At 41.9% G+C, this 144179-nt stretch overlaps 1 protein-coding gene across 1 annotated transcript; it reads right to left on the bottom strand.

The window, feature by feature from the left end:
* Positions 1–53114: 53114 nt before the first annotated feature.
* Positions 53115–53675, bottom strand: LOC117673627 (small ribosomal subunit protein uS17). The gene has a single exon (XM_034431107.3). It carries the CDS (start codon positions 53653–53655, stop codon positions 53179–53181), a length of 477 nt encoding a protein of 158 aa, XP_034286998.2. The 5' UTR covers positions 53656–53675; the 3' UTR covers positions 53115–53178.
* Between the last annotated feature and the right edge of the window lie 90504 nt (positions 53676–144179).

Genomic DNA, 144179 nt, shown 5'->3' on the forward strand with positions numbered 1-144179 from the left:
GTCCAACCCCCTGCAGAAGCAGCAGACCTTCTATCATTCTATCCTTTATTTGCAGGACCGCCTTCTGCCGCCGATAGCCTCCCACCGACCAGTACGCTCCCACAGAGAGGGACTCCTCAGGGTGCCGTCGGCCAGGCAATGTCAGCTGGTGACCTCCAGGGGGAGGGCCTTCTCTGTGGCAACTCCTGCCCTCTGGAACGATTTGCCCCCGGAGATACGAAGGATATCGGATCTCCGGGTCTTTCGCCGTGCCCTGAAAACTTTTCTTTTCTATCAAGCAGGGCTGGCGTGAAACCCCCCCCTCTTTTTTAATCTTTTTAGTTTTTTAGCTTTTAATAGTCAATGGGTTTTAATTCGAATTATTTTAAATTTGGGCCAAAGTATGTAATTCTTTTAATAATTTTAAATTTTGTATTGGTATGTGTTTTAGTTCTGGCTGTGCACCGCCCTGAGTCCACTAGGAGAAGGGCGGTATACAAATTGAATGAATGAATGAATGAATGAATGAATGAATGAATGAATGAATGAATAAATAAATAAATAAATAAATAAATAAATAAATAAATAAATAAATAAATAAATAAATCTGGATACATGGTTGTCCAATCTCTTCTTAAAAACCTCCAGTGATGGAGCACCTACAGTTTCTGAAGTTCTACTGGTTAATTGTTCTCACTATCAGGAAATTTCTCCTCAGTACTAGAAATAATCCTAACCAACATTTAAAGAAGAGACTGGGTAGGCTAAAAATGTTCAAATCCTAAGCTTTACTGGTGAAACATTGCATGTCTGAACTCAGTGTGATGTGCAATTCTCGAATCGTCATTGACAAACAGTACAGATAACCTTCCACATTCTTTTAAAGGGCAGATTGAGAGACCCTAGGTCAGGGGTCAGCAACCTGCAGCTCCAGAGCCGCATGCGGCTCTTTGGACCTTCTGCTGTGGCTCCCTGTCAAGTGATCCCGCCACTAGCTGGCCCTCCCCTCCCAGTCACTCCTCGCCTAGCCTGACAAGGTAAGGGCGACGGCGGGGGATGGAGAAGCGGTCAGGGCAGAGACAGAGAGATACAGAGAGAGTGGGAGAGAGGGTGACATAGAGAGATAGAGAGAGGGTGGGGGAGAGAGAGAGAGATGTCAAAAGTATTTTGTGATTCCCAGTGTTTTAACAACTGGTTCTCTACCCTAATGACGGGCTGGGTAGGCGTGGCTAGGGGGGGAGGGTCATGTGACTGGTGGAAGTGAGTGACATTGAGTTGGCCACACCCACCCAGGTTTTGTGGCTCCCGGTGTTTTCTTTTTTTGTGAGAAATGGGTCCAAATGGCTCTTTCAGTATTTAAGGTTGCAGAACCCTGCCCTAGGTAGCATGGATATCCAATCTCTTATCTTTAATTCTTTCCCATAAAGTCGTGTTTTCCCACTATAGGAATCCCCCCTCCCCAGATTAAAATATTCTTTGTTCTTAATATTAAGAAAGGCAGGATAGAATATTTCCCCTAAGGAGAAATAGAGAAACATGGTCTTAAAGGCAGAAAGCAGCCGGTCTTTCTACATAGCAAAACAGCCTCCAGCAGATGCCCGAAGTCTTTAGAGATGGATATTTTGTGCCCCTTAAGAAATCCAGGCCAGCCTATTCATAAACAAAACGCCATCAGCCCAGCTCCCCCAGAAGGGATTAAAACAGAGGTGGGTTTCAGCAGGTTCTGACCAGTTCTGGAGAACCGGTAGTGGAAATTTTGAGTAGTTCAGAGAACCGGTAGTAAAAATTCTGACTGGCCCTGCCCCCATCTATTCTCTGCCATCCAAGTCCCAGCTAATCAGGAGGAAATGGGGATTTTGCAGTATCCTTCCCTTGGAGTGGGGTGGGAATGGAGGTTTTACAGTATCCTTCCCCTGCCACGCCCACCAAGCCACGCCCACAGAACTGGTAGTAAAAAAATTTGAAACCCACCACTGGATTAAAAGTAGAAAAACAAAGACTCCTAAAATCTACATGACCTTTAGGACAGAATAGGATTAAGCTAACACCATTAGAATAGCAAAAGGCACAAGGCTCACTATATTGTACAACCCCCTGGAGCATCTCAATTAGAAACCTATAAAGATCCATCCACTCACTCAGCTATTTGGTCAGCCAACCCAGAAACATTGCTGTTGTCCCTCAAATTTCTGGAAACCAAATAAACCTTCTTTCCTTGCAGCCAGTCAGCCTCCATTTTATTTTCAGCGCCTTTCTCCTGGATTGGAACCAGACTGGATTTTTCTTCCTATACCACTTTGAGCAACATTAAGTGGTGTAGACTTCAGCTCCCACAATTCCCCAGCTACATTCTGGCTGAGTAATCCTGGGAGTTGAATTATAGGGTATAATCCTTTTTCACTACAATAATAAACATACAATTCTGAGATTGGACTTTTGTAACATAGGCTCTATATTCAGAAATTTTATTGGTATATTGCAGATTATACAGGCTCTCCCATTGCAAACATGCCCTGAAATGAGAGACTTATTTGGACAGTGATGTAATGGATGTAAGATTACATCAGTCAAAATCCTAGATTCAGTCATGAAAAGTAAATATTTATAACCAGTTCAGTTCTGAACATGTCATTACATCCTGTGAGTTGAGGTGAGATATGTTTGCTACTATTTTTAGGGCTGTAGTCAAGATCTGTCATTCAACATTGATCATTTGCAGATAGACTTTTTTTTTATTTAGCTAAACGAATGCTTAGAAAAGTAACTTGGGCAGGGAATAGCATTGTATGCATGAAATAAATTTATTGTTGGCATGGGTTTGTTGCAAACAAAACTGGCCAGACCAAATCTGGACACGGAGTAAATTTACATGGTGACGCAGAATCAAGAATAACTTGATGGCATGTAATCATATTTCTTTGGTGGAGTTTACTAATTTAGTAGATTGGGGCAATGGTGAAATCTGAACCGGTTTGCTACCAGTTCGCTGGCCGCGCGTGGGCTCTGCGCGCCAAGCGTGCGCTGCGTGCATGCATGCGCACCAAACATATGCTGCGCGTGCATGGATAATGTGCACCAAACATGTGCTGCATGCACATGCATAATGCACACCAAATGTGCGCTGCATGTTTAAAAAGCTACCAGTTTGGGCAAACCGGTAGTTAACTACCGGTTCAGGCGAACCGATAGTTTAAAAAAGCTACAATCTGACGATCACCTGTGCCGCGCAGTTTAGCTTTGCTAGAAAGCAGGATTTCCTGCTTTCTAGTGAAGCTAAACCACACTGCACAGCTGATCCCCCCCTCGCTGTTTTACTTAATTTCCCAAGCCTCCTTTTGGCGGGTACTGCAAGCGCACACATGCACAGCACGCACCAAAAAGAGGCTTGGGAAGGTAAGTAGAACATAGAGGGGGTGGGAACAGCTGTGCCGCATGGTTTAGCTTTGCTAGAAAGCAGGAAATCCTACTTTCTTGCAAAGCTAAACCACGCGGCACAGGTGATCGTCAAATCATAGCTTTTTTAAACTACCAGTTCGCCCGAACCTGTAGTTTTTATCACTACCAGTTCGCCTGAACCGGAGCGAACTGGTAGCATTTCACCCCTGGATTGGGGAATGCAGTAGGTATGGTATAATATATCCTTCATATAATGGTAAAATATGAGCTGGATGATATTTCTGACAAAGGATTTATAGTTAGCCAATTGACTGCATTTGAAAAGTGTTGGTTCATGGTTTCAAAGAGGGGTATGGGATGTTCAGGTACAGGTAGCATCAGGGTGAAATGCTACTGGTTTGGACCGGTTCAGCCGAACCAGTAGCAATGATGGCTGGTGGTTCGGAGAACCGGTAGCGACGGTAGCACGAGGCTCTGCCCACACACCCGGTTGTCATTACTTCCTGGTTTTAACCAGGAAGTAACCTGTTTTTTACCCTCTGCGCATGCGCAAAAGGATTTGTGGCACGTGCATTTCCAAACTGGTAAGGAAGGTAAGTAGATTTCACCCCTGGGTAGCATCACACTTCAGCTTGTGGAGAAGTACAAGTTGAGAGGATCTCATGTTTTAAGGAGGGAACATCATAAAAGTGACACAGGAGTGAGAGGGTTGACAAATACGTTAAGTGAAAGAAGATTCAAAGAGGTTTAGTCAGGCTGGACCTGTGGCCTGAACCAAACTCAATAGGAAGAAAGATAAAGTTTTGGATCTGGTCAGAAAAAAATGTAAGGCAGAAATATAGGTTGGGGGAAGATCTAGATCAGCCGTAATATACAGGTAGTCCTCGACTTACAACAGTTCATTTAGTGAACCTTCAAAGTTACAATAGCAGTTTTCATATATGCAAATACTTTCTAGATATCGAGAAGATCTCAAACAAGAAGGTTTGTATAATGACTTGACTAATTTAGATAAGATCTTAATGGGCTATGATGATCATGTAATTAAAAAGCTATATGGTTATTTATTAGAGGTTAAACTGGAAGAAGAACAAGTTAAAGAATCAATGATAGCATGGGGAAAGAAAGTTGGCTATGGTATTGATTTAGAGAAATGGCAAAAATTGTGGTCACATAATTATAAAATAACAATGTCTACAGCATATAAGGAGAATTTGTATAAGATGTTTTACAGGTGGCATCTACCCCCGACGAGGCTAGCCAGAATGTTCCAGAGTAAATCGGAGAAGTGCTGGAAATGTCATCAGACCCCAGGAACCTATTATCACATGTGGTGGTCATGCGTAGAAGCAAGGAGATACTGGACTAAGATACACACGTGGTTGGAAAAAATGATAAAGAGACATATTGACTTTAAACCAGAGATATTTTTATTAGGGATCGTATCAGAGACATATAATAAAGAACTGCAATACTTAATTGTGAATCTTTTGACAGCAGCCAGAATTGCATTTGCTAAAAACTGGAAAGGAGAAAAGTTACCTAATGATGAAGAAATTATTAAGAAAATGATGGAATGTGCTGAAATGAGTAGACTGACATTTGAAATACGAGAGCAGGAAGATAGACAATACTATTTGATATGGGATTTATTTTATCAATGGATGGAGAATAAGAATTGGAGATAATTATGATATAATTGGATGTTGAAACTTTTGGAAATAAACTAGCATGTTTAGTGATAAATTGAAGAGAGGAGGAGCGCAAAAAAATGTTACCGACTGATACACTGTCTTTAATTGTTTGGAATGATAATGTTTTGGTTTTGTTTTTTAAAAAAAATAAAAAAAATTCTTAAAAAAAAAAGTTACAACAGCACCGAAAAAAGTGACTTATGACATTTTTCACATCTATGACTATTGTGACGTGATTTACATTCGGATGCTTGGCAACTGACTCATATTTATGATGGTTGCAGAGTCCCAGGCTCTTGTGATTCCCCCTTTGCGACCTTGTGACAAGCAAAGTCAACACTTAAAGCTTCACTTAACAACCGTGTTACTAATTTAACAACTGAGGTGATTTGCTTAACAAACGTGGCAAGAAAAGTAATAAAATGGGGCAAAACTCACTTAACAAATTTCTCGCTTAGCAACATACATTCTGGGCTCAATTGTGGTCATAAATCGAGGGCTACCTGTATGTCTTAAGAGGCCTGGTTGGCATGGTCAACTACAGTGTGATGCATTTGCTGAAAAGGCAAATGCCATTTTTCTGTGTATATTAACAGGATCGTAGAGATGGGAGTCATTTCTCCATATTCCTGTGCCTGGGATCAGACCCCACTTGGAATACTGTGCCCAGTTCTCAGAACCAGACTTCAAAAAGGTCAACGATAAACTGGAACAAATTCATATGAGAGCTAACAAGAAGATGAGGGGCCTGAAGACCAAGTAATGTGAGGAATGGTATGTAGCAGTGGTGGTATTTAGCTGGTTCTATCCGGTTCGGGCGAACCTGTAGGGGCGATTACCCATCTGCACAGACATCATGATGTCCCACTTTTGCATGTTTTCGAGGCATTGAGCATGCACAGAAGGTCTTGTGCATGCGCGGAAGATGGCGCATGCAGGCAAAGTGAGCACATGCGCACACGTGTACACATTTGCGAACCGGTAGGGAAGGTAAGTGAATACCACCCCTGGTATGTAGACGGAGGGAGCACAGATAGCAGTTTTCGAATATTTGAAGGGTCGTCTCTCTAAAAGGAAGTGGCTAAGCAGGAGAAGAAACAATAGGTTAAAATACGAGGAGGTCAATTTGACATCAAACATCAAGAGAAACTTCTTGACCATACCAGCTGCCAACTAGGAGGTCCTACAATATGGTGGATTCTCCTTCTGGGGGGTGGTCTTGACACAGGTTGTGGGGACAACTGCGCTGTTGAAACGTGATTGAGCTACTGCTGAAGCGATTGAGAAGAAATTGTCTATGCCAGGGGTCAGCAACCTGTGGCTCTGGAGCCATGTGTGGCTCTTTCATCCCTCTGCTGCGGCTCCCTGTCGCTCAAAATATGAGTCACAACCACCAATGTGCGACACCCACCGGCACGTGATTTATTGAGCTTTTCAACCCATCTTTTTTTTTTTTTTCCGGAGTTCAAAATGTTTTTGTTGCATGAAGAAATAAAAAATTGTTTTCTCTGTAGCAGTTCATTGATTTCATAAATGCAACACACTCTCGTTTTTTTATATATAGCATGAAGGTAAAAAAAGATATATGCAGGGTTATCTTCATTTTAGATGTCAAAGGGGATTTTGTGGCTCCTAGTGTTTTCTTTTCTGTGGGTAACGGATCCAAATGGCTCTTTGAGTGTTTAAGGTTGCCAACCCCTGGTCTATGCCATGAGTGGCTGGGCCTGGTGGCTCAGCAGACTGATAGCATTGTGATTAACACCAGCTGTCTGCAATTACTGTAAGTTCGAATCTCACCAGGCTCAAGGTTGACTCAGCCTTCCATCCTTTCTAAGGTAGGTAAATTGAGGAGCCAGTTTGTGGGGGCAATAAGCTGACTTTGTATAAATATACAAAAAGTATGAAGGCTATTGCTTAACGCATTGTAAACCGCCCTGAGTCTCCGGAGAAGGGCGGCATATAAATCAAATAAAAATAAAAAAATAAAATAAAAAATAAATGAGTGACACCAGCCAAGGACACGTCTCCCTTGTGACTGCAGATAACCCCTTTTGCACCGACGGCGTTAAGCAACTTATGACATTTCCTGATTTATTTATTTTTTAAAATCACATACGGCCAGTATTCTTTTTTCTTATTTTTTTTTTATTGAAAAGTTTTATAAAAAAGAAAAAAAAATTCCCCCCTGTACCCCCCACCCTTTACCCCCCTTCATCCCACCCTCCCCCCTGACTTCCCAGAGCAAAATACAAGGTATTTCATTTAGTCAAACATAAACTAGATTAATCTACTTATCCTCAAAGTACTACCTCCCCCACTGAAACCTTAACTCCACTATCGATAACCAAATACTTCTAATACTAACAGTCATTCATAAGCTATTTGATATTTTCTTGTCTGATACTTATTTTGAATATAATCAATCCATCTTCTCCATTCCGATACGTATCTTTCTTGCGTGTGGTCCTTCAAGTACGCCGAGATTTTCGCCATTTCTGCTAGGTTTGTTACTTTCAATGTCCACTCTTCAATAGTAGGCAAAGAGTCTTTCTTCCAATATTGAGCTACCAGCAGCCTAGCTGCTGATATTAAGTTCAAAATTAATTTAGTCTCTGAAACTGTACGGTCTGTAGTTATACCCAATAAAAACAATTGAGGAGTAAATTTCAACCTTCTTTTCAAAATGTTCTGCATCACCCACCAAATTTTTATCCAAAATGCCTTGATTTTCTTGCAAGTCCACCATATATGATAATAGGTTGCATCATTACATTCACATCTCCAACATTTAGCTTGCAAATTAGAGTACATACATGATAATTTCTTAGGATCTAAGTGCCTAAGGGACATATGCTAAATGCCTACGGCCAGTATTGTAGTGATGTCTTTGGAGAAGATGGGGCTGGTCACCCTTGCAGCTATTAGAAGGTGGAGAAAAGAGCCTTCCGCAAAGAAAGGAAGAAAAAAAAAATCCCTGCTAATCGCCATGCTGCAATCCTGAAAGATTCTTGGAAGCCACAGAAAAGGCTGGAGGACATATCCTGTGGCCTACAGGCTGTTTCCTTCCTTGCTTATTTGGAGAGCTGCCCGTTCTGAGTCATAATATTAAGAAAGGAAAGGAGGGGCTTTAAAGTGGCCAGGAGCTGCTTCAGAAAATAGAAACTGACCGATCTAAGACTCTGCTACAGCTCAAAACTGCAGGCTCAATAACTGTGTCTCATGTCGGGTTCTGTCTTCCCTCACAAGGTCATGCAGGCTGGAGGTAACAGCTACAGTAGTGGCCAAAATTGTGGAACCCTTTTGAGAAAAGTGTATTTTTGAGGTTTGATGGCTAATAACGCCACTTTTTTGGGGGGAGTTTTAAAATAATCCTATTCCACTGCTGGAATGGCCTGGGAATATAGCCCAGACCTTAACCCAATTGAAAATCTATGGAGCCAATGAAAGAAACTTGTTAGTCAGAAGCGACCCAGCAATAAAACCCAGTTAATAGAAGCAATCCTTCAATCTTGGTTTTACATGATAACAGCTGCAGAACTAAAAGACTTGGTTCACTCCATGGGAAAACATTGGAAGGCCGTAATTCATGCTAAAGGTTACCCAACTAAGTATTAACTGACATGGGGATAATTTTTGTATATCTCATTTTTTCTACGTGTTTCACTTTTCTTCTTTATACAGTAATTACTATTCTAATAGCAAATCCTTCATAAAAGTTATTGCATTACATTCTTGATTAAATTATCTTTCCATTGATATATAATTTTATGGTACTACTCCCCCCCAAAAAAGTGGTGTTATTAGCTAGTTTTAGAAAATACACTTTTCCCAAAAGGTTTCCACAATTTTGGCCACTACTGAACTACTAAAATATGTCTGTTTGTCTGTTTGTAACTTTCAATTAGCTGAAACAGTACATCTCAGGGCAATAATTTTTGAATCCAAGGACCTTAAATATGCTGACTGAAAGAATGTGTACAAAATCCGGAACCCATTACTCCCATGGAATTGAAATTTCAAGGATCTTCCAGCTAGTTATATTTGTAAAATTGTGACCACTGCACAGTGCGTTATGCTCCCTGCCAGCTTCCCACAGGCAAAATCAATGGGGGAAGTGGGCAGGAAGTAAGAAATCACTCCTGCTTCCACTGGTTTTTTTTAATCTGCCCTTCGTCATTCTGTTCTGCTCTTTAGATGAAGTAAATATTGACAAAAGAGGACGCAACAGATCATAGATTGTTTTAGTACTTTATAATGCCAATCAATTTTGGATGATCCTTATCCTAAGGAATTGTTGTTCTAACTCAGGGATGTCAAACTCAATTTCATTGAGGGCCGCATCAGGGCTGTGGTTGACCTTGGGGTGGGGGTGGGGGCGGCTGGGTGTGGCCAACTGGGTGGGCATGACCAGCTTGATGCCACTCCCCAAACTGCTGGCATGTTTCCTCTTCACACTGGGTAGACTGGTCTGAAGCCACTCTGGCCCCATGTTTCCTTTGCATTGCACAGACCAGGCCAAAGCCACGTTCATCCAATGTTTCCTCTTTGCATTGGGTAGACCGGGCTGAAGTGACACGGGCGGACTGGGCCGCAGCAACACAGGTAGACCAGGCTGAAGCGATGTGGGCAGGCCCCTTACATTTTCCAGGACAGCTCCGTGGGCCAGATCCAACCACATCGTGGGGCGATCCAGCCCTTGGGCCTTGTGTTCTGTCCCCGTCTCACACACACACACAAACAGACAGCCAGGGGTTAAATAAACTGGCAGACAACCAATTCTTCCGATAAGACGCTTGGCAGCAACCCAGTAGCTGCTTGCCAAGAACTTTTACTCAATAAACAAAATATACACAGTCAAGAATTGTCCAGTTCGTAAAATAAATCCAAGGCCGATAATGTTGTTTCCAAAGATGCAATGTGACTCGATAGTAATTAGTTTTGTCCGTCACAGAGTCTGAATGGCCACTTCACCCCCTTTTATACCCTGTGGGGTGTGGTCCAGTGACTCAGCCTAATCTCTGGCACGCCTTTTCTTCTGTTGAGCGCGCTTATCTCTGCGACGCTGCCGAGGATCCAGCCAAGACTCATTACCTTCATCACTGTCCACCTGTGGCTGCATGGATGTGCTTGGCCCTGGCCCTATCTCTTGCCCTTTGGTGGACACCGAAGGCATTGCCAGAGAGGAGGGTCCTGGAGAGGGAGGCCTTGCCAACTCCTCTCCTTCACTCTCGGAGTCCTCTCCTGCCGATGACACAGGCTCAGGTAACGGAGCCACAACACCTTGTGTTTGACACCCCTCTTCTAGGTTAGCAAAATCTGAGAACCCCAAAATTTACAGAATACAGAGTAACAGACTTGGAAGGGCCCTTGGAGATCTTCTAGTCCAACCCTTTGTCAAGCAAGTGACCCTATACCGTTTCAGACAAATGGTTGTCCAGTCTCTTCTTAAAAGGCCTCCATTGTTGGAGCACCCACAGCTTCCGGAGGCAAGCTGTTTATTTTATCATGCTCTTTCAGTTAATCTAATAAAGATAACATTGCATTTGGAATTTTGAGCATTTTAGTAAGCCAAGGCAGCTGTCCATGATAGAAATTATTAATTTCTTAAGTGAGCTTTTCACCACCTCTGTGACACCGCAGCAAATTACTGAGCCAAATGACAAGAAATGTTCTGAGTTACGATGGGTGGGCGAGGAAATGTGTTTCTTTGGAAAGGGTTGAGGGAATGAGCCCTAATACATGTGAGCATATTTGTTTCAGAAGAGAGAAATGATTCCTCCTTTAAACTGTTTGCATCATGAATATTTAAAGAGAGAGTTTGAGGACTTCAGCAATTTATTGTAGCTTTAAAAAATGCAATCCATAAAATTTGGGATTCTTATTAGAAGCTACGTTTATTAAACATTGATAAAGGATTTTGGCTGGCGGTATTCATTAATAATGGTTAAGTGTCTAAAAAAAGCATTTGCAGAAATTAAGACTAAAATCTGTGTTCGTAGCCTAGCACAAGCAACATTACAGTGCATAAGCAATTAAGGGAAACTATACACAAGCTGTATACGGTGTATAAAATTGAATTATCCGTGTTAGTGGGTGTCCTGCCTGATTTACAGTAGCTTATTTTTACCAAGAGATCTAGAGGAGATTTTTAGTTTCTTAATGCTTGTAAATTCTATAATTTGTAAATTCAAATCATTCTATACTTTCATATATACTTGAGATTGGTTGGTTGGAAACATGCGGGAGAGACCTTCATCCTGCGGTGCATAGACTAGAACAGGGCTGACTGTCAAAAACTCGCGGCCCGCAGGCCGGATGTATCACGCGCTGGCCATGCCCAGCCCGGTTTAGCGAAGGGGGAAAAATGTCACGATACGTCATATGATGCTGCCGTGATGATGTGAGTTTGACACCCCTGGACTAGAATGATAGTCAACTTACAACTTACAATGGTTCGTTTAATGCCAGTTCAAAGTTGCAACGGCACTGAAAAAAGTGACTTATGACCATTGCCGAGGTGGCGCAGTGGTTAGAGTGCAGTACTGCAGCTACTTCAGCTGACTGCTAGTTCAGCAGATCAGCGGATCAAATCTCACCGGCTCAAGGTTGACTCAGCCTTCCATCCTTCTGAGGTGGGTAAAATGAGGACCCAGATTGTTAGGGGGCAATATGCTATTTAGTAGACTGTCTTTGGTGTAAGCTGCCCAGAGTCCTCAGAGAGTGGGCGGCATAGAAATATGACTAATACATAAATAAATAAATAAATTGCAGAATCCCCATGGTCAGGTGATCAAAATTTGGACGTTTGGCAACTGGCGTGTATTTATGACGGTTGCAGTGTCCCTGGGTCATATGATCGCCTTTTGTTACCTTCTGACAAGCAAAGTCAATTGAGAAACTAGATTCAATTAACAACTATGTTACTAGCTTAATAACCTCAGCGATTCACTTAACAACTTGGCCAGAGCGGTCATAAGGTAAAGGTAAAGGTTCCCCTCGCACATATGTGCTAGTTGTTCCCGACTTTAGGGGGCGGTGCTAATCTCCGTTTCAAAGCGGAAGAGCCAGCGCTGTCTGAAGATGTCTCCGTAGTCATGTGGCCGGCATGACTAAACCCCAAAGGCTCAAGGTTGACTCAGCCTTCCATCCTTTCTAAGATAGGTAAATTGAGGACCCAGTTTGTGGGGGCAATAAGCTGACTTTGTATAAATATACAAAAGTATGAAGGCTATTGCTTAACGCATTGTAAGCCACCCTGAGTCTCCGGAGAAGGGCAGCATATAAATCAAATTAAAATTAAATTTAAAAAAAAAAGGCGCACGGAACACTGTTACCTTCCCACCAAAAGTGGTCCCAATTTTTCTACTTGCATTTTTTACATGCTTTTGAACTGCTAGGTTGGCAGAAGCTGGGACAAGTAACAGGAGCTCACTCCGTTATGCGGCACTAGGGATTCAAACCACTGAACTGCCAATCTTTCGATCGACAAGCTCAGCATCTTAGCCACTGAGCCACCGCGTCCCGCTAGAGCGGTCATAAGATTGGGCAAAACTCACTTATCAACTGTCTTGCTTAGCCACAGAAATGTTGGGCTCAACTGAGGTCCTAAATTGAGGACTCCCTATAATACTAAGCTTTTAAAAGTGTACCGTAGTTTATCCTATTCACAGGCTAACAAAATAACATATAAAATCATCCGACACAGATTAGTATCCAATATGGAAAAAGAGATGGCAGCTATATCTATGGAGATTCTCAGTCATCCAGGTCATGGTTGTCTCAAAGGATGATTTTTCAAGAGGCAAGAAAGTCCAGTTGCCTCTTGAAAAAGCACCTTTGGGAGATGGTAGATATTCGGATGCCAGGTGATTTTAGAAAAGGCTAAGGAACATAAGTCATTATTGTCCCAAAGGTGCTTTTTCTGGAGGCAACTGGACTTTCTTGTTTTTTTTTCTTTTGAAGACGTTTTCACTTTTCATCCAAGAAGCTTCTTCCGTTCTGAAGAAGCCCAGAGCTTCACCCAGGAGCCTGAGTGGCATAGGAGGCTAATGCCAAGGCAGAATTTAACATCCAGCTGTCTGCAATTAAAGTAAGATCGAATCTCGCCAGGCTCAAGGTTGACTCAGCCTTCCATCCTTTCTAAGGTGGGTAAATTGAGGACCCAGTTTGTGGGGGCAATAAGCTGACTTTGTATAAAAAAATATACAAAAGGATGAAGGCTATTGCTTAACACATTGTAAGCCGCCCTGAGTCTCCGGAGAAGGGCGGCATATAAATCAAATTAAAAAAAACAAAAAAACAAAACAAAAAAAAAAACAAGAAAATCCAGTTGCCTCCAGAAAAAGCACCTTTGGGACAACCATGACTTGGATGACTGAGAATCTCTAGAGACAAGTCATTATTCTTAATGCGTGTTAAATAATTGAGAAAGACGGAGTACCAAAATGAAGTCAACGTGTGCTTCGTTGATAATAAAGGCTTTTGTGGAACTCACATCACGCTGTGGAATGTTCTTTGAAAACGGAAAATCCAGAACATCTCATTATCCTCATGAAAAACATGAATTCAGGTCAGGAAGCATCAGTACGGACAGAACATGGTGAAACAGACTGGTTCCAGGTTGGCAAAGGAGTGTGACAAGGCTGTATACTTTCCCCTTAATTTATTCACCCTATATCAGGGGTGAAATCCAGCAGGTTCTGACAGGTTCTGGAAAACCAGTAGCAGGAATTTTGAGCAGTTTGGAGAACCAGTAGCGGAAATTTTGAGTAGTTCAGAGAACCAGCAAATACCGTGTCTATATACCAACAAAAACCAGAATCATGTCACAAAATGTGACTGCAGGACATTGCAACAGTCATAAATATGAGTCAATCAAATGCCAAGCATTTTAATTTTGAGCATGTCACCACGGAGATGCTGCAACGTTCCTAAGTGCCTTGGTAGTACAGTGGTTTAGAGCACCCTGTCATTAACACAGCTGCCTGCAATTACTGCAGGTTCGAATCTTACCAGGCTCAAGGTTGACTCAGCCTTCCATCCTTTCTAAGGTAGGTTAAATGAGGACCCAGTTTGTGGGGGCAATAAGCTGACTTTGTATAAATATACAAAAGTATGAAGGCTATTGCTTAACGCATTGTAAGCCGCCCTGAGTCTCCGGAGAAGGGTGGCATATAAATCAAAAAAAAAATTTTTTTTTTAAAAAGTGTGAAAAATAGTCCTGAGTTACTTTTTTTTCGGTATCTTTGTAACTTTGAAGGTCACTAAATGAACTGTTGTAAATTGAAGACTACCTGCAGTCTTTCTGTTTATTATATAATGTGTTTCCATCAGACCCTGTCTTATATAATTTTTTGCCACCAAAAAAGGCACCAGGTCTTATTTTCGGGGGTGACATGATGTTGTCCACTGACTCACCTCACTTGTGCGCGTCGCCCTCGGCTTCCTTTTTCACTGTCAGAGGCCTTTAGGAATTTCTTCGACTGGCAAGGCTTTCCTGAAGGCCTCTGCAACTGATAACAGAGCTCCTGATGAATCTGGAGCTCTGTTTATCGGCTGCAGAGGCCTTCAGGAAAGCCTCACCGGCCTTGCCGGCTGCAGAAGAAATGGGCCAGCAAGGCAGGTGTTGGAGTGTGCGAGGCCTAGCTGCAACTGTCCAAAGGTAAATAGGGCAGCTCCACCCACCCACCCACATCCCCAGCCTAGCTTAATTTTTACCTGTGTACCCTGGAGTGGGCGGGGTCTTAATTAGGGCTTATTTTGGGGAGTAGGGCTTATATTGGGTGCACTTGTAAAAATCAAACTAGGACTTACTTTTGGGTTTTGTCGTATTTTGGGGGAAACACGGTAGTGTTTCCACTGGTCGAGTTTCTACAGTCCAGTTTCCACTGGACTTTTCACTGTGCAAATTCTACCGGCATGAATGGAATGTAACTGCCAACCACACAGCACTAATGCTTTGTTGGGCATTAGCAGAACTTGCATTAACTATGTAGATTCTTGCTGCCTTGCTATTTCTTAGGAGGCTAATACTGTGATGGGAGAGGGATTCTCCTCAATCCCACTGCACATAGTTAATTGGTAGATCATCATCCACCTTTGGCTTTGATCCTGCCCATTACAGATATGTGACCTAAGGGAATGTATACCTCAGCCTAAAAGGGCTCCCACCCTGCATTTGTACAGTGCTTGATTGCCAATACACTTAGGGCAATTCATAATTTAAAAGACTAGCTATAAAGAGGAATGGCTTTTCCATTAGATGTTGGGTTTCATGAAAGTCCAGTCCATGTTTTTGTTGTTGTATTTTTACTATAGGGTAAGGAGAGGAATCTTCTATATCAGGGGTGTCAAACTGAAGGACTGGGGGCTGGATCCGGCCTGTGGGATGCTTAGATCTGACCCACAGGGCCACCTTGGAAATAGCAAATGACTGGCCCAGTGTGCCTTTGCCAGTGAAAACAGAGCTCCCGAGCGCCGTTTTCACTGGCAGAGGGTTGCAGGAGGCTGTCACAGCCGAAAACGGAGCTTGGGAGCCCATTTTCGCTGGCAAAGTGCTCGGGCCTCCACAGATGTCCCCGACATGAGTGACATAGAGCTGGCTATGCCCACCCTGGCCACACCCACTCCGGCCCCTCAAGATCAAACACAACTCTGATGCAGCCCTCAATGAAATCGAGTTTGACACCCCTGTTCTATATGGTGTACTATGATAGCTCAGCTGACTTTGAGTGCCATGTATCCTAAGATGGATGGGAAAGAAAGCATGTTTTGCTACTTTCTGGATCCATAATGGTCCAAGGGGACCTATTGTCTGAGATGGCAGGACTGCCACTTCTATCTGCTGTAGTCCCACCTCATCCTGTGAGTTTGTTGGGTGTTGTCCCACAAGGGACCCGGGAAACAAAAGCATTGGGACCTAGTTAGAAATTCTGGATCTCCACCAGATGAAAATATAATTCAGAAAATATTGGACTGAGCAGAGATGGATAGATTGACATCGAAACCAAAAGATTAAGGAGATACAGAGTATTATTTAACATGGAATAGGTCTTATCAATGGTTAGAGATAAGAGGTAGAAATTAGATGAAGAAGGATCATTGTTATGTCTTATTAAGTAAAATATGAATGTTGTTTTATAATTATAAGCATGCTAATAGAATCAATATGGTTATAAAAAAGCTAATATAATTATAAATATGGTTATACTTATTATATGTATTCCTCTCCTCCTCCTCCTCCTCCTCCTTCTCCTCCTCCTCCTTCTTCTTCTGCCATATCTATCATCGGATGTTGGCAGTCATGTTGGTGATCCTATTTTTGTCAACAGCCACATGAAAAAGTACTGCTCAGTTTTGTCTAAACCTGTCCCTTAGGTTTTGAAGCCATGATGTTCTTCTTCTGCCTGGACCTCATTTGCCTTCAATCTTTCCCGGGAGGATTAAGTGAAGGATGCTGTATTTTTCTGGGTGTCGCATCACATGTCCAAAATATTTTAACTTTCGATTTTTAATGTACCTGAAGTACCTACAACATCCTTACACCTGTTAGTAAGGTAACACACTGAAATTTTCAAAAGCCAAAATAAGAAGAACCAAAGAGGTTATTGTACGTAATGGACCTTCTTGTGAAGAAGGAGTGGGGATTTCATCTTCAAATGGAAATAGATCACATCCATCTTACTATAAGTGTTTGTTTATTTATATTCCCACCTTTATTATCTTTATAATTTAAGGTAGCGAACATACCTAGTAATCCTTTCTCCTCTTATTTTCTCCACAACAACAGATCCAGTGAGGTGAGTGAGCCTGAGAGAGAATGACACTCAAAGTCAGCCACAATCTGTAAATTATGTTATAGGTATCAATCACCTCATGATCTATGATTGGGGAGCAAATATGGCATTTTTTCAGCCTTCACTTTAACTACTTCTGCTTATTAACTTCAAAACAATGTTTCTTTTAGCTATAACTTAACAGACAGAAAACAATTGTAATACTTTCAGCAGTAACTTGGTTGCTCAACTGCAAGCTTTTACTGTGGTTATTAGTTTTGTTGTCAAAATCTCATTTAAAAAAGAGCAAAGGCCTATTGATGCCTCTGGCCTTCTCAACTGCAAATTGCACTGTCTACCTGTGGGAAATGTTATGAAAACCTGTCATTTTATGCTAATCGTTAAGACTTCAAGTTTAGTCCTTATTTTATGCACATGCAACTTTTCTTTTCTTTTCTTGGCTGGGTCTCCTGTTTTATACAAAATGAGCCATTAAAATCATTAAAGCCAAAGCAAATCTAAATTAAAGCCTCTCTGATACATGGCTGTGCAGACCACCACAGAAGACACAATAGATGAGACTACCAGAGAAGACCCAATAGATGAGTAGAAGGAAGGTTACCCTCCTTTGAGGGAAATAATCTTTCTTTCTTTCTGTCTTTCTTTCTTTCTTTCTTTCTTTCTTTCTTTCTTTCTTTCTTTCTTTCTTTCTTTCTTTGTTTCTTCCTTCCTTCCTTCCTTCCTTCCTTCCTTCCTTCCTTCCTTCCTTCCTTTTCTTCTTCTTTTCTCCTCCTCCTCCTTCTTCCTTCCCTCCCTCCCTCTCTCCATTTCTTCTTCTTCTTCTTCTTCTTCTTCTTCTTCTTCTTCTTCTTCTTCTTCTTCTTCTTCTTCTTCTTCTTCTTCTTCTTCTTCTTCTTCTTCTTCTTCTCCTCCTCCTCCTCCTCCTCCTCCCTCCCTTCTTTTTCCTTCCTTCCTTCTTCCTTCCTTCCTTCCTTCCTTCCTTCCTTTTCCTCCTCCTCCTGTCTTTTCCTCTTTCTCTTTCCTCACCTCCCTCTTCCAAACTCTCATAAATTAGATATAAAATTCCCTGTAACACTTGGTGCAGACACAGAGGGAAAACCCCCCCAGAAAACACTGATGCAAAACCTTGAAGAGAAATGGGGAATTTCTTTCTTCTTTTTCTTCGCGTTTTTTTTGGAAACGAGTCTCCACAGTTTTAGAGATAAGGAAGTAGAATTGCTGATGATGCTCTGTGCATGATCTGGTTAGGGGGTGAGCTGTGAAGCAGCCAAATGTGCTGACTCATTTCTCTCTGTTTGAGAGTCTCATCAATTTCTCCCACTCATTTTTTCTCAGACTTCCCTTTCTCTTAAGTTGATTATTTTCCCCATCCTGTGTTTGTTGGGCAATTCTGCCTGTATATGACAAAACCAACTCAGTGGGCTTCCCTTTTACCAGACACTCACTTTCCCTTTTCAATCCATATTATTTACCGTCCATTCATTCTTGACTGGATCTCCTTTTTGCTTAGATGTGCCACCTTCCCACTGCATTTGATTTTTTTCTGACATGCTAGCTAACTCTCCTTTTTTTTGTAGCAAGATGGGCTGAAGCACACTTTTTCATGCTGCCATTTTGGTTTCTTTCAATAAATGTTTAAAATGTTCTTTTTTTAACCAGTCCCATAGTAGCCATGGAATGAAACGATGTCCAAATGATAGGTGTGATGACATCATCATGCAAACGGGATTTTTAATGACGCGAATCATTAAGGGCAGAAATAACTCACATTCTTTTCATTATCACAACATCATGATGTGCTGTCATGGGCCTTTCGCCTCTACATATTACCTTTCTACTAGCATTTGTGCATCTTTAAATTTCTCCATCAATTTCCCCTCCTTAAGTAGAAATCCTACCATGGTATATTCATTCAGTTATTTGCTGTACTTTTTTGTGTGTGGTCATTTTGGTATATTTTGAAAACTATTCTGCCCTCTCCTGCCCTGCCCTGCCCTACCCTACCCTGTCATACTCTACCATACCCTACCCTACCCTACCCTACCCTACCCTACCGTACTCTACTCTACTCTACTCTACTCTACTCTACTCTACTCTACTCTACTCTACTCTACTCTACTCTACTCTACTCTACTCTACTCTACTCCAGAGGTCTCCAACCTTTCCAGCTTGGCAGCCCAGCCCAGCTCATGGAGGGGGGGGGTTGAGTGGCAGGTGAGCATGCACACAACTCCATTTGTGTGAGTGGCATGCATATGCATGCCCTCCACTCACATGCATGGAGTTTCATGCACAAGCAGAGGGTGCTTGCACTCCTGAGTGAAGCTCCACTTGTGCGAGCGGAAGGCGCTTGTGTCTGCATGCGTAGCTTCAGTTGCAAGTGCAATTTTAATGCTTTGTACACGTGCATGTGCTTGCTCACTGCTAGCGCAAGGGGAGCTTCATGTGCGAGCGCTTGCCCATTTCTCCTGTAGCCTGGTTTTGAACAGACAGTAGTGGGCTGCAGCCCAGGGATTGGAGATCCCTACTCCACTCTACATCTTATTCTCTATCTTATTCTATTCTATTCCATGTTCTGTCCCATCCCATATCTGATTCTAATTCTAATTCTAACTCTAATTATTCTAATTCTAATTATTCTAATTCTAACTCTAATTATTCTAATTCTAATTATTCTAATTCTAATTCTATTCCAACGAAGCTTCTATTGCATTCTAGATAGATTCTCTTCTCTTCTCTTCTCTTCTCTTCTCTTCTCTTCTCTTCTCTTCTCTTCTCTTCTCTTCTCTTCTCTTCTCTTCTCTCCTCTCCTCTCCTCTCCTCTCTTCTCCCCTCCCCCCCTCCTTCCCTTCCCTTCCCTTCCCTTCCCTTCCCTTCCCTTCCCTTCCCTCCCCTTTTCTATTCTATTCTATTCTATTCTATTCTATTCTATTCTATTCTATTCTATTCTATTCTATTCTATCCTATCCTATTCTATTCTATTCTATTCTATTCTATTCTATTCTATTCTATTCTCAAACTGGATATCATTGCATTCAAGCTGACTTACTGGAAACATTGCGTTTAATTACTCCTAAATCCAGTTTAAGTCTACCATCTGTGTGACTGAAATGCATGAAATTTACTTTTGAGTAACCTCTCATCAATTTGTCTTGCATATGGTTCCATATGGAAGGTATATAACCATAGGAAGACAGCCTGCTTAGAGAATTTTTCCCCCTTTTCTCTTCAAGGGAAGATGTGATCACTGCCCTGGGCCAGTGCAGGTGGCTTCTTTCACACACTTTGAGTCTGAGAAGGTAAAATAAATTTAAGAAGGGCCACTCCTTTACTCCTTTCTCACTGACAGCTGGCAACAGGAGGGGTCCTTGTTGTTTCCTTGCAGATGTTTCATTACCCAAGCAGGTAACATCTAGCACTGATGACATTACTTAGTGTGGGTAATTAAACATCCGTAAGAATACAAGCAAGCTCAGAGAGCACCAAGGAGCCCTCATTTCAAACCTGAGCTACGAATATTCTCCATTATTGAGTTGGCAACATTCCCACTGTTGAATTCTAAACAATGGTTCCTCTCACTGTTTGCTATTACACATACCAGGTTTGCTCGAAATCTTCAACAAATCACCAAGGATCAAAGGTTCCAGATTTATAGCCTCTGATTTTACAGCTGAGCTCTTCCAACCGAGTTTTGAAAATCCATATCAAAACACCTGGGGCAAGGAAGAGGGAAAACAGCGAGCAGAGAGATTTGAATTTTAATAGTATTACCGGCTGCAAAGATTTTGGCCTCTGGGTACCAGAACTTCTGGAAAATGTGCACAGCTTGAGGCAGCAACATGAATGGAAAGAAAATTAACATAAAAATGAAAACATATGGAGCCACAAGAAGGGGGAGCCTAGAGATAGCGAAAAGGCGACATCTAATTCTTTTTGTGTTTTATATTTTTCTTCAGCTTCTTTGGAAGAAAAGTGGGAGGGGTGGGTGGGGCGGGAGATGTGTCAAACATTCTTAGTTCTACCTTTCATTCAGATCCTCCTTATTTCCATTTATTGACATTAAACACAGCTAATTATAATTTTTAAGTCTTTTGCTATGTAAATTGCTTTATAATCCCTAATTAATCCCCACAGCCACGGTAGATCATTTGTCCACCATGACGATGGTACGTTCCACAAACTTCAGAGCTCCTTCAAGGGGAAATATATTTACTGCACTTCGACCAGGGTTTTCTGCCTGAGGGTGGATGGGTAAAATATCCCCTTTCTCTTATTCCTTGATAAGCAGTTCTAACATCGGGAATACATAATGGGCTCATTGTTAAACCATGATTTATTAAACAAATTGGATTTACCTGTTTTTTAGAACCAGTGACATGTAGAATCAAATTAATGTCACCCAGGACATTAGTTCTGCCTTAGCCACACGTGGTGCTAAGCCTTTTGTTGGTGTTTAGCCAGGGGTGAAATGCTCCTGGTTTGGACCGGATCGCACGATCCGGTAGCGATGGCAGCGGGTGGTTCAGAGAACAGGTAGCAAAAATCCCTGTCCCCCCCCCATGCCCAGCTGAGCCGTGTGATCATCAGAGGCTTTTATTTTTTACTTTTAAAACCATTTTTTCTACAATCTCGTTGGCTGAAAAAATGCTTTTAAAAGTTAAAAAAAAAGCATCTGATGATTGCGTGGCTCAGCTGAGATCGTCAGAGGCTTTTAAAAGCATTTTTTCTACAACCTCTTCGGCCAAAGAGGTTGTAGAAAAAAAAAATGCCTTAAAAAGCCTCTAATGATCCCAGCTGAGTTGCCTGATCATCAGAGGCTTTTAAAAGCATTTTTTTTCTACAACCTCTTAATTAGGGGTGAAATCTAAAATTTGTTACTATCGGTTCTGTGGGCGTGGCTTGGTGGGGGGGGGTAATGTGACTGGGTGGGCATGGCCAATTTTTTTATTTTATTTTTAAAACCATTTTTAAGCCACACCCACAGAACCGGTAGTAAAAAAATTTGAAATCCACCGCTGCCTCTGTTGGGCTTTGAATTTGAGCTTGTATTCTGATTGGTTGTCAGACTCCCATGGAGCCATGCAGGGGCAACTCTGTAGTCTGTCCTGTGTACTAAGTTTGGTTGAGTCTTGCTGGTTGAGTCTTCACTACGTGCCATGTGGTGAATTCTGTTGCTAGATGGGTAGCGGGCTAATCCTACCTTTGTTGGATCTTGTGTGAGAGCATTTGCCTATGAATAGAGCTATCTATCTCTTTATCTCTTAAGTGCTGACATCTGCTGTGGGCTATTGAGGAGGGTGGGGGCTATTAAGAGTGAGCCTGTTTGCTGCCTAAAAAAACATGTTTCTCCATTTCTCATCCAGGGAAATATAATATTCTGCCTTTTAATTTCCTAGAATATTTCATTTTTCTAGGAGAGGGGTGGGTGCTAACTTCCTACAGCTGGATTGGCAAAACTAGAATAGGTTCTTGCTGTTTTCATCAACCTCACGCTTCTCAGATGCTTTCCTTGCCAACTTCCAACCTTCTCATTTGAGTTGGGCGATCACAGTTTTGCTCCCTGAAGCAAAGGACAAAATTATACCTTCTCCCTTTTCATATGCAAAAGATGGTTAGCAATTAGCAATTAGACAAGCTCAGAATCTAAAAAAGATCTTAACTGACTTGAACAATGGGCCCTAGCCGACAACATGAAATTTAATGTAGAGAAAAGTAAGGTTTTTGCCACATGGCAGGAAAAACGGAAGGTAAAAGTACAGATTAGGCAAAACCTGGCTCAAAAACAGTAACTGTGAGAGGGACCTTGGAATCCTAATGGACAATCACTTAAACATGAGTCAGCAGTATGTAGATAAAGGTAAAGATTCTCCTTGCACATACGTGCTAGTCGTTCCCGACTCTAGGGGGTGGTGCTCATCTCCGTTTCAAAGCCAAAGAGCCATGAAAGAGAGATGTCTCCGCAGTCATGTGGCCGGCATGACTAAACGCCAAAGCCCCCCGGAATGCTGTTACTTTCCCACCAAAGGTGGTCCCTATTTTTCTACTTGTATTTTTTTTACGTGCTTTTGAACTGCTATGTTGGCAGAAATTGGAACAAGTAATGGGAGCTCACCCTGTTAAGCAGCACTAGGGATTCAAACCGCTGAACTGCCAACCTTTCGATCGACAAGCTCAGCGTCTGAGCCACCGCCTTCCTGTTCAGCAGTGTGCAGCAGCAGCCAAAAGAGCTAATAAAATCCTTGGTTGTTTGAACAGAAGCATAGAATCAAAATCACGTGGAGTATTAGTACCGCTTTATAAAACCTTAGTAAGGCCACACCTGGAATACGGCATCCAGTTTTGGTCACCACATTACAAAAAAAGATGTTGAGACTTTGGAAAAAGTGCAAAGCCCCCCAACTGTATAATGGGCAAAGAAGGAGGTTCAGAAGAGATTCCTCCGGGCTTCTCAGGCTGTAGAGGAGATGGTAGGAGGTTTGTACTTTCAGATAAGTTCTTCTCCTTCTCACATGGGAATTCATGCAATTATCATTAAGTCTAGTTAAACTAGAGATGGTCTTTCCCTTGTCTCTCCTTAGAGCACCAGTGTCAAACTCAAGACTCAGAGGCCGGATGCAGCCTGCGGGGTACTTAGATCTGGCCCCCAGTTCTACCCTGGAAATAGCAAACGACTGGCCTGCGGTGCCTCTGCCAGCAAAAACAGATCTCGCAAGAGCTGTGCCCTGCCCTCCCAAGCTCCGATTTGGCTGGCAGAGTGCTCGGGTCACTACAGGTGCCCCCCAACACAAGTGATGTCATGCTGGCCACACCCCCTGGCCATGCCCCCACCCAAGATTAAACACAACCCTGATGTGGCCCTCAATGAAATCGAGTTTGACACCCCTGCCTTAGAGGATAAGAGGGTAGGGACAAAGGCTGCTGTAATATATATCTAAGAACCAGCTGACCGCCTTTATGCCTGGAATATCAGCAGAATGTCAATCACTCAACAGTAGCTCATTCTGGGTGTCTCTGCTGTGATTCTTGTGGTGCTCCCACCCCCCCCAAGCAATCTTTCTCTCAGGATTTTGGCTGCAACGGTTATTTAAGTTAAATCATGACAGTTCCTTTTCCTAGTTTTTGCTCATTCTGGAAATCTCATTTTGTCTCCTGTCATTCCTTGCCTGACCAAACCAGATGTTGGCACATTCTATAGGACTACATCTTTCATTACTTTAAGTTAACATCTCTGCCTACGGCAAAAGTCTATGAAGCCCAAATAGGATTTGATTTAAAATTCAAGTTTGTGCCCTGTTGGGGGGAGAAAAACCTGCCTGAACTTATATAGCTCTTGAGTTCAAAAGGACTCTAATGGAGTAAATTAAAAGGACAGAAATGGGCTAGAAAAGATCTTTTTATTTTATTTTCATTTTATCGTTGCATTGTTTACTGTTTATATCTTTTGCAGGGGTGAGCTGCTGGGGGTTCGCAGGGGTTCGGGAGAACCTCTGGCTAAGATTCTGTGCAGTTCGGAAAACCCCCAAATCCCACTCCTGGCTGGCCCTGCCCATTCCAACCCACCCACCCCCCAGGAGTCCCCACACGACCTGTTTTGGATGCAGGTAAGTGCAGGGTGTGCGTGGAGGCTCGGGGAGGGCAAAAAACGGGCCTACTGGAAGTTCAGGAAGACTGGAAATGGGCCTCCAGCGGGCCTCTGGAGCCTGGGAGGCCGTTTTTGCCCTCCCAGAGGCCCGAGGAAAGCCTCCAGAGCCCGGGGAGGGCAAAAAGCCCCCCCCCATGGTGCAGGAGGCCACGCCCATCATGGCCACACCCACCCCTGATCTTATGGCTGCAAAAAATGCAGTTCTTTCCTGCTTATTTTTTTTTGTTACTCTATTGTTTCTTCTCTAATCTTCAGGGATGAAATGTGAACATACAGAATTGCTAGTAGGAAGCAATCCATGAAATTTTGGAGAATGTTTGTGTGGAGAAATATAGGCCTGGAAGGTCCTTGGGAATATTCTAGACCAGCAGCCCCCAATCTTTTGGGCCCCATGGACCAGCTCTGTGGAGAGAGGTTTTCCACAGACTGGAGGTGCTGCGGTTTTTGCATGCTGTCTGCATCTCACAGATGGGGTTTTGCTTTTTTGTGTGGACTGGTTTCTGGCATATTGCGGACCGGTGCCGTTCCACGGACTGGGGGTTGGGGACCTCTGTTCTAAACCAGTGTTTCTCGACTTGGCTGGTTGAAGATGTGTGGACTTCAACTCCCAGAATTCCACAGCTAGACATGCTGGTTGTGGAATTCTGGGAGTTGAAGTCCATACATCTTCAACCAGCTAAGTTGAGAAATATTGTTCTAGACAAACATTTTTCCCAGAGCAAAAATTCTTAGACCATTTCAGGCAACTAGTGGTCCACCATTTCACTATACAATCATAATAACAGAAATCATTTTCATAATAAATATTCATAATAAATATTCATAATAAATATTCATAATAAATATTCATAATAAATAGGAGGAGCAGATGCTCTGGCTAGTATTATAGACAATCTGTATGTAAGTGCAAAGTTCCTTGAAATGAATTACTCTGTAATGTTGATGTCCTCCACTTACAGCAGAGGTGGGGAATGATGGCCTCTTTATGACTTGTGGACCTTCAACACCCAGAATTCCCGAGTCAGCATGAATTGCTGTAGCTGCCCTGTTTGAGCTTCAGCTCACTTAGCCTCCAGATTTGAAGAACAGAGCTTGGACATTGTCCCATCAATTGTGTTATGGCTCAAACATAATGTTTATTGGTTTATTTATTGGTGCCATTTATCCACTGCCTCAATCTAGTGGGTTCTCAGCACTTTGCAGATATTAAAATAACCATAATAAATAATACATTTTACATTACATTGGGATACCACTGGTTTATCTTGCCAATTGGAGACTGAAAGCTAAGCATACTCCACTTAGTCTCTGTGGACCTTCCAGGTCCAGATACCATACGGTATCCTTGAAGACCCCGCTCCCGCATTGGGAAAGGGGGGGGGGAGAGATCATGGGTTTTTTTTTATTGGTTTTGCATTTTTTTCTTTCTTTGTCTGTCTGTCCTGAACCGAGCAGCCATTTAATATGGCTGCCATTCTGCTGCTGTCTCAGTTGGGACTTTGACAGCATAATATGAATATTGGAACTTTTTATAATAGCTCTAGTAATAATAATCATATTCCGCTGAACCTGTCAGAGCCTTTAGTCATTACGGTGGGAGCTGCAGAGTGCAAACGTGCATGTCGCAAGATAAATTACCTCAGCTTTTTCCGAAGCTCTTTTCAGAGAGGGAAGGAAACACGCCTATGTCGCTTTGGTGATTTCTAAGTCCTACAACAAGTCACACGTCACCCTTTTGATGTGTGCTTAGCCTTTTCCTAGACTGGTTGCCATTCAGAAACAGAATAACAGAGTTGGAAGGGACCTTGGAGGTTTTCTAATCCAGTTGTCCCCAACCTTTTGGTTCTGTGGAGAGAGATTTTTTCCATGGACCAGAGGGGACATGTCCCAAGGATGCTTTTTCAGGAGCCAACTGGACTTTCTTGTTTTTTCCTTTTGAAGACATTTCGCTTCTCATTCAAGAAGCTTCTTCAGCTCTGACAGGATAGTGGGGAATGGAAGGATTTATATTCCTTGCAGACAGCAAGGAATCTGCTTCATCTGCATCCTTTTAACAGGTTGTTGAAGCACTTGGAGATTTATCTGTGTCCACAGGGTCACCCGAGTAGTGCTCCTGGTTCCTGTAGTCTGCAATTTTTCCTCTGGAAATCCATTCCTACTCCCACACAGTGGTGGGTTTCAACCAGTGTTACCACCGGTTAGCTTCACACACACGCTCTGCGCAAGCGCATTCCATTTCACAACAGCTGAGGCACACCAATCTGCTTTGCCGCGCCTATCAGCTGGGCTAAAAACAAGCAAATATAGATAGGTATAGCGCAGGGACGGGCAGGAGAGCCCAGCAGACAGTCGGAGCAAATCTGTTCACTCTTACTTCACCATCGTTGCTACCAGATTGCCCGAATCGGGGAGAACCAGTAGCAACCCACCACTGTCCCAAACCATTCAAAAACAAAAAACAAAAAAACCAAGAAAGTCCAGTTGCCTCCTGAAAAAGCACCTTCGGGACAACCATGAGCTGGATCACTGAGAATCTCTACAGATTTTCAGAGGGGACATGGTTTTGCATAGTGCCTGAATCCCATGAATGGGGCTTCGCTTTTTTGTACAGCCTGGTTTCTGGCACGCTACAGACCGATGCTGATTCATGGACTGAGGGTTGGGGACCCTGCTCTAGTCCAACTCCCTTCTCTGGCAGAAAAGTCTATACCCGTGATGGCGAAGCTATGGCACGCGTGCCACAGGTGGCACGCGGAGCCATATTAGTGGGCACACCAGCTCAGCTCTGGGGCGCATGCGTGTGCCGGCCAGCTGATTTTCGGGCCTTCTGGGCCCAACAGAAGTAGGGAAACAGGCTGTTTCCTGCCTCTGGAGGGCCTGGGGGCGGGGTGGGGAAGGCCCGTTTTTCTTTCTTACCTGGCTCCAGATCCTCTCTGTGTATCTGGGAAGGGCGAATACAGCTTTTCCCACTCCCTTGGAGGCCCTACGGAGGCTGAAAGGGCCCGTTTCTCGACTCCCGGTGGGACAGGAAGTGACTTTTTTCCTGTCCCCAGCCTCCAGAGACTCCTAGAGAGGCTCCTAGAGACTCCTAGAGAGGTTCTGGAGGCTGGGGACAGCAAAAAATGTCACTTCCTGTCCCACCGAGAGTTGGGAAATGGGCCCTTTCAGCCTTCGTAGGGCCTCCAAGGGAGTGGGGAAGGCTGTTTTCGCCCTTCCCAGATACACAGAGAGAATCTGGAACCAGGTAAGAAAGAAAAACGGGCCTACCAGGCCATCATGTGCCAGGAGCGGGGGGGGGAGGGGGTTGCGCATGCATGCGTGACCCTCCCCCGCCCCCCCTCTCCTGGTACGCGATGGCAAAAAGGTTAGCCATCACTGGTCTATACCATTTCAGACAAATGGTTGTCCAATCTCTTCTTGAAAACCTCCAGTGATGGAGCGCCCACAACTTCTGGAGGCAAGTCTGATTAATTGTTGTAACTGTCAGGAAATTTCCCCTTATTTCTAGCTCCTTTATTAGTTTCTACCCGTTGCTTCTTGTCCTACCCTCAGGTGCTTTGGAGAATAGGTTGAACCTATCTTCTTTGTGGCAGCCTCTTAGATATTCCCTCTTGGTTCATATCTATGCTTACAGTCCAGTAGCGGTATTCACTTACCTTCGCTACTGGTTTGCAAATGTGAGCGCTTTCTGTGTATGCGCAGAGCATCCATGATGACGTCTGGGTGGCTGGGCGGAGCCTCCCGCCACCGCCGCTACTGATTCGCCCGAACCACGTAGAACTGGTAGAATACTACCATGCCTGGCTAGGTGGCTCAGTGGCTAAGACACTGAGATTATCGATCAGAAAGGTCAGCAGTTCGGCGGTTCGAATCCCTAGTACAGGTCTCCTGCGTGAGAGAGGGTTGGACTAGATGACCTGCAAGGTCCCTTCCAACTCTATTACTGTAACCACTGTTACAGCCCACCTAGCATTCTTAGCTGAAGTAGCAGATCTGGAAACTGAACCAAACAGAACATCTTCCACACCTAATTATATTGATGACTTGTCATAATGGTTTCTCTGTCATTTTTAATCGCATCAACATCCAGAAATGCTAACCAGTTTGAGATATACCTATTACAAATGACTTTTTGTTTACCAGTAGTCCTTGAGTTACAACCTTAACTGAGCCTGGCAATTAGGGTTGTAAGTCATGACAGTCGTAAAGAGGGCCGCTATGTGACTGGACCCATTTTACTACGAGAGCGAGATCAAATTTGGGTGGATCACCGGGACCAGAGATTTACCCTTCCGAGCTTTCGGACTCATGCTGGAGCTCACCTTCAGGGAATTCCTCTCTACTGGAATATGTGCTGTTCTGTGAGTTGTGTTTATGTGGTGCCTTCCTATTGGCTAATTGTATGTGTTTTACTATGTTTTTGCTATGTTTTTTTGTAGCAGTCATTAAGCAAACGCTGTGGTTGTTTAGAAAACCCACTGTTTGCTGTGGGCGGGGTTTTGCCAGAAACTGGAAATAAATTCCGATTTCCAGCAAAACCACCACAAATCATGATCACATGACTGCAGGACTCTTCAAATGTCATTAATGCGGGTTAGTTGTTGAACAGCCAAAATGTGGTCATGTGACAATGGGGGAGGGGCAATAGCAGAACTTCAAAAACAGATTGCAAGTTCTTTTTTTGGGGGGGGGAGGTTTCCCATCATAATTTTAAACTTTGGTTGTAAATTGAGGGTTACCTTTACAAAAATAGAAGCATAGTTCATAACCAAAGTATGTTTACAGGTAGTCCTTGACTTATGGCCACAACTGAGCCCAAACTTTCTGTTGCTAAGCAAGACAGTTGTTAAGTGAGTGAGTGTCTGAATTTTTATCATGTGATCATGGGGATGATGCAACAGTCATGATACTTTTTTTAGTGCTTCGAACGGTCATTAAACGAATGATCGTAAGTTAGGGGCTGCCTATAATATTTCACATTTCCTATTCTTCTTTGAAAGTCATTTTCCAGCCACTTCTTTTTATCCTGTGCATTTAATTGTTCAAACTATCAAAGAGATAAAAGTTGTGGTATGTTCCCTCGATCTCATTTGCTCGTATTAAATTGCAGAGATCAGACTTTTAAAGAACTCATTTTTAACGGATGACTAGCTTTTCTTGCGTGGCTAGAATAAGGCCCATTGAAGTTTGTTGTCATGGAAACCTGAGAAACAAAGTTGAAAAATAGCATCTTGTGTGACTTAACATTTAAAATCAAAGGCAACCGAGCTCCGGAGCAATTTGAAGCTACGTCCGGCGGCTGCATTTCCTTTGGAAAAATGAGTTTAAGTACAGAGTGGAAACTGGGACTTCTGATATGAAAAGGCTGTCCAATCTGACAGAAGTCAACACTTTTCTTCAATGAACTGCTGAGTTTTCATAAGCAGCATGAGGTTGGAGATCTCTAACATGATTGGAATCCCAGTTTCTTCTTATTATATAATTATAACACAGTTTGTAAAATATGGACACAATAAACTCCATATTTTGGACAGAGAGTGTTGTGTTCGGCGGCCCCAGCAACCGGGGGACACCACCCCGTGATTGGCCAAGAGGCGTGGCCTTCCTAAAGCGGGAGTATCTGTGCTTTGCTGATTGGTTATCCTTTGACAAGCTAAGGAGTATAAATAGGCTATCAGTTCTCCTCAGCAGTGTTCGTGTTTTCTTAATGCCTGTTGCGGTTAAAATAAAGTGTTCTGTTAAAGCACAACCTCGTCCTAATTCATGCCTGTACGAACTATCTAACAGAGAGAATCGCTGGTTTGAAAGAGGGGTTAAAGAGGCCATCTATGTCAAAATTGAACAGCCCTCTCTCAACAGAAGGAGAGGTATACGACTTCATCTATCTCCAATCTACAACACAGTCCTTTCAACAGTTCCAAGAAGGCCCCACACCAATTTGCATCATTCAGGTGACCCTGAGGACACCTGATAAACCTCCAGGTGACCTGAACGACCCACTAAAAGGATGCAAATGACCAGCTGTCTGCAAGGAGTATAAATCCTTCCATTTCCCACCATCCAGTCAGAGCTGAAAAAGCATTTTGGATGAGAAGCGAAACGTCTTCAAAGAAAAACCAGAAAGTCCAGTTGCCTCTTGAGGAAAAAAACAACAACAATGCACAGTTTCTTCCCCTTTTCTTATTCTGCACCTTAAATGAAAGCAGTTTAGCCTAAAACGTAGCAGTGGCCCAGCTGACCTCTTAGTAAATGCTACAAGTCATAGGGAAATCAAAGGCACTTTGACTCCTCAAAGTTAAATAGTTTTATTTATTTATTTATTTATTAAATTTCTATACCGCCCTTCTCCCGAAGGACTCAGGGCGGTGAACAGCCACGAGATAAAACACATAAATACAAAAAATTTAAAATGAATTAAAAATGAATTAAATAATTTGGCTGAATTTAAAATACCCCATAATTTAAAACAAATTAAAATTTACATTTAAAAAGGGGAGAAGATTTAGGCCAGGCCAGCTTGATGGAATAGGAAAGTCTTAAGCGCGCGACGGAAGGTGCGCAGACCCGGGATCCTCCGTATAGTTGTTTTTCTTGGAGGTGTTGGAAGAAACGTCCTTCTGGGTTCTGCTCCAAGTGGGGAAACAGACACTGGAAACATGGGAGACTGCTTGGAAAGATGGTTTAATGGTGGACAGGATCACATGGCTTGAGCTCCTGAACAGAAAAGGGCAGAATACAGTGAGTCCACGGGTTTTTATGCTCTCTCTGGCTTTACATTTCCTGGGCCCCCGAAAGAGTATCCTGATTGGTTGTCAGACTCCCAGGGGGTGGGGGGTCTTAGCTAGCCTTGCTGGTTGATGGTCACATGTGCTTCGCAGGTCACGTGGTGAGTTTTGGTTGCTAGATGGGGCCCATTGTGTTAGTTTCTGTTGCTATTGTCCTTTGACAAAGGATTGGGTTTCTGCCTCTGGCCCATTGACAAAGGGTGGGGGGCAGGAAGGTGGGAGCTGCTTTGTCTGTAAAATATGCTTCTCCATTTCTCATCCAGGGAAATATAATATTCTGCCTTTTTTCATATTTCCTAAAATATTTCACTCTTCCAGGAAAGGGGTGGGTGCTAACTTCCTACAGAGGTACATTACACTGTAATGGAATATCAAACTAACAGCGGCCAGAATACTGAATCACAATACCAATTAGCTCATACTAAGAAACATCCATATACTTGGCAGGAAAACTTAGAGGGTTGAAGCTGACGAGGTGAGAAGCACTGATTCCCAGGCTAAAGATGGTTGTTTAAACACTTCGTACACCAGGGTCACCAAGCAACGTGTCAAGTATGTATTGACTTGGAAAAAATGAAAGGAAGAAGCCCAGAGAAATCAGAAACCTCCCCCATTTATTTGCATTGCGTTCTCCACTGCAAACAACGGTTATGTAGAAAACTAGTCAGGGTCTTCTGTCAAATCAATCTGTGACATTAAACTAAGGGTTAAATGATTGGTAATCTTGAAGTGTTTAGATGGCTGGTCAGATAATAGTAATATGAACTTGGGTACGTATTCAGGCCATTGGAATTGGGTGATTAAATTTGAGAAAGAGGAGGAGGAGGAAGAGGACAGAGGTGGGCTGCACTTTCTTTAACAAAGGGTTCACTGGTTGTGAGTACGTGCCCCTTTGGGAGAGAAACGGAGCTTCAAACAGGATCCTAATCAGCTCAGGCAGCTCCGGTGAGAACAGCAGGGGCGGTGCAGAACGCAACTGGGCCAGCCAATGAGCCAGAAAGTAAGTTATAAATGGATAGCATAGAAAAGGGGTAAGTGGGCGAGCCCAGCCAGCAATCAGAGCTAAGGGTTTATCCGAATCCTTATGACCATGCAGCAGCCTACCACTGGAAAAGGAGGAGGAAGAAGAAAAGAAGAAGAGGAAGAGGAAGAAGAAGAAGAAGAAGAGGAGGAGGGGGAGGGAGGGAAGGAGAAGGAGAAGAAGGAGAAGGAAAAGGAAAAGGAAAAGAAGAAGAAGAAGCAGAAGCAGAAGCAGAAGCAGAAGCAGAAGAAGAAGAAGAAGAAGAAGAAGAAGAAGAAGAAGAAGAAGAAGAAGAAGAAGAAGAAGAAGAAGAAGAAGAAGGAGAAGGAGAAGGAGAAGAAGAAGGAGAAGGAGAAGGAGGAGAAGAAGAAGAGAAGGATGAGGAGGAGGGGAGGAGGAGGGGGAGGAGGAGGAGGAGAAGAAGAAGAAGAAGAAGAAGAAGAAGAAGAAGAAGAAGAAGAAGAAGAAGAAGAAGAAGAAGAAGAAGAAGAAGAAAAGAGGAATTGGAAGAGGAAGAAGAGGAAGAAGAAGAGGAGGAGGAGGAAGGAGAGGAAGAAGAGGAGAAGAAGAGGAAGAAGAAGAGGAGGAGGGGAAGAAGAAGAAAAGAAAAGAAAAAGAGGAACAACAACAACAACAACAACAACAACAACAACAATAAGATTTGCGTGCGCGCACATGCAAACAGAAATGTTCACCGTGTGTTGTGAAATAAGATGTCTTCTAATCTTTGAATAAGAGAAGTTGGATGCAGCTGTAAATGTTGACTTTTAAGGATTTCTCCTGCCATTTTAAATTATACACAACCCATTCCCTGCATGCTTATTTTCTTTCAGCAGAAGATCAAAAGAGAACAACTTTGTACTGGACATCTAATAAGCAGTGCTTTGTCTGACTCTGACTTGACCGTGCAAGCTATTTTCCAAAAAGGACGGAGTCTCTTCTTCCTACCCCCTGGTTTTGTTTTGTTGTTTTCCCATTCAGCTCCCTTTTGTTTTGTGTTTTATATAACTGCCCTTCCCTGCACTTGGGCAGCAAATGGCCAGTGGTAATATTTGCATTCTGTTCACATCCTCACTTGAAAGTTTTGAACTATGTCAGTCTGTGCAAAACTTAGTACTATGAATTGTCTAGATATCAACAGGGTGCTCTGGGAATTACAGGCTGAAGCCAGGTGGCTCCCATCTTCTGAACCATGGATGGCTTCACCCAGCCAGACAGCCAACACAATCTCTTCTAACATGTTGCAATCCATTCCCTATTTAGCAGAAAAATGCAAGCAGATTTTTTACAGATTAACAGAGTTGGAAGGGACCTTGTAGGTCATCTAGTCCAACCCCCCCGCCCAAGCAGGAGACCCTAGACCATTTCTGACAGATGGCAGTCCAGTCTCTTCTTGAAAGCCTCCAGTGATGAAGCTCCCACAACTTCCAAAGGCAACTTCTGTTCCATTAGTTCACTGTCAGAAAATTTCTCCTTATTTCTAGGTTGAATCTCTCTTTGATCAGTTTCCATTCCTTGTCTGGCCTTTGGGTGCCTTGGAAAATAGCTTGACCCCTTCGTCTCTGTGGCAGCCCCTCAAATATTGGAACACTGCTACCATGTTTCCCCCAAAATAAGACCCTGTCTTATATTTTTTTGAACCCCTAAATAAGCGCTTGGCCTTATTTTGGGGGAGGTCTTATTATTTTGGGGCGCATGGAGGAAGATGGGGCTCCTCTTGCCATCTTACCTATTTTCTAGCTCTGCATTTAAATATTTTCAGGGAGGGCTTATTTTCAGGGGGAGAAATGCGCTTATTTTAGTGCATACACTCAAAAACCTGATTGGGCTTATTATCAGGGGATGTCTTATTTTCGGAGAAAACGGGTATGATGTCTCCCGTGGTCCTTCTCTTCACTAGACTACCCATGTCCAGTTCCTGTAACTGTTCTTCATATGTTTTAGCCTCCAGTCCCCTAATCATCCTGGTTGCTCTCCTCTGCACTTTTTCTAGAGTCTCAACATCTTTTTTATAGTGTGGTGACCAAAACTGGATGCAGTATTCTAGGTGTGGTCTTACCAAGGCTTTATAAAGTGGTATTACTAATACCTCCCTTGATCTTGATTGTATCCCTCTGTTAATGCAATTTAGGATTGCATTGGCTTTTTAAGCTGCCGCCGCACACTGCTGGCTCATATTTAGCTGGTTGTCCATAAACATTCCAAGATCCCTCTCGCAGTTACTGCTATTAAGCCTGGTTTCACCCAGTCTGAATGTGTACTTTTGGTTTTTCTTGCCTAAGTGTAAGACTTTACTTTTCTCTACATTAAATGTTGGCTATCCTGTGGGTTGGATATGGACAGAACATGTCACTGTGTGTTCTTGTCTTTGAGAAATGGTCAGTAGCCTGTACTCTTGTTAGGACAAGCTGGCCATGCAGATCAACCCTCAGACAGACCTTGTCCTCATCCTTATGGCCTATGGACAATAAAAATTAATTTTATAGCCAAAGTATCCAAATGGTTCATATACCACAGGGTTCCTAGGCAATGTGACCTGGGAGAAATTAAAATTGATCACAGTCATATGGCACATACAGATGAGTCACCTTGGACTTAATATAAAGCAGGTTCTGCTACTCTATAAAATGCACTTGAAGTTGCGATATGTATTTGTCTCTGAAGAATCGTAAGGCTCTGAAGTGTTCATTAAATCCACTTTGCCACAGGTCCTGCGGGTTAAATAAAACCCTTTTATATACTGCCCAGAAGCAAATCGAAATGGACAAATATTAGACAGGAGCAAAAAAAAAAAAAAAAGGCACAAGGACCGTGTTCAACTTGGAAGGATAAATGCAGTGGTGAAATTCATTTTTTTTTTACTACTGGTTCTGTGGGCGTGGCTTGGTGGGCGTGGTGTGGCTTGGTGGGCGTGGCAGGGGAAGGATACTGCAAAATATCCATTCCTACCCCACTCCAGGGGAAGGATATTACAAAATCCCCATTCCCTCCCCACTCCTGGGAGAAGGATACTGCAAAATCCCCATTCCCTCCCCACTACTGGGGGAAGGATAGTGCAAAATCTCCATTCCCACCGCACTCTGGGGCCAGCCAGAGGTGGTATTTCCCGGTTCTCTGAACTACTCAAAATTTCCACTACTGGTTCTCCAGAACCTGTCAGAACCTGCTGGATTTCACCCCTGGATAAATGGTTCTAGATACTATAATGAAACTTGGAAACCAGAACAATTTACTGTAGTGTTTTGCAAATTTATCCCCATATTAATCGCTATGAGAAGAAATATAACTCTTTATATATCTTCTGGTTTGTTGGCATTCCAGTAGGGTGCCAGCCTGTATAATACGTTATTACTGTATTACAATCACGTGTTAGATATCTGTGTCCTTTTAATAGGAATTTATTAAATATTATAGTATTTTTAATTAATGGCAGCATTACAAACTAACACGAACTAGAAAATCAAAAGAATAAAAATAATACAAGCTACAGAAAAGAACAAAGAAAAATAAGAATGTACAAAAGAAAAAGAAAATAAATATATAAAGAAGTGACTTCCTCCTTCATCACACGTATAAACAATTTTAGTAACTTATCACATTTTCTTAAAATACAATAAATCATCCCTTCTTCCCACATCTCACCTCCTATCTATAAACAAATCCATAAAGTATCATCAGTTCAGTCCTGATATCAGAAAAAGTCTATGATGGATGATCAGAGATAACAACATAACTATTTTAAACTTGATCAAATAAATCAATTTTATATTCCTTCCTTTTACTTCTAAAAATCTGGATATTAACCATTAATAGTTTAGATGTGAGACCCTGTTCATTAAATTGGGGTCTAGTGATCAGTTGGGATTGTTGGTGTACAAATTTCCCTGCCTGAGTGTAGATAAGCAGGCAGAGCTGGAAGGTGGAGTTAAACGCATCATCAGTTTAGAGTCCTTGCATTGCAAAAAGAGATCCTTGAATTCCATAGACCTTATCTAGCACCAATTTAATGCTGACCTTTGACTAGATTCTTGTGCCTAGGCTTGTATAAACCTTCTGAGGTGCAACTTTGCAAATGGTCCAGATCCTTCATGCCTGACACTGAAGTTCTTGATTCCATCTCTGGGTTGACAATGGAGTTCCTCAAACTTTTCATCTTTTGGGATTTCAATCTGCCTTCCCTGGCAGTGGTCATTAGGAAAGGCAGAAAGGTAGCACAGAATTCTTCCTTCTTTTTGTTTGGTTCCTTGTTTTTTTTTTTTTTTAAATTATTCTGTCTTTAAAAAAACACTCCAAATTCTCAATAGACCAAGACTAAATATTGTTTTAAATCAACTGCATCATACTAATTTTAGCTATGTTGAAACTCCAATTGACCAGACTCATCAAAATATAAGTCTAGAAAATTATTGTGCAATCTAATTTGGAACACTATAAAGCTAATTAAAACCTTGATTCTAGCGAGCGAAATGGGCTGTTTACCCACAACTTATTAAACTTGTAGAAATAGATAAATATTAAATATTTTGCCTCCTTCTGCAGCTGTGTTTCTAGCAGCTAATTGAGATTATTGTTTGAATTGTAACGCTAATTTTAGACCCGGCAGAAACTGGAGTGGTAGGTGGAAAAATCTCTAGGAAGACAGGAAAAAAACCTAAACAAAAACTACAGGCCACATTTTTTTAATTAACTTGAGTATTCCTTTTATATATTACGGAATTGATTACTTATTAGATAAATCTAGGAAAATGCAAAATTGTTGCTGAAATCCTTTATACTGAACTAGCATGAGTCGACATTGCTTAACAATAAGTAGAAAAAAATATGATTATATGAAATTCTTCTTAGACATGAAACCACTAAAAGAAAGAAAGGGAGCTAAACCTGAGAATATAATAGAAACAAATGTTTTAATATTTAGAAAAAAAGTTTCCAAAATTATATTATTTTCAGCGAGCATCTACTAAAAATTACTTGCTTTAGCTTTTACTGGAGCCTAAAAATAACGCTGCTTTTTAAAGAAACAGACCAGGGGTGAAATCCAGCAGGTTCTGACAGGTTCTGGAGAACCGGTAGCGGAAATTTTGAGTAGTTCGGCGAACTGGCAAATACCACCTCTGACTGGCCCCAGAATAGGGTGGGAATCGAGATTTTGTGATATCCTTCCCCTGGAGTGGGGTGGGAATGGAGATTTTGCAGTATCCCTCCCTTGCCACGCCCACCAAGCCATGCCCACCAAGCCATGCCACACCCACCAAGCCACGCCCACAGAACCGGTAGTAAAAAAATTTGAATTTCATCACTGAAACGGACTCAATAAAATTAAGGCTACCATATATACTCATTTGTAAGCCATCCATGGATAAGTCAACCTTCTCATATTTAACCAAAATACCATGAAAAATGTGCTACCTGCGGATCAGATGACCTTCATTTTTCATGGTATTTTGATGAAAAATCAGTTTAAAAAGATGATGGACAAATAGAAAGTATTTCATTTGGCTCGACTTTAGTACAGTGGTACTCAACTGCTTTGTTACATCAAATTTGGAACTCAACACATTTTGACACGAAAATTTTGTCCTGGTACTCATTGCTTGTTGGTACTTGTTGCACAAAATAGAACTCGTCACTGATGGCTGCCTTGTGACTCACTACATCAGAGTTCCTCAATCTTTCTGGATTGGCGGGCCTTGAGGGGGGGAGGGGCAGGTGCCTTTCTGTGCACATATGCATACACAAATGAGACCGTGAGCACAAGTGTGCAATGCTTGTGGCTACGCTAGCACCCGGGCAATGCTTGCGGTGATGCTGGCGTCCGTGTGATGCTCATGGTGATGCTACTGCTTGCACGACTCTTGTGGCAATGTTAGCATGAATGGGAGTGCGTGCATGCGCTAGTGGGTTGTGGCCCACAGGTTGGGGATTACATTATTCGTTATGGGAAAATTTTGCTTGGTGCTCATAGTTTTTGGTATTCATTGCATCTCCTGGAACCAATTAACGATAAGTACTAAGATACCATTGAATTTCATTTGACTCCATCTCACCTTTGAATAGCCAGGAGGACAATGAAATGATGAGGAGGCCAGCTTTATAATTTCAGGCTTGGAAGAAGACGCCAGGTAAGGCCTGCATGGAAAATACACTAGGTCCATGATGGTGAACCTATGGCATGCGTGCCAGAGGTGGCAGGCAGTGCCCTCTCTGATGGTACGCGAGCTGTCGCCCTAGTTCAGCTTCACTGCGCATGTGCGCATGCCTTCCGCTGACCAGCTGGTCTTCGGGTCTCTGCTGCTCATGTGCAGGAGCAGGGTGCATGTGGGAAGGCCACATGCACATGCTCAGGAGCCGGGCCGCATGCACATGCGCAGGGGTTGGGGCATGTGTGGGGGGCCACATGCCCATGCACTGGGTGGAGTGCATGCGGGGGGCATGCATACATGCGTGGGGGACAGGGCACATGCACAGGGACTGCACACGCATTGCATTTTGGGGTTTCGGGCGCATGTGCTTTGGGGACTCGGTCCGGAACAGGTTAGCCATCACCTAGCTTGCAACTAGGTAGTAGCAGCAGTAACTATTAAGTTGCTATCCCAATGTAAGAATCTAGGCCAGGACATGCAAATCTAGGAAATTCTGGGAAGATAGCAGGGGTGGGTCATACTTACCTTTACTTCACATCGTGCCCGCATGAGCAGATTGCTTTTGATGACATCTGGGTCAGTGGGCGGAGCCTCCCGCCGGTTTTACTACCGGTTCTATAGAACCGGTCTGAACCGGGGGCAACACACCACTGGAAGGTAGGCTTGAAACGTCATACCCCTAACACTATAGGTTTGACCATTTATGCACTGATATGCCGACAAGATACTTTAGTTAAATCATATTAAAGAACAGCACATTGAGTTTAAGAAATTCCTCCCAAATTTTGCTCTGGGGTAAACCTGTACCCCTTAGAGCAAGGGTGAGAAACTCTGTGGCAACTTTACCACCTGTGGACTTCAACTCCCAGAATTCCTGAGCCAGCCATTTTGGGAGTTGAAGTCCACAGGTCATAATGTTGCCATAGTTACCCACCTCTGTCTTTGATTAAGGCAGGGCTATGAAAACTCCCAGCCCGCAGGCCGGATGCATCACACGCTGGCCACACCCATACCCGGTTTAGTGAAGGAGAAAAAAAAAGGCCCAATATGTCACATGACGCTGCAATGACACCCCTGGATTAAGATTATGATCAAATTGGGCATTATATTAGAGCACAGACTCTTGCTTACTCCATATATTCATAACTTCAAGTAGATCTCATTCTACTCAAGAACATTGTTTTTTCTGAAATCCTTTTCTATGAAAGGAACTTTAGAACTCCCTTAAGTTTCATTAACTTGAATGAGAATCAGAAGAAGAAATATGTAGAATTTCTCTTCCAGGCAGTGATTTAAATCAGGGGTCTCCAACCTTGGCAACTTTAAGACTTGTGGACTTCAACTCCCAGAATTCCTCAGCTGGCTGAGGAATTCTGGGAGTTGAAGTCCACAAGTCTTAAAGTTGCTAAGGTTGGAGACCCCCGATTTAAATCATAACTTTGATAATTGTACAGTTCTTACACACACACACATACACGCTTCATGTTCAATCTCCTTTCATTCTGGAATTGTGTTTTAGAATGAAACCACTTGAGGGAGCTCCTCTACAAGAAAAAGCCAATGTTGCCTACAGTTATTGTGGTACAATATTGATTTCATTTGTTGGAATAAATGTGATTCTCTCACGTTTTATTATCCATTCACTGCTATGAAGTGCCAAGCATCATAACGGCCTTACAACTAGAAAGAGGGAGACATATGAACCCATATAAATTGGCCCGTTATCTATTTTATGTATAGAAATAATTGCTTATTCCGGGCAAAGGGATACTTAAAATAAAACCGGGCTTATCTCAATCTTAACAACCGCAGCAATCAGTTGCAGCTGAGCTCATGGAGACTGTCAAATGATTTGCTAGCAGGGGAATTGTTCTTTTATCCTCAACTAGCACAAGGCAACAAGACATATGCTTGCTGGCCAGGTGCAGGGTTTTTTTTTTTTTTTTTGCAAAAGCAATCGGACTTTCTTGGTTTTTTGTGTGTTTTTTTGAAAATGTTTTGCTTCTCATCCAAGAGTCTGTAGAGATTCTCAGTCATCCAGGTTGTCCCAAAGGTGCTTTTTCAGGAGGCAACTGGACTTTCTTCTTGTTGTTGTTTTGAAGACTTTTTTTCTTTGAAGATCTCTACTTTTAGCTATATGATTTGGGATGAACAGCCTTTGAATGGTGTGGGAGTAGGAATGGATTTTCAGGAGGGGGGTGGAAATTGCAGACTACACAAACCAGGAGCACTAATTCAGGTGACCCTGAGGACACAGATAAACCTCCAAATGCTTCAACAACCCTCTAAAAGGATGCAAATGACCAGCTGTCTGCAAGGAATATAAATCCTTCCCTTCCCCTCTATTCTGTCAGAGCTGAAGAAGCTTCTGGGATGAGAAGCGAAACGTCTTCAAAGAAAAACAAGAAAATCTAGTTGACTCTTGAAAAAGCACATTTGGGATTCTCATCCAAGAAGCTTCTTCAGTTCTAACTTGAATGATTGGGAATCTCCATAGGCATTTGCTGGCTAGCTATTCAAATTTGTAGATATTAGCAAAAGTTTGACTAGCCAGTCAAAATCTGTGTTTTCCATGATACTTCAGGCAGACGAATGATGACACTTTCTGTTCGATCAAGTCTGATTCTCAGCAATTCTATAGACTGGCTCTCTCCACCATTTCTGATCTGGTATGTCTGATCTCTGGTTCTTGTGTGACATTTGTGGGGATTCTGCTGGCGAAATTCTGGACCGGATGACAATCCTGACCTGACTCTTGGAGTTCTGGAGTGGATTTAGACTTGTCTTCTGAACACTCTTGTTAAAACTTTGTTGCTTGTATCCTTACACTTTATATTGATATTATTTCCTGATTGCTTATCATGATTATCATTAAATGTTGTACCTTATGATTCTTGATAAACATATCTTTTCTTTTATGTACACTGAGAGCATATGCACCAAGACAAATTCCTTGTGTGTCCAATCACACTTGGCCAATAAAAAATTCTATTCTATCTATTCTAACCACTCAGGCAAACTTCTGTTTTGGTTTTCATTCCTTGTCTGCTGTTATCTGCTCAGACTTGAGTAAACTACTGATTATCATAGTAACTGTGTGTGAGAAAGAGTATATAATTGAAACCAGAAGCAGGACATCTCCACAATCTTCCTTAAAAAGGGAAGATTGGAAACTGGATGAAAACTGTCTAGACTGGTTGGGTTGAGTGATGATTCTTTAAACAGGAGCCTGCCACCATCTCAAGAGCCAGTGGAACCCTCTACCTCCCCCAAGAAAAACTTAACCATTGCCTGAACCCAATCTCATGTCTCCTCTCTTGACTATGAGGGTCATGTATCAAATATAGAGGTGGCCAACCTTACAGTTACAAGAATGCTGAGCTTCAGCCACTGTAACCACTGTAACTTAGCTCATGACAATATTTTGCAGAGGGGAAGAAAAACACAGAATATTAAAACATTCTGTCTGTAAAGGTTTCCCTGTTGCAATGCAAATTCTTTTCTTTTAATCATGTTGAGTTTCTCAAGGGAATAATTAATTCCATTCCTACTTCTGAACAAAAAAAAAAACCCTCAATCATTCTTTAAGAACTATTGTGGGGATCAGGTGTCGTTCAGAAGCTTATATGCTACATTTACAAGTCTACAGCACTTTCTCAGTAGCCATTTCTTAAGGGAATTCGGATTTGGAAATCCATAGGCTTGATCAGATCAATCAGAATGAAAAATGCGAAGCTCTTTATGAGCTTTTAAAACCTAATATCTAGAAAAACTGCAAAAATCCAAAAGTCAAAGTGTAGTCTTCAAAAGATTGAATGAATTAGTTTGTCATTTCTTTTAAAAGGAAAAGCATTTAAAAGGAAAAGCACATGACAGACAAAGACTTCAGAGGATAATTAGAACTGCAGAAAAAACAATGACTACCAACCTGTCTTCCATTGAGGATCTGTATACTGCACAAGTCAAAAAGAGGGCTGTGAAAATATTTACAGACTCCTCACATCCTGGACATAAACTGTTTCAACTCCTACCCTCAAAACGACGCTATAGAGCACTGCACACCAGAACAACTAGAAACAAGAACAGTTTTTTCCCGAACGCCATCACTCTGCTAAACAAATAATTCCCTCAACACTGTCAAACTAGTTACTAAGTCTGCATTACTATTACTATTAATCTTCTCATCGTTCCTATCACCCATCTCCTCCCACTTATGACTGTATGACTGTAACCTTGTTGCTGGTATCCTTAAGATTTATATTGACTGTTTCCTAATATGATTTGATTGCTTATTTGTTCCCTATGACTATCATTAAGTGTTGTACCTTATGATTCTTGACGAATGTATCTTTTCTTTTATGTACACTGAGAGTGTATGCACCAAGACAAATTCCTTGTGTGTCCAGTCACACTTGGCCAATAAAGAATTCTATTCTTTTCTATTCTATTTTACCTCATAATACTGGTATAGAAGACTTCACAATTCATAAATGTCTGAAAGAAAAATATGACAATAATACAACTGCTGAAAATCATGTTATTATGGGATCACGTGTCAATGATTTTGAGAAGAAAGTTCAGTCTTCCTGGGTTTTCTGACTTTTTCTGCTAGTACGTGAAACTGACAAACCACAAAGATCTTGTCCTAATTTGAAACCGGCAGTTGACCTATAATTTCCCAGATTAGCTGATTCAGTCTCAAAGAAGAATTTACTATTAAGTTCTCTCAAAATGTGAGAGTTGCTCACATTTGTTGCTCATTAAAGAGTTGCTCTCCATGCATGTCAATTATTCTTGACACAGACTAAGTGACAATGTTGTGTCATCAAACTTTCCAAAAATCGTGTCAGCAATTTAAGGCAAAGATGATTGTAATTTGCCGAAAACAAAATCTCCAAAAACAGTATTCACTGCACAACCAAGTACTTGGGTTACAGGGAGTTGATATTATCAGATACATTTCTCTTTGGATCATGATTCAATGGGAGTTAATGATAAATAACTCATATATTTCAGGAGCACATTGATTATTATGACATTAACAAAAATCCATTTTAGCCAGGATCATTATTAGGCCAACTCCAGACATCAAATAGGTTCACGCACCATGCTAAACCAGGATTTTTGTAAATCCCAATGAACTGAATCACACTTTGCACTAAATTAAAACCAAGCAAACTACTTTAAGTCTTAGACTTAATAAGTCATGTTATGAACAATGCATGAATGGAACATTTTGTAAGTTTTTGGGCTCTGTAGAGTTTTCATTAGACAATATGATATATGGAAAATCCTGTGTTGGAAAAAGGGACTTCTTATCTGCAAAACTACTCCTTCCTTCCTTCCTTCCTTCCTTCCTTCCTTCCTTCCTTCCTTCCTTCCTTCCTTCCTTCCTTCCTTCCTTTTTTCACTGTACAGGTAAGTTTTTTTCCCCTTCTTGTTAACAATTGATACATTGCTATCACTATTATTTTAGGATTTTGTTCCTCTTTCTTTCTCTTTCTGCCTTTCTCTCTCCCTCTTCTTCCTTCCTTCTTTCCTTCCTTCCTTCCTTCCTTTCTTTCTTCACTGTACAGATAAGTATTTTCCCCCTTCTCATTAACAATGGATATATTGCAATTTTCTTAGGGTTTTGCTCCTCTTTCTTTCTCTTTCTGTCTTTCTCTCTCTCTCTCTTTCTTTTCTTTCTTTCTTTTTTTCTTTCTTTCTTTCTTTCTTTCTTTCTTTTTTCACTGTACAGATAAGTTTTATTTCAAGGTCACAATATCATTTGAGAAATATTGCATTTATTAAGAAATAATTATTTACATGATGAAACAAAAGCATTTGAGCACTTTCTGTGGAAGGACAACAGACATCATACTCTGATGATGCCAGATCATCACTCAAGATATTTTCCAAGAGTATCACCATCTCTAAATATCAAAGAGTTATACCATCCAGTATAACTTTTGTACCCCCATACTTGGATGGTAGAACCTTCTCACCAACTTTTACACCAACTGGTTGAGTGTTTCCATCCTTGCTTTTCGAACCTGATCCAACCGCCACAACAGTGGCTTGTAGCACCTTTCCTTGAAATTTTTCTGGAATCACGATTCCTTCTTTAGTTACTCTCCCAGCCACACATCTTTCAGCCAGTACTCGGTCAAAAAGAGGAATAATGGTGTGGGAGTAGGAATGCCATGCTGGCTGCTTCCGACACTTTCTTTTCTGGGTTCCTGCCACTACCCCGGCATGCGCTCTCCCTGCTCTCGGTGAGGGAAAAGTATTCCCAACTTTCTTGTAACCTTTTGAAATAATTATGCAGGAACGGACTGCAAAATCCTTGTAGAATAATGAAGAAAACATTAGAAACACGGGAGAATGTTTCTCACTTGTAGGCTCTTTTCTAACGATCTAAACAGCAATGTTATCTTCATGCCTATCAAACAGAAGTCCGGTTGCTAGTGACAAAGTGGGACACAATGAGGTAGCAATTAGTGTGCGTGGTCTTCAAAGGGAGGCTTCACACATTGATTCCCACAATTGTCTTGCTTTCTATTCCTAGCGAGTCTCTGAGTTCAAATAAAACTCATTAATCCCAGCTTCAGTGATGCTTTGGTGGGCTGGGCTCAGCGGTGGGTTTCATATATTGTTAGTACTGGTGCACTGCATGCGTGCATGCCTGGCTCACACGCACGCCCAGTTTGCACATCTGCCTGCCTTCCACACATGTACCCGGCCTTCCACGCATGTGATTTGCTTGTGCGCGTGCCTTCCACATTTTGAGGCACCCAGCCTCAAAAACATGCCTAAATAGGATGGCATAGAGCCAGGGCAGGTAAGAATTTATTTGTTTGTTTGTTTGTTTGTTTATTTGTTCATGTATGTTTATATAGAGTATATTGGAGGTGCTGACAATAAAGCTATTACTCTATTCTATTCTATTCTATTCTATTCTATTCTATTCTATTCTATTCTATTCTATTCTATTCTATTCCTATTCCTATTCCTATTCCTATTCCTGTTCTGTTCTATTCTATTCCTCTTCTCTTCTCTTGTCTTCTCTTCTCTTTTCTTCTCTTCTCTTTTCTCTACTGTACTCTACTCCTATTCTATTCTATTCCCATTCCCATTCTTCTATTCTATTCTATTCTATTCTATTCTATTCTATTCTATTCTATTCTATTCTATTCTATTCTATTCTATTCTATTCTATTCCTATTCCTATTCCTATTCCTATTCCTATTCCTGTTCTGTTCTATTCTATTCCTCTTCTCTTCTCTTCTCTTCTCTTCTCTTCTCTTCTCTTCTCTTCTCTTCTCTTCTCTTCTCTTCTCTCTACTGTACTCTACTCCTATTCTATTCTATTCCCATTCCCATTCTTCTATTCTATTCTATTCTATTCTATTCTATTCTATTCTATTCTATTCTATTCTATTCTATTCTATTCTATTCTATTCTATTCTATTCTATTCTATTATTTTTCATTCTATTCTAGGATTGAAATGAGGGATTGTTGGTGCTCTTTGAACTTGGTTGTTTTCTTGAAGATGTTTCATTACCCAAACTAGGTAACGTCTTCATGTTGTTGCTAGTTTTGGTAATGGAACATCTGCGAGAAAACAACCAAACTCATTGTGGTTTGACTGTGCAGTATTTAGTTGGCTTCATCAAATGGCTCATGATGCTTCCTCCATTCTTCCTTGGAACTCAGGGATAGAATAGTCACACCTGGGCTGCAGTAATCTGAAGGACCACTAGATGGCAGCAAAGAGTTACCATTTCTTACAACTGTGTGGAGGCTATCAGATGTTTGCAGAACAGATCTTATAGTACTCTGCAAAAAAAGGAAAGATGACAGTCTTACTAGAAGAATCTACTGTTCTAGGCTTGTTCCTAGCAAATCATCTTCAAAATTTCATCTCCCATACTCAGGTGCAGGTTGACTGCTGCTCACAAGATAGTGCTAGGGCAATGGTGAAATGTAAAATTTGTTACTACCGGTTCTGTGGGTGTGGCTTGGTGGGGGGGTGTAATACGACTGAGTGGGCATGGCCAACTTTTTTTTTTAACTTTTAAAACCATTTTTTAAAATGGGATCGGCAGAGGCTTTTTTGCCTTTTAAAAACATTTTTTCTATAACCTCTTCGGCCGAAGAGGTTGTAGAAAAAATGCTTTTAAAAGCCTCTGCTGATCCCAGCTGAGCCGCGCGATCATCAGAGGCTTGTTTTTTACTTTTAAAAGCATTTTTTTGGCCAAAGAGGTTGTAGAAAAAATGCTTTTAAAAATAAATAAAAAAGCCTCTGATGATTGCGCGGCTGAGCTGGGCATGGGGTGGGGCTAGGGATTTTTGCTATCGGTTCTCCGAACCACCCGCCTCCATCGCTACCGGATCGGGCAATCCGGTCCGAACCGGGAGCATTTCACCCCTGTGCTAGGGGCATGTATGAATATAACACAGTGATTGATGTTCCACAGACTAGACTCACTCAGCCTAGTTTGGCATGCTTTTGGTATGATCACAATCTGGGACTCAGAAGGTAAATGGGTTGGGTGCAGATATGATTGCTATGTGGATCTGATCCTTGTACATAAGAACATACTCTGTTCTGTCCTCACTACACGTTATTCTGTGTGCAGCTCGACATGCAGCTAAACCTACCTATCCTCCAATAAAACAGACCATGTGCGTAGACCTGGATGCTTTATTGAAAGAACAGGATATGGTGAAACTGGGGAAAATAGGGATACATACAACGAGAACCAAATGATAGACAGTATTGGATTACTACTGAACATAACAATTAATAAATACAAGCAATCTAAATCTCACCAGCGATGTTCTGTGTGTGGGATGTGGGTTTGTCCTTGGATGACCATGTGCCACAGATTAAGATGGATTCTTCTTTGTGCTTCTGCCTTCTCCAAATGCTAAAGGAAATGGAGTCTGGCTTCCCAGCATGCACTTGGTTTGAGGGTGCAGGCTGATGCATAATGAGGTGGGGTTAGCTTCAAACAATATACTTGGTATTTCTCTCTGCAGCCTCTAGATGGGGCTAGAGAGCAACAACAATATATAAAGATTGTATGTTGGGGTATATTTGTCCCTCTGGCCACTAGATGGGGCTAGAGAGCAACAACAGTATATAAAAGTTATATTCTGGGCATGACATACTCAGTGAATTAGATCAAAGCTCAGATTGTTGCTTAACATCTTGGTTATCATAGCATCAGATAGACTTCTGTAGGAAGTCCAGAAATCTGCTGAGTATGGCACTTCAACAGTCAGGATTCCGGATCACATCCTTTGTTTTCGTAGCACAGCATAGATTTTTTTTCAAATTATATGAATTTGCTTAATAATTTCAGAATGAATTGAATATGAAGTTTCGCCATACCGTAGTCTATTTTTTAAAAAACCCTAAATCCAGTTCAAATCTTCATTACTTTGGAACATTTCCCTTTCACAAGTTGAGTGGCATCTGCAATTACCAGCCCTCTAAATAAATAAGTAATCAAAACAATCCTATTTGCAGCATTTAAATGAGCACCTGGATTTATTTATTTATTTTAAATGTGCTAACCCTTTCCTGCCCTACCCTCCTTTTATGCAGTTTTCAAAATATTTATCAGAATATTTCAGTCTTCTGGTACAAATGGAAATTGACTTTCCCCCCCTTTCTGTTATAGCACATTTTATATGTACTTGCTTCATGAATGAAAGCAAATCTTTCTATTCTTTTTTCCCCTTCTCGTTAACAATGGATATATTGCTATCGCTATTATCTTAGGGTTTTGTTCTTCTTTCTGTCTTTTTCTCTTTCTCCCTTTTTCTTTCTTTCTTTCTATCTCTTCCTTTGTTTCTCTGTCTCTAGTTCTCTCTCTCTTCCTTCCTTCCTTTTCTTCCTTCCTTCCTTTCACTTTTTCTCTCTCTCCCTTTGTCTCTCTTTTCTTTTCTCTCTCTTTCTTTCTCCCTCTTTCTCTCACTCTCTCTGTTTCTCTCTTCCTTTCTCTCTCTTCCTTCCTTCCTTCCTTCCTTCCTTCCTTCCTTCCTTCCTTCCTTCCTCTCTCTATCTCTTCCTCTCTCTTTCTTTTTCCTCCCTCTCTCCCTCCCTCCCTCCCTCTCTCCCTTCCTTCCTTCCTTCTTTAAAAGCAATAAAAATAAACAAATTAAAACTAAGGCGATACGGTAATCTCTGTTTCTCAAAAATGTGGCCGACTGCCGTGTTATCTGAACGAACTAAAACGCTGGACTAATTTATATTCTGTATAGATCAAAATTCATTACATCTCCTTTAAAGCATTCTTCTCTCATTTTAGTATTTACCACGGAGGGCAAATGACTGCATCAACAATCACATTTATTTCTGAGAGCAGTGGAGAAAGAAACAGCAATCAGTCCTGGTAGCCGATCCAAGGAGCTGATAGCTCCCTCTCTCATTGTTTTTCTAGATGCAAATGCGAGGAATGGTGATAAAAAACAGCACAGGCCATTTTAAAAATTCAGTCACGATCTTTGGGCTCCACTGAGGCCCTTTGGGAGCTGTAGATTATTATTAAGAGGCCACTGAGAAGTGAGAGATTGCTTTGTAATTTGTGGCACTCCATCCATTTGGGAGGGCCTGGCATAATTGACAATTTTGAAAAACATAATTGACAATTCAATTACATGGCCTACAATGCAGGCAATGTTAATTTTGCCATCTCTTTTCAGCACAGAGCAAAAGTTGCTGCATCTCATCTCCTCTTTTGCTCAGTACATCAATTAGAGGCTTCATTGTGTGTGTGTGTGTGTGTGTGTGTGTTAATCAGGCAGATTGTCCGCATGTTGTTTGATGGTGTTGTGAACTCCATTAGGAAGTTTTACTGACCCAGCTGCTCTGGTTTTAATTTCACTCTGTTTTTCACAATTTACGCATCCCTCTTGAGTCCAAGCTTAATGTGACTTCCAAAATGAGCTAAATTGTGGTGAACAAAGAAGACTACCACAAATTTAAAATCATGGTTTGTCATTGATTGGTTCCTCATCAGTTCCTCATCTCAGCATGTGGAAGGCCAACCTGATTTATGTACAGATAGATGACACTGGAATAGCCTCAAAATTGAGGTCCTTCCGCTTGTATCTGTTCAGCTTCTGGATCTCCATCTTTTCTGGGTTCCTCAGACCAAAATTAGGCCAGCATGTATATATTTCATGTTTATGAAGCATTTTGAAACATATAGAAGTACCCCAACCTGACAGTCACTGCAAATCAATAACACCCAAAAGAATGATTAATCAACGGTCCTACTATCAGCCTTGGTTACATATTTCAAGATCATGTGAAGTGTTAGTACCACTTTAAAATGCCTTGGTAAGACCACACTTCCAGTCTTTTATTAAAAAAAGGTGTTGAGATTCTAGAAAGTATGCAGAAAAGAGCAACAAAGATGATTAGGGGACTAGAGGCTAAAATATATGAAGAACGAATGCAGGAATTGGATATATCTAGTTTGATGAAGAGAAGGACTAAGGGTAACATAATAGTATTCCAATATTTGAGAGGCTGCCACAAAGAAGAGGGAATCAACCTATTCTCCAAAGCACCTGAAGGCAGGACAAGAAGCAATGGGTGGAAACTATTCAAGGAGAGAAGCAACCTAGAACTAAGTGGACAGCCTTATCCTAGTGGACAGCCATTTAGATATGAGCCAGCAGTGTGCAGCAGCTGCCAAAAAAGCCAACACAGTTCTGGGCTGCATAAACAGAGGAATAGAATCAAGATCACGTGAAGTGTTAATACCGTTTTATAATGCCTTGGTAAGGCCACACTTGGAATATTGCATTCAGTTTTGGTCACCACGATGTACAAAAGATATTAAGACTCTAGAAAGAGTGCAGAGAAGAGCAACAAAGATAATTAAGGGACTGGAGGCTAAAACATATGAAGAACGGTTGCAGGAATTGGGTATGTCTAGTATGATGAAGAGAAGGACTAGGGGAGACATGATAGCAGTCTTCCAATATCTCAGGGGCTGCCACAAAGAAGAGGGAGTCAAACTATTCTTCAAAGCACCTGAGAACAAGAAGCAATAGAAACTGATCAAGGACAGAAGCAATTTAGAACTAAGGAGAAATTTCCTGACCGTTAGAACAATTAATCAGTGGAACAACTTGCCTCCAGAAGTTGTGAATGTTCCAACACTGGAAGTTTTTAAGAAGATGTTGGATAACCATTTGTCTGAAGTGTTGTGGTTTCCTGCCTAAGCAGGGGGTTGGACTAGAAGACCTCCAAGGTCCCTTCCAACTCTGTTATTCTATTCTATTCTATTCTATTCTATTCTATTCTATTCTATTCTATTCTATTCTATTCTATTCCATTCCATTCCATTCCATTCCATTCCGAGAAATTTCCTGACAGTTAGAACAATTAATCCTCCAGAACATCTTGCCTCCAGAAGTTGTGAATGCTCCATCACTGGAGTTTTTTAAGAAGAGATTGGACAACCATTTGTCTGAAAATGTATAGGATCACTTGCTTGAGCAGAAGGTTGGCCTGGAAGACCTCAAAGGTCTTTCCAATTCTGTTATTAAAGCTCCTGCTTCTTAGACTTCCCTATACTTTATTATTTCCAGTGGGGCTAGATCTCGCTCCTATTCAATTACTTTACTCCTGAGTAATCAGTGGGACAAGTTGCCTCCGGAAGTTGTAGATGCTCCAAGACTAGAGACTTTTAGACATTTAAGAAGAGATTGGACAACCATTTGTATGAAATTGTTATAGGGTTTCCTGCTTGAGCAGGGGGTTGGACTAGAAGAGCTGAGGTGGCGCAGTGGTTAGAGTGCAGTACTGCAGCTACTTCAACTGACTGCTAGTTCAGCAGATCAGCGGATCAAATCTCACCGGCTCAAGGTTGACTCAGCCTTCCATCCTTCCAAGGTGGGTAAAATGAGGACCCAGATTGTTGGGGGCAATATGCTATTTAGTGTACTGTCTTCGGTGTAAGCCGCCCAGAGTCCTCGGAGAGTGGGTGGCATAGAAATGTTATTGTTATCGTTATTGTTATCGTTATTGTTATATAATAATAATAATAATAATAATAATAATAATAATAATAATAATAATAATAATAATAATAATAATAATAATAATAATAATAATAATAATCCTCCAAGGTCCTTTCCAACTCTGTTAGTTTGTTATTTGAGTTTTCTCAAATTCAAAATGACAGCCATTCCAGATTTGGATGACATGATAAAATGAAGAATGAACTGCCATTGTATAGCAAAGACCAAAACTATGGATAAAATGGCAATACATGCCAACTATTAACAATTTACGTAACTCTTGGACATTTTAAGAACTACCATCAACAGTTGGAGATTTTGTAAAAGTGCACACATGTTGAAGAGCTGGATGCATAAGGCTGGAGTCCTCCCAGGTCAGCTTCTCATGTAAAATTAAGACGGAATGCATTTTGTGTAATTTTACTTTTGTACAATGAGTGCATTTAGCCAATTATGGCTTATCCCAGTAAATGGAGTTAAAGAAACTGTGGCACAGGGCAAAATGTGAACACAGCCATAGATTTCTACTTTGTTTGGGCTCCATTATTTTCTGTAATAGCTATTCAGTAACTACAAAAGCTATTTTTCTGGCGGTGAAAGAAACTGACAGATTAGCAATGGTTGTTATCAGAAAGAACTAGAAAATAGGTTTTAGCGTACATTTTCTTTTGCACGGTGGGGACTTGAGTGTCAGTCTTTATTTACAGTCATTAGGGCAGCTTGCATAAGATCAAAGTTCATTAAATTAAATTAAAAACAATAGCGCTCATTCATATGCTACCATTGGCAAGGGATCAAGGCCATAATGCTAAAAGTACAACTAAAACATATTTAACATTCAATCATGTATGGAGATGGGAACTGAACAGGGTTTAGTAACTTAGTTCATTATCTTAGAAAAGAACAATCAACTGACAATCAACTGCTTGTGCTAATCAGGCTGTGCTAAAGCTGAAACAGGCTGTTTGCTGCTTGTTGCTTGCTGCAAGGAGGTAAATTACTGGGAGGCAGAGGCCAAAGGGTGGGGGCCAGAAGGTAGGCGGGGCTACATTCGATGTATAAGACGCACCCAAATTTTCACTCTCTTTTAGACGGGAAAAAAGTATGTCTTATACTCCGAAAAATACAGTAAACAGATAATCCTTACAAAAAGGTGTCACTTCCCATCATGGTACCATAACATACATCTACTCTAAAGAGCATGGTTTGAAGTCCAGAAGTCTTAAAGTTGCCAGTTTTGGAGACCCCTGAACATAGAAACTCACTCAAATGCCAATTTCAAATCCACAAATGCCAGGCAAATCTGCCTGGGTGGTAAGTGAGCCATATTTCTTTAGCCAGAGTATTACTCTTATCGGTCTAGCAATTTCCAAAATAAATGTTATGTTCACATTCAGAAAGGCAATTATAATTTTAAACCTGAACTGTTTTTATTACATAGGTATTATACCAGAAAAACGTATATATTTAATATTGCATGTCTTAACAGCAGTGAGGATTATATTCGCAAAACATTGGAAAAATGAAGAAACACCACAAGATGAAGAGATAATTAGGAAGATACTGGATTGTGCAGAAATGGATAGACTCACATTGAAAATTAAACAGAAAGAAGATACAGAATACTTTTTTTTTTTTTTTTCAAATCACACCAGCCTGTTTATTGATACAAAGAAAGTACAAATAGTCTTTAAAACTTCTGGAACTGTTTTTTGGTGCCAGCAGCCTTGGTCACCTTGAGGACGTTGAACCGGACGGTCTTGCTGAGGGGGCGACACTCTCCCATCGTCACGATATCCCCAATCTGCACATCCCTGAAGCAGGGAGACAGGTGCACCGACATGTTCTTGTGTCGCTTCTCAAAGCGGTTGTATTTGCGGATGTAGTGCAGGTAATCCCTGCGGATGACGATGGTGCGCTGCATCTTCATCTTGGTGACAACCCCGGAGAGGATGCGGCCCCGGATGGAGACGTTGCCGGTGAAGGGGCACTTCTTGTCGATGTAGGAGCCCTCGATGGCCTCCTTGGGGGTCTTGAAGCCCAGGCCGATGTTCTTGTAGTAGCGGGGCAGCTTCTCCTTGCCGGCGTCGCCCAGCAGCACCCGCTTCTTGTTCTGGAAGATGGTGGGCTGCTTCTGGTAGGCCCGCTCCGTCTGCGTGTCCGCCATCTTGGCCGCGCGGAACCAGAAGATACAGAATACTATCAAACATGGAATTTATTTTACCAGTGGTTGGAAAAAAGGGGAGGAGATTAAGAATGTAATCTGTATTGTTAAGCAAATTAAATAACCAGACAACACGATGTTTATTAAGCACTAAGAAATGTAGATAAAAAAATTAATAAAATTGATTTTAAAAAAAGAAAGAAAGCCAATTATAATTCATTGGATCAGGTCTGTCCCCTTTTTAAAATAGAGAGAGAGAATTTTTATTTTATTAAATGTTGCTAGTTTGGTTATCCTGGTTAGGCCCATATATAAGAGACTGTAGGCTTTCTTGTAATAGTAATATTTATTTCTTTTCTTCCTCAGGAACACAATTAGAGAAGCACTAATCTGGGAGGAGCAAGAACTTATATACAGAGAAGGCGGGGCTAATGGTAAGTACTAACCAATGGTAAGTGACACAATGACATCACACAATGACATATAAACAAGCACACATATTTACAGATATCAGGTTAGGTATTTTCATCTGTAACAAATCCCCCTCTAAAATACCTAACTAATGGTGGGTTATTAAGATTATATATGCACATCAAGTTTGGAAGTCAAATACATATGTTGTTTGGTTGGCAACGGCTTAGTGAGGATATCAGCAATTTGTTCACTAGTATTGCAATGGATAGCTTTAATAAATCCTATACTTGACAGTTGTCTTACATGTTTATATTTTATATCGATATGTCGAGATCGTTGACCTATTGCTTCGGAAGCTGATATATCAATTGCTGCCTTATTGTCCTCATTGATAATAATTGGATAAACAGGTTCATCCCACACATTGGTTAACAAGTCATCGAACCAAGTTAGATTGTTGACCGCTTTGGATAAACAAACATATTCGGCTTCCGCTGTGGAAGTGGCAATTAAATTCTGTTTGCCTGTGTACCAGTGCACCGCACAGCCATTTATAAGAAAAACATATCCAGAAGTACTTTTTCTGGTTTTTGAATCAGTAGCCCAATCAGCATCAGCGTAGCAGGTCAAAGTTGGTTTTTCAGAAATGAATGGTTCTAAGAATAAGCACATATCAATGCTAGACTTTAGATATTTTAGAATCCTCTTAATTCCTTCCCAGTGGTATGAGTTAGGATTGCTTACATGTCTTGACAACAAATTTACAGCAAGGGTGATATCAGGCCTGGTCCAATTAGATATGTATAATAAGGACCCAATAATTGATCGATATAACGTGTTATCCTTGAATGGTTCGTACTCATTATACACATTCCTATAAAAATCAGTTGACATAGGAGTATCACAAATTTTTGAATTAATTAAGTTACATTTTTGTATGAGTTCCATAATCTTGTCTTTCTGAGATAATTTGAACCCCTTATCTGTTTTGTCAATTTGGACTCCTAGATACTTATTTACCTTTCCTAATATTTTTAAGTTGAAATTTTTGCCTAGTTGTTCAGCGAAATTATCACATTTAATTTTGTCGTGTCCAAAATACAATATATCATCAACATAAATCAAAACATATTCAATAGAATCATTATTTTTTTTTGTGAAAAAACAAAAATCAGATGAAGTAGCTATAAAACCCATATTTTTAAGTATCTTTGATAAGCACTCATACCACCGCTTACCGGACTGTTTTAGTCCATAAAGGCTCTTGTTTAATAGCCAAATTTCTCCCTTTTTTGTATCCTTTCCTGGGGGTGCTTTCACATAAATTTCTTTATCTAGATCAGCGTGCAGATAGGCTGTCTGCACGTCAAATTGATATACTTCCAGATTTAAGATAGAAGCTAACACTAGTGCTGTTTTCACGCTTTCTGATCTAACGGTTGGGGAGTAAGTGTCTTCATAGTCATCCGGAAATCTTTGGGCAAAGCCTTGAGCCACCAACCTGGCTTTGTATAGGAATTTACCATCCTCTAGCTCCTTGATTTTATAGATCCACCTAGTGCCAATAGGGGATTTCTCAGTGGGCAGGTCTGTTGGTGTATATACATTTAGTTCTCTCAAACTGTCCATCTCTTTTTTCATTGCTTCCTCCCACTTACTTTTTTCTTCTAGGGGTAGCTTAAGTATGTCATCATATGTGTTAGGAGTCAGGTGTTTAGCTTGGATAGACAGTACGTAATCATCTAATCTTTTAGGAATTATGCCCCTATTGGATCTAATGGGCCTATTCTGGGGATGTTCATCGCTATGCATATACTTAGCTTCTTTTTCGGTTAATTGATCTACTTTCAAAGTGGGGTGTCCTTTTTTCCATTCATCGTTAACTATTACTGGGCATTTGATTCTGTTAGTAGATGTGGATTTGGGGTTCGTATCTGATGTGTGATGTTTTGCGTGCGTGTGTGTAATATTTTTTGATTCTGGGTAAATTTCATTGAGATGTAATTTTGACCAGTTCATGTGTTCATGAAACATGGCAGATCTGGATACAATGAAGTGATTATTTTTATCAATGAAGCGATATCCCTTGGTTCCTGATTCGTACCCCATAAATATCAGTCTTTTGGATACTTTCTCTCCTTTGCGCCTTAACTGTGAGGGCACATATACATCAGCAGATACACCAAATACGTGTAAATGCCCAATTTTTGGTTTCCTTCCATACATGAGTTCGTATGGGGTCTTATTGATTGTACTGGACCATAAGCGATTTATAGTGTAATTGGAATAATTAAGGGCTTCAGCCCAGAATGACTGGTTTAAACCAGCATCATCTAACACACATTTAACCATGGTTTGTAGCAAACCATTCTTCCTTTCAGAGACTCCATTTTGGAATGGGGAAAATGGACAAGATTTAAAGTGCAATATTCCTTGTGATTTTAGCCAAGTTGAAAATTCGTTGGATAGGAATTCCGACCCCCTGTCAGTCATTATTTGTTTGATTTTGGTATTGTATTGTGTTTCTACCATTTTAAAGAACTCCTTAAATTTTTTGAAAACCTCACTTTTGTGGTTAAGGGTGTATACAAAACCAAATCTACTATAGTCATCGACTATGGTCAGGAAGTATCTTTTTTTGTATTTAATTGAAGGTTTTAATGGGCCTACTACATCCATATGAATTAGTTGAAAGGTTGATTGTGTGGTGCGAGTGGCTTTTTTGGGTTTTGGCTTGTTTTTAATTTTGGAAGAATTGCATACAGAGCATTCTAAGTAATTTTTACAGTTCTTTATTTTTAAATCTTCGGAACACTCTAACATTTTTCGTATGACTGGAAAGCTCGCATGTCCTAGCTTTCTGTGGAGTAAGTGACTACAATTATCGTGAATAGGTTTTCCATTGTTTAAATTTTCAGACATATTAGTATCAGTGTTTGATGCATTCTTATCATTATTTTCATCATGGCTATCTGAATTTGGTTTTTCGTTTCTTAATTGATAGTTTGCATAGACTAGTTCGTTATCTTGTGGCAGTAGGTATGTTAGTCCATCATTTGTAAATAGTTTACCTATGTTTCTGTTGTTCTTAGTCATGAATACCTTTCCACCTCTGAAAGTGGTTTCTATTGCATTGTCTATGCTTAACTTTAGGGTTGCCAATATGTTATTTGGAATTTCGGGCACAAATAGTACCCCCTCTATTTTTCCTATACCTTTTATATGCGTGTCTCCTATTCCTCTCACTAGGACTCTATTTTGGTTTGCTACTTTAATCTAATATTTCTTTTCAGTGAAGTTACTTAATATTTCTCTATTATGAGTTGTATGGCATGTGGCTCCTGAATCTATGAGCCAGGTGTTGAGTGAATCAGATATCAAAGTGTTATTATTTCTTATTCCATATAGTGATCCTTTCTTATTTTTTCTAGGGTTATTTCTGTATGTTTGTCTTTCTCTAGAGTGTGGTGATTCTCTTCTCTTATACCTGTAATCTGGGGAGGTTCTGTCTAAAAAGTGTATTCTTCTATCCTTGTGTTTATATGAGTCACTGTATCCTATATTCTTGGGACAGTCTCTACTCTGATGTCTTTCAGATCCACATGTGAGACATTCATGTGGGTATCTGTCTCTGGCCCTGAAATCAGTCCTTCTTTGATTTCTACCTTCTCTTTGTTGTGTATATCGCTCTCTTCTAAGTCTATCTTCAGTAATAAGCTTATTGGTAAGGTTTTCTAAAGTAATTTGCTCTATACTTAGGTTATCTATTAGTGTAATGTAGTTATCCCAGCTGTGATCTAGTGAGTTAATTATAATGCTTTTCATGGTGTTGTCAGAAATGGTTTCTCCCCTTTGAATAAGGTCTGCTCTTACAGCGTTTAAATTCAAGATATGCTCACTCATGGATGTATCATGTTTTAGTTTGGCAGAATAGAATTCCCTAGAGATTTTTGTGGTAGTGGCTACATTTTTGCTATAGAACAGTCTGAATAATTTTTGATATACTTCAAATACAGTTAAATTATGCTCTATACTGGGGAGTATACTTGGGGAAATAGAAACAATTAACATATAGTATGCTTTGTGGTGGAGGCAGTCTATTTCATAGGTCCAAGGCTTATTTGGTGGGTTATCAATAAAAAATAAAACATTTTCTTTCATATATACAATCTGTAAACACTGATCCCATTCCATTAAGTTGCTTCCATCTAATTTCAATTTTATAAAGTCTGGAGGTATTGTCCCTGAGTGTAGTGAGGTGTTATTCATGTTTAGTAGCTGTCCATGATTTAAGACCTTAGCATACTCACAATAAGGCCTGGGTATGGTAGATGTATGTCTGTATTTACTTATCTCTATGTTGCGCTGACTTGTATTTATGTTTCCTTCTTCTTTCTTTGCAGGCTCGTTCTGGGCATGCTCAGTCCTCATTTTTCTCCAGCAGTCGATGAGGGAGGTTCCTGTGTCTGCAGCTCCTGGGGTGAAGTCCCAGACGGCCTTCTGTTGCTCTGCTTTGTTTCCGGAGGGCCTCTGGTGACTGAAGAATGCCTGGGGTGCTGCTCTGCTCATCAGGGAGTCTTCTCTGAGGTCGTCAGTAAGTGGAGCTTGAGGCGGGCAGCCATTGCCAATGGAGCCGGGTTGTTCAGGGAGCTGCTCTTCAGTAGGTAAGTATGATTGCCAGCTTGTCTTTCTTCGGGTGGCTAGGCCTTTCTTTAGACAGTCTATTTCTTTTTGGCCTTTGGTAGATGGTAGTTTAGAATTTTCTATTTCATTTTCTGGTTGTTTGTTTGGTATTGTTAGTTTAGTCCCGAGTGCTGCAGTTAGCACCTGTATAGCATTGTCTATTTCTACTTCAGTAGGTTGAGCTTTGTTTTGTTTAAATAATTGTTTTTTATTTGTTTTTGGACTCGGGTAATCATCTTCTTGGTAGGTTTTGTTTTTTATTTCGTAGTTTGAGGTTTGGAATTCTTTTAGTAATTGGTCAGGCATTTTAGAGGTATTAGGTGGGTAAGATGGCTGCCATGAAAAAGGCGGGAAGCTGTCGCCATCTTTGGTGTCATTTTTGAAGTCAGGGGTTGAATTTCTTACCTTGCAGTTTTCTTGTTTGTTATTTTCGTTATCTGCTGCTGTTCCGTGGTCGTTTATTATGCTGCGGATTTTCACAAGCAGATTTGATTCAGCTGTAGTTGTTTCTATTAATTCTAGTATTTTTCTTTTTACCTCATCTTCTTTGTTTGGTGTTAGCAGTTCATTTTCTTGTAATTGCGTTTGTTTCTTAATATTTTCAAGTGGTGTATATTTGTCAGGAGTTAGTTGAGCTGCCATTCTTTTCGTTATGTATCTGGTGGCAGGTCTTCTTTTGTCGTTATGTGAGTCTTGCATCTTTATGTTCGGTTGGGCCTACCAAACCATCCTCTGCTACCAATTTGTTGCTAGTTTGGTTATCCTGGTTAGGCCCATATATAAGAGACTGTAGGCTTTCTTGTAATAGTAATATTTATTTCTTTTCTTCCTCAGGAACACAATTAGAGAAGCACTAATCTGGGAGGAGCAAGAACTTATATACAGAGAAGGCGGGGCTAATGGTAAGTACTAACCAATGGTAAGTGACACAATGACATCACACAATGACATATAAACAAGCACACATATTTACAGATATCAGGTTAGGTATTTTCATCTGTAACATTAAATTTATATGTTGCTTATTTTGCTATCAGCAATCCTGTGTGGCATGATAGATCTGTTTCGGTCCTCACCAAGACAAAAGTAGTTTATGTTAGGGTCTGATGCAATCCTGGTCAAAGCATGGCTTGTTTTGAGTTTATAGAGCTAACACATAGTCATATATGAAATTAGTATGCACAGAATACCTCCTCAGTGGTGTTTCCATCAAGAAAATATTGGACAAGCTCAGTGGTGAAATTCAAATTTTTTTACTACCAGTTCTGTGGGCGTGGCTTGGTGGGTGTGGCTTGGTGGGGAAGGATACTGCAAAATCCCCATTCCCTCCCCACTCCTGGGGGAAGGATATTTCAAAATCTCCATTCCCATCCCACTCTGGAACCAGCCAGAGGTGATATTTGCCAGTTCTCTGAACTACTCAAAATTTCCGCTAGCGGTTCTCCAGAATCTGTCAGAACCTGCTGGATTTCTCCCCTGGACAATCTCCAAGCTAAAAAAACTAAGACAAGGTCATTTCTACTCTGACCGTCTAACATGGAAAAATCCTGCACAGACCTAAGTAAGCAATCAAGCTTTAAAGAACTTGATGACAGATCAGTGATGGGTATACATACAAACAGGAAACTGTCTCCTTTTTCCCCTCTTAAATTGCTAAAGGAATCCATTGAACCAGCTTGTAAACAGACATCCTGTTTATTTGAATTGTATTGAGACATCACCCACGAAGTTCTCCTTCTGTAGGCAGTTTCTTTTTTCATTCCTCAAGGTTACTGGCTCCACGCTGTTATCTGAAGTAAACAGTCCTTTATAATTAGCTGCACTAGCCTCTATAGGACATTTAGTACTAGCTTCAATTGGCGTTTTCATCATGGAACGGGTGTCTCAGAAATATCCGAGAAACTGCTAGGACATTTCTCATCTTTAAGAAGCATCTGTGGGATTGTTGCATGTTTTACATTGGGATTTGGGGTGGGGTGAGGGGCTTTTGTCAGTATCCAAATTGGCAGCACCGTCACTTTTTTTCAAGTCAAAGCAATAAATTCGGTAGCATAATTGCTGAAGTCAAGAGAATAACATTGCTTTCCAAGATAACCTCTCTTTATCAATTCTTGTATGTTTAATATAAAACATTACTTGAGTGGTGTGACATCTGCAAAGACTGGCCATCTTATCAGAATGTTTTAGAAAAGGAGCATTTCTTGATTTACCACCAACCTGCGAATTATTTTTAGAGGGAGTAAGGGTAGGGAAGTAGGCATAACGGCATGTGGGAATGCCTTGGGAGACAAGAGGAAGATTCACAGTCCATAATCCCTTGTGGGATGGAGTCTGGGCAACTGAATGGATCTGAATATTTACTGGCCGGATGCCTTTCCTGTCGCCAATGTGGAGTTTTTTTTCCAGCAGATATATTCTCAGTGTCGCCAGAGAGAGAAATATCTGCCCCTACCTAAGATCGAACTCACAGCCTCCTGATTGTGAGGCGAGAGCTCTGCCTCTAGGCTACCGCACCACTAGTCCAGACCACTGTCTGATAAATCAAGTTTTAGTCCACAGGTGGGATGGGGTGCAAAAGAGAAAGAGAGAGCAAAATTGAGTTGATGGACTGATTAATCAGTTAATGGACTGATTAATCACTTTTTAAAATGCCAAATACACACTGCAACAAAATATTGTGGCATGGGGTATTCTACTTCTATATCCTCTAGGTTCTTCTCTTGGGTCCCTAGATTCTCCCTAGTTTTCAGGACAGTAAATGGAGTAGGGGGCGGGGCGGAAAGTGCTTTTAGACTTGCAAAATTCTGTTACTATAACTGTACAACAGCAATAGCATTTAGACTTATATACCACTTCACAGTGCTTTACAGCCCTCTCTAAATGGTTTTACAGAATCAGCCTATTGCCCCCAACAATCTAGGTCCTCATTTTACCGACCTCGGAAGGATGGAAAGCTAAGTCAACCTTGAGCCGGTGAGAATCGAGCTGCTGGCATTCTGCAGAATTAGACTGCAATACTGCATTCTAACCACTGTGCCACCACGACTCTTTATAAAGGTAGTGTTAGTCCTCATGATTCGTACTTCTTGTCTGGACTGCCTCAAAGCACTAATAGTAATCTTGCATGTCAAAAAGTACCTGTCCCCCTCCCTTATATTTACCCTCTTGAAAACTTGGGAGGGTCCCTTCTTAGATGTTTTCTCCACTGCCAATCCTTACCCTGTTTATCTTTGTTATCTGAATTCATCCTACTGTTTATTCCATAAATTTACTTAAATGAACTATGGCTTAGTGCAACAAATGTACCAGCCTGATTGCCTTTTAAATATATATTGCATTTCATGCTTATCCCTCTTTCATGCTTTCTATCAAGTGGGAAGAGCTGATATTGATATTGACACAAGTAATCAAACAGACCAGATTGACTGAGAAGATGAGAGATGCTCATTAGATACGGAGCAGGCCAGCAATCGGGTGATTGCTAACTTTTCTGTGTGAATTTGGTGCTGAGAACCACAGGAAGTTTTTATAATGATCAAGAAAACAATAATTAAAAAATATTCAGTGTGGACCAAGGAGAAAAACCTAGAGGATATAGAAGTAGACTACCCAGTGACACAACATTTTGATTAATCAGTACATCAAATAATTATAGGTAGTCCTCGACTTACGACCACAATTGAGCCCAACATTTCTGTTGCTAAGTGAGGCAGTTAAGTGAATTTAAGTGACAAGTGACAAACTGTGGTTGGTAAATGAATAACATGGTTATTAAGTGAATTGGGCTTTCCCATTGACTTGGCATGTTAGAAGGTTGAAAAAGGGGATCATACAACCCTGGGATCAATGTTTGGATTCAGCCGGTTCTCTCCGGATTGGGCGAACCGGTAGCGGTGACTGCGGGAGGCTCCGCCCACCCGCCCGGATGTAATGCGCGAGCACTGAGCATGCACAGAAGGCCATGCGCATGCATATAGGAGGTGCGTGCGCTCGCATTTGTGAACCGGTAGGGAAGGTAAGTGAATCCCACCTCTGCCTGGGATGCTGTAACCATCATAACCATCATTTCCCTATAACTATCATTAAGTGTTGTACCTTATGATTCTTGATGAATATATCTTTTTTTTTATGTACTCCGAGAGCGTATGCACCAAGACAAATACAAGGAATTGGACACACATCACACTTGGCCAATAAAGAATTATGTTCTGTTCTGTTCTGTTCTGTTCTGTTCTGTTCTGTTCTGTTCTGTTCGGTTCGGTTCGGTTCGATTCGATTCTACAAATATGAGCCAGTTGTCAAGCATCTGAATTTAAATCACGTGACCATGGCGAGACTGCAACAGTTGTAAGGATGAAAAACAGTCATAAGTCACGTTTTTCAGTGCCCCTGTAGCTTTGAACGGTCACTAAATGAATCGTTGTAAGTCGAGGACTACCTGTCATCCGTCCATCACCACAAATTTCGTTCTCTCGATTTTTCTTTTTCTTTCTTTTCCCTGTCTTCCCATTTCCCTGCACTTTTACAAGCCCTTGCAATCTTGGCGGGTTTTACTTCTTCCGAGCTTTCCGTGTCAGAAAGTTATTTTGCATCATTAGAGACAAGGTTATTCCTGACACTTTAAAGTAATGCGGTTTGCATAGGCATGTGCAGGTGCATTGATTTTGCTTCCTGATGATGTATCTGCTCTAGTTAAAACATTCATACGATCTCATCAGTATTCATTTTTTTATTCGCAGGGTAGTCAGCAGATCACCGTAAGATTATCGAGGAATTGTTTCATTTCAAAAGAAGTTCAGAATCAAATATTAGCCAGCTGGATCCTTCCTTTTTCTGTGTGCCTCAAATTCAGGGGAGAGAATGAAAAAGGGAGGGGAGAAGGGAGGGGAGGTGGGGAGAGGTAATACATATAGGCAAAATAATTTCCTTCTAAGATCTTTCAATTCAAGGTCACTTTGATTTCCAATCAGAAGCATGAAGGGTGTTTCGTTTAAAAAAAAAAAACCAACTTGAAAAAGTTTTAAGGGTTTTTGAAGCCTGGAGGCAAGGAAATTAGGCTGGCAGGCTGTAGGTTTATAATTACAAGAAAGTCAGAAATGTAAAAAAAAAAGTTTCTTCAGAGGCTGCAGGGATTCAACACTGCCGGTGGCACCAGCCTCTCCTAGTAGATTCAGGGGTGGCCTGCTGGGGGTTTGCAGGGGTTCAGGAGAACCTCTAGCTAAGATCCTGTGCAGTTCGGAGAACCCCCAAATTCCACTCCTGGCTGGCCCCTCCCAGGATGCAGGTATGTGCAGGGCGTGCTTGGGGAAGGCGAAAAACGGGCCTACTGGAAGTTCAGGAAGGCTGGAAACGGGCCTGTTTTCGCCTTCCCAGAGGCTTGAGAAAAGCCTCCGGAGCCCGGGGAGGGCAAAAACACCCCCCCCATGGGGCAGGAGGCCAACTAGGCCACGCCCACCCAACAACTGGGCAGAGAATCTCTTGGTAAAATTTTTGAAGCCCACCCCTGAGTAGATGGCTTTGGACAAAACTTGGTTCCCCCCACCCCTGGCAAAGACTATGGTGCTTATTTATTTTATTTTATGGATTGATTAATTTAATTGGCATGGCCACCCGTTTCACCAAGTAACTCAATGCTGCTTGGATATGCTGGATTATTTCTTCCTATAAAACGGAAGCAGAAAGAGAGCATCCAATAAAGAGAACAACAAGGAATGTTATAAAAAATAAATAAATGCAGGTCTGATTCTTCAGACTTTGGGATTTGGGAACATATAAAACCTGATTGCAACAGGTAGGTAGGGTGCTGTTCAAGGAGTCCTCAACTTACAACAGCCTGTTTCAAAGCACCGGAAGGCCAGACAAGGAATAATGGATGGAAACTGAACGAGGAGAGATTCAACCTAGAAATAAGGAGGAATTTTCTGACAATCAACCAATGGAACAGAAGTTGCCTTCAGAAGTCATGGGGGCTTCATCACTGGAGGCTTTCAAGAAGAGACTGGACTGCCATCTGGTGTAGGGTCTCCTGCTTGGGGGGGGGCGGACTAGATGACCTACAAGGTCCCTTCCAACTCTGTCTATCCTATCCTATCCTACCCTACCCTACCCTACCCTACCCTACCCTATCCTATCCTATCCAGGGGTGGGTTCTAATATTTTTTACTACCGGTTCTGTGGGTGTGGCTTATTTTGTGGGCATGGCTTGATGGTCATGTGACAATTCTTTAGGATGTAGCAGAGGTACTGGTCTACCAGACTTTTAACTGCTTGCAGAGCTGTACCGGTCTACTCATTTGTTTTTGGAGGCATCGATCTACTCATTTGTTTTTGGAGGCACCGGTCTATTCATTCATTTTTGGAGGCACCGGTCTACCCATTCGTTTTTGGAGGCACTGGTCTACTCATTTGTTTTTGGAGGCACCGGTCTACTCATTTGTTTTTGGAGGCACTGGTCTACTCATTTGTTTTTGGAGACACCGGTCTACCACCACACTGCCTTTTAACACTGATCAGCTGTATGGTGGCCCTTTGAAGCCCCGCGGCAAGAGTTTAAACAGTTTTTTTCCTTCTAGCCGATCAGCTGGGACTCGGGAGGCAGCAATAGATTGGGGGTGGGGCCAAATAAAAGGTAAGAATAATGGGGGGGGCAGGTGGGCCCAGCTCCCGAACAAAGAGAACCGGTTCGCTGATGTCATATCGTCACCACTACCGGCTTGGTCGAACCGGTCCGAACCGGGAGGAATCCACCACTGATCCTATCCTATCCTATCCTATCCTATCCTATCCTATCCTATCCTATCCTATCCTATCCTATCCTTAAATTTCAACACCATTAAAAAAAAGTGACTTAAACTGGTCCTTGTTTTTAAAACCATTGCAGCAGTGCTGGGTTGCCCCCGGTTCAGACCGGTTCTATAGAACTGGTAGTAAAACCGGTGGGAGGCTCTGCCCACTGACCCGGACGGCATCATAAATGATCTGCACAAGTGCATCACACATCGCGCGGACACGATGCGAACCGGTAGTAAAGGTAAGTAGAACCCACCCCTGCATTGCAGCAACCTCATAGTCACATGATCAGAATTTAAGCCCTTGGCAACTGACACTTATTTATGACAGTTGCAGAATCCTGGGGTCATGTGACCACTATTGACGATCTTCCCAACAAACAAAGTCAGTAGGGAAAGCTAGCTTTCTTAGCTTTATTTAACATGTAGGAAAACCCAACATTTGTGGCTTATTTAATAAACCATGGTTCAAGAAAACACGACTTAGAATGTTGTGTGAAGTCTAGTGTTTACCTCCTTTTGGCTTTTCTTTTTAAATGCGTTATGAAGAAAATATAGCTTGGATCTTGGTGCTTTCTCCAAACATGGCAAAGCCACCAAGAGCCACATTATGTGAGATGGGTAGATATATAAATAGAATGAATACATTTAAACTAGGGTTTAATATGATGGTTAAAATCAGTCACAGAGTAGGCTCAGATATTGACTGATAAGCCAATCTGCTTTCTTAATAAGTTGCTTTTTTTCATGAGTGTTTCATGTTGTTGTTGTTAATTGCGCAGTCGTGTCCGACCCATTGCGACCCCATGGACAATGTTCCTGTCCTCTATCATCCTCTGGAGTCCATTTAAGCTCACGCCTACTGCTTCAGTGACTCCATCCAACCACCTCGTTCTCTGTCATCCCGTTCTTCTTTTGCCCTCAATCGTTCCCAGCATTAGGCTCTTCTCCAGGGAGACCTTCCTTCTCATTAGGTGACCAAAGTATTTGAGTTTCCTCTTCAGGATCTGGCCTTCTAAAGAGCAGTCAGGGTTGATCTCCTCTAGGACTGACCGGTTGGATCACCTTGCAGTCCAAGGGACTCGCAAGAGTCTTCTCCAGCACCTATCCATATTGTATGTACCAAAATAAACTGTGCTTTATTTCACAAACTAACAAAATCATGACTTAATGAAAAATGTGTAAATCTTTGTACAAGGGCTAGGGATCTAAACTCACATTAGCTCTTGTCATGTAGACCAACTTTAACCAACTTTAACTTGCGATGACTTGAACAATGTTGTAGTTTCATAGAAGTTCATTGTGATTTTTCTGTGGTTGTGACTCTGGTTGCAGACTTAGCATATATGAGTGTTAAATGTTAATGGAAGCAAATGATAAATTTCAAGACTAAATGCTTGCTAGGAAAATTCCAATCAATTTCCATAGGGGGTATCCATCGTACCTTAATTCCCAAGGTATGAACAGAAAATACAATGGTACCTTGGCACTCAACTGCTTTGAGACTCATCAATGCATTTTGTCATGCCCCAACATACCATCTTTATATATGCTGTTGCTCTCTAGCCCCATCTAGCGGTCTGAGGGACAAATATGCCCCAACATACGATCTTTATATATTGTTGTTGCTCGCTAGCCCCATCTAGTGGCTGGAGAAACAAATACCAAGTGTATTGTTTGAAGCTGATCGTACCCCATTGCCCATCAGCCCGCACTCTCAAAACAAGTGTACGCTGGGAAGCTGGACTCCATTTCCTTTAGCATTTGGAGAAGGCAGAAGCACAAAGAAGAATCCATCTTAATCTGTGGCACATGGTCATCCAAGGCAAACCCACATCCCACACACAGAGCATTGCTGGTGAGATTTAGATTGCTTGTATTTATTCATTGTTATGTTCAGCAGTAACTCAATACTGTCTATCGTGTATTTGGTTCTCATTGTATGTGTCCCTATTTTCCCCTACTTCACCATATCCTGTTCTTTCAATAAAGCATCCAGATCTACCCACACGGTCCATTTTATTGGAGGATAGGTGGGTTTAGCTGCATGTCGAGCTGCACACAGACTAACGTGTAGTAGGGACAGAACACATTTTGACATGAATCATGCATTGTGCCTCATCATGCCTCCTGGAACCAATTAAGGATATACTGAGGTACCACTGTAAGTGCAAAAACGTGAGGTAGATATTATACCAGCCTTGGAAAAATACACTGCAGTTAGTGAAATATGGTGAATGATTGTGTGGGCCTCTGAAAGGAGGAGTAAGTTTTCCTTTATATCATAACATTTGGATATTATACAGCTCAGCCTCTTGAGGTTATAAACAACCCAACTGCCATAATTGGATGACAAAGCAAATGAAGCTTTACACAGACACTAAATAGCAGCAAGTGTGGCTAATTTATTTTTTAATAAGGTTCTGTTCAGGTGCTGCTGTTACAGCCCAGGATCAGAATTGATTAAAAAGTTGGCCGTCATAGCCAAGAGGAAAATTGTACGGTAGCTGCCAACATTTCTTCTTCCACACCGTTATAAATGATGCAGGAGTTCGGCCTGCCTTTACATCTGGCATTTTAAGTCATTCCCCGCCCCCTCCCACACACACACAATGTGGCACCCTTTGTATATGCTTACGCTGCAATTCCATGGAATTCCCATGTAGTAGAGGCCATATTAGAAGGGATTTCTGGAATGTGCCCTCAACATTCATGTAGAAAATCTCAGGTTGTGAAAGAATGTTCAAACAGCAAACTCAGTTTTAGGCAGTCCTCAACTTACAACCACAACAAATCCTGGGGCTTGAAATTGCCTCATTCTATTGTACTGTAATGTAGGAAGAAAAATCTGGTCCAGTTGCAAGCTGGGAGAAAGATGCTGGAAATAAAATGGAGGCTGACTGGCTGCAAGGAAATTATTATTTGGATTGCAGAAACTCCATTGACAGAACCATGTTTCTGGGGTGACTGACCCCTCGGTTTAGGAATAGATGGATTTTTATAGGGTTCTGAGATGCTGCAGGGGATTGTGCAATGTAATGAGCCTTGTGACTTTTGCTGTTCTAATGGTGATGTATTAATCCTATTATGTTCTAGAGGTCATGTCCTGTTCTTAGAATTTGGGTGGGGGTGGGATGTAAATTCTTAATCCCATCCGTTGGAGCTGAAGGTGTTTTGTTTGTGAATAGGCTGGCCTGGATTTCTTAATGGGCACAAAATACCCATTTCTTCAGGCATCTGCTGGAGGCTGTTTTACTATGCAGAAAGACTGGGGCTGCTTTCTGCCTTTAAGAACATGTTTCTCCATTTTTCCTTTGGAGAAATATAATATTCTGTCTCTTTTAATATCCCCCAAATATTTCATTCTCTGGGGCGGGGAGGAGGGGCTTCCTACAGTAACTTTCACACAGGCCAAATCATTTTCATTGAGAAAAAGTGGATCATTTTAGAGCCTTGGGTCCCATCTGAATATTATTTATATTATTTCACTGTATAAACATCTCACTCTTCCAAAATTCCTAAGGCATCTGACAACAAAATATTATAAACAGTATAAAACATAGTTAAAAACCAAAAGCCGCTGTAGGGCCAGAAACTCCCCAGTGCTGGGCTACAACATCAAGCTGTTTATGTGACAAACTAAGCATTATAGATAAGAATGCATGCATTTTCATTTTACTTTCCATCATATGCTAATCAGAGGTGGATTTCAGCAGGTTCTGACCAGTTCTGGAGAACTGGTAGTGCAAATTTTGAGTAGTTCGGAGAACCAGTAGTAAAAATTCTGACTGGCCCCGGCCCCATCTATTCTCTGCCTCCTGAGTCCCAGCTGATTGGAAGGAAATGGAGATTTTGCAGTAACCTTCCCCTGGATTGGGATGGGAATGGAGATTTTACAGTATCCTTCCCATGCCACACCCACCAAGCCACGCCCAACAAGCCACATCCACAGAACTGGTAGTAAAAAATGTTGAAACCCACCGCTGATGCTAATGCAACAAGGTCTCTATTTTGGATCAAATAGAGACTGGATGTGATAAAACTTAAAACCTGCGACAAGGTTATTGACTTCCATATTTTCATAGAAGTTCATAATGGTTTGGTTTGATAGTGTGGGATATGCAGTATGCATGATAAAACATGGTACCATGTTTCCCCGAAAATAAGACCCTGTCTTATATTTTTTTTGAACCCCGAAATAAGCACAGGCCTTATTTTTGGGGAGGTCTTATTATTTTGGGGTGCGTGGAGCAAGCCGGGGCTCCTCTTGCCATCTCATCTGATTTCCAGCTCTGTCTCCCTAACCTTAACCAGAGGAAATGGCGGGGACCTGCTGTGCATGCGTTTAAATATTTTCGGGGAGGGCTTATTTTTGGGGGGGGCTTATTTTAGTGCATGCGCTCAAAAGCCCGATTAGGCTTATTATCAGGGGATGTCTTATTTTTGGGGAAACAGGGTAGCTATTCCAGAATCAGATAGCACTGAAAGCTTCCAACTCATATTAATGAATGATATGTTATGAAGGACATATTCTCACACATATTCTCATTAACCCTTTCCTTTAGGATTATCAACTGACCAGAGTTGAAGACTAGGGGTTTTCTCAAACTGTGAATTTCAGTGGTTATTCCTAAAAATGGGGGTGTGATGGCACAGCGGATAAAGAAGCTTGGCTTGTCAGCTGGAAGGCTGACAGTCCAGGTTCGAGACCAGAGGGCCGTGGGATGGGATGAGCTCGTGTTACTTGCCCCAGCTCGTACCCACCTAGCAGTTCCAAAGCATGCAAATGTGAGCAGATAAATAGATACCACTTTGGTGGGAAGGTAACCGCATTCTATGTGCCTCATGCCATATAGTCATGGTGGCCACATGACCACAGAAACAGTTTCAGACAACGCTGGCTACCTCAGCTAAGAAACGGAAATAACAGAATAGAATAGAATTCTTTATTGGCCAAATATGATTGGACACACAAGGAATTTGTCTTTGGTGCACAAGTTCTCAATGTACATAAAAGTTATAAGTGATAAATCATGATCATAATCATCATAAAAATACATTCAACATAGTCATAAAATTCAACACTTAGTGATAGTCATAGGATACTAAATAAGTAATCAACATAAATCATACTAGGAAAGTAAATAAACCAATATAAATTGTAATGATACCAGCAACCAAGTTATAGTCATAAGTAGAGAAGGAGATACTGTAGGTAATAGGAAGGATGAGAAGAATAACAGTAATACAGTCTTACTAAATAGTTTAACAGTATTGTGGAAATTAGTTGTTTAGCAAAGTGATGGCATGGGGGGAAAACCCCTGGAGTCAGGCACAACCAGAGAGTGGAAATCTTTACCTTCATTCATAAAATAGCAATTATTTCTCAGCCTAATCTCTCATTTAGGGAGTAAATAAGTGAAGGTGAAATTTGTACCCTATGACTATCATTAAGTGTTGTACCTTATGATTCTTGACGAATGTATCTTGTATTTTATGTACACTGAGAGTATATGCACCAAAGACAAATTCCTTGTGTGTCCAATCACACTTGGCCAATAAAGAATTCTATTCTAGTCTAAAAAAATGAGTTTCCTTGAACTCCTTGGAAAATCTCCTCCGTTCACTTCTCCTCAAATTTATTTATTTAATTATTTTATTTTATTTATTTAATTTATATACCGCCCTACTCCCGAAGGACTCAGGGCGGTGAACAGCCAAACAGTAAAAATACATAGATACAGAATTTAAAAACAAAGTAAAATCAAATTAAACAAATTTGGCCCAAACGTATTAAAACCCCAATCATTTAAAAACCAATTAAAATTTACATAATTAAAAAGAGGGAAAAGATTAGGCCAGGCCCGCCGGATGGAATAAAAAGGTCTTAAGAGCGCGGCGGAAGGTGCGCAGATCCGGGATCCTCCGTATCTCCGGGGGGAGCTAGTTCCAGATAGTAGGTGCCCCCACAGAGAAGGCTCTCCCCCTAGGGGCCACCAGTCGACATTGTTTGGCCGATGGCATTTCTGAATGGAGGTTGAAAGTAGCCACCGTCAAGCTATGGGATTGAGCAAATTAGACCTGCCCCCTACCGTTCCGGCCCTATGTCTTAGCGGTCTCCGTTTTTCAAAGTTATCCATGTGTACTTAGCTTATTTGCCCTTGTTACACAAAGCTTTCTCCTTTGCAGAGAGGACTTGTAAAGGTCACTCAGTCATGGCAACTTTGGAAATTAGTACCTCTTTTTTTTAACGGCTGTTACTTTACACAGCTGTGACTATTTAGATTTTCCTGCAGACACGTTCAGGCAGCACCGAAGCTTAGATGAGGGAAATGATTAAAATGCTGGAGTACAGTTAAAACAAGAATGGCCCTACTTATGCAAAGAGCTTTTGTGTGCTGCCTCAGTAGACATCTATATATTGGCTGAGGCACTGTTACCTTTGGCTGCCCTTCTCAGTAGCAGCAGCTCCTTTAAATCTCCCCCCCCCAAATGAAGGCTTGCTTTCCCAATCTATGGCATAATTCTACCTCGCTGGATTATTGATCAACATGGAGATCATTAAGTTCCCACCAAGCCTTATACAATGCGGTGATCATAAATTTCCTGGCCTATTCTCATACTTCTGTGACCAGATTCTTTTGTGAGATCAGTGTGACAAAGTTTCTAGGCACTCCGAGAGCTATTTATTAAGAATGTACCCTGCTGATTAAACAAGGGTCAATCTAATCTATCCAAATAACACTGGAAGCTCACATATAGGACTTGATAATGCTGGATTCTATGCTTTGAAAACACTCTGTACCCCAATTGGCAGCTAATGCAAAATTGCAGAGATGGGGTCTCCCTGCCTCCTCACCCCACAGCAAGCTATTTGTGACTATTACTTGTCATTACCTCTATAATCTATCAGAGCCCTGCCTATTTATCTCAAAGACTTCTTGTCCACTTACAAATTGAGGAACGGAAAACACATTGGAACAATTAATCAGTGGAACAACTTGCCTTCAGAAGTTGTGGCTGCTCCAGAACTGGAGGTTTTAAAAAAGAGATTGGACAACCATTTTTCCGACATGTCAGGATAGATCTGGAAGGGACCTTTATTATTATTATTATTATTATTATTATTATTATTATTATTATTATTATTATTATTATTATTATTATTATTATTATTATTATTATTATTTTAATTTGATTTATATGCCGCCCTTCTCCGGAGACTCAGGGCGGCTTACAGTGCGTTAAGCAATAGCCTTCATACTTTTGTATATTTTATACAAAGTCAGTTTATTGCCCCCACAAACTGGGTCCTCATTTTACCTACCTTAGAAAGGATGGAAGGCTGAGTCAGCTTTGAGCCTGGCAAGATTCGAACTTACTTTAATTGCAGACAGCTGGTGTTAAATTACAGTGCTTAGTCTGCAGAGCTATCCAGGCTCCTATTATTATTAATTTGATTTATAAGCCGCCCTTCTCCGGAGACTCAGGGAGGCTTACAATGCGTTAAGCAATAGCCTTCATCCTTTTGTATATTTATACAAAGTCAGCTTATTGCCCCCATAATCTGGGTCCTCATTTTACCTACCTTAGAAAGGATGGAAGGCTGAGTCAACCTTGAGCCTGGTGAGATTTGAACTTGCAGCAATTGCAGGTAGCAGATGTAAGTGGATGTTAAAAGACCTTGGAGGTCTTTTAGTCCAACACCCTGCTCCAGCAGGCTTCAGACAGGTAGCTGTCCAGTTTCTTCTTAAAAGCCTCCAGTGATGGAGTACCCACAACTTCTGAAGGCAAGCTGTTCCACTGATTAATTGTTTTCATTGTTAGGAAGTTCCTCTTTAATCCCAGATTGCTTCTCTCCTTGATTAGTTTCCATCCATTGTTTCTTGTCTTGCTTTCTGGAGCTTTGGAAAAAGTGTTCTAGGGTTGAGCAGAAGGTTGGACTACAAGACCTCTAAGGTCCCTTCCAACTCTGTTATTCTATTCTGTTATACTAGTTTTTATGATTTCTGAGCAGTTCTAACAGGGGTGAAATGTTCCCGGTTCAGACCGGATCGCCCGATCTGGTAGCAATTGAGGTGGGTGGTTCAGAGAACCGGTAGCAAAAATCCCTGCCCGCCCCCCCATGCCCAGCTGAGCCGTACAATCATCAGAGGCTTTTTTTTTACTTTTAAAAGCATTTTTTTCTACAACCTCTTCGGCCGAAAAAATGCTTTTAAAATTAAAAAAAAAAAAAGCCTCTGATGATCGCGCGGTTTAGCTGGGATCGTCAAAGGCTTTTAAAAGAAAAAAGCCTTTTTTTTCTTTTAAATGCCTTTAATGATCCAAGCTGAGTTGCCTGATCATCAGAGGCATTTAAAAGAAAAAAAGTCTCTGCCGATCAGGCAATTTAGCTGGTATTGTCAGAGTCTTTTGAAAGCTCTTCGCGGAAGAGGTTATAGAAAAAATGGTTTTAAAAGTAAAAAAAAAAATTGGCCACGCCTACCCAGTCACATTACCCCCACCACCACCAAGCCACGCCCACAGAACCGGTAATAACAAATTTTAGATTTCACCACTGAGTTTTAAGGATGGGAATAGAGTGAAGAAAGTTAGCATCCACCCCTCTTAGAAGAAAGGAATATTTTAGGAAATATTAAAAAGGCAGAAGATTATATTTCCCTGGATGAGAAAAGGAGAAACATGTTTTTAAAGACAAAGCAGCCCCCTGCAGCTCCCTGCCCCTAGCAAATATTTGGTGCCCATTGAGAAGGACTGGGCCAGCCTATCTACAAAACAAAAGACCAGGTCCAGGGTGATAGGTGATGGGATTAAGACATGACTTTCCAGGACATAACAGGATTATCTATCAGCAGAGCTCACTGCATGGCACAACCAAGCCCGTTCATTACATCACCCAGCAAGGTTCAGCCAAACTTGATTCCACATGGGAGTCTGCAACCAATAGGATACATGCCCTTGCCGCAGGAACAGGAAGCTCAAGTTCAAAACCCCAAGAGATGGTATAAATAACACTCACTCTCCACTCCATGTGGTCAGCTACCCAGGACTTCAAACCCATGTGGTCCTGCTCACTATTAAACCATCCTTCCAAGTAGCCTCCATGTTTCCAGTGTCTTTCTCCCCACTTGGAACTGAACCCAGATGGACATTTCTTTCAACAAGGGTGCAAACAAACTACTCTCATTTTCATCCTTAAATTCCCTCAGAAAATTCTAAATGTGTCTGGCAATAAATTACCAATCCAAGATGTTGGGTCATTCTTCTGAGTTGAATGGAAGTTTAATGGAATGTTTCTGTCGAGCCCACCATCACGCTCGATACCACAAGGCTGGGGTGTGAACAGACTCACCATCCTGCCCGGCATTTTACCTCTGACAAGCGTCCCATTCCACAGCTGACATTGGAGGGGTGGTCGGTGGATGGATGTTTCGCTACGGCACATACGTGCACACGGGTGGTGGTGGTGATAACACTGGGGTAGGCGGTCGGGGGTGGGGGTGGGGCGCATCGGGGCTAGGGGTTTCACGGCTCTTTCACGCTGTCTCTATGACTGAGGGGGCGTTTCTGCTAGCAGATGATTGGTGTTCCTGTGATGGGACTTTTCGAGAAAGGCCGATTTGTTTGCTGATTTGCTGCTCGAAGGGCGTTGTTGGGGCAGGGTGTGGGCTACGCCCCACAGCTGATAGGTGCGGGGTGGATAAATACGATACAAGCCACACGCTCGTAGCGCCAATTTTACATCGCTACGACTGCAGCGTTTTCGGAGCTAACAAGATTAAACCAACATTACACATCTAAGCGTCGTCTTTGGTGGTTTGTGGAGTTTGTCTTTGTTTCGCCCGATGATCCTGAGAGGTTGCCTCCCAGAATCCCTCTTTTTTAATTCCCATTCTTAAAATCTCCACAGCCCTAAAAAATAGTTCTTCAAATCTTAGCCTCCGCCTCTTCCAGTGATGCCACCACATCAGACATGGCTTCCTGAGGCTCCCTGGCTGATCAAAAGTGCATGAACTGCAGCCTCCATCCTCTTCAGTGTTCCTCATCTCTGCTGGACAGGGCAGGAAAATGTTAAATACGATGGAAAGATGGTCTCCTTCTTTAGGAATCCATCTTAACGATATACACGTGGTTGACCTTAAACGTGGGATTTAGATTTACCTCTTGGCCAAATGCATGCCAGATTGGATTAAGTCTAATTAATTCAAGCACTACTCTCCTTCAAAGATACATTTCTTCTCTCCCTTTGTTTTTAATTGAATCCAGTGAACAATGATTACCTTTAATCTCATTCTCCAACATGGCTTCTTGATTTTGTTTGGGGTTTAAGCAATCCTGACATGCTTTGGCAGATTTGAGCCCCGCAGCCATGAGATTTAACATGACAAAGTAACTTTTTTTGTTCCAGATCATTGAACAGAACTGGTACTTTTCTAGGTGTGGGACTTTCCTGCGATGACGGATAGCTACGAAGCTGATACTATAGTGAATCCAGTTCCTTTGGCAAAAAATAGAAAGAATAATTGTTGGTTCTTTGGTATATTTCTTTCTGATCCAAAATTTCAGAAGAATTCCTTTGCGATTGTGGAAGTGTCTTTTAATGAAGCACTTTCGTTCAATGTTTATTGGGAGGGAAATCCTTGGCATACATAGACTGGGAGTGTCCAATCTTGGCTAATTTAAGACTTGCGAACTTCAACTCCCAGAATTCCACCTGGCTGGAGAATTCTGGGAATTGAAGTCCCACATGTCTTTCAAGTTGCCAAGGTTGGACGTCCCCACAGTGGACCATACAGGAATTTGGAACTGCAGCTTTTAACGATCAGCATAGAAATTTAATATCTCAGTTATCGATACAATAATAGATATGGTACCTGCAAACTGGTAGTTGGGCAATTTTTGCTGAAAACGAACTGAAATCACTGTAACAGATACAAACGAGAAGAAACTTCACACCATGGCATTTTTTCAGGACTGCATCATTTTTGAAACTGTATAGCACAGGTGTCAAACTTGATTTCATTGAGGGCTGCATCAGGGTTGTGTTTGACCTCGGGGGGCCGGCGGGGTGAAGCATGGCTGAGATGGGCGTGGCCATGGTGGGCGTGGCCAGCTCGACGTCACTCGTGTCAGGGGCACCTGTGGTGGCCAAGTGCTAAGGCAGGACTTCCCTCAGACCCTCCCTTCTTCTCATTATAATCTCCTTCCTTCCTTCCTTCCTTCCTTCCTTCCTTCCTTCCTTCCTTCCTTCCTTCCTTCCTTCCTTCCTTCCTTCCTTCCTTCTCTTCTCTTCTCTTCTCTTCTCTTCTCTTCTCTTCTCTTCTCTTCTTTTTCTTCCCTCTTCATTCTCCTTTCTTCTTCCTTCCCCTCTTTCCTTATTTTTCCTTCCTCGCTCTCTTCCCATCTTTCCTTCTTTTTCTTTGTCCTCTTTCCCTTTCTCCTTTCCTGTCCCTGTCCCCAACGGCTTCCTGCAGTGCGCCCCCCCCCCCGAGCTCCATTTTCTCTGGCAGAGGAACTGCAGGCTGATCTTTTGCTGTTTCCAGGGCGGCCCTGCGGGCCAGATCTAAGAACCCTGTGGCAGAGGGTTCCCTACCAGTTTGCAAATGTGAGCGCACGTGTGTGTGCTTTGCTTGCACACGCCACCTCTGTGCATGCACACGGCTGTCTGTGCATGCGTAGTAGTCACGCATTACATCTTGGCAGGTGGGCGGAGCTTCCTGCAGTCACCGCTACCGGTTCGCGCGATCCGGAGAGAACTGGCCGAATCCCACCACTACCCCTCGGGCCGGATCTGACTCATGGGCCATGAGTTGACATTCCTGCTGTATAGCTTTAGACATAGCAGGGTAACCTACTGTGGAGAAAGCTGGCCTTACTCTGCCTTTACTAGTTTCATTGTGGTTGATTTCCAACAACGCTGTCGAAAGGGAAAAATATTCAAATGGCTTCCCCTCTTGTACTTCGGATGGTATGATCCATGATCTTCTTGCAGTAATGGGAATGGATTTGAAGGAAATAGCCTTGGTAAACCCACAGCAGAAAAGATTTCTTACAGCAGCTGATATCTGGACAGAAGCTTCCTGCCAAGGACGAAAAAATAAAAATAAAAATAACAAGCCACCTGGAAAAAAAAAGTTAAGTTTTCATCATTCATAGCCACTGACAAAGTGATGTTAAAAAGCTTGTGGCTTAATATTCTTCCTTATTCCCTCTGGTTTGTTGAAAGCACTTTGAGAGCAGTCTATCAAGAAACGTCTGCAAATGTGAATTCCAATTTCATTTTTTTTTCATGAAGTAGGACATGACAAAGGCTCTTTACACAATTTCCACAGAGAGAACATTGAGTTTACTATAATAACACTGCTTGTGACCTTCATGATGAAGTGTGTCAGTGCTTCCATTATTATAACCTCTATTTTTCAGAGGTTAATAACTTTGATGTAAAAATCTGCAGTTGTCTGAAGCTACATATAGAGTCCCGTGTGACAACAAGAAGGTATTTTACCTCCTCCTTAATCAGATATGATTGGTTATGATAAATGTCTTCCTTCCTCCCCCTCCCAAAATAAGATCAGATATACAAAAAAGGAGAGATGTTATTTAAATAAGGCTGGCAGTAAACCGATGGATTTCTGTAAATTCTTATGCAATCGCTTTACATGATTGTCTTCTACAACTGTTTTAATTACCGCATTTTTCAAGTATAAGATGCACCTTTTCCCCCAAAAAAGAGGGTGAAAATCCAGGTACGTCTTATACTCCGAATGTAGCCACGCCCAGCTTCTCAAACGGAGGTTTCAGAGACTGAAAAAAGCATCAGAAAAAAAGCTTCAGGAAAAAAGCCTCCAAACAGAGCTTCAGAGGCTTTTTTTCTGAAACTCTGTTTCGGAGGCTTTCAGAGGCAAGAAAAGAAAGTTTTTTCTGAAATGGAGTTTCAGAAGTTTCAGAGGCAGAAAAAAAAAGCAAAAAAAAAGCAAGGCACAGAGCTCACAACCAAGGAACCTGTTGCTAAAATTCAGCTCTGGGAACAGCTGATTGGAGGTATTCCGGGAGGCCGATCCACCTACCAATCAGCTTTTTTTCTTATTTTCCTCCTCAAAAACTAAGGTGCATCTTATACTCCAGTGCGTCTTATACTCTGAAAAATACGGTAGAATGAGGAATGAAATACAAGTAGTCGTTGATTTACAACAATTCATTTAGAGACTGTTTGAGATTACAACGGCACTGAAAAAAGTGACTTATGACCATTTTTCACATTTACAACCATTGTAGCATCTCCATGGACATGTGATCAAACTTCAAACACTTGGCAGCTGGTTCATATTTATGACAATTGTAGTGTCCCAAGGTCATGTGATCACCTTTCGCAACCTTCTGTTCAGCAAAGTCAACGGGGAAGCCAAATTCACTTAATAACCATGTTATTGTTCTGACTTAGGCTTCCCAAAAGCACAAAGCCGACTCCTCGTCCTGATAAAACCCTTTTAATTTAGGTTAAAGGGAATTCCTCTCCAGCAAAGTTCCAGCCAATAGTCTTTCAAGAGATTTCACAACTACAGACCTTTATCAGGCTTGGAGAGCTGCCAGGCCGATATCTTCCAAACGCCACTCTATAGTAGACAATACTTGGCAAGAAGTCAGGAACAGATCTTCACTCTAATAAATTGAACTAATTGTCTCCTGCAAACTCCCCTCCCATTTCGCTCATCTTTATTCTCTATGGGAGGGGCCATTCACTGTCCACCTGTGGCTTTACTCCTGAGTCGACCCTTGTTCCTTAGCTGTACCCTTCTCCTGGCAGCTCTGTGCATGCGCACACTGGGAACAGGCTCCAGCTGTTCTTCTGCCCCACTGATGTCCGACTCCGAAGGCAGCTGATAACTGTCGGACAGCTCTGGCCCAGTGGTGGGTTCTAATCGGCTTTACTACTGGTTCTCTTCATGCATGCACTTCGTGCATGATTGCCGCCAAACTTACACTCCGCGCAAGTGCATTACGAATCTGCCCAGCTGAGGTGAGGCAATGCACTCTGCCGCACCTATCAGCTGGGCTAAAAAAGAAGAAATAAAAGGTAGGAATAACGTGGGGACAGGTGGGAGGGCCCAACTCCCAGACCAAGAGAACCGGTTTGGTGACATCATATCTTCACCACTACCGGCTCGGCCGAACCAGGCCGAACTGGGAGGAACCCACCACTGCCCTGGCCCCATCTCTGCCTCCGACGCAGAGCACTCATCAGAGCCTTCCACAGACTCCAGGACTGGCCCATGTTCCTCCCCAATCTCCTCACTGTCTGAGTCTGCCACCAGCTCTGCTGGCCACTGGCGGACCACAACACTTATCAACTTAACAGCTGGAGTGATTCACTTAACAACTGTGGCAGGAAGGGTCATAAACTGGAGCAAAACTCGCTCAACCACTTCTTACCATACTTGTTAAGTGAATCACTGCAGTTGTTAAGTAACACAGTTGTTAAGTGAATCTGGCTTTGCTTGTCAGAAGGTCACAAAAGGGGATCACAAGATCCCGGGACACTGCAACCATCATAAATGCATGCCAGCATCCAAATTTTGATCGTAATGACCACGGGGGTGCTGCAATGGTTGGAAGTGTGAAAAAAGGTCATAAGTCCCTCTTTTCAGTGCTGTTGTAACTTCAAATGGTCACTAAATGAATAGTTTTAAGTGGAGGACTATTGCATTCCTAGCTTATATAAGGAAGTCATATTCCCCAAATAATCAAGAGTAGTAAAGACAATATATAGACAAAGCTGGGGATGCCATACATTTGGCTTGATTATGAGATTTCATATATTACTGATGACCTGAGTGTGGACTAACAGAAAGCCAAGCAGCCCAATTAATGTGAATAAAGTAGGAATCATACAGGGTCAGTTACATGAACACTAAAGGACCCTCTCTATTCACATTATTATAAGGGAGAAATGTACTTGTTTGGAGATTTTATTAAAAATCAGCTAAATCCCATTATTGGTAATATATCTCCTGATGAGGCCTAGCTGTCACGGAAGGACAGCCGTATGGAAAACATCTGAGGGGCCTCACTGTCAAAGACACAAGGACATGTATGTTACAAAGAGTTACTTATTACCTAAGGACAGCAATAAATCTCCCGTATTAGTAATTACAGAACTAAGGAAGGTTGTCTAGCTAAAGATAATCTTATAAACTATAAAATAATGGTTTAGTAATTAGGAAGTGTCAATTATCATATAACAAGTGTATGTTAACCATATATGGAAAAATGCATGTCCTCACCAAACCCTTTGTTTTGGAAACATATATAAGCAGTTGTATCAGAGCTTTCCGGGGTTCAGAATTTCAGGTACAAATCTGGCTCTGAACCTGCGCAATAAACTGTATCTGGCTGACCCAGGAATGTTTTTCAGTCTTTCATTCCATAACACAATTGTCCTCTTTTTACGAAAGGCAGATGGAGGCAGCGGTGAAATCCAGCAGGTTCTGACAGGTTCTGGAGAACCAGTAGTGGAAATTTTGAGTAGTTCAGAGAACCGGCAAATACCACCTCTGGCTGGCCCCAGAGTGGGGAGGGAATGGGGATTTTGCAATATCCTTCCCCTGGAGTGGGGTGGGAATGGAGATTTTGCAGTATCCTTCCCCTGGAGTGGGGTGGGAATGGAGATTTTGCAGAATCCTTCCTCTGGAGTGGGGAGGGAATGGAGATTTTGCAGTATCCTTCCCCTGGAGTGGGGTGGAAATGGAGATTTTGCAATATCCTTCCCCTGGAGTGGGGAGGGAATGGGAATTTTGCAATATCCTTCCCCTGGAGTGGGGTGGAAATGGAGATTTTGCAATATCCTTCCCCTGGAGTGGGGAGGGAATAGGAATTTTGCAGTATCCTTCCCCCAGGAGTGGGGTGGGAATGGAGAACTTGCAGTATCTTTCCCCTGCCATGCCCACCAAGCCACACCACGCCCACCAAGCCACGCCCACAGAACAGGTAGTAAAATCATTTGGATTTCACCACTGGACAGAGGGTGGAAAAACCATTGGAGCAGGGCATAACTGAGTGGCTGTCTGAACAGAAAGAGAAGGAAGGCGGCTGAGTGAGCAATATGAGAACAAAACATCAGATAATGGCTCCACATTAAGGGACAGAAAAAACAAATCAACAACAACAAAGAGGCTTCTCTTTTTTTTCCTTCAAAAGGGCTGCCAGCTGAAAGGAATTTGTACTAAATTACAAGTTGTGGGTTGTGCTATGAAATCTATTTGAGAGATGGTAGAAGAGGCCAGAGGTCAACAGACTCATTTTGTAGAGGGCATATTTACTGAGGGCCTTTGAATGACAGGGTCAAAGTAAAAAAATAAATAAAAAAATAAGCCAACCTATTATATGCACAGAATGGTTTGGAATGGAGAGAAACTGCTGTGAGTGTTTTCCGTAGAGTTGCCGGACCAAAATATATTGAAAATGCTGTGGGATTACAGATTCAGGACTACGCCTGCAGAAGATTGAAGCTTTGCTGTGTCCGCCATTAAATTTAAGCAAAGTAGGCCTTGAACCCGTATCTTTATACGAAAAAATAATCTTCCATTCCCCAGGTGAAATGACTATATTTATTATATTGTGTACTATCAGGTGGAAATCTACTGTGCCTTATGATTTCCACTAGATGGTGGTAATGTTAGCTAACAGGTAAACATTGGTTCTTTTTAATGAAAGATGGTAAGGTTTGTGTGTAAGTTATAAAAGGCTTTTCCCCCCTCAAAAGTTCTCCTGTGTGTCGGGAGCTGTGTCTCGTGTCAGCACTTAGACATAGGTGTCCCTTCTTATTGAAATGATATCAAAATGGCAGAACACGTATCTTAACATCACAACTCATAGAATCATAGATTCACAAGGCTAGAAAGGAACTTGGAGGTTGTTGTTGGAAGAAATATCCATCTGGTTCAGTTCCAAGCCGGGAGAAAGACGCTGGAAACATGACGGCTGACTGGAAAGATGGTTTAATGATGAAGCAGAACTACCTAGTACATGTGATTTTGATGCACATGGAGTTGAGAGTGAGGGGTATTTATACCTTCTCGTAGGCTTTGAACTTGAGCTTCCTGTTCCGGTGCAAGAATATGTATTCTAGTGGCTGTTGTAGGAGGTCACAGCTGGCTCTGTAGGTTGTCTGAGCCAAGCTTGGTTGAAGCTTGGTCTGATGATGCAATGAAGGGGCTTGTTGGGCAATTCCTATTGTGGGCTGAGGGCTAATTCTATCTTTGTTCAGATCTTGCTGCAGGGTATTTGCTTATGAATAGAATCTCTTTGTCTCTTAAGTGCTGACATCTGCTGAGGGCCATCAAGAAAGGTGTATCCAAGAGCACGTTTCTCAATTTCTTATCCAGGGAAATATAATATTCTGCCTTTTTTAAATATTTCTCAAAATATTTCATTCTTCTAGGAGAGGGGTGGGTGCTAACTTTCTATAAGGTCTTCTAGTCCAGTGATGGCTAACCTTTTTGCTATTGCATGCCAGGACGCGTGTGTGCCCACACCCATAATTCTATGCTCCCTGCCCCCGCGCATGCGCACGCTCCCCCACTCCCCTGCTCCTGGCACGCAATGGCCCGGTAGGCCCATTTTTCTTTCTCACCTGGCTCTAGGGCTTCTCTAGGAGTCTGGGGAGGGCGAAAACGGCCTTCCCTACCCCCCTGGAGACCTGGAGGCCGAAAATGGCCCGTTTGACAACTTCCGGTGCGACTGGAAGGCTCATTTTTTGCTGTCCCCAGCCTCCAGGGCCTCTCTAGGAGCCTGGAGAGGGCAAAAACGGCCTTCTCCTGGAGGTCCTCCAGAGGCCGAAAATGGCCCGTTTAACAACTTCTGGTAATGGGCCGTTTTTGGCCTCCGGAGGACCTCCGGGGGGGGTTGGGAAGGCTGTTTTCGCCCTCCCCAGACTCCTAGAGAGACCCTGGAGCCAGGTGAGAAAGAAAAACGGGCCTTCCCCCCTGCCCCAGGCCCTCTGGAGGCAGGAAACAGCCTGTTTCCCTATTTCTGGTGGGCCCAGAAGACCTGAAAATCAGCTGGCCAGTGCGCGCATGTGTGCTGGAGCTGAGCTCATGTGCTCACTGATATGGCTACACGTGCAACCTGTGACATGCGTGCCATAGATTCGCCATCACGGTTCTAGTCAAATCCCCTGCCCAAGGCAAATGTCCTTATACCACTCAGGAAAATTGGTTGTCCATTCTTTTCTTGAAAACACCCAGTAATGGAGCATCACAACTTCAGGAAGCAACCTGTTTCAGCAATTAATTGTTCTCACTGTCAGGAAAGAAGGACAAGATCTGTTTTCTCTCATGTACCATGGAGAAAAATGGTCTTCAATTACAGAAGGGAAAAATAAGTGTAAAAACATTTCAACTTTCTAGTGGGAAGATGGCGGGCTCCTCTTTACATAAAATATCTATGTCGTTTCTCATTCATCCAAGTCGTGGTTGTCCCAACTGTGCTTTTATTTTTAAAAAGCTTCTTGGATGAGAAGCGAAATGTCTTAAAGAAAAATCAGAAAGCCCAGCTGCCTTTAAAATAAAAGTCTTTACAAAAATGTTTAAACCCAACTTAAAGAGATCCATCTGTCCTCTAATGCTTTAATTTGGATTCCTGCTTTGAGGAGGCAGTGACCTTGCCTTTCTAAATGTCACCTTCCCACTCGGTGATTCTTGAATTCTAATCACATAAGTATAAAATCACAGCGATTCCAAAGGAGGGGTTCATTTTATTTCAAAACCTGTCCCCAAATGACACACGTTCTTCTGGAAGACAAAGTAAAAGACAGACACACTCGATATTGCTGAATTAAGCTTGTAACTTCTGTAACCACAATGACTGCTGAACTGCAACCCCTTGAACTCAAATTCTTATGAAATATCTCTGAAAAGAAGCTATTGTGGATAGTTTGGAAGTGGCAGTGAGTGGGGGAGAGAACTTGGGTACATGTAGGACAGGATGTCACTGGTTGGGTATTTTGTTTCTTCCTTGGGATAATTTTTAGCGTAGCACTGAGTATAAAACGTTCATTCCACAATAGTCCCATTCATAAGAGAATTGTAAACACCAGAGAGATCTGGAACCTATAATATTGATTAACAGAATAACAGAGTTGGAAGGGAGCATGGAAGTCTTCTAGTCCAACTCCCGCTCCAGCAGGAAATCCTATATCATTTCAGACAAGAGGCTGTCCAATCTCTTCTTAAAAATCTCCAGGAATGAAGCACCCATATCTTCTACATGGTGCAAAAAAGCTTTGCAGTTGTGCTGCCTTAAAATTAGAAACCTAACTTCACAAACTCAAAAGAAGTTTAAGAATCTTGAGAAAATGTACCTTTTTTAAAAAAAATTGATTTATATGCCGCCCTTCTCCGGAGACTCAGGGCAGCTTACAATGTGCTAAGCAATAGCCTTCATCCTTTTTGTATATTTATACAAAGTCAGTTTATTGCCCCCACAACTGGGTCCTCAATTTATCTACCTTAGAAAGGATGGAAGGCTGAGTCAACCTTGAGCCTGGCGAGATTCGAACCTGCAGTAATTGCAGGCAGCTGGTCTTAATAACAGGGTGCTTTAGACCACTGTACTACCTTTACTGCAAAAAGCCACTGAGAAACATTAATATCAGGGCTGGAAAACTATTTTTATTTTTATTTATTTATTTGTCGAGTACAAATTAGATAATATATATAAGTATAAGCATGAATTGAATACATAAAATGAATACAAATAAGGGGAACATTAGGACAGCTGGTGCTCTTATGCACACCCCTTACAGACCTCTTAGGAATTGGGGTGAGGTCAACAGTAGCCAGTCTAAGGTTAAAATTTTGGGGGTTTTGGGATGAAAACACAGAGTCGGGTAGTGCATTCCAGGCATTGACCACTCTGTTGCTGAAGTCATATTTTCTGCTATCGAGTTTGGAGCACTTCACTTTAAGTTTGTATCTGTTGTGTGCTCGTGTATTGTTGTGGTTGAAGCTGAAGTAGTCATTGATAAGTAGGACATTGTAGCAGATGATTTTATGAGCTACGCTTACGTCATACCGAAGGCGGCGTAGTTCTAAATTTTCTAAGCCCAACATTTCAAGTCTTTTAATTACTTTTAATTTTAATTACTTGAAGATGTGAGTTTGTGCTCATTTAAGTTATTCATTTTACCCCATTACAATTATCTCAAAATGTGTTCTGAAAAAAAACAACCCTATTTTTTTAAAAAAAATGGTTTGGGTATATGGTCTTCAAAAAATGTTTCTGGAAAAAGAGATACTAACAGCTTTTTCAATTCTTATTTATGCAAATAAATTGTTCCATTGATGTGTCTAGTTCCCTTTCCCTATTTTGGGAGTTATATAAATAGTAACTAAAACAAGAAAGTGGAAGTAAGCCCAGACAAGATGTTTTCTAAAAACATAACTACCTAGAATCTACTTAAAGCTTGATCAACATCTGACTAATTTGCATTTAGCTGTTTGTAACTAGACTAACTTATTTCTCCAAATTTCTCTCCCTCCCTCCCTCTCCCTTTCTCTCTCTCTCTCTCATCTTTCCATCATCTATCCATCCATCCACATCTAGCTGTACAATGCACACTGTACATCCCTCCATCTCTCTCTCTCTCATCTTTGTATCTTCTATCATCTATCCATCCATCTATATCTAGCTGTCCATCTTTCTCTCTCTCTTCTCTATCATCTCCCTTCCTCCTCCCCTCTCTCTGTGTTTCTCCCCCTCTCTCTCTGTTTCTCTCTCTCTTTCTCTTTCTGCAAAATACAGTGCAAAAAAGAACTATTTTTTTCCAGCTGCTTTTCCATATGTAAAGGAGTCTCTGAGGATTTCACTTTGCTAATTGTCGCTGACTATAGGAAGTGATGCTCATCTCCATTTCAAGGGGCATTGATGCAGCGCTGTCTGAAGACATTTCTGCAGTCATGTGACCAGCATGACATCAGAGAGCACTGTTACCTTCCCACCAAAGTGGTACCTATTTATCTACTCGCATTTGCATGCTTTCGAACTGCTAGGTTGGCAGGAGCTGAGGTAAGGACGGGAGCTCACCCTGTCACCTGGTGCTCGGGTCTCAAACAAGCTTAGCATCTTAACTGCTGAGCCACCACACCACTGTCTTTTCCATAGGATAAACATTTTCTCTATAGGGCATTTCCAAGGCTGTCTTCAGTTTGTGGGGGAAAAAAACTCAAGACAAAGGCTGTTGCAGGTATTATGACTTTCCATCCATTCTAACATGCAACATTCTAAATATTTTAGTTTGTTATCACAGAACCAGAACCAGAATTATAGAGAAGATGAGAGAAGGCTGACTCCACTGGTATGGACATGTCCAGAGAGCAGCACCTTCCATCGTGGCCAAGGCTGCCTACCAACTAGAAGTCAATGGCCGGCGACCCCGTGAGTGTCCAAAACAGAGATGGCAAGACACCATCAACAAAGATATGCAAGCTGTGGGCCTGCGCCCTGGAGACACAGCTGATCGCGCAAAGTGGGTTCAAGGATCCAAAAAGCAGACCCTGTAGTTGTGGGAATACGCTAGGAGGAAGAAGAAAGAGGAGGAGGAGGAGGAGGAGGAGGAGGAGGAGGAGGAGGAGGAGGGTGGGAGGGGAGAAGGAGGAAGAGAAGAAGAAGAAGGATGGAAGGGGGAGGAGGAGGAGGAGGAAAAGGAGAAGGAGAAGGAGGAGAAGAAGAAGGAGGAGGAGGAAGAGGAGGAGGATGGGAGGGGGGAAGGAGAAGAAGAAGGATGGGAGGGGGAGGGGGAGGAGGAGGAGGAGAAGAAGAGGAAGGATGGGAGGGGGAGAAGGAGGAGGAGGAGGAGAAGGAGAAGGAGGAGAAGAAGGAGGATGAGGAGGCGGAGGAGGATGAGCGGGGGAAAGAGAAGGAGAAGAAGAAGGATAAGAGGGGGAGGAGGAGGAGGAGGAGAAGAAGAAGAAGGATGGGAGGGGGAGGAGGAGGGGGAGAAGAAGAAGAAGGATGGGAGGGGGAGGAGGGGGAGAAGAAGAAGAAGGATGGGAGTGGGAGGAGGAGGAGGAGAAGGAGAAGAAGAAGGAGAAAATCACAGAACCAGAACATTATAAAGTATAAGACCGCTTTGGGTATCTTCTCTAATACATGGAGCAGGGAAGAGGTCTGTAGGGTATGGTTTATAAAAAAATCAATTTCCCCCCCATGCAGTGCTTTGATTGTATCATTAAGGTCACCTTTAAGACTTGTTTACCACACTCTGCACAGATCCCTGCCTAATGTCAGGAGCAAAGTATCAGGACCACACGTTAAATTCCAGTTAAGCTAATTTATTGCTCATTCCTGAACTCAAGAAATTAGCCAACTAATGTCAGCACTAAATTGACACTAGATAAGAGTCAGTGGAATTCAAGAGGGGGCTGGACTTACACCGCGTGTGGAAACGTAACAACTCCAGGTTGATTCCTCTCTTGACTCTCAGACCAATCACAGGTCTCATGCTCCATCTGAACAAAAATATGTTCTGCTCATAACTAGAATTGGGGAAAAATGAAATTAAAAAAGATGAAACTGTTTAATTTTTCAGCGGAAACAGGATGAAAATTGCAGGACAATAAACATTTCCGATGTGTTGAAGAATGTTCAGTTTTTACAGAAATAGTGGTGAATTTTGGAGCTAGAACGAAGCTTGCATATCTTATTTGGGGGAAAAATTAAATGACATTAACGTTTATGATGTTTGCGGTGTCCCAGGGTCATGTGATCCCCTTTTACGACCTTCTGACAAGTAAAATCAATGGGGAAGCCAGATTCACTTAACAACACACATCACTAACTTAACAACTGCAGTGATTCACTTAACAATTGTAGCAGGAAACATCATAAAATGGAGAATAGCTCCCTTAACATACATCTCGCTTAGCAACAGAAATTTTGGGCTCAATTGTGGTCATGAGTTGAGGACAACCTGCACTATTGAATGGTAAGTCATTTTACTTTATGGTCTACCTCAGGGGCATCAAACTTGATTTCACTGAGGGCCACATCAGAGCTGTGTTTGACCTTGGGGGGCCGGGGTAGGCATGACCAGGCCGATATCACTCATGTCGGGGGCGCCTGTGGCCTGAGGGCTCTGCCAGTGAAAACGGGCTCCCGAGCTCCATTTTCAGCCGCAACGGCCTCCTGCAACCCTCTGCCAGTGAAAACGGAGCTGAGGAGGGGCTCCATTTTAGCTGGCAAAGGCAACATGGGCTGGTCCTTTGCTGTTTCCAGGTTGGCCCCACGGGCCAAATCTAAGCACCCCATGGGCTATATCCGGCCCCTGGGCCTTAAGTTTGACACCCCTGGTCTACGTTAATGACATCTGTAGACCAGAGGTGGGTTTCAACAGGTTCTGACCAGTTCTGGAGAACCAGTAGCGGAAATTTTGAGTAGTTCGGAGAACTGGTAGTAAAAATTCTGACTGGCCCCGCCCCCATCTATTCTCTGCCTCCCGAGTCCCAGCTGATCGGGAGGAAATGGGGATTTTGCAGCATCGTTCCCCTGGAGTGGGGTGGGAATGGAGATTTTACAGTATCCTCCCCTTTTTTTACAGTATTTTTTACAGTATAGTAAAATATACAGTATATTTTACAGTATACTCCCCAACAGTATCCACGCCCACCAAGCTATGCCACGCCCACCAAGTCACACCCACAGAACCGGTAGTAAAAAAAATCGATACCCACCACTGCTGCAGACCCTAATGTGCTGGAGGAAAAAAAAATTCCACAACACTTCTACTGTTCACCAATGGCAAACAGTTTGAATTAAAATCTTCCAATGATTTCCCTTGGCTGTTCAGAATGGAACCAAAGTACATTGAGTTGGGCCTACGGTGTCTTCTTTTTCAATATAACAAAGGACTCCTTGAGGACCTGTGAACTTGATGAGGAAGCCACTTGATTTCACTGTTTCTACTTTCCCGTTTCCTTTTTGGATTTATGCAAACTGGAAGCCCCATTGCAAGTGTTTAGTGCAAAAGGGGCATCCTTCATTTTTCTGTCGGTTCCGTTTTAATCAGAGGAAGGAAAATGTGCTTTAAGAATTCCTTCCCTCCCCCCCCCAAAAAGAGAGAGAACTTAGATGAAATTCCCAAGGGCAGAAATTGATCTGATTTTTATTACAAGAAAGCCAGTGGATATTATCCTGATTTTCATTGCACAATAATGTCTTCAACGGCCTGCATAATACCTGGATTCCCACGCTTTGTTTAAATCCCAAGGGAAGATATTATGAGAGAATGTTTCCCATAAGGTTTTGCAATTGGCAAATGTGAGGTACAAGGGAACCTTCAGAGGGATGAGAAGAATTTACAACAGAAAATAACAATACCATCAGCAATATCCTTCAGCACCTCCAGTAATAAATCTAACTCTGGAGGGGGCAGGGAATTAAACACGACCAAGAGAAATTCGAAAGATATTCTCAAACACCCAGAAGCGGAAAAAGTCTAACGGGTTGCAAAAGTCTAACGGGTCATTTATTACCACTTTTACAGACACTCGAATCTTTCTACAGCTCTCCAAAGCATCAAATTTCGCATAAAGCCCCTGTTGCATTGTTTTGCATTAAATTTGTGTTCTTTTGTAGGGATCCAACTTCAATTTAGAGAGCCAAATAACTGTCCAAAAAAAAAGCCTTCTGTATTTTGGATTTAGCCTCTATCCCTGGAAAACAAGAATATAATTTTGATTTTACTGAAATATTATCTTCCCTTCTGCTCCATGGACTGTTGTTCTATTGAAGCAGGCATTTGTTTTTTAAAAAAAAAAATTTTTTTTTAAATTTTTTTTAAATTCTCCTTCTCCGGAGACTCAGGGCGGCTTACAATGTGCTAAGCAATAGCCTTCATTCTTTTGTATATTTATACAAAGTCAGCTTATTGCCCCCACAACTGGGTCCTCAATTTACCTACCTCAGAAAGGATGGAAGGCTGAGTCAACCTTGAGCCTTGGCGAGATTTGAACCTGCAGTAATTGCAGGCAGCTGTTCTTAATAACAGGGTGCTTTAGACCACTGTACTACCAAGGCTCTTGTGATGGTATGGTTAAAGAGATGGACCAAGACTTGGGAGATCCAGCTTTAAATCTTTCTTCAACCTTGGCAACAGTCGCTATCTCTCTAAACTCCTGTCGCATAGAGTCATTTTGATGCAAATAAAATCGAAGGCTTTAGATTCTATTTTGTAAAACATTTTATGTTTTTGAAGGAAAGGAAGGATGTAAACCTAACCAAAAATTGATACAAGCAGCAGATTAACGGTTGAGCATCTCCAGCAAAAATCATAATCCTCACTGTTATCTGATGCTGCCTCAACCAAATGTGAAGCCACTTGAATTTGAGCCTTTAATACTATTTGATAGTACTATAGCGAGCCGTGGTGGCGCAGTGGTTAGAATGCAGTATTGCAGGCTGACTTTGCCAACTGCCAGCAGTTCGATTCTCACCAGCTCAAGGTTGACTCAGCATTCCATCCTTCCGAGGTTGGTGAAACGAGGACCCAAATTGTTGGGGGGCAATATGCTGACTCTGTAAACTGCTTAGAGAGGACTGTAAAGCTGTGTATAAATCTAAGTGCTATTGCTAATCATTGTTATTGAGCCTGAATGAGGTTTCTTTTGCTTCCCAGGGGTGAAAGCCAGGAAGGGGGGAGGAATTGATTCACTGTCAGGCGTGTCCAGTGTTGGATGGACTCGTGTGTCTGTGTATGTGTTGGGGGTGAAGGTTGAAAGTATAGTAGGACTGTTTATTTAGAGGCACTGAATGCTATGCAGAATAATTATTTCTCTGTCCATAGGGAGCCCACCAGCGGCTTGGTCTTGGGTAACCCCGATCCTCCTTGGAGAGAGTAATTGTGTGATTCACCTACAGAGTTCTTGTGAGGAATATCCTTCACATTGAGCAGATAAAGTCACTTAGATTAACATTGCATCGGACTCCAGCTTTGGTGCAGGGCCAGTGGAGGTTACAGAGGTTTAATCTTGCCTGATTATCTGGGAGAATAACCAGGATCCCTTTGAATGGTGCGGTGGCCTAGAGGTGGAGCTCTTGTCTCACAATCAGGAGGCTGTGAGTTTGATCCTAGGTAGAGACAGATATTTCTCTCTAGGACGACACTGAGAATATATCTGCTGAACAAAACTCCGCATTGGTGACAGGAAGGGCATCTGGTCAGTAAACACTTAGTTCCATTCAGTTGCCCAGACTCCACCCAGCAAGGGATGATGATGATAACCAGGATCAGAGATGGGTTTCGGCAGTTTCTGACCAGTTCTGGAGAACCGGTAGCGGAAATTTTGAGTAGTTCGGAGAACCGGTAGTAAAAATTCTGACTGGCCCCGCCCCATCTATTCTCTGCCTCCTAAGTCCCAGCTGATCGGGAGGAAATGGGGATTTTGCAGTATCCTTCCCTTGGAGTGGGTGGGAATGGGGATTTTGCAGTATCCTCTCCCTGGAGTGGGGTGGTAATGGAGATTTTACAGTATCCTTTCCCTGCCATGCCCACCAAGCCACGCCCACCAAGCCATGCCACGCCCACCAAGCCACACCCACAGAATCAGTAGTAAACATTTGTGAAACCCACCACTGACCAGGATCCTTTTGAATCTGAGGAAGTGGACAGGGTTTTTGTAGTTCTTACTTGGGTCACTTCTGTGTTAGATCCTATACCTCCTGGCTGGTCAAGGCTGCTGCTAGGGTCTAGGCAATTGTTATTTATTTCTTGAGGGAGGGTTTAGTCCTGCACCTTTTCCCACTTGGGTGGAAAGAATATCTTTCTGGGTGTTTGAGAATATCTTTCAAATTTTTCTTGGTCAAGTTTGATTTTTTTTCCCCTCTCCCCTTTTTGGATTATGTTAACATTTATGAGTTATATTATCTTGGATGATATATTTTATATATATAGTGACTGTAATTTGGTTTTAATTGATTTTATGATTGTTTGCTACCCAAAATCATTTGTTTGAAATGGGCAGTTATACAAAAAGAATAAATTAATAAATAAATAAATTACAGTTGATCACAAACAGAACTCTGTCCTACTAATGCTTTGCTCTTTATAGTATCATTATAGTGTCATTAAATGTCAGAAATTCAGCTGATTAGTGGTGAGCGAACCATTTCCGGCAGATAATTTATGCTTTTAGAATGAGCAATTTGGAGACCTCGGTTACTAATATATTGTCATTATGGAACGTTTTCTGCTAATATGAAATCATTTCAGAGGTGAGTTGAATTAATTTGGTGTGATTAGGACCTTTTTACTTTATGAAGAACACATTAGACCTAAACTGGGTAGAAGAATGCATTCATGTATATTGGCTTCACTCGTATCTTGAATGCATTACATGGTCTTAACATAAGCTGTAGGCTATGTCTTCAAGTCCTTATCTACAGATGTATCTGCAGGAAGGTGGTTAAGATAGTGGCTACTACCATGACATTAACACCCTGCTCTTTTTTATATGAATCAAGACAGACTGACATATACACACATAAAGGGGTGGGACTAGGCCGATCCTGAGGGAAGCGTCAAGCATGTCATCAGTCTCAAACTCCTTTGTGCCACAAAGAACTACGTCCCGTCCACCGTGATCCTTATCTACCACCAAATTATTTTGACCATTAGTTGTTCAGATTCTTGTAGACAGCTTAAGCTTGCAATAAACCCTTATATTCATTTGAACTGCCTAGACTCCTGATTTCCTGCATTTGACATTAATCTGTGGGCACAAAGAGACTCCAAATGTGTTTGACGCCTCCCTCAGGCTCTGCCTAGTCATCTCCTACACTCTGTTATCTTTGTATTAAAAGGCATGGCCAAAATTTTGGAACTGGTATTTCAGCTGCCAAAAAGTGATGTTCTCTTTGCATTGGTATGTTCCTGCACTGGCCCAGCAATTAATTACTGCAGATATCAGCAGAAAATTGATATTAGTGTAATGGGCACTAAGTTATAACTCTTTGAAATGAGTCATTGAGAGCAAATGTAGTGCGGCAAAATGTTTGTAACATCCTTTGGCCTGAGGAGAATCCAGAAACAGGATCCTAGAATTTACTGAATATCCATCAATCAGTTACTTTTTCCTCAGATCAATCTAAAAAACAAAAAAAAATCTCTCAAAATGCTATTATTTTAGCGATAAAGTTAGGGTAGATATCAATGTATGCTATCTTGACTGTCAGAAGAAAGGCAGAATTCAGATGAAACAAGTATTTCTGAGCAGGCCCAGGATTACAGTGAAGTTTCTGTCCTTGGCTTTAAATATTTTCCTTTCCTCTACTCTAATGAAAATCAGGTAACATACCTATTTTCCCCCTACTTTTTGCTCTAGTAAAGGCTAGGGTTCTGAGAAATGGGCTGCAAGTCTCCATGTGACCACTAGAGGTCAGCAAACTGCCAGCACTTTCTGTGTTTCTCTACTGCTATCTAGGGGTCAAGTTCCAGATTTTTGCAGCTCAGATCTAAGCGCTCTTGGATAAATCTGTCAAGGCTTATTGACTTAGCAAGAGATAATATTATATTCTGTTGGTATTAAATGGTATTGTGCTGGAAAACTTCTTAAATTCTACTATAGTTAAAAAGATGCAATTGTTGGGGGGGACTATGGCACTTTAAATCTGATCCGCATTTGTCTAAATTTTTGTGGAACTTAAACATTCCTAAATATAGGAGAAAATTTCCACTTCTTCACTTGAATTCCGTATCACCAGCATTCCTGGATGGAAAGTGTAGAATAAGTGCACATTTTTATTGTATCTTTCAGGAACTGAAAGCAATAGGAAATATTTATTTTCTTTCACCAGGTTAACACCTAGAATGGATAACACCTTTATCTAGAACAGAGGTGTTATTCAGCAGGTTCTGACCAGTTCTGGAGAACCGGTAGCGGAAATTTTGAGTAGTTTGGAGAACCGGTAAATACCGTCTCTGACTGGCCCTGCCCCCATCTATTCTCTGCCTCCCGAGTCCCAGCTGATCGGGAGGAAATGGGGATTTTGCAGTAACCTTCCCCTGGAGTGGGGTGGGAATGGAGATTTTACAGTATCCTTCCCCTGCCACACCCACCAAGCCACGCCCACAGAACCAGTAGTAAAAAATTTTGAATCCCACCACTGATCTAGAAGTATGTTTATTTATTTATTTTTGTATACTTATAATGAAGAATGAATATCCTGAGCAATGATTTTGCTCTGACTGCCCTTTGTCGTGTCCTAATTCAATATTTTAGGAATGATCTTTTGTGAATAGATTACAGCCCTTGAAAATCTAATTTAGAAAAACTTCAATTGAACAAATAACCTTTTACCAAACGTTGGATGCAAAGGACAAATTTGCATCAGGACATTTTCCCAAAATAAATGCACTAAATCCTATTTGTAGCAATTCGAGTGATTCAATTACAGATCATTATTTTTGTCAATTTCCATCATTTGCATACATATACAAGTTGCCTAGAGAATCCGGAGAGCTAACAAGGCTTAAAAATACCACAGCATGAAAAGAAGATAACAAAGGAATATAATATATCAAGTCAGGAGGCAAACATTAGACCTCATATACCGTATTTTTCGGAGTACGCTCCAGACTATAAGATGCACCTACCTTTTTTGGGGTAAAAAACAAGAAAAAAAAAATTGCCTCCCAGCAATTTGCCTCCTTGGAGCAAACAGCAAACAGCCTGCTTTAGTTTCATTTTCATTTTCAACACAGTCTATTAGCACAAGAAAAAAAAATCTGCCTCCCAGCAATTTACCTCCTTGCAGCAAACAGCGGAGGCCCGCACAGCAATAGGCAATGGCAATCCTTGCAGCCTGAAACAGCTGAGGGTCAGGAGGCCAATCCAACTGACAATCAGCTGCTTGTGCTAATCAGGCTGAGTTGAAGCTGAAACGGGCTGTTTGCTGCTTGCTGCAAGGAGGTAAATTGCTGGGAGGCAGAGGCCAAAAGGTGGGGGCCAGCGGGTGGGCAAGGCTACATTCGGTGTATAAAACACACCCAAATTTTCACCCTCTTTTAGGGGGGAAAAAGTGCATCTTATACTCCAAAAAATTAGAACAGACTCATACACTGGCCAGTATATTCATGGCTTTCGACCATCCAGATCACAAAAAGAGGGGTACTCTTCTTTAGAACCGGTGCTGTCACAGATTGGAGAATGATGGAAGATATTTGGAGCTGGGTGGCCCCAAATCCATAGCTGTTCACTCTTGATCTACCCAAGTCACCTAATCCCCATTTAATTCCTCACAGCCTGCAGACATGATAAAATACCTGAATGGCATTACAGAGGTGAAATATATAACCGGTTATCATCAGTGCACTAATGAAAGCTAACCTGTGGTGCAGAATGACCTCATTCAGAAGCTTCATGTAAATGCTAAAGAGGAGTGAGGAAACTATAAATGATCACTATGTAAATAATATAAAATGGTTTACAGCAAACAAATGGTGTAAATTAAAATTTAATGGGCACTTGAGAGGAAAGGGTGCCTTCCAGAGGTGGACGTCACATACTGTAACAACCGTTTCGCCCAGAACCGAAAATGCAAGCGCACGCAGCATCAAAAAACCAGTGATTATATAGGACATGATAGTGCCAGCGCGGGTGGGAGGGTCCAGCTGCAGGTCGGAACTACAGGTTCGCTCGAACTGGTCCAAACTGGTAGCAGCCCACCACTGGTGCCTTCTCCACCTTTGTAGAAGATGACCAGGCTGAGCCTGAGGACAGGGTCAAATATGTCATTAGTTTGGAGTTGCTGCATTCCCACAAGAGACCTAAGCTATCCGTGAATTCCATTGCCTCTTATCTAGCACCAATTTGCCTTGACCATTAATAGATCAGATTCTTCTGTATACGTAGCATGAAATAAACTTGTAGTACTTTTGAACTCGTTCCTGGTTTCATGCACCTTCCCCCCCAAAATAGTCTTTTAACCAGAGATTTTATGGTTTAAGGCAAATGATTGCTCTAGCAATTTTTTTTTAAAAAAATCTAATGAATATATCTTAATTTTGCAGTTTAATTTTAATTTTGCAGTTTATTATTGCACTTGTTTTGATTTTTTACATTTTGTTTGCTGCCCAGAGTCACTTAGTGGGATGGGCAATAATGCAAAATAAAACAAAACAAAACAAAACAAAACAAAACAAAGTAAAGTAAAGTAAAGTAAAGTAAAGTAAAGTAAAGTAAAGTAAAGTAAAGTAAAGTAAAATAAAATTTTCTATTTGCATTTTTGCTCTTAAAAGCTGTGGATTAGATTTCTTATGATTTTCTGCCAAAACATTTTAGAACAATGAAGTGCAGATTGTCAGTTAAAAATGGGAAGGGCCGTGTGCCAGCTATTTCTTGTAATTAATATTATCATTTTTTTGTTATTATGAAAAATATAGGAAAGATTAATGGCTTATGTTATTAGACTAGGTTTTCACTATATCCAAATTGGTTTTTATTGAAATGAGGGTGAGGAATCTTTTTCATCCTGAAGGATGGAATCCTTTTCAGGAATCACATAAAAGGCGGAGACTTTGCAGACTACAGGCACCAGGAGCGCTACTCAGGTGACCCTGAGGACACAGATAAACCTATAAGTCCGTGATGGCGAACCTATGGCACACGTGCCAGAGGTGGCATGCAGCACCCTCTCTGTGGGCATGTGAGCCGTCGCCCCAGCTCAGCTCGGCTCTGCCGCGCATGAGTGTGCGCCTCCTGCCAGCCAGCTGTTTTTCTGGTCTCTACCGCACATGCTCAGGGGGGTCATGCAGGGGGGGCACATGCATGGGGGTGGGGTGCATGGATTGGGGCGGGGAGCATGTGCTCACATTGCACTTTGGGGGTTTGCGTGCGCGCTTTGGGCACTCGATCTGGAAAAGGTTAGTCATCACTGCTCTAAGTGCTTCAACGACCCTCTAAAAGGATGCAAATGACCAGCTGTCTGCAAGGAGTATAAATCCTTCCATTCCCCACTATCCTGTCAGAGCTGAAGAAGCTTCTTGGATGAGAAGCGAAACGTCTTCAAAAGAAAAAACAAGAGAGTCCAGTTGCCTCCTGAAAAAAAGCACCTTTGGAACAAACATGGCCTGGATGACTGAGAATCTCTACAGATGTTTGTTTAGTGACCATTCAAAGTTACAACAGCACTGAAAAAAAGTGACTTGTGACCGTTTTTCACACTCACAACTGTTGCAGCATGCCCATAGTCAACTGATCTGTTTGGGGATACATTGTCATAATTTTAAACTGTTTTTAATAGGGTTGCTGATTTTAATTTTATTTCATTGTGATTTGTATTGGAATTTGTCATATTGTAAGCCGCCTTGAGTCCCTAGGGAGAAAGGTGGCATATAAATCGCAATAATAAATAAATAAATAAATAAATAAATAAATAAATAAATAGTCATGTGATCAAAATTCAAATGCTTGGCAATTGATTTATATTTATGGCAGTTGGAATATCCTTCCTGGGTCACGTGATTCCCTTTTGCGACCTTCTGACAAGCAATGTCTATGGGGAAGCCAGATTCACTGAACACCTGTGTGACTAACTTTAACAATTGCAGGGATTCGCTTAACAAATGTGGCAAGGAAGGTCGTAAAATGGTGCAAAATTCGCTTAACAACTGTCTCACTTAGCAACATAAAATTTGGGGCTTAGTTGTGGCCATAAGTCGACGGCTATCTGTAATTCATTCGTTTCGAAAATTTATATGGCCACCCACTCACCCTTATGGCTTACATAATATTTGAAAAATGAAACTAACATTTCCGTTTAGTAAACTTTTTCTAAAAGTTGTTGTTGGCTAAAACTTCCTATTTTAAATCAGTTTTATAACTTTCCTGCTGACTAGGACAATGTAGAACTCTAGACCTATAGAGGTTTCTTTCTGTTGCGAAGAAATAGTATTAGATGGAGCAATGTTTGTTAACCTCAGCAACTTTAAGATGTGTGGACTTCAACTCCCAGAATTCCCCAGCCATCATGTACATCTTAAAAGTTGCTGAGGTTGGGAAATTCTGATTTAGAAAACTGGATGAAAAGAGACCAATGCTTCAACGTGCCTCTTGATCAAACGATGAAAAAATAAGAGGAAATTGATCGCTAACTTAGTTGCACTGAATAAGAAGGTAGTAATTTGCATTGATCTGCAAACAGTTTGCTTGATTTAAACAAGCTCTTCAGGAACTTTAATATTGTTTTCATTCCTAGGTAAAGAGAGAGAGAAAGAAAGAGACAGACAGACAGATTTTTTTACATGTGTATAAAAATTATAAATGCATCTTTAATCCATGTATTGATTTTAATGGATTAAATGTTACAAGTTCATTAATTATATCAGCTTTTCTCAACCGATGTTTTCCAGATAATTACATAATTTGGTGAGAATATTAGGAAACAGATATTCATTAAAATATGACAAGGAAATGATACCATGGTAATATGATTTCTTTTCATTTTCAAATTCACTAAAAAGGATTTTCCCCATGATGTAAGAGTATTGTAGCTACAATGATGTCAGGGTCATAGAAAAGGAATAGCTGCTCATATTCCTACAGAAGCACGTTGAAAATAATAAACTGGATTCACATATTATACTAAACAAACTATGGTTTGTTTAACCATAGCAATAAACAAACCACAATGGCTGAATTCATACTATATGCAGAGTGAATGCCAAACAAAAGATGTTAAAGCTACCCAATTATGGATCATTCAATAAAGATTAAACCAACCTATTAATGGATGACAGATTAACAGAGTTGGGAGGGACCTTGTAGGTCATCTAGTCCAACCCCCCCCACCCAAGCAGGAGATCCTACACCATTTCTGACAGACGGCAGTCCAGTCTCTTCTTGAAAGCCTCCAGTGATGAAGCGTCCACAAGGTCTGAAGGGAACCTTAATCTGAACTCATCTGTGTGACTATAGAAATAGTGAACATTCAAAGACTAAAGTTATTAATAATTTTCCCCAATTTAATACACCTAAATTAGTAGGAATTAGAACTGCAGGATTTCCTAGGAAATCTTAGTTTGGGAAAAAGTAGCATCACCATGTAATTTCTCAAACTTAGCAACTTTAAGATTCAACTCCTGGCTGTTTTCTGATCATAATCATAAGTTTATTTGTCAAGCATATATAAGATAACAGGTAAAAGTATAAACATAATTTGAATACATGAAATGAGTAAGTAAAAAGGAATATTAGGACAGGGACGGTAGGCACGCTGGTGCACTTAGGCACGCAATAAATAAATAAACAATAAATAGATAAAGAAAGAAAGCGATGATAAAAAAAATCCTCTCAAATGACTTTTGAGATGCAAACGTTTTTTTAAAAAGTTTTTTATTAATCATTCAAAATTAAAAACATCGGACATAGATATGACATCACTGGTTCTTCCAACACTTTACTACAAATTATGTTAAAGTTAATATTATAATATAATTCTTTAACCTTATACGTCATTTATACATAACATCATACTAACAATCTATATCATATTTCTACACAATTATACACATTTGTCTATTAATCTATATACTTGTACCTATTTATGCAATTTACATACATATTTATCCATCATAATGTATATATTTCTCATCCAACACTACATCCTTGTCTCGGCTATCCTCCTTTTGTCTAGCCATTCATAATTTTTTTTCCAGATTATATAGTACTGTGTTTCACATTTATCCTTGAGCTCCAAGGTAAGTCTGTCCATTTCTACGCAGTTAAGAAATTTTTAGTAATATTTCCTCTTCAGTTGGGGTATCAAATGACTTTTGAGAGGCAAACATGTGGAGAATGTTACCAAACTGCGGAGGCAACTTCACAAGTAGCTGAAAATTCAGAGGAGTTTATCGTAGTTTTTGAAGAAACAGATATTAACTTTCACTACTACGGTTCAAATGTAAACCTCTCACAATACAACAACCATAGAGAGTTGGGACAGTGTGTGCTATATGACTGATGTTTGGCTGAAGAGAGATAACAAGAGGACCATAAAGTTCCTGGACAAGAGCTCATGATTGCGTGTGAAGCTACAGATATTCCTTGATTTATGACCATAATTGAGCCCTGCAATTTTTGGTCAGAAATCACAAAGGTCATAAAGCAGGCCACTACTCAATCATCCACAATTTTACAACTCTTTTGCAGTGGTCATTTAGTGAATGTGTCGATCATAAGCAAAGGCCACGGTTGTTAAGCGAATGATGCATTGTTTGCTATGGTGTGTTTTTGCTGGAAACCGGAAGTAAATGTAACTGCGGAGGGGGGGGGAGGGGGCAAGAATCAGAACTTCAAATCTGGGTAGTGCAGTGATGGGTTGCCTCCGGTTCGGTCCGGTTCTTGCGAACCGGTAGTAAAACCGGGGGGAAGCTTTGCCCACCCCACCTGGATGTCACCATAGACGATATGTGCATGGGCAGAAGCTCGGTGCGCACACAATCCCATTGCGGACCAGTAGTAAAGGTAAGTAGAACCCACCCCAGGGTAGTGGGTCTCTTTTTGGGGGTCCATTGTAACCTTGAACAGTTACAATTATTTAATTATTAATTATCAATTATTTAACATGCATTAACAATAATGACTTGTCTGTAGAGATTCTCAGTCATCCAGGTCATGGTTGTCCCAAAGGTGTTTTTTTCTGGAGACAACTGGACTTTCTTGTTTTTTTTCCTTTTGAAGACGTTTCGCTTCTCATCCAAGAAGCTTCTTCAGCTCTGACAGGATAGTGGGGAATGGAAGGGTTTATATTCCTTGCAGACAGCTGGTCATTTGCATCCTTTTAGAGGATTTAGAGGGTCACTGAAGCACTTGGAGGTTTATCTGTGTCCTCAGGGTCACCTGAGCAATGCTCCTGGTTCTTGTAGTCTGCATTTTTTTTCCTCCAGGAATCCATACCTACTCCCACACCATTCAAAGGGTCTTCATCCCATATTGTATGGCTAAAACCCGAAGAAAGTCCAGTTGCCTCTTGAAAAAGCACCTTTGGGACACCCCTCATGTGATTATAACAACAGATGTCTTTGTTTTCTTTGCAAAACACAGAGCCCCATTGTTTTATAGCAAGGAGTTTGCATTGTGTGTGTAAAAATCAAACAACAAAGAGCAAATGGAGGGGGGGAGGGGTGCACGACAAGAGTCCCAGCACCAAAAAATGTGTGCTAAGCCCCAACTTGCCAGAGATAAGCCTCATGCTTGAAAGTATTAAGGCGATGGAAAATTCTGTCCTTTCAAAACGGATTGTTTGACTTAAAAAAACCAATCTCAATGGGTCTTGAAGAGACTTGCCTCAATGAACAATAACATCTGGATTTTGCAAGATGAAAAGATGCATTATTTGAAATGCAAAACCACATTTAAATGCCCGTGGAACTGGATCATCTCATATTCAGGGTATCAAATTCAGTTCTGTTATTTTGGTGACTCAGGCTCGGCAATGGCAAAATGTTTATGCTGTGATTTAGCCTCCTGCTCAGTTTTTTTTTTTTACTGTGTCATTGCCAAAACAATGTGGAAGAAAAAGTTGAATTGAATCTGGCTGCCGTCCACCCTAATCAAGTCAGTCAATCACAGGATTCCATCACAATAATTCATCCAATGTGGGTAGTAATGCTATACTTTTCAGGATGTTAGAACTCATCTTTATTTTATCAAGGATTACCAGATCCCAGCTGCAAAAATAAAAATGAAAAAAACCCTAAATCCCAGTTGAAAGGTGTGAAAAATCACTATCCTTGTTGGCAATTTAAAAGTTTGCATTCCAAGAGCCTTGGTAGTACAGTGGTTTAAGGCACCCTGTTATTAAGCTGGTTATTAAGACCAGATGCCTGCAATTACTGCAGGTTCGAATCTCGCCAAGGCTCAAGGTTGACTCAGCCTTCCATCCTTTCTAAGGTAGGTAAATTGAGGATCCAGTTGTGGGGGCAATAAGCTGACTTTGTATAAATATACAAAAGAATGAAGGCTATTGCTTAGCGCATTGTAAGCCGCCCTGAATCTCCGGAGAAGGGCGGCATATAAATCAAAATTAAAAAAAAAAAAGTCTTATTGCCCACTTTTGCCAAGAATATCTGTGTGATGGCCAGCTGTGAAACTGATGTGTCGAGTGCTGGGACAGAAGGAAGATTCTTCTGGTGATTGAACACTGTTCTGTAGATGTTGGGGTAAAGGTTACAACCAGAGGTGGGCTGCTGCAGGTTCGCAGGGGTTCGGGAGAACCTCTAGCTAAGATTCTGTGCAGTTCGGAGAACCCCGAAATCCCACTCCTGGCTGGCTACGCCACCCTGCCCTTTCCAGAAATCCCCATGTGACCCATTTTGGATGCAGGTAAGTGCAGGGTGCGTACAAAGGGTCAGGGAGGGCAAAAAACGGGCCTACCAGAAGTTCGGGAAGAAACGGGCCCGTTTCCAGCCTCCAGAGGGCCTCTGGAGCCTGGGGAGGGCAAAAAGGCCCCCTCCACCTTGGTGCAGAAAGCTGACTAAGCCACACTCACCATGGCCATGCCCACCCAGCAACTGGGCAGAGAACCCCGTGCTAACATTTTTGAAGCCCACCCCTGGTTACAACAGATGGGGCAACAATTTAGAGAGGGAGAAGTTCCTCTCATACACATGCGTTGGAATTTCCACATTTCTGGGTTTTGGAAGAAGATGAAAGTTGTAATCATTTTTTAAAATATTAAGTCGATCTAAGAAACCTATGTTAGCAATTTTCAGTAGAACTGGCCAAAGTGGGCTCTTTAAACCATGGGAGAAGATTCCTTATGTCCCATAAGTAATGGAGTAATTTTGCCCCATGGAGTAATTTTGACTCTCTTTGTACATTTTGGAGATGGGACCATGTACGTTGGTCAGAGCTACTAGATCTGGGTCATTGAGAAAGTCCAAATGACCTCTGGATGGCATTAAAGACTTGCCAATTGCTACTATCTAGGGAGCATCTGGATTTTGAAAGCCCAGACATGGTAACCCTTGTACCGGGTTATTGGCTCACCTCAACATCTTCCTGTGTACAGTACTATTTCTGCCTCTTTGGATATGTGATTCTGCAAGTTAGCTCATCCTATCATATGGTAGGATGAGTTAACTTCCATGCTGGTGTTGGAAGAAAAATCTGTCTGGTTCAATTCCAAACTGGGAGAAAGGCTCTGGAAATAAAATGGAGGCTGATTGGAAAGGAAGTTTATTGATGAACAAAACCAAAACATGCAGCATGCAGTTCTGGGACAGCTGACCAATTGGTTTGGTTTTACATGGGTTTTTATACAGGTGGTTTTTTTTTTTTACAGCACTTTGTAATCTGGAGGCTTACTTTGTGTGTTTTTATTATTTGATTGGTTTTACTTGTTTCACAGAGGCTCATGTTGGGTCTTAATGCAGGGGTGAAATCAGTGGTGAAATCTAAAATTTGTTACTACCGGTTCTGTGGGTGTGGCTTGGTGGGGGGGTAATGTGACTGGGTGGGTGTGGCCATTTTTTTTTTTACTTTTAAAACCATTTTTTCTACAACCTCTTCGGCGAAGAGGTTGTAAAAAAATGCTTTCAAAAGCCTCTGCCGATCAGGCAACTCAGCTTGGATCGTCAGAGGCATTTAAAAGAAAAAAAAGAGTTTTCTTCTTTTAAAAGCCTTTGACGATCCCAGCTGAGCCGCGCGATCATCAGAGACTTTTTTTTTTTACTTTTAAAAGCATTTTTTCGGCCGAAGAGGTTGTAGAAAAAATGCTTTTAAAAATTAAAAAAAAAAGCCTCTGATGATTGTGTGGCTCAGCTGGGCATGGGGGCGGGGGCAGAGATTTTTGCTACCGGTTCTCTGAACCACCCGCCTCCATCGCTCCCAGATCGGGCGATCTGGTCCGAACCGGGAGCATTTCACCCCTGGGTGAAATCCACTTGCCTTCGCTACCACTTATCTTTGCACGTGCAGAGGGTCAAAAATGGGACATGATGAAGTCCGGGTGGGTGGGCGGAGCCTCCCACCGCCGGCACTACCGGTTTGCCTGAGCCGGATAGAACCGGCTGCATTTCACCACTGTTTTAATTATCGCTTCCTTAGTCTTAATCCTATCAGGCATGTGTAATTGATTTTATCCTGTTATCTGTTGCCTCTAGTCTGCCTTTCTAAATTGACAGGTATTGTTTCCACTTTTCTCAACGAATGGGATTAAGGTCATGTCATATCCTTAATCCCATCACCTGGAAGTGAAGGTATTTTGGGAATAGGATGGCCCAGGATTTCTTAATGGGCAGCTTTCAGCCTCTAAGAACATGTTTCTCCATTTCTCCTTTGGAGAAATATAATATTCTGCCTCTTTTAATATTCCCCAAAATATTTCAGTCTCTGGGACGGGTGTATGCGTGTGTGATTACTTCTTATACTGGCCAGCCTAGTCTCCCTTTGCCCCTTGATTCTGCGATCTTGGTTTATTGAGGAACAAAGTCTACAGGACTATTAACATTGCCCTCAAAGAGAGCATCTACTGTCAAGCTGCTAGTTCTGTTTGTGTTTAAGAAAACAATGCAACTTCTCTCCCCCCCCTCCCACACCATTCAACCTTGGCACGGTTTGTGGTTGAAGGAGTGGTATATTTGTGTAATTCTCTGCATTTTCAATCTCTATTAATTGGGATTTGGAGATGACTGAACTTGTCCCCTTGCACAATGGAGCAAAGAGGCCCTCTCTAGCTCCTCTTCTTCCTGGAGCAGATATTAAATTGCTGTTCTTTGAAATTAATCGATGGAGTATTAAAAGAATATTCCATTCCAGAGGAGACATGATAGCAGTGTTCCAATATTTGAGGGGCTGCCACAGAGAGGAGGGGGGTCGAGCTATTTTCCAAGGCACCCGAAGGCCAGAGAAAGAATAATGGATGGAAACTGATCAAAGAGAGATTCAACCTGGAAATAAGAAAAAATTTTCTGACAGTGAGGGCAATCAACCAGTGGAACAGAAGTTGCCTTCGGAAGTTGTGGGAGCTTCATCACTGGAGGCTTTCAAGAAGAGACTGGACTGCCATTTGTCAGAAATAATGTAGGGCAGTGATGGTGAACCTTTTCGGCACCAAGTGCCCAAACCAGAATGCACGTCCATGCGTATGTATGTGTGCGAGTGAGAACAATCAACCAATGGAACAGAAGTTGCCTTCAGAAGTTGTGGGAGCTTCATCACTGGAAGCTTCGGACTGCCAAATTGGACTGCCACCTGTCAGAAATGGCTTAGGGTCTCCTGCATGGGCAGGGGGTTGGACTAGATGACCTACAAGACCCCTTCCAATTCTGTTATTCTAAAATGAGGCAAAAGCTTTGTAGCAAAAGCAATAGAAAACCCAGGAGTGAAATCCAGCAGGTTCTGACAGGTTCTGGAGAACTGGTAGCGGAAATTTTGAGAAGTTTGGAGAACTGGCAAATACCACCTCTGGCTGGCCCCAGAGTGGGGTGGGAATGGAGATTTTGCAATATCCTTCCCCTGCCATGCCCATCAAGCCACACCCACCAAGCCACACCATGCCCACCAAGCCACACCCACAGAACCAGTCGTAAAAAAATTTGGATTTCACCACTGAGAAAACCTTAGTCATGTGGCCACCATGACTATACGCTGAGATGCACAGAACGCTGTTACCCTCCCACCAAAGTGATACCTGTTTATCTACTTGCATTTGCATGCTTTCAAGCTACTAGGTTGGCAGGAGCTGGGTCACACAATGGGAGCTCATGCTCTTGACCCCACATGCAGGCTTTCCATGTATAGGGGAAAATCTCTCGTTTATATAATCCCAAGCCAGGGTCAAGAGTTTGCCAGTCCTTGGCGAAACTTTAGCTCTGTCTCCTCTGAGCTGGATTTTCCCCCCTCCCCCCCAGATACGGTACTGTTCTCCAAGTTCCTTCTTACGAGCTGCACCCCCCCCATCCCTTCTGCTCCGCTGATTTCTCTGTGCAAGTGAACGATGCAGACAGCTAGGTCAGCAATTGAATGAACACAGGTGGCACAGTATTCCATTTGTCCTTCCCCCCCCCACCCGCAATAGACAACACCTGCTGCAATTTCCTTTGTAGTTAGACCTCCGTGGCAGCCGGTCTCATCACAGTTTCACTCGGTAGAGAGGGGAGACGCCTGGAATGCAGCTGAAGCTAAATGGGATGCATCTGTCAAAGGCCTTGAATGAAGTCACTTTCATCTCCCAAAGTCAAAAGGCAGGAGAAATTGTAGGCCGGAGGTGTCGTTTGCAGGTAATGCTCAGGCTGGGAACTACAGATGTGCACAGGTTTGGCTCGATTCTCTGAACATATTGACTGAGAGACAAGCCGCCCAGATTACAGCCTCAAGGGTTGTGGAATCTCAGTCTGGGTGGTGAGTGTATGAGACTCAGTGAGTCACATAAACCTAGATTAATTAAGTGGATTAATTAAGTTGTGCGCTTTGTTTCACCTTCTGGAGGCTATGTGAATCTACCCAGTGCTTCTCTTCAGAGCTTCAGCTCCATGAAGGTAGAACAGATGTTATTTATTTGTACCCTACCTTTATTGTTTATAATCCCTTGTCCCCCACAACAATAACAACTCTGCAAGGTGAGTTGGGCTGAGGGACTATGACTGGCCCAAAGTCACCCAGCCAGCTTTCATGCCTAAGGCGGGACTAGAACTCTCAGTCTCCTGGTAATTGGCCCAAAGTCACCCAGCCAGTTTTCATGCCTAAGGCGGGACTAGAGCTCTTAGTCTCCTGGTAATTGGCCCAAAGTCAACCAGTCAGTTTTCATGCCTAAGGCGGGACTAGAGCTCTCAGTCTCCTGGTAATCGGCCCAAAGTCAACCAGTCAGTTTTCATGCCTAAGGTGGGACTAGAGCTCTCAGTCTCCTGGTAATTGGCCCAAAGTCACCCAGCCAGCTTTCATGCCTAAGGCGGGACTAGAACTCTCAGTCTCCTGGTAACTGGCCCAAAGTCACCCAGCCAGTTTTCATGCCTAAGGCGGGACTAGAACTCTCAGTCTCCTGGTAACTGGCCCAAAGTCACCCAGCCAGCTTTCATGCCTAAGGCGGAACTAGAACTCTCAGTCTCCTGGTAATTGGCCCAAAGTCAACCAGTCAGTTTTCATGCCTAAAGTGGGATTAGAACTCTCAGTCTCCTAGTTTCTTACCTGGTGCCTTAACCACTACACCAGGGGTGTCAAACTTGTGTCATCACAATAGAGTCATGTGACATATTTGACATTTTCCCCCTTCGCTAAACCAGGCGTGGGTGTGGCCAGCGCTTGACGCATCTGGCCTGCTGGCTGTGAATTTGACAGCCCTGCTCTAGATCATGCTGGCTTTACCTACATACATTTATGTATACCATGTATTGATTTATTCCATATATACTGATTTGCGTTTTTATCAGCTTCTGATTTTTTTTTTATTTACCCAGAATCATCTGTGTGGGCTCTGCATATTTCTCAAGTACTATTTAGCAGAATTAAGCAAGTTGAAAGGATTATTGTAATTATTCCAAATTGCATTTTATATATATACATAAAAGTGTAAAAACCAGCTGTTGAGACATGTTTTAGAGGTGTTTATAGAGAGACTGGGGGGGAAAAACTGTTGCCGAATCATGTCTGCGTGGGAGAATTCACTGAACATCCAAGAGATTGGAGTTAAGGAGCAAACCTCACCCACAATGGCCAAACAAGCACTTCAGGAAGATTTAATTCTGCTTTCATACCTATGGCTGTATAACTGAGGTTGAATCACCCATACCACCAACAATTGAAAAACAAATAGAAAAATTATACTTCTATGTAGCTCTAAGGCCTTCTCTCATTACACCTTGGCTGGCTTCACACATCATACAAAATCATGGTTTGTGGAAGAAGCGACATTGTTCGAGCTAAGCAGTATGAATGGGGGGGCGGGGTTTGTTGGCTTACGGTGTGGAATAAATACAATTAATTGTGGTTTTTAGTAAAACACATAGGCTTAGTATGATGTGTGAACCCAGACTCTCCTATGGGGTTCCATTGTTACAAAAACAATCCATTAGGAACTCTACATAGCAGAGTTTCTGGTAGCCACAGAGTCTTCAGTAACGTACAGGAAAAAGAATCAATCCTGAAAGGAATTTTATTGTGACAACAACAGAAATTTTATTCCAGTTTGGGCTTTAAAGGTTGAAGCGTCTGTTAAAAGTCTTTATTCTAAAGCCCCCCGTATGGCTTTGTAAGGCAATCCAATCTGAATAAAGGAGTATAATTTCCTTACACCGTTCTTGGAGACTGCAAATTTTCTCTGGGAATCTTCTGAGAACTGGACCAATTCAAGTCATAAGGTTTTTTGGTCCTTTAATATTTCATTATTGGCTCCCTGTGCAAAATCATATTCATTATTCCAGTGGTGAAATCTAATTTTTTTTTACTACTGGTTCTGTGGGCGTGGCTTGGTGGGCGTGGCAGGAGAAGGATACTGCAAAATCTCCATTCCCACCCCACTCCTGGGGAAAGGATATTGCAAAATCTCCATTCCCACCCCACTCCTGGGGGAAGGATGTTGCAAAATCTCCATTCCCACCCCACTTCCGGGGAAAGGATATTGCAAAATCTCCATTCCCATCCCACTCCAGGGGAAGGACACTGCAAAATCTCCATTCCCACTTCACTCCAGGGGAAGGATACTGCAAAATCTCCATTCCTACCCCACTCCCGGGGAAAGGCTATTGCAAAATCTCTATTCCCACCCCACTCCAGGGGAAGGACACTGCAAAATCTCCATTCCCACCCCACTCCAGGGGAAGAATACTGCAAAATCTCCATTCCCACCCCACTCTGGGACCAGCCAGAGGTGGTATTTGCCGATTCTCTGAACTACTCAAATTATCCGCTACCGGTTCTCCGAACTGCTCAAAATTTCTGCTACCAGTTCTCCAGAACCTCTCAGAACCTGCTTTATTTTATGCAGATGAAGGTTCATTTCCCAACACCGAGCCCCCATAAACAGGAGTGTTATTCACTTACCTTCACTACTGGTTCGCTAATGTGAGCGTGCGCACGCAGGACCTTCTGCACATGCCCAGAGCATCAAAAACGTACGTGATTACATCTGGGTGGGTGGGTGGAGCCTCCCACTGCCACTGCTACAGATTCACCCGAACCGGATAGAACCGGCTAAATACCACCACTGCCCATAAATATTTTTTTTTTATAATTTTTTTTTAAACAAAAACAACATAAAAACATCATCCTTCCAAACAATTACAGACAGTGTTTCGATCGGTAAAAATCCTTTTGTGCTTCCAAAATTTTCAAAACCTCAATATATGACAAATGTTCTTTTCCTCTAACAGAAAACAAGTATTTACATATTTCTAAATTTCATTTCATATATAATATTTCATCTCCACTCTTTATTATCTATCCATTGATAAAATAATTTCCATATCAAATAATATTGTTTATCTTCCTCTTCTCTTATTTCAAATGTCAGTCTACTTATTTCAGCACAGTCCAGCATTTTTTTAAATAATTTCTTCATCAGTAATTATCTTCTCTCCTTTCCAGTTTTTAGCAAATACAATTCTAGCTGCTGTTAAAATATTCACAATTAAATATTGCAGTTCTTTCTGCCTTCTGCCACCAATTGCCTCCCACCGGCCAGTTCGCTCCCACAGAGAGGGCCTCCTCAGGGTGCCGTTGGCCAGACAATGTTGGCTGGCGACCCCCAGGGGGAGAGCCTTCTCTGTGGTGGCACCTACCCTCTGGAACAATCTACCCCCAGAGATACGAGTGATCCCAGACCTCCGTACTTTTCGTCGGGCCCTTAAAACCTACTTTTTTCAGTTAGCCGGGCTGTCCTGATTTTATGGTTGGTTTTAAAATTTGATATTGATTTTAATTGAAATGTTTTAAATTATGGGCCAAATTTTATTTAATTATTTTAAATCTATTTTAACTTTTGTGTATGAATGTTTTATATTTGGCTGTTCACCGCCCTGAGTCCGGAAGGAGAAGGGTGGTATAGAAATCTGAAAAATAAATAAATAAATAAAAATGTCTCTGGTAAGAGCCCTAATAAAAATGTCTCTGGTTTAAAGTCAATATGTCTCTTTATCATTTTTTCCAACCATGTGTGTATCTTAGTCCAAAATCTCCTTGCTTTGCCCATAAATATTTTTGAGTTTCTACATTGTGGAATGTGAGTAGTATGAAATTTTAAAACCGATATCAGCAAATCATTTTTTTTTTGTACAATGCCATACATATCTTGAAACAGCGTGGGGCTTTCTTCCTGTAGAGTTTTAAACAATATTTGCTTCAGCCAGAAGATATCACAATGCAACGATGCTTGGAAAGAATGCGAGTGCAGCAAAGCCATTATTGCTCCTTGTGAGTCCAATGTTTTTGCACAGTTTGCTTTTCCATTCAGTTTTAAAGGATCCAATATTTACACGTCTCTTTTCATCACTTGGAATGTCAGTTCTGGAGCTTTATTATGCTTTCTACAACTGTTTCTAAGGAAACCTCTTCCTTGTGCCACTGCAGGTCTCTCTCTCTCCTTTAATTAAAGTACACCATCTGTTGGAATCAAAGCCAGGTTTATTAAAAAAAACCACACAGGTTGATGATGATGATGATTAATTACCTTTTCAAAATAGCAATGTACTGTTCTTGCTCCTGATTTTCTAAAAATATGAATAATTAGGGATCTTATACACATCAGAGTTGAATTGTCTGGAAGAAAAATTACTCAATGTGCATTAACCAAGAATTCCATGTCTCAATGTAGAGTTTGAACATTAAGATTCAAATGTTCACATTCTTGCTTCTCGTTGAGTGTCACGGTCATCTCCATTTTCTAGTTCCCTGACTGGTTAAGACATTTAACTCAGGGGTGAAATGCTCCTGGTTCTGGCCGGATCAGGCGATCCGATAGCGATTGTGGCAGGTAGTTCGGAGAACCAGTAGCGATGGCACGAAGCTCCACCCACCCACCTGAGTGTCATTACTTCCTGGTTTTAACCAGGAAGTAATCTGTTTTTTACCCTCTGCGCATGCACAGGTTTTGCATATGCGCAGAGGGTCTGCGTGCGCATGTGATAAGGCGCGTGCACTTCCGAACCGGTAAGGAAGGTAAGTAGATTTCACCCCTGGTGTAACTTCTACTGGGTTATTAGACAGATCATCCATGATCTCAATGGTCATTGGTCTGTCTCCATAAGGTCACTTTCTTAAAATCAAATACTTTTGTGACACTTTATACCAAAGTTCCTTTTATTTTCATCCGAGCATTTTCCACATTCTCTTTCATTACCTTCACTTTCCTGCTATTCTGTTGAGAAGGTAATCTGTCCTACGCTGCATTAACAGAGTGATAGAATCAATATCAGGTGAAGTGTTAAGTACCACTTTATAATGCCTTGGAATATTGCATCCAGTTTTAGTTGCCATGATATAAAAAAAAAAAAAGGTTGAGAATCTACATTGGACAACTAGAAAGAGTGCAGAGAAGAACAACAAAGATGATTAGGGGACCGGAGGCTAAAACACATGAAAAATAGTGGCCAGGAATTGCATGTTTAGTTTAATGAAAAGAAGGACTAGAGGTGACTGATAGTAGTGTTCCAATATCTAAGGGGCTGCCAGAAAGAGGCATCCAAAACACCTGAGGGCAGGACAAGAAGCAATGGATGGAAACTAATCAAGGAAAGAACCAACCTACAACTAAGGAGAAATTTCCTGACAGTGAGAACAATCAACCAGTGGAACAGAAGTTGCCTTCAGAAGTTGTGGGTGCTCCATCATTGGAGGCTTTTAAGAAGAGATGGGACAACTAATTATCTGAAATGGTATAGGATTTCCTGCCTGAGCAGGGGATTGGACTAGAAGACCTTCCAACTCTGTTTTTCTGTTATTTTTTTTCCCTCTGATATACTGTATCTTTAAATAGAAGTCACATTTTCCCTTTCTGTTCCATTTTTCACTGTAGATTTCGATTCTTTCCATGTCTATTTTCTTCCAAGACTCGCTTTTGACACTACTGAATAATGTCTCAGACTAAGAACTTCCCACCACAGTGGCATTTTTCACTAATGCTTTTCCTGTTTTATTATGTTCAGTTAAATCAATTGTATATTTTAATTCATTTTTTTCTGCATGTAATTGTGAAAAGACTTTTGCTTAAACCATGTATCTGAAGCACTTATTTACTTTCCTAAATAAATGGTCATCAAACATTTACCATAATTGCTCTTCATGGGTCTCCAAAAAAGACCATTCACTTTTTCTTATTCCATTTTCACCCATTCACTTGTGTTATAGAACAGGGTAATATCCCAATGAATTGTGTTCCGTCAAAATGCAATTTTCCCTAAAATTCTGTCTGGTTCTTCCATGATCACCATTAACCTGAACATAGTAGACATTATAGTAGGATGTGATGGCTCAGTGGCTAAGATGCTGAGTTTGTCGATCGAAAGGTCGGCAGTTCAGCGGTTCGAATCCCTAGTGCCGCATAATGGGGTGAGCTCCCGTTACTTGTCCCAGCTTCTGCCAACCTAGCAGTTCGAAAGCATGTAAAAAATGCAAGTAGAAAAATAGGGACTACCTTTGGTGGGAAGGTAACAGCGTTCTGTGTGCCTTTGGCATTTAGTCATGCCGGCCACATGACCACAGAGACGTCTTCAGACAACTCTGGCTCTTCGGTTTTGAAATGGAGATGAGCACTGCCCCCTAGAGTCAGGAACGACTAGCACATATGTGCGAGGGGAACCTTTTCCTTTAGTAGACATATATCACAAATTTATTTAAACTTGTTTACGCATAGTCAGAAACACACATACAGGGACATACATTTAATCTTGTATAACCAGAAAGGTGGATTTTGAAACCAAAATAAATGATAAAACAAAACATAATTATTTTATAATTTTCAAGCTCCCTTTGTTTTCTGTCCCCTCTCCAGACATGCTTTGCTGCTGAATCTCCCAACTACCATTCAATTAGAGAAAAAAATAATCTGACAATAACAATATAAGGAGAACATTCAGCTAAATATTTTTTTACCTGATTAAAATTAAAATTAGGTAAACATTTTATTAAACAAGTTGGTACTTCATGCACATAATTGCTATATTCTTTGCAACATAAATCAAATGCTAATCTAATAACATTTTCATAGATTTGATTTGGCTAGAAGGCAGTCCGGGTTTAATTTTGCAAGAAGTTTATTAAATATCTATTAAGTGACAAGACTAGGAAAAAGCAATAGATACTGTAGATGTGGAAGGGAGAGCCAGTTTAGCATAGTTGTTAGGCAGGGATGGGATTGAAAAATTTCAGCAACCAGTTTGCTGCCTGGTTGCTGGGTGGGTGTGGCCATGGGGGCGTGGCCTATGCGGCCTCCTGTACCATGGCGGGGGTGGGGGGAAGGTGTTTTCACCTTCCCCAGGCTCTGGAGGCTTTCCTGGAGCCTCCAGGAGGGCAAAAACGGCCTCCCCGGGCTCCGGAGGCCCTCTGGAGGCCAGAAACAGGCCCATTTCAGGATGTCTGATGCTTCTGGTAGGCTCATTTTTCACCTTCCCAGAGCCTCCATGCGCACCCGCACTTACCTGGCATCCAAAACGGGCTGCGTGGAGACTCCTGGGAGGGGAGGGCCGGGGGGGTGGTTTAACCAATTCGGTGAACCAGATTCACCGGTTCGGCGAACCAGATTAAAATTAACATCCGGTTTTCCCAAACTGGTCTGAACTGGCTGAATCCCACTCCTGTGGTTAGGGGATCAGGCTAGAAACCAGGAAACACCGGATTCTAGTTTCACAGAGTTTGTGTGGGTGACTTTGGGCCAGACACTGAGTTTCAGCTCTAGGAAGGAGGCAATGGCAAACCACTTCAGATATATTGCCAAGAAAATTGCATGGCCTTGTCCAGACAGTTGCTAGGAGTCAACACTGACCTGAAGGGACTGTCCATCTATCCATCTACCTATCTCCACAATAAGGTAGATTTTTATATTACAAAAATCAGAAGAGAAAGAGGAAGTACGAAAGTCCAAAAATTAAACTTGGCTATAATAACATCTGCCTTTAACTATTGTATTCATTTTGCAAGGTCCATCATAAGAAATATCTTGAACGGCTTCACGTCTAAAAAAACTGTAGGACTTCATGGTTGGTTATAACATCTTGCCTGAGGAAGCATTCTGTAGTTCTCACAATTTTGTACTATTAATTCACTTTTGGTAGCCATAATCTTACAACGATTTAATTGCAGGTATCGGATTTTGATTTTGGGGGGTTTTTTATTTCATGAAATGGCTAGTCAATTATTATTATTATTATATTATTATAATTTTATTTCTATACCGCCCTTCTCCTGCAGGACTCAGGGTGGTGTACAGCCAAGATAAAACATTGCATATAAAATTTAAAAACAATTTAAAAAACAATTAAATAATTTCGGCCCAAGATATTAAAAACAACCCAATTAAAACCAAATTCAATTAAAACTGAGAGGATGGGATCAAGCCAGCCCAGCTAGATGGAATAGGTGTGTTTTCAGAGCCCGACGAAAAGTCCGGAGGTCTGATATCGTGCGTATCCAGAGGGCGGGTGCTGCCACAGAGAAGGCTCTCCCCCCCGACACTGTCTGGCCGACGGCACCCTAAGGAGGCCCTCTCTGTGCGAGCGAACCGGTCGGTGGGAGGCTATTGGCGGCAGCCAATAGGGAAGCCAGATTCACTTAACAACCATTTTATTAACTTAACAATTGAATCAGAATCAGGATAGATTTGGAAGGGACCTTAGAGGTCTTCTAGTCCAGCCCTCTGCTTAAACAGGAGACCTTATACCATTTTAGACAAGTGATTGTCTAGCCTCTGCTTAAAAACCTCCAGTGATGAAGCACCCACAACGAGTGAAGGCAAGCTCTTCCACTGGTTAATTGTCCTCACTGTTAGGAAGTATCTCCTTAATTCCAGGTTGCTTCTCTCCTTGATTAATTTCCATCCATAGTTTCTTTTCTTGCCCTCTGGTGCTTTGGAAAATAAATTGACTCCCTCCTCTTTGTGGCAGTCTCTCAAATACCGGAATACTGCTATCATGTCCCCCCCAGTCCTTCTTTTCTCTAGAGTAGCCAAACCCAAATCCTGCAACCGTTCTTCATGTTCATATTTAGTCTCCAGGCCTTTAATCATCTTAGTTGCTCTTCTTTGCACTTTTTCCAAAGTCTCAACATCTTTTTAAACAACCATCTTACTAACTTAACCCTTAACAACCATCTTACTAACTTAACAATTGCAAACACTTCACTTAACAACAGTGGCAAGAAAAGTCGTAAAACAGGGCAAAACGTTTCACTTAGCAACGTAAATTTTGGACTCCGTTGTGGTCATAAGTCGAGGACTCCCTGTTTTTTTTTTTTTTTGCAATAAAGTAGGGATGAACCATTTTAGTTTGGACTCTGAAAAAGCTGGATAGAAAAAGCATTGTTACTTTTAAACGTTCATGTTGGGGAAAACTGAGAATATCATGTAAAGTCACATCAATTGAACGAATCAACTCACGTAAAGCCAAACCAATAGTAGTACATTGAACAAATGAAACACAAAATTATCTGTGTTTCAAAGCTAACAAATTTATTTCCCCTCCCAAATATACCTGAAGTGAGTCTTTATATTAAGACTGTAAGAGGATAATATGAGATCTCGCGTTTTCTGTTTTTCCAATTGAAAACCTCATTTCATCTGAATTTTAGTTGGAAAATGGGATGAGGTGAGACAAATCTCAGTTCTTCCTTTCCACCACGCAGAGCCAGCCTCTCCTGCAGCTTCCGTTAAATTTAAAATACATGCAAACAGTCAGCTGGAGACTGTGCCACAATTCATGTCTAATTGAATAATGCCAGATTTCTAGTCAATTTTAAAGACATCTATCTTATGCAATAAAAATCCCCAATAACTTAATGACCAATAAAACTACAAGCTGTTTTCAATCAATCTTCTACATTAAATTGATCTCCCGTAAGATGAAATATACAAAATCACTATTTTGTGCTGGTGCAGCCGTACAATATTAGCTTGCAGTTAATGTGTTTCAGAATGATTAGATGAGAATTGGCCAATAGCTGAGAATATTGGAAGGGTAGTAAGTACTCATCTAGGGAGCTCCAGGTTGGAGAAGGTTGCCTGAAGGTGGAGAAGGAGAGGTGGCATCTCAATTTTCATCTTTTAATAGAAATATATTTCTTATATGTATAAGGGTGTTTAGAAACGGAAAGATTTCATCACACAAGCTGGACACTTATTAAGAGACAGACAAACATGTCCCATCAAGTGGTAGTAAATGCAAGCAAGACACCAATAATGATTCTGTTGTGCTCCAAATTTGGGCATTTCTGAGTCTCTAGCAGCCAGCTGAGATTTAGAGTTTGGGATTTGTCATAATTTACTGCCAGAATCTCATAGTTGATTTAGGCTGTGAGGGCTGAAGAAAAAAATAATCAAAGCGAGGCTAAATAGCAACAGCACTTAGACCGGGTGTCAGCAACCCGCGGCTCTGGAGCCACATGTGGCTCTTTGGGCCCTCTGCTGCGGCTCTCTGTCCCATCTCTGGCTGGCCCCGCCCCTTGCCCTCCCCTCGCCTGGCCTTGGAAATCCGAGATAGAGAAGGCGGGGGAGAGAGGCAGAGGGAGAGAGAGAGACATAGTTACAGAGAGAGAGAGATACAGAGAGAGGGGTGAAGAGAGAGAGATACAGAGAGAGGGGGAGAGAGGAGAAGAGAGGGGGGGAGAGAGGAGAAGAGAGAGAGGGGGAGAGAGAGAGACAGAGTGAGATACAGAGAGAGAGGGGGAGAGAGAGAGAGAGAAAGAGAGAAAAAGATTTTGTGGTTCCCGGTGTTTTTTAACAATCAGTCCTCTGCCCTAAGGATCAGCTGGGTAGGCGTGGCTAGGTGGTCATGTGACTGGGTGGGAGTGAGTGACATGGAGTTGGCCACACCTACCCAGGTTTTGTGGCTCCGGGTGGTTTTTTTTTCTGTGGGAAACGGGTCCAAATGGCTCTTTTGAGTGTTTAAGGTTGCAGACCCCTGATTTAGACTTATATACCGCTTCACAATGCTTTTACAGCCCTCTCTAAGTGATTTACAGAATCAGCCTATTGCCCCCAACAATCTAGGTCCTCATTTTACCCACCTCGGAAGGATGGAAGGCTGAGTCAACCTTGAGCCTGGTGAGAATCGAACTGCCGAACTGCCGGCAGCGGGCAATCAGCAGAAGTGGCCTACAGTACTGCATTCTAACCACTGCGCCATCACAGCTCTTGTGTATAACATGGGGCATTTAAACAGGTAGAGCTAACAACTAAATTCATTACCATCTGATTGATTATGTGACATCAAGTCAATCAATGGCCACCATGTAGGCAGTTTTTCTCCATCTATCCCTAACTTGGTCTTTCAGATCTTCCAATGGTGCACTTCTCTCCACTGTAACTGAGTTCTTCTACCTTAATCCTACCCATTCTCTACTTTTTTTTCTTTCCATTTTTTCCAGCATTTGAGTATTCTTTAGAGAGTTAGGTCTTCACTTAATGTGTCCATGTTGTGATTCACCGAGGCTTGACAACAAGAACGCTGACTAGGGATTGGCTAGGGGGAGTGGCTAAAAACAAGCGGGAGTTCTGACTGTTCTGATTGGGTAGTTAGCTGACAGCTGTCATCTACAGACAAGCAGTTCTGTTACGTTACTGTTGCTGTTGGTTCCTGTTAATAAATAACGTTAACTCATGCCTCAGTCGCCTCGTCCTTGCCTCAGCTATACAATATAACAGTCCAAGTAGGATAATTTGTGCCTGGCCATTCATGCCTGTAGTGAGAACTTTGAATGGATTTGTTTGATGATCCATTTGTTTCTTTTCTTGGCTGTTTCTTCTCAGGCATCGTCTCCAACCCCAAAGTTCAGAAGCATCAATAATCTTTGTATCTTCCTTCTTCATAGTTGAATGTTCACATCCATAGAATATCACAGATAATACCATGTTTGCACAAGTTTGATCTTTGTAGATATAGACCAGTGTTGGCGAACTGAGTGCCGAAACAGGAGCGTGCGCGAGCAAGGGGGAACACCAGAAACCGGAAGAGCAGCTCCCTGGTGCGCACATGCGGGAGCGCAGGAAACCGGAAGAGCAGTTCTCTGGATCGTATGCATACGCCAGGAAGCTGAGCTTCCGGTTTTTGGCATATGCATACACGCCGGTCGCCTGGTCTTCCGGTTTCTGGTGCTCATGAATGTGTGAAGACCAGTTGGCTGGCGCACATGTATGCGCGCTAGAAACCGGAAAACCAGGTGACTGGCGGAACCCGGAACAGCAACGGGTGACGGTTGGCGTACCCGAAGAGATGGCTCTGCGTGCCACTTCCGGCATGTGTGCCATAGGTTTGCCATCACGGGTATAGACAGATGACAGTGTGTGTATATCTTTTCTAACACCTTCATGCTACTTTGGCAAATGCTTGCCTGTGGCATATTTTGTTTATTTTGGTAGTTGTCGTTTTTTTGCCTTGGTGAGACCTCATTTGGAATATTGCATCCAGTTTTGGTCGCCACAGCATCTGAATTTTGATCACATGATCATGGGGATGCTACAAAGATCATAAATGTGAACAATGGTTACAAGTCACTTTTTTCAGTGCCGTTGTAACTTTGAAGAGTCACTAAATGAATGGTTGTAAATTGAGGACTACTTATATCTAATGGTATCTTAATAATGATTGTGCATTATTAAGTGTGCATATGCATCAGTGGTGGGTTCCTCCTGGTTAGGTCCGGTTCGGCTGAGCCGGTAGCGGTGACGATATGACGTCACCGAACCGGTTCTCCCCCCCGCCCTCCCCCCCCACCCACATTATTCTTACCTTTTATTTGGTCCTACCCCCAATCTATTGCTGCCTCCTGAGTCCCAGCTGATGACTAGAGGGAAAAAACTGTTTAAACTCTTGTGGGGGGCTTCAAAGGGCCGTCCAACAGCTGATCAGTGTTAAAAGCAAACAAATGAGTCGGGTCGTAAGTGCAAGGACTGATCGTAAGTGCGAGGACCTTCCAGAAATGACTCTGACCAGCTAGCCAAGCCCACCTAGTCACATGACCTCCAAGCCACACCCACAAAATAAGCCACGCCCACAGAACTGGTAGTAAAAAAAATTAGAACCCACCCCTGATATGCATATGTATAGTTTCTTCATCGTTCACTATGAAAAGTGTGGAATCCCAATGATATTGCAATGTACAGTAAAGAGATAAAGTCTTGGATGCCAAAGGTTTTTCATATTATGCAATCCTAAAGAATGCCATTACAATAATGGACTAACTTTGAATTGTGTTAGATCTACAATGCAGTCATGGCGTTGAGAGAAATGGCTTGCGAATTGGAGGAAACTTTATTAAAATGAATAAATATCTGCTGCTCTATGTATAACAAATTAAAAAAGCTGGAAACCTTCTGACGTTCTGTATGCAGAAAGAATAAGACTTAATGAAAGATTAGCAGAAGAAACAAAATAGGTATATTACTCATAGACCTGGCATGCATTATAAAGATTTGCTGAACTAGCAAATGGTAGGAAAAAAATGCAACTTTATCAAGCTGTAAAATATAAGCAGACATAATATGAGCAGCGACATAAATTTTATTGCTCCATAACTGGATAATGAATAATCAGGTTTATATACAGGCAAAATACTTAAAAACGTGAGTAATTTTATGTTGTAACCCATCATAATTCAGAGTAAAATGTAAGATCAGGTGGGCCAATTCTCACTTTTGCTTCTTTTTTCCCCCATAGCTGAGTTGCTCTCTAAGGTCACTTAGAGAAAAACAACGAGAGCAAGTCTGGAGAATTGCTTTGTGGTGTTAAATTCTGTAGTGTAGTGTAATTCTGTAGTGTTTTACAGCTAGTCCTTAACTTATGACCAGTTGCTTATCAATTGTTCAAAGTGCCAATGGACGTACCTAGGAGGTACTTGCAACCTGGATTTGAAGTTCCAAGAGTCAGGCCTTCTCTGTGGTCACATGACCACACTACGGTGCTCGGCAACCGAATTTACCGCTTTTTGCAGCATCCCATAGTCACATTGTGGGAAGCCACCCCTCCCTCCTAGAAGAATGAAATATTTTGAGCAATATTTTAAAAAGGCAGGATAAAATACTTCCCCTAAAACAGAAATAAAAATCTTAAGGGAGACAGCAACTCAGAGCCCCAGCTCCTTGCCCCCAAGCAGATACTGAGCTGGGGCAGCTTTTAAAAATGCAGACTTGGTAATCCATTACTCCCTGCAGCAAAGTCTGAACAAAGGCCGAGTGATAGGATTAGCCCTCACTCAAGATCCAAAACAGGAGGAAAGCCATTAAGACACAATAGGAATTTGCTCAATACCCTTTCAGAACACAAACTCCTTCATTGCATCATCTCAGCAGTCCAAACTTCAACCAAACTTAGCTCAGACAGACATGACCCTACATAACCCCTACATGGCCCCATGGAAGTCTGACAACAGTCAATAGAATACATGTTCTTGCACAGGAACAGGAAGCTCAAATACAAATCCCAGGGAAGGTAAAAAAAAAAACCCCACCCTCAATCAGTGGTGGGATTCAAGTAATTTAACAACTGGTTCTCTGCCCTAATGATTTCTTTCAACAACCAGTTTGCCAAACTGCTCAGAAAGTTAACAATTGGTTCTCCCGAAGTGGTGTGAACTGGCTGAATCCCACCACTGCCCTCAACTCAGCTGCCCAGAAACACCCATATGGTTCTGCTTCATCATCAGGGGTGCACTGCTCCCGGTTCGGACCGGATCGCCCGATCCGGTAGCGATGGTGGCGGATGGTTCGGAGAACCTGTAGCAAAAATCCCTGCCCCCCCTCCCATGCCCAGCTGAGCCGTGCAATCATCAGAGGCTTTTTTTTTTATTTTTAAAAGCATTTTTTCTACAATCTCTTCGGCCGAAAAAATGCTTTTAAAAGTAAAAAAAAAAGCCTCTGATGATCGCGCGGCTCAACTGGGATCGTCAGAGGCTTTTAAAAGCATTTTTTCTACAACCTCTTTGGCCGAAGAGGTTGTAGAAAAAATGGTTTTAAAAGTTAAAAAAAAAAAAAAAAAGTTGGCCACACCCACCCAGTCACATTAAACCCCCCACCAAGCCACGCCCACAGAACCAGTAGTAACAAATTTTACATTTCACCACTGTTCATCATTAAACCATCTTTCCAATCAGCCTCCATTTTGTCTACAGTGCCTTTCTCCTGGCTTGGAACTGAACCAGATGGATATTTCTTCCAACAACATGATCACATTTTATGATGGTTTTGTGGAAAACCTGTCATTTCATTCTGGTTTTCAGCAAAACCGCACCCGTAGCAACCTATTGGTCCGCTTAATGACTTTGGTGTTTGCTTAATGAGTGCAGATTGTGGTTTGTTTAATGACCAACGCAAAAAAGGTCATAAAATTGGGCGAGTCACATGACTAACCCATTTTATGACTTCCACGAATTATGGGCAGGCTCCCTTATGATTGTAACTCGAGGATTACCCCTAGTTACCTAAACGGTGATTTTGTGTTTGCATATAGGGGAAATGTGACTACTGTTGTTGATTGCATTCATACAGTGCAGGTTAATGAGAAGTGCCTTAATCCTGGTCACAGAAGTCATCAGCGAGCATAAGGTGAAGCGGGTGTCACTATGTCACAACGAAGCTGTGTCTCTTTTGAAAATGAGCCACAGATGTGACACAAGTTAAGGATGGAATTTGCATGTTGATGTGACAATTTAGTCATCCGTGGATTCAATGGAAGGGTCTGACCTTAATCATTATGGCTTTTGCTGAGCTTAATTTCTGCATCCCATCTGGATAAATGCCTACCTCAGCCTTTAGCTAGTTCAACATAGCCGGAGATTGCCTGTGAGGAAAAAAAAACAAATAACTAAATTGTGGTTTGGCAAGCATTAGTTCGCCAGGAACATGACAAAGAATGCAAAAGCGGCCACAGCTAAAATGGATGTTTTTGCTATTTCTGCTTTTCTTTGTTTTGTATCCTGTTCCTGGTAGATCTCAAGATCTTATTGAAATACTGCATTTCTTTTAAATTATACCTTTTTAAAAAAAAACACACCGTACATTTAAAAAAATAAACCACCGAATCATCACAAAGACTACTTGAATGCCAATGATAAAAGAGGCGATCCTAGTTTGGTGGACAAGTAGCTTTATTATGGTTAGTGTATCATACTAACTTGACCTGTATATGTAGGTCCCGGTAGCAATAGCCATGTTTTGTGAGAATTTTAAGAAATTTCTTATTTCTTTAGACCATGGGTGTCAAACTCACGTCATCATGGCGGTGTCATGTGATATATCGGGAGTTTTCTCCCCTTCGTTAAACCAGGCATGGGCGTGGCCAGCACATGACGCATCCGACCCACGGGCCGGGAGTTTGACAGCCCTGCTTTAGACCATAGTTGCAAGCCCTGGATGCTTTCACTTGAGGCTAGAATTAATAGAATAAAGCTAGAATGTTGTGCATCTATTTGCAACCAATGGGGGGGGGGAAGCAGGGAGGGCTTTACAGACCACATCTAGCAACATCTCCTCCCCTTGAGGAGCACCCGGAGGCTCCAACTGGTCCAGAACGCAGCAGCGCGGGTAGTGACGGGAGCAGCATGGCGCTCCCATGTAACACCGCTCCTGCGCGAGCTGCACTGGCTCCCAGTGGTCTTCCGGGTGCGCTTCAAGGTGTTTGTTATCACCTTTAAAGCGCTCCATGGCATAGGGCCTAGCTATCTTCGAGACCGCCTGCTGCCACCGACGACCTCCCATCGACCCGTGCGCTCCCACAGAGAGGGCCTCCTTGGGGTGCCATCAGCCAAACAGTGCAGGCTGGTGACCCCCAGGGGGAGGGCCTTCTCTGTGGGGGCACCTACCCTCTGGAATCAATTGCCCCCAGAGATAAGGAGAATCCAAGACCTCAGTGCCTTCCGCCGTGCCCTTAAAACCTTCCTTTTCCAGCAAGCCGGGCTGGCCTAATTTTTTAAGTGTTTTTAAGTGTTTTGTTTATTGTTTTTAATTAATGGGGCCAAATTTATATATATATATTTTAACTGTATTTTAATATTTGTACTTGATGTTTTTACTTGGCTGTTCACCGCTCTGAGTCCTCAGGGAGAAGGGCGGTATACAAATTCAAAATAAAATAAAATAAATAAATAATCTACCTAAAACCATATTGTCAGCAATCTTGAGGTCAAGTTGTTTGCAGTCTGTTATGGATCTACCCAGTGGTGGGATCCTGCTGGTTTAACAACCGTTTCGGTGATTGTGTGCATCACGCCTGATGCATTTTATGAAAACTTACCTTCCACGTTACTGCTGGGGAGTAACACTGCTGAGGCAGTGGCAATCCCGCTCTGCCACGCGAATCAGCTGAGGTCAGTAAAGTGCGGGGGCAGGCAGGCAGGCCCACCTGATCGTCGGAGCTACCAGTTTGCCTGAACCGGTCTGAACCAGTAGAATCCCACCCCTGGATCTGTCCCCTCTCCAGATGCGAGTTCAGAGGACGAAGCCGAGTTTGAGTCTGCAGAGCAAAGGTGGGTTTCAGCAGATTCTGACCAGTTCTAGAGAACCGGTAGTGGAAATTTTGAGTAGTTCGGAGAACCGGTAGTAAAAATTCTGACTGGCCCCGCCCCCATCTATTCTCTGCCTCCCGAGTCCCAGCTGATCAGGAGAAAATGAGGATTTTGCAGTAACCTTCCCCTGGAGTGGGAGGGAATGGAGATTTTACAGTATCCTTCCCCTGCCACGTCCATCAAGCCACGCCTGCCAAGCCATGCCATACCATGCCCACCAAGCCACATCCACAGAACTGGTAGTAAAAATTTTGAAACCCACCGCTGCTGCAGAGGAAGGAGTATTGGTCAGGATCGGGTCTCAGAGAATGCTAGGCTGATGAAGCAGCCTCAGCTCTGTCATCGGACAAGCAACAGGCTGAGGCTGAGTGAGGCCAGCTGCAGCAAGTTGGCAAGGAGGCTCCAGGCCAGTACAGTGAGCAGCTGCCTCTTGTTAGCAATGTGGAGGAGGCGGATGGAATCTACACCTCTTCCGGATCCAAATGTAGGAAGTTAGCACCCACCCCTCTCCTAGGAAAATGAAATATTTTAAGGAAATATTAAAAAGGCAGAATATTTCCCCTAAAAGGGAGGCAGAAACTCAGCCCCCCCCTTTGTCAATGGCCATTAAGGCCTGGGCCAGTCTATTCTACATCGGCCAAGTTATGTTGGCTGGCGACAGCCAAGGGAAGGGCCTTCTCTGTGGGAGCTCCAGCCCTGTGGAATGAACTGCCCCCGGAAATGCGTAAGATCTCCGACCTCAGGGTATTTCACTGTGCCCTTAAGACCCTGCTGTTCCGCCTGGCCGGGCTATCAATGTAATGATTTTAAATTGGATGTTTTAAATTTTGGGGGTTTTTAATATTGAGCCAAAATTATTTAATAATTTTAACTTATTTTAATTGTTGTTTGTCTTTGCGCTTTTAATAGGCTGTACACCGCCCTGAGTCCTTCGGGAGAAGGGCGGTATAGAAATAAAATAATAATAATAATAATAATAATAATAATAATAATAATAATAATAATAACAACAACAACAACAACAACAACAACAACAACAACAACAACAAAGATCTACCTTCTGCAGGCAGAGCCATAGTAGGAATTGCCCAAAGCCCAGGGGTGAAATGCTCCCGGATCGGGCCGGATCGCCTGGTCTGGTAGCGATCTTGGCCAATGGTTCGGCGATCCGTTAGCGATGGCAGAGCAAAGCTCCGCCCACCCACTCGGGTGTCATTACTTCCTGGTTTTAACCAGGAAGTAATGTGTTTTTTACCTTCTGCACAAGTGCAGAAGGTTTTGCGCATGTGCAGAAGGTCTGTGTACGTGCACATGACCCACACGGCGTGTGCACTTCCAAACCGGTAAGGAAGGTAAGTAGATTTCACCCCTGCCAAAACCCCTTTCATTATATCATCACCCAGCAAGAGTCAACCAAGCTTGGGACTCAGGACAGCCTACAGAGTTGCCCCTGCATGGGAGTCTGACAACCAATCAGAATACAAGCTCAAATTCAAAAGCCCAGAGAGGGCCTAAAACCCAGGCACTCTCAGCATCTCTTCCCTTTTTATTTTTCTTCACCCAAGATCTTCAAGCCGTGTGATCCTGTCCACCATTAAAACCATCTTTCCCAGCAGCCACCATGTTTCCAATGTCTTTTTCCCCACTTGGAACTGAACCTAGAAGAATATTTCTTCCAAAACAAGGACACATAGAGCAGAGAGGATACGGGTACAACACTGGTCAGCTAGACTATCTATCTATCTATCTATCTATCTATCTATCTATCTATCTATCTATCTATCTATCTATTTATTTATTTATTTATTTATTTATTTATTTATTTATTTATTTATTTATTTATTCAATTTGTATGCTGCCCCTCTCCAAAGACTCAGGGCGGCTCACAATGCTTTTTAAATCATTATGAAAAACATTTAAGAATAAAAAACATTAAAAACATTAAAACTCATTCACACCATTCATGGCCGGATCTCGCCGGATCGCAAGAGTGAGATCAACGACCCCAGGCCTGCCGGAAAAGCCAGGTCTTCAACGCTTTTCGGAAGGCCAATAGGGTGGGGATGGTCCGGACCTCAGGAGGTAACTGGTTCCAGAGAGCTGGGGCAGACACAGAGAAGGCCCTCCCTCGCGGGCCCGCCAGACTACTCATGAGGAGGCAACCTCACTTCTCATGAAGGGCTGTATGCATTGGCTTGCCTACTTAACCCTATCCTGAGGACTTGAGTATTGCTGGAGCAAGGTGCCCAGTTCTGTGCCTTGTGTTGTTGCTTTGACTCCTGGCCTACTTTCCTGGACTTTGTGTGCCCATTGGACTTGGTTACTCAGTGACTCCTCCTGTACTGAGCAATGGGGGTGCTTTCCAAGGATCTGTTTGGGGCAGGGGGTTGAATAAACACCTGTGTATGTATGGGAGCAGGGCAGCACACAGTCTTATATAATACACAATATTTAGACAAGGCAATTTCTGCACAGAAAGAGGAAATCCACTATTAGATATGATCTTCTCAAAGCTGGGAAGTTTCTCTGATGGGAAATCTTTTTTTTTCCTAATTCCTCTCTCCCTCCCAGAACTCGTACAAGAAAAATGTGGGTTAAATTTCTAATAAAAAAAATGTTACTCTTTAACATTAAACAAATATTTGGTAATTTGTAGTATATAATTTTACTATTTGACATATTCACGAAATTTACAAAGCAAGTCTATGCATATTTATTTAGAATGGGATGTCAAGAAAAATTCTCATTCTTTAATTTAGTGGATCACCTTCCATAAATTTTTTTTTTTTTGCAAATGATGCATTTTGGAGAATGTAAACATCTGAAAATGCATATCTTTTCCCCAGTGATATTTTCAGGTTGCAAATGTTTTTATTGGGGAGAGACAAGGGAGGTGGGCAGGAGGGAGGGAGGAAGAACAGAAAGGAGAGGGAGAGAGAGAAGGAAAGAAGGAGGGAAGGAAGGAGGAAAGGAAGGAGAAAAGAAAGGGGTGGGAGGATGGAAGGAGGAGAGAGAGAGGAAATGAGGGAGGGAGGGAGGGAAAAAAGGAAGAAAAGAAAGGAGAGACCGGCAGCAGAGGTGGTATTTAGCTGGTTCGGACTGCTTTGCCCGAACCGGTAGCGGTAATCACAGGTGGGCCTGCCCACCTGCCCCGGCTCTATGTCATCCTATTTATGCCCTTTTTTGAGGCTGGGCGCATGTGTGGAAAGTGTGCGCGCAAGCAAAGCACATGCACGGAAGGCTGGGCGCATGTGCGGAAGGCAGGCGCATGCGCAAACTGGGCGCGCACATACACAAAGCGTGCACAAGGGGGCGAGCAGGTAGTAACAATGTGAAACCCACTGCTGACTGGCAGGTGGTAGGAAGGAAGGAAGGAAGGAAGGAAAGGGAGGGAAGGAGGGATACAAAGATTTCTTCTTTTCTTTGTTTTACCTGTTATGCATATCATTAGATAATTTCTTACATCCACTTTCAGTGAAATAACCAGTTCCCATAGGCAGAAATAACTTCAGTTCCAAATATCAGTGCTTCTTCGGATGAGTTTTTGAAAGAAAAGCACCACCATTATTTTCTTGTTTGTAGCATGGCAGGACTGAGTTTCAGGGGCATTGAGAAAAGAATGTTAGTACAATGCTGGGGTAGGACATAAATATAGTAAACGTTGAAAATAAAAATGGAGAATGATGTCCGCCTATAGATCTGTGGAGCGGCAAGAGATGCCATAATGAACTTCTAATGGAGATCTATCAAAGGTAGATTCTAAAAATTTTTACTACCGGTTCTGTGGGCGTGACTTATTTTGTGGGCGTGGCTTGATGGTCATGTGACAATTCTTTAGGATTTAGCAGAGGTACTGGTCTACAAGGCTTTTAACTGCTTGCAGAGCTGTACCGGTCTACCCATTTGTTCTTGGAATGTCCCGATCTACCCATTTGTTTTTGGAGCGTCCTGGTCTACCCATTTGTTTTTCAAGCATCCTGGTCTACCCATTTGTTTTTGGAGGCACTGGTCTGCCACCACACTGCCTTTTAACACTGATCAGCTGTAGGGCGGCCTTTGAAGCCCCGCGGCAAGAGTTTAAACAGTTTTTTTCTTTCTAGCCATCAGCTGGGACTCAGGAGGCAGCGAATAGATTGGGGACGGGGCCAAATAAAAGGTAAGAATAACGTGGGCGGGGCGGGAGGGCCCAGCTCCCGAACAAAGAGAACCAGTTCGGTGGCGTAATATCATCACCGCTACCGGCTCGGCCGAACCGGGCCGAACCGGGAGGAACCCACCTCTGAGATCCATGTATGAGCTGCAAAAACTGGATACACCCAACGAATCACCTTGAAATGCGGTTGGTAATTTGTGTGTTGTATCGATTAGAACTCAACAGAAGGCTGGGCCGTGTCCTTTTTGCAGGCCTCAGGTATAATTTTCTTGTTAAAAATGATTTTTTTGATGGGTGGGGAGCTTTCTACAGCTTCTTTTCTGTAAGATTTAATGTTTTTTCATTCCTCCCTATTATTTTTGTGAGTTTCTTCTGGGAAGAAGTGTATCGCATTGGGTCACTGAGGAATATGCTGAGCATCTCATGGATTAAATCATCCAGACTTGCTCTGTGCTGGATCCTGGCGCTGATGGAGCCCGTGGAGGCTATTTGGGGCTACACCTGGTGTGGTTATCTGGGAGGAGTTTGATCCTGTTGATCCTGAGGTAAAGAAGAGGGTTTTTTATAGCTGTTAGTTTAGCCACCTCTAAACTATTATTAGATCCATGGCTCTCCTGGTTGGTCAAGGCTGCCTGGGAGAGGACACATGATTCGGGTTGAGCCATGGTTAACTGTTCCTTGACAGAGATGGTGATCCCATCAACTCATGTAGAAAGGTAGCACCCACCCCTCTCCTTGAAGAATGAAATATTTTGAGAAATATTAAAAAGGCAGAATATTATATTTCCCTGGATGAGAAATGGAGAAACATGCTCTTGGAAAGCAGCCCCCACCTTCCTTAATAGCCCACAGCAGATGTCTGCACTTAAGAGATAAAGAGATAGCTAGCTCTATTCATAAACAAATACCCTCACCCAAGAGCCAACAAAGGTAGGATTAGCCCTCAGCCACAATAGGAATTGCCCAAAGCCCCTTCATAACATCATCTCAGTTGCACCACCCCCAGCAGTTCAAACTTCAACCAAACTTAGCTCAGACAAACTCCAAGGATTTGTACATGGCCCCATGGGAGTCTGACAACAGCCAATAGAATACATGTTCTTGAACAGGAAGTTCAAGTGCAAAACCCAAGAGAAGGTATAAATACCCCCCACTGCCAACTCCGTGTGGTCAGCTGCACCAGAACTACAAACAAGTGGTCCTGTTCATCAATAAATGAACCCTCTTTTCAATCAGCCTCCAGCCTCCATTTTGTCTCCAGTGCCTTTTCTCCCAGCTTGGAACAGAACCAGATGGCTATTTCTTCCAACACTCATAAGGAGGCGATAGTGAGCTATCTTCTCAAGGGCCATTGTTGACCCAATCAATCTGGACAGTTATTATCCAGTTTTCAATCTTTCAATTTTAGGGAAAGTTTTGGAGAAGTGTAAGAAGTTAGCACCCACCCCTTTCCTAGAAGAATGAAATATTTTAGGAAATATTAAAAAGGCAGAATATTGTTTCCCTGTATGAGAAATGGAGAAGCATGTTTTAAAGACGAAGCAGGTCCCATCTTCCTGCCCCCACCCTTTGTCAATGGGCCAGAGGCAGAAACTCAATCTTTGTCAATGGATCATCATCTGCAACACAATAGGACCCATCTAGCAACAGAAACTAACACAATAGGACCCATCTAGCAACAGAAACTCACTACATGGCACCTGGGAAGATTACATCAGCCAGCAAGGCTAGCTAAGACCCCCACCCCCAATTAGGATACTTTTTCTGGGCCTCAGGAAGTTCAAAGCCAGAGAGGGCATAAAACCTAGGGACTTACTGTGTCTTGGCCCTTTTCTGTTCAGGAAGTCAAACCATGTGATCCTGTCCACCATTAAACCATCTTTCCAAGCAGTCTCCATGTTTCCAGTGTCTTTTTCCCCACTTGGAGCTGAATCCAGAAGGATATTTCTTCTTACAGAAGATAGTCTCATCACAGCTTTAAAGGATTCTGAATAAAGTGGATTATCTGAACTCCATTCAATCAGGATTCACGTTGGGGTAGGAATAGGAACAGCATTGATCATTCTTGGCAGGAACAGGATGGGGCATCCATCCTTGCTTTTCTTGACCTCTTCACAGATTTTGAGATCATCAGCCATGGAATTCTTTTGCACTAACTCTTGGGAGTGGGTTGCACTGTGCTGTGCTGGTTCCCTCCCTTTCCAGTCAGTGTTGATGGAGTCAAGTTGATGGAGTCAAGAGGTCCAGCCCATGGTTTCTACTTTGTGGGGTGGCCTCAACGACTCTCCAATGTGCTAATGACCAGATGACCGCAAGGAATATAAATCTTTCCATTCTCCACCGTTCAGCCAAAACAGAAGAAGTGGATGAGAAGCAAAATGTCTTCAAGCAAAACACAGAAAGTCCAATTGCCTTTTGAAAAAATCACCTTTAAGATATGTTCATTTGCATTTTTTTTTAAAAAAACCATGATTTAGTTAATAAGCTACAATTGGCTATGTTCATACAATATGCTAATCTTTAAAAGAGGTTTACAAACTAGAGTAAACCTAGTTTGCATAAAATGCTAAGCTTAAAAGAAAGAAGTTACATGATAATTTAGTGCACTGCTTCTCAAATTTTGCAGTCCCCTAAATTGCTATCTGAATAGGTATGTCTGGTGGTGTCCCTTTAGCTTCACCAAAGATGAAAGTTCAAAATATGAGGTGGTTGAATCCTAATGTTTGGGAATGTCAGTCCTAGCATTGATGTATAAGGTAAAGGTAAAGTTTCCTCTCGCACATATGTGCTAGTTGTTCCTGACTCTAGGGGGCGGTGCTCATCTCCATTTCAAAGCCGAAGAGCCAGTGCTGTCTGAAGACGTCTCCGTGGTCATGTGGCCAGCATGACTAAATGCCAAAGGTGCACAGAGCACTGTTACCTTCCCAACAAAGGTGGGTGCTATTTTTCTACTTGCATTTTTTATGTGTTTTCAAACTGCTAGATTGGCAGAAGCTGGGACAAGTAACGGGAGCTCACCCCATTACACGGCACTAGGGATTCGAACCGCTAAACTGCTGACCTTTCGATTGACAAGTTCAGCATCTTAGACACTGAGCCATCGCATCCCGTTATTCAGCCCTCATATTTTTTCCTAAAAAAAAAAATCTCATTAGGATTATATTACTCGAATATCTGAACTTGATTGCCTTATCCAAGGAACCATTTGTTTTATATGTGTCATATGTGCCACCTTGATTATTTTTTAAACACCCTTCCATTAAACCCTGATTGTAAGATCTTGTTTCTATATGCCTTTGGTACAGTTTCCCTGAAAAAATAAACCTTTGGGAAGGTCACTTTCTTATCTTTGAAAGAGTCATAACTGTACTACACGCCTGGAACAAATAATTCCTTCAGTTCCAGCAGAGCAGATATTGTCTTCTTCGATCTTCTTCCAGCCCTCTCCATTTCTCCATTTTATTGCGAGATGAACCATGACAGATAGTTGAACGACTGCCCTCTGGATGGTATCTTGTGAGAGATTAGTGAAAGGCTTAGATATTCTTAAAGAAAGATTTGGTGACTATCTTTAATTTATCAGCAGCCTCCTTTGACTTCTGCAGCTGTCAACATTACTGTATTAAAAATTCATCAACCTGAAGGGTTTACTCTTGCAGTCAAATTCACTAAGGATCTTTTCCTTCCCAGTCTTTGCTTCTTTATTAAGTCAATGGTTTTATGTTTCCATTTATCACCAAAAGAGCTGGTTTCATGTGGATTTCAACTGTTCCTCAGGATTGTCCCTCAGAACTGTCATCTGCACCTCCATAACTGTCTGGTTTGGTTCTGCAACCCAACAAGACAGACACAGAGTTCAGAGGATAATTAGAACTGCAGAAAAAACAATTGCTACCAACCTGCCTTCCATTGAGGACCTGTATACTGCACGAGTCAAAAAGAGGGCTGTGAAAATATTTACAGACCCCTCACATCCTGGACATAAATTGTTTCAACTCCTCCCCTCAAAACGACACCATAGAGCACTGCACATGAGAACAACTAGGAACAAGATCAGTTTTCTCCCCGAACGCCATCACTCTGTTAAACAAATAATTCCCTCAACACTGTCAAACTATTTACTAAGTTTGCACTACTATTAATCTTCTCATCTTCTCATCGTTCCCATAACCCGTCTCCTCCCACTTTTGACTGTATGACTGTAACCTTGTTGCTGGTATCCTTACAATTTATTTTGATATTGTTTCCTGATTGCTTATTTGTAACCTATGACTATCATTAAGTGTTGTACCTTATGATTCTTGATGAACGTATCTTTTATTTTTTGTATACTGAGAGCATATGCACCAAGACAAATTCCTTGTGTGTCCAATCACACTTGGCCAATAAAAATTCTATTCTATTCTATTCTATTCTATTCTATTCTATTCTATTCTATTCTATTCTATTCTATTCTATTCTATTCTATTCTATTCTTTCTTTTCCTTGGACTATCAGATTTTTTTTCTTTCAATAGAGCCTAGATGCAGTAGTAGCCATTTAAATTATATACAAGTAATAATTAATTAATTCAGTTACTTTTATTTATAACGTGCCTGTTCTCTGAGAGTTTACCTGTGGGGTTCCCTCCTGCATTTATCTCTTCTTTTCACTTCAACTCTTTGAAAAAAGGGCAGGCCTAGAGAGAATGAATGAATCTTAATTACTCAGGAGCTCCATGGTCTCCCTGATCAAGGTTTAATTCATTTATACACAAACATACAAACACAATGCTCAAACACACACACACACACACACACACACACAATCTTAGACTTCTCTCTGTGTTCTTGATTCTCCTGTAAAGCGTAGGAAATCAGGAGTTCAGGCAGTTCAGATGAATATTTCTCTCTCTCTCTCTCTCTTTCTCTCTCTCTCTCTCCCTCCCTCCCTCCCTCCCTCCCTCCCTCCCTCCCTCCCTTCCCCCTCTCTCTGTTTGTTGTGTGCTAAAGCTGAAGCTCTCTAAAAGAATCTGAACTACTAATAGTCAAAACAACTTGGCGGTAGATAAGAGTCAACTGAATTCAAGGTGGGCTGGATCTCTTATGGGCGCGAAGAGATTCAAGACTGATGACATGTTTGACCCCCTCAGCCTGGTCACCTCTTACATTTCCTATCCCTTTTCATCTTCTCCATATAGTAACAGTAGTAGTGGTGGTAGTAATAACAGTCAGTGGGCTGCAGAACAAGGAAGAAGTGGAGGGATCAGGAAAGGAAGGCAAAGGGCACTGAATTCTAGGTAAAGGTGAGGGTTGGCAATGGGTGGTAGAAAAGATTTAGTGAGCTCCAAAAAGAAATAGTGGGGACTTTTCTGCCATGGCTCTTACTCACTCCTGCCCACTGGACTATCATGCCCCTCAAGGTGAGATCTGACCCCACCCCTTTGGCCTTCCAAAAGAGCCTCAAAATTTAGCTCTGCTGATTGGCCTGGGCCCCCAATGGTGACATCCCATTCTGGAGGTGGTTGGTGGACTAGGAAGATCCCGCCTCACCGTAGTGTTCTGCTTCCTACTTATTTCATTTCTGTGAATTTTAATATAAATTCACAGAATTTATATGAAATAAATATAAAGGCCTTGGTAGTACAGTGGTCTAAGGCACCCTGTTATTAAGACCAGCTGCTTGCAATTACTGCAGGTTCGAATCTCGCCAAGGCTCAAGGTTGACTCAGCCTTCCATCTTTTCTAAGGTAGGTAAATTGAGGACCCAGTTGTGGGGGCAATAAGTTGACTTTGTATAAATATACAAAAGGATGAAGGCTATTGCTAAGCACATTATAAGCCGCCCTGAGTCTCCGGAGAAGGGAGGCATATAAATCAATTTTTTTAAAAAAAAGTTTTTATGTTTATATCTCCATTTTTATGGTGCTGTAAGCCACTAGAGTTGCTCAGTAGTGAGATGGGCAGCGTACAATTAAATAAAGTAAAATAAATCAACAAAATGTTCATAAGTTTAGCACAGACAGAGATGAAGGACTAAAGAGAGCAAGATACTGCAGAAGCAGAAAAAGGGAGAACTTGAGGGGGAAATTTTTGATGGGCAAGGTTTCTGCAGTTTCTTGAAGAACTGACAAATGTTTTTGGATATATTAATTCCTTTTAGATACTTGACTGGCACACATCTTCAAATATTGGACACATGCTCACCTTGACATGTATTACAGTTATCTCTGACAGGCAACACAAAAAGTTTAACAAAAGAATTAAACATCTTCCACCCAACGTATTGCCATTTGCAATCTACATTTTTAGTATATATCAGGGATGGGCTGCTGGGGGTTCCCCAAATCCCACTCCTGGCTGGCCCACCCCACCCCACCCTGCCCCTCCCAGGAGTCCCCATGCATCCCGTTTTGGATGCAGGTAAGTGCAGGGCGTGCACGAGGAGGCTGGGGGGGGCGAAAAATGGGCCTAATAGATATTCCGGAAGGCCTCCAGAGGGCCTCTGTAGCCTGGGGAGGCAGTTTTTGCCCTCCTGGAGGCTCAAGGAAAGCCTCCGGAGCTCTGGGAGGACAAAAACGCCCACCCCCTGCCGTGGTGCAGGAGGCTGAGTAGGCCACACCCACCATGGCCATGCCCACCCAGCAACCGGGCAGAGAACCCGGAGCCTAAGTGGCGTAGGAGGCTAATGCCTCCTACTAAGGCAGCATTTAACATCCAGCTGCCTGCAATTACTGCGAGTCCAATTCTCACCAGGCTCAAGGTCGACTCAGCCTTCCATCCTTTCTAAGGTGGGTAAAATGAGGACCCAGTTTGTGGGGGCAATAAGCTGACTTTGTATAAAATATACAAAAGTATGAAGGCTATTGCTTAACGTATTGTAAGCCGCCCTGAGTCTCCGGAGAAGGACGGCATATAAAAATAAATAAATAAATAAATAAATAAATAAATAAATAAATAAATAAATAAATAAATAAATAAATAATAAATCCCTTGCTAAAATTTTTGAAGCTCACCCCTGGCATACATCACCTAAATGTACACCTTTTATATAAGTTTTGAGTTGAAAACTGTGACCATCAGCATAGGACAGCATGATTCCCATAAAAATGTCATCTTCAGGGCTGCACTGATTTCCCAGTAGAGGCTATTATTTTCGGAACTTTAATCGGTTTTTACTCTGTATTAAAAACCCTCTGTAATACTCTGTATTAAAAAAAACCCCTGCTATCAGAATGACAAGGATAGCTTTCCACTGGACGCAGGGCCATAAGGATTTATAATCCCCTAGTAATGTGCAAATAGTTCATCGTGGAGACATTCTTCAGTGAGAACTAAGTTAGTGAAAGTCGAAGGAGAGAAAGGGCATGGTCGTAATTGGAATAGTAGAGCAATTTAGTTGCTAATTTACAGCTATTGATCATAAGGTTTGTGTCAGGATCAACAAGATATTTGCTGGGCTGAATTTCCCCCACCCCTTAACTTGGGGCTCTGATTAAGACTCCTGCTGTTTTTATCCTAATTGGCAATTGCAGAGGAAAAGAGCGTCAGCCAATGAAGGAATATAAAACCATTGGTCTTCAGAAGGCACTAAACACACAGCAAGAAAGATTGTAATACTGAGAATGACCCACGTGTGATCATCTGGAAATCTGGACTGAAAATCAGGGAGAGAGAAAACCATAATTATGCTATGTATTTGTAAATTATGCTACAGGCAATATTTAAAGCTGAATAGGATCGGCAAAGTGTACTGTCTATTACCAATGACTTGCTAGGGAGGTTTAGCCATGTTAGCGCTGTTTGTGGACGTCAAGGGTTTCATGGGGAAACTAAAAAGTAACAAACGGAAAGCTAGGAAACCCACTTCAAATAAATCTTTTTTGTTAGCATGGTTGTGGGAGACATCATTGTTCAAGTCTATTTTCAGCCTTGACGTCCCAATTTTTCATTCCTATTGGCTTACTGGGTTAGGTTAGAATGGAATGGAATGGAATGGAATGGAATGGAATAGAATAGAATAGAATAGAATAGAATAGAATAGAACGTCAATAGCACTTATATATCGCTTCACAGTGCTTTTACAGCCCTCTCTAAGTAATTTACAGAGTCAGCCTATTTGCCGCCAACAATCTGGGTCCTCATTTTTACTGATCTCAGAAGGATGGAAGGCCGAGTCAACCTTGAGCTGGTGAGAATCGAACTGCCGAACTGCTGGCAGTCGGCAATCAGCAGACATAGCCTGTAGTACTGCATTCTAACCACTACGGCACCACAGCTCTCGTGTATAGTATGGGGCATTAAAAGATAAGATAAGATAAGATAAGATAAGATAAGATAAGATAAGATGAGATGAGATGAGATGAGATGAGAAGATACAAGAATAGAATAGAGTAGAGTAGAGTAGAGTAGAGTAGAGTAGAGTAGAGTAGAATAGAATAGAATAGAATAGAATAGAATAGAATAGAATAGAATAGAATAATAACTTTATTGTCAGTTTGAGTGGGTTGCTTTGAAGATAAAATGGGAGAAGTTTTTTGCAGAGCCAAAACCTATTGGAGGAAAGTTGGCATGAATACAGAATGATAAAAAAGACCAGGAAGTTCCTGGTTTAGGTATTTTTGCCGAAGTCATATCAGATCCATCGCGACCCCATGGACAACGTTCCTCCAGGCCTTCCTGTCCTCTACCATCCTCTGGAGTCCATTTAAGCTCACGCCGACTGCTTCAGTGACTCCATCCAGCCACCTCATTCTCTGTCGTCCGGTTAGATTAGAATAGATTAGATTTATTAAATTTGTATACCGCCCTTCTCCTGAAGGACTCAGGGCAGTGAACAGCCAAGATTAAAATACATACAATATAAAAATTAAAATAAATTAAAACAGAATTAGATCAGTTTGGCTTCCCCAAATTTTAAAACCCTTTACCCATAAAATAACCCATTAAAATTTTAAGCCAGCCCAGCTTGCTGAAATAAGAAGGTCTTCAAAGCTCAGCGGAAAGTACGGAGGTCCGGGATCAGTCGTATTCCTGGGAGTAGCTTGTTCCAGAGGGCGTTTAGGTATTAACATCATTCTAAGGCTGAGAACGTGTTGGGGTCAGGAATCCATAATTGTAAATATTTGTTAGTTTTATATACTGCCTCTTGTTCAAGAATCCAATGTAGTCTACAAAATACTTCCTCTGTCCATATTTTTCACAGAATAACAACTCCATGGGGTTCTTTCTTTATTCATGTCAAAAGTGCCTTCAAGTTATAGGCATAGGACATTCCACACTGAGCAAGTAAAATAGGTATAAAACAGGTCACAGAAAGAGTTGTTTATATTTGTGATTGGGCTTTCTCTGAGATCCTTGTGGCCAGCCCTTTGTTGCAATCAATTTGTCCCACTCTGCCGAAAGGGGAAGGCCCTGTGGGGAACAGGGAAGCCCCCCCCCCTAAAAAATGAGACTGGGGAAATCTAAAAATGACCTGGAGACTTTTTCTGCTGTAAGTCTGTATTGTCAAAACCAATCCATAAATGTATTATGGGAGACAGCTGGAGATTTTTCTTTTTGAAGTAAAAGAAATACTTTTCTGCATTGTGACAGCAATACAATTTTCTTGGAAAATCCAGGTAAAATTGTGTTGAATTCAGACATTGATGCAGTACTGCAGGTATTTTTGTACAGATACTCCCCTTCACAGCATCTGCTTTTGTGTAGTGCACTCCATTTTTCTTCCTTTGTACAGGGACTGCTATGAATAGAGAATGCTGATGGTGGAAGAAAATAAGCCCACGAAATAAATATATCACACTTAAGGAGTTTTTTTTTTGCCCTAGAAAAACCAAAACAACACAGTACATTAAACACAGAAAGATGCTTAGGGAAACAAACAAAAAAAGGAAAAGGAAAAAGAAAAAGAAAAACAACAGCAACTGTCCTTAAAAACTAATGTATGCAAGGTATTAGGTAGAGATCTACCCTAAATTTTAATTCATTTATTGGGCATCTGTAGTGATTGGCAGAGTCCAGTTCTGGTCAGCACTTTTGAGGGCTATGTTTTTGCAACTACTGGTAGTAGGATGCAATCTTTTGCCACTTATGGAAACAGTGCAGTTTAAAACAGTAAGTCACTTTAGACCAGGGTATCAAATTTGTGATGACATGTTGTCATCAAGTGACGTATCGCAACTTTTTTCCCCTTTGCTAAAATGGGGGTGAGGGTGGCCAGCGGGTGATGCATCCGTCCTGTAGGCAGCAAGTTTGACACCCCTGCTTTAGGCAGAAGAAGACAACCAAAACTTACATGTGGGGTAAATATTGCATTAAAAGCAGGGGTGGGATTCAAAAATTTTAGCAACTGGTTCTGTGCCCGGTTGCTGGGTGGGTGCGGCCATTATGGGCGTGGCCTACTCTGCCTCCTGTACCGTGGGGGGGGGTGGTGTTTTCATCCTCCCCAAGCTCCAGAGGCTTTCCTCGAGCCTCCAGGAGTGTGAAAACAGTCTCCTTCGGGCTCCAGAGGCCCTCCAGAGGCCGGAAATGGGTCCATTTCCAAACTTCTGGGAGGCCTGTTTTTCGCCCTCCAAGAGCCTCCACGCGGGCTCTGCACTTACCTGGCATCCAAAACGGACCAGGTGGAGACTCTTGGAAGGGGCGGGGTGGGGTAGGCGGGGCCAGTCTGTCCTTGCAACTACCGGTTCGACGAACCAGATGTAAAATTAGCATCCGGTTCTCCCGAACTGGTCCAAACCAGTTGAATCCCACCCCTGACTAAAAGTGTGTTCACTGAGGAAAAAATGAGGGCAGGGATGTGACTAGTGACTAATGAGAAGGGGAAGATGGAGTAGATGGGCCAGAGCAGTGTTGGCGACTTGAAGATGTACAAACTTCAATTCCCAGAATTCCCCAGCCAGCATGGGATGAAGTCCACACATCTTAAAGCTGCCAAGGTAGAAAAAATATTGTGCTAGTGAAATAGAATACATGGACTTAAAAGTGTTGGAGAGCTCATCATGTGCAACCATCTCACTCCTGCTTAATTGGATTCAGGACTGGGGCAGCTTCTACTTAAAAGTACTAGAATTCAAAGGCTGTGGTGGTTTTCCCAAAAAAATTCCCCTCATGCCATCATCCTGCTAAACAACTAATTCCCACAACACTGTCAAACTATTTATTAAAACTGTATTACTATTATTTTTCTCATCCTTCCTACTACCTATCTACTTTTCTACTTATGGCTATAACTTTGTTGCTTGTATCTTTACGATTTATATTGTTTTATTTAGTTTCCTAGTATGATTTATGTTATTGGTTATTTAGTATCCTATGACTATCACTAAGTGTTGTTGTATTTTATGATTCACAATGAATGTATTATGATGATTATGATCCTGATTTATCATTTATATCTTTTATGTACACTGAGAGCTTATGCACCGAAGACAAATTCCTTGTGTGTCCAATCATACTTGGCCAATAAAGAATTCTATTCTATTCTATTCTATTCTATTCTATTCTATTCTATTCTATTCTATTCTATTCTATTCTATTCTATTCTATTCTATTCTATTCCTATTCCTATTCCTATTCCTATTCCATTCCATTCCATTCCATTCCATTCCATTCTATTCTATTCTGGAATTAAAGATGATTAATAAGCCCTGGTCAGAAAGGAAACCAGTCTTAAGAAAAAACTTATATATTACATCCTAACATGATTTGCAGAGTTTTGACTTACTAGGTTTATGAAGCCAGAAACTGTGGTTGGTAAATCAAAATTGTGTTTAAGGCTCAGTGTTGTGTATGAAGCCGGCTAATTCTGACTTAATCAACAAGCCACAGGAAAGGCAATCACAACTGTGTAAGCATTAGACTAGTTAATGACTCTGATTGCATTACGGCAGTATTTCTCAACCTTGGCAACTTTAATACGTATGGATCAAATCCCAGAATTCTTTAGCCAGCATGCTGGGAATTGAAGTCCACACATCTTTAATTTGCCAAGATTTGAGAAACAACAAACTACAATTCCCAGAAACTGTAGGACGCCTGGCCAAAGATGAATCCTAGCAATTTACTTACAGGTAGTCCCTGACTTACATACCACAATTGAGCCCAAAAGGCCTGTTGCTAAGTGAGACAGTTGTTAAGTCAGCTTTGCCCCATTTTACAACCTTTCTTGCCATAGTTGTTAAGGGAACCGCTGCAGTTGTTAAGTCAGTAACCCGGTTGTAAAGTGAATCTGGCTTCCCCATTGACATTGCTGGTCAGAAAGTCTCAAAAAGTGATCACATGATCCCAGGACTCTACAACCTCATAAAATATGAGCAAGTTGCCAAGTGTTTAAATTTTGATCATGTGACCATGGGGATTCTTTAATGATTGTAAGTGTGAAAAATGGTCACAGGCAATGATGGGTTGCTCTCGGTTCGCACCGGTTTGCAAGAACTGGTATTAAAAATTTGTAGTAGTTCCGAGAACCAGTAATAACATTAGCTGGCCACATCCCCGAACCAGTCCCTGGCCCAGTCGCCGGTCGCTTACCCCGCCCACCTCATTAGAGGCTTTTTTTTTTTTTTTTACTTTTAAAAGCATTTTTTCTACAACCTCTTCGGCCGAAAAAATGCTTTTAAAAGTAAAAAAAAAAAAAAAAGCCTCTGATGATCCCGCGGCTTAGCTGGGATTGTCAGAAGCTTTTAAAAGCATTTTTTCTACAACCTCTTTAGCCGAAGAGGTGGCAAAAAGAATGCTTTGAAAAGCCTTTGACGATCTCAGGTGAGTTGCCTGATTGTTAGAACCCACAGAACTGGTAGTAAAAAATTTTAGAACCCACCCCTGGTCACAAATCACTTTTTCCATGCCATGGTAACTTCAAATGGTCACTAAATGAACGTTTGTAAGTCCAGGACTACCTGTATTTTGTACTAAATACGTGGTTTGTTTGTCAAGCATTGTGGCCTGATGTTTAGCCCTTCAACATAGAATTCTTGATTGGCCAAGTGTGATTGGACACACAAGGAATTTGTCTTTGGTGCATATGCTCTCAGTGTACATAAAAAGACAAGATACATTCGTCAAGAATCATAAGATACAATACTTAATGATAATCATAGAGTAGAAATAAGCAATCAAATCATACTAGGAAACAATCCAGTGGTGGGATTCAAGTAATTTAACAACCAGTTCTCTGCCCTAATGATTTCTTCCAACAACCAGTTCACCAAACTGCTCAGAAAGTTAACAACCGGTTCTCCCGAAGTGGTGCGAACTGGCTGAATCCCACCACTGAAACAATCAATATAAATCGCAAGGATACAAGCAACAAGGTTACAATCATACAGTCATAAGTGGGAGGAGATGGGTGATAGGAACGATGAGAAGATTAATAGTAATGCAGATTTAGTGAATAGTCTGACAGTGTTGAGGGAATTATCTGTTTAGCAGAGTGATGGCGTTCGGGGAAAAAACTGTTCTTGTGTCTAGTTGTTGTCTGGTGTGCAGTGCTCTATATGTTGTTTTGAGGGTAGGAGTTGAAACAGTTTATGTCCTCCACTCCTCCACTTACATACCTTATGCCACCAGACTTGAAATTTTGGGCTTAGACAACTTAGAACTTCGCCATCTTCGGTCTGTCTTACCGGTAAGCATAGTACATAAAATCATCTGCTACAATGTCTTACCAGTCAATGAATTCTTCAGCTTCAACCACAACAATACAAAAGCACACAATAGATACTAACTCATGGTAAACCGATCCAAACTAGATTGCAGAAAATACGACTTCAGTAACAGAGTGGTCAATGCCTGATATGCACTACCTGACTCTGTAGTTTCTTCTCCAAACCCCCAAAACTTTAACCTTAAACTGTCTACTGTTAATCTCACTCCATTCCTAAGAGGTCTTTAAGGGGTGTGCATAAGTGGACCAACATGCCTACCATCCCTGTCGTAATATTCCATTTTACTCTTACTCTTTTCATATATTCATAATTATGTTTACACTTGTATATGTTATCAAATTCATGATTGATGAAATACATAAATAAAATAAAAAATAAAAATAAAAATACATTTAAAAACAATATTTAGGGACTTGTAAAAAATTAGCAGTGAATTCAATACTTTCTCAAATTAGCACTGAATTCAATACTTTCTCAATGAGGTTTTAATACTACTCAGAATGATATTCTGGCAGTATAGAGCAGATCATTTAAGAGGCAGTTCAGCTAGAAAAGGAAATTTAAAAAATGACAGGTCTAGAAATAATTTCCTAAAGGAAACCAACCCTGACTGTTCTTTGGAAGGACAGATCCTGAAGCTGAAGCTCAAATACTTTGGTCACCAAATGAGAAGACAGGACTCCTTGGAGAAGACCCTGATGTTGGGAAAGACTGAAGGCAAAAGGAGAAGGAGACGGCAGATGATTAGATAAAGTTATCAACGCAATGAACTTGAATTTTGGCTGAACTCCAGGAGACAGCAGAGGATAGGGGAAGCTGCCATGGAGTCACGAAGAATTGGACATGACAAAACGACTGAAAAATAACCAGAAATGAGAAAACGGAGTAACAGAAATTGTTGTCTTACATTACACCACAATTGTCCAACAACTTCACGCACATCAGCTTTTGTGAATGATCATAGACATCTGGTATCAACTCGCAAAGCATCCCTGGCCTGCTCTTGAGTTGCCATAGGCAAGGGGGATGGGAAACCGATGAAGCAATACGGCAACCAAAGACAGAAGCACATTCCAGATATATCTTTCTCAAGGCTGTATCCCAGGATTACCCACAGCGGCTGGAGGAGAGTGATCTCTACAACCCGCAAAATTGCTCCATTGGTGAATGAGATTGATGACACACCGGGGGGAGGGGGGAACAGGGTCATGATTAGAGTCATAAATTACGTGGGATCAGAGTTGGCTTCATTTGGGAATGTGCCGACATGGAGCTCCTAATAAATAACTGGATTTCTTTTGAAGCTTGGCTCGAGGATCATGATTTAATTAGGGCACCCGTCGGAACCCTGACATCTGGCTTTTTTGAGTCAATATGGATGAAGATATAAATTGTTGGTCACTCCGAGGGGCTGATATGCAAGGATCTCTCTTGCGAGGAATTTTAATCAACGTTTGGCTTCCATAATTGGAATGATCAGATGGATCAATCTTTTTTCATTCATGGCAGTAACTCTCAAGGCCACTCATTCTCATTTACTGGGCCATTGACTTTAGTGCATAAAAAACAATATAGGAAGAGATTACGTTGATGTAGGATGCAATGAGAAGATAGTGGAGGAGAAATGAACATCCTGTCTCTGGGCTTTTCCAAGTGTTGAAAAAAAGGCTCGTTCATCAGGGACGGCACAGGAGATAAATTTCCTGAAACATTTATGAATTTTAATTTGAAGATGACCCATTACACACATGTCAAGGTCTGGACTGAACTTTTCTGAGCTTGGAAAGTAATGGAGTTGGACATGATTATATCTGGTTGGGAAATTGCTGGAGAAAATCAGAGGTGTAAGCTAAAATGTAAAGCCTGAAAGCATTGGAAGAAGGCAAAGGTTCTCCTAAGTTCTCTTTCTAATGGGTTACGTATATGTTCATTTATGCCATGTAAGCATTTAACTCACCACCTTTATTCTACGTATATGGAAATATCACTAACAATAGAAAGTCGTCAAGCAGATGCTGGTTTCCCATTTGTAACCCAAGCAGTGTCAGACCTGGAAGCCATCTTTTACCTTTGAACCTTCAGGCCTGCCACAAATTCTACTGTGGGAAAATGGGAGAGGGGATTGTATGGAGTGTAAATGATATGCAGTCAAAATAACATTC

Source organism: Pantherophis guttatus, chromosome 8, assembly GCF_059756535.1.
Source record: "Pantherophis guttatus breed Tessera chromosome 8, ASM5975653v1, whole genome shotgun sequence".
In the NCBI taxonomy this organism is placed as follows: domain Eukaryota; kingdom Metazoa; phylum Chordata; class Lepidosauria; order Squamata; family Colubridae; genus Pantherophis; species Pantherophis guttatus.

Bases quoted from the DNA above. Each gene is read 5' to 3' on its own strand.
- LOC117673627 (XM_034431107.3), bottom strand. From the start codon at position 53,655: ATGGCGGACACGCAGACGGAGCGGGCCTACCAGAAGCAGCCCACCATC.